General features: G+C 42.4%; 5 protein-coding genes across 8 annotated transcripts in view; 2 read left to right on the top strand and 3 right to left on the bottom strand.

Moving 5' to 3' along the window:
- Positions 1–36,641, top strand: part of COMTD1 (catechol-O-methyltransferase domain containing 1) — a 982,895-nt gene extending 946,254 nt beyond the window's left edge. The window contains exons 2-8 of one of the 2 annotated variants that reach the window (XM_050960324.1): positions 27,303–27,438; positions 29,702–29,835; positions 30,964–31,069; positions 32,057–32,175; positions 32,572–32,626; positions 34,424–34,557; positions 36,247–36,641. In XM_050960324.1, the coding sequence (XP_050816281.1) occupies positions 27,357–27,438; positions 29,702–29,835; positions 30,964–31,069; positions 32,057–32,175; positions 32,572–32,626; positions 34,424–34,557; positions 36,247–36,399 (783 nt within the window). In that variant the 5' untranslated portion in view covers positions 27,303–27,356 and the 3' untranslated portion in view covers positions 36,400–36,641. Of the gene's footprint in view, positions 1–27,266; positions 27,439–29,701; positions 29,836–30,963; positions 31,070–32,056; positions 32,176–32,571; positions 32,627–34,423; positions 34,558–36,246 lie in introns of those variants that run through there. The other variant, XM_050960323.1, reaches the window with a different exon arrangement.
- A 22,822-nt stretch (positions 36,642–59,463) lies between these two features.
- Positions 59,464–76,942, bottom strand: VDAC2 (voltage dependent anion channel 2). The gene is made up of 10 exons (XM_050960288.1): positions 76,809–76,942; positions 76,332–76,392; positions 72,279–72,350; positions 70,365–70,414; positions 66,479–66,631; positions 66,343–66,395; positions 65,557–65,784; positions 63,846–63,996; positions 62,750–62,807; positions 59,464–59,646 (listed from the first exon to the last, which is right to left on the bottom strand). The coding sequence occupies exons 2-10, from the start codon at positions 76,369–76,371 to the stop codon at positions 59,555–59,557; spliced, it is 897 nt and encodes a 298-aa protein (XP_050816245.1). The 5' UTR covers positions 76,372–76,392; positions 76,809–76,942; the 3' UTR covers positions 59,464–59,554.
- A 14,916-nt stretch (positions 76,943–91,858) lies between these two features.
- LOC127054275 (zinc finger and SCAN domain-containing protein 29-like) lies at positions 91,859–93,675 on the bottom strand. The gene is made up of 2 exons (XM_050960355.1): positions 93,195–93,675; positions 91,859–92,412 (listed from the first exon to the last, which is right to left on the bottom strand). The coding sequence occupies exons 1-2, from the start codon at positions 93,556–93,558 to the stop codon at positions 92,201–92,203; spliced, it is 576 nt and encodes a 191-aa protein (XP_050816312.1). The 5' UTR covers positions 93,559–93,675; the 3' UTR covers positions 91,859–92,200.
- A 2,848-nt stretch (positions 93,676–96,523) lies between these two features.
- On the bottom strand, positions 96,524–130,231 carry SAMD8 (sterile alpha motif domain containing 8). 3 transcript variants are annotated; one of them, XM_050960237.1, is made up of 7 exons: positions 130,118–130,208; positions 127,346–127,451; positions 114,645–115,234; positions 107,412–107,507; positions 105,804–105,921; positions 104,817–104,967; positions 96,524–102,296 (listed from the first exon to the last, which is right to left on the bottom strand). In XM_050960237.1, the coding sequence occupies exons 3-7, from the start codon at positions 115,217–115,219 to the stop codon at positions 101,992–101,994; spliced, it is 1,245 nt and encodes a 414-aa protein (XP_050816194.1). In that variant the 5' UTR covers positions 115,220–115,234; positions 127,346–127,451; positions 130,118–130,208; the 3' UTR covers positions 96,524–101,991. The 3 variants fall into 3 exon arrangements, with proteins under 3 accessions (XP_050816194.1, XP_050816196.1, XP_050816195.1); XM_050960239.1 differs by lacking the exon at positions 127,346–127,451 and having other exon boundaries at positions 130,118–130,231; XM_050960238.1 differs by lacking the exon at positions 127,346–127,451 and having other exon boundaries at positions 114,645–115,230; positions 130,118–130,199.
- Positions 130,232–140,186: 9,955 nt separating this feature from the next.
- Positions 140,187–143,666, top strand: LOC127054270 (dual specificity protein phosphatase 13-like). Its single transcript, XM_050960349.1, has 3 exons — positions 140,187–140,379; positions 140,717–140,934; positions 143,330–143,666. The coding sequence occupies exons 1-3, from the start codon at positions 140,213–140,215 to the stop codon at positions 143,527–143,529; spliced, it is 585 nt and encodes a 194-aa protein (XP_050816306.1). The 5' UTR covers positions 140,187–140,212; the 3' UTR covers positions 143,530–143,666.
- The last annotated feature ends 513 nt before the right edge of the window (positions 143,667–144,179 follow it).

Below are 144,179 nucleotides of genomic sequence, written 5' to 3'. Positions count from 1 at the left end.
TGCACTCCATTGCCATTATTACAAAGCAGCATCTCTTTAAATGGTGCCAGGCTTAGTCACTCCAAACAGAAGAAGGGATTATGGTAGGGTGCCCGCTTGCTCACCGCTTCCCTCATTTCATCAGCCATTTACCAACTCATTCTTCAGTAAGAGAAATAAAATCAGTGGTAGGCGGAGCTCTAGTGGTACATTTAGCTTTTCTGGCGTGACACAGGTAGTAACACAGCTGAGATCAAACAGTTGTGTCTTTTCTCCAGAGCCAGCTTGCTGTGGTATAGCTGCCTCTCAGTTAGAGGTTGGAATGTTTCTGGCAAGGCGTGAGCATCTCTTTTCTAGATGGAACGTGCCTGCTGGTAGCTTTGGTATTTAAAAAGTATTCACTTTCTTCTTAGTAACTTGCTTCATTCTCAACCCAAGTGCCAGCTACCTGTATGACGAGAAAGGCACAGCCTGACCATTGAGTTAGGAATAAACCCATGAGTATAGGGAAAACTGTGAACAGATTATTAAACCTGGTTGTTACAGCACTTACACTGTTTTATAGATTATAAACCCTCCCATGCATTGCAATAAGTGTTTCCCTGTTAGTCCCTTGCAAAAGGAGAGGAATGATCAGGGGCGGCTCTAGGAATTCTGCTGCCCCAAGCACAGCAGGCAGGCTGCCTTCGGCGGCTTGCCTGCAGACAGTCCGCTGGTCCCGCGGCTGGCCCCTGAAGCTGCGGGACCAGCGGACCCTCCACAGGCATGCCGCCGAAGGCAGCCTGCCTGCTGCCCTCGCGGCAACTGGCAGGACGCCCCCCACAGCTTGCCGCCCCAAGCACACGTTTGGCATGCTGGGGCCTGGAGCCGCCCTTGGGAACGGTGGCGTCACAGCTACAGTGAGTCTCCGCTGACCTTGGTTCCATATAGTCTGTGCTTGAAGTTAAGCAATTCATTTCACCCCTCAGTATCTGTCACTTACATGTAAATCAGGGATAACAGCAGTTGTCTTCTTCATAGAGGTTTTACAAAGCTTAATTCGTTTGTGTTTTGAAATCCTCTGCTGGGAGGCACTTGGGGGTACAGGTCATCCTGAAGTTTTGCACTATGAGGGATGGGGATTGTTTCAGCCTTGTTCTACTTTATGAAAAAAGTAAGTTTAATCCATTCATTTGTTTTATATTAATATGGCACTATAGGGAATTTCAGTGTGGCCTGCATGTCTCCAGAAAAGAAGAGCCTCACTGTTCCAGTAAGTCAGCAATAACTTATGTGCATGTGGCACCAGAAATCTGATCTTTGCCTATTCTAGTATTTGACAGAACTCCTGATCTGCAGTCAATGTGTTAATAAAGGAGTGTGCCTTTATCATCTTCCCTTACTCATATTATATTCTTTGAGAGAGTTTAGAACAGGGTGTTGGGAGTCATGGCCTTTGAGTTCTTTGGCTTTGCCACAGATTTCCTATCTGTTACTTAGTAGCATACTCAGTATCGTGTTCAGAGAAGACCTGTCTAAGCTGTCTGTCTCCATCTCTCTCTAGCCTACATCCTGTTAGAGTCCATGCAGAATCCTCAAAACAGCACTATGCCACTCTTAGCTCACAAGACCATCCCTTCCAAACAGTACATTTCTCCTGCAAGATTAATCTTTGCTGTGTTGGGCCTTTCCTGGTTGGAAAGTTTTGCACCTCATTGCAGCGAAGCCACTCTTCACACATTGCAATGTTTATCAAACCCAGAGGCCTGGTTTTCAGTTTAAAGCCAAACAACCTGCAGCATCTCCCTTTGTACAGAAATCAGCAGCACTTGGCTGGCAGGTAATACATTGATTTTCAGATACTGTAGCTGGTGTTTAAAAACACTATACATAGGAGACCTTTCATATTCAGGTGAGCATCTCATGCCCTAATGCACACATTGTATGTCGTATTGTACAAACCGCTAATACATAAGTAACCCTATAAATAAGGAGGTGCCAGAGTGACACTTTTCATGTTGCACCACATGGCCCTTTGCCAGTAGAGGCTTGAGATATTAGTTCTGTAGATGCATTTAGATCACTATTAAATATGTGATTGCTTAGTCTGTATTTCAGAATATTCGCTCTGCTCCATTAACCCTTTGGAGACTGCAGATAAGGGTAGGATTTTCCAAAGCACTCCACTCCCATTGAAGTCACCTGTAATTGAAACACAGTTTGCAATGTTTCCTAATCAATGCAGAGGTAGAGCCCAGCAGTGTTCTTTAGGCTTTATATAGGAATCATGTTAGAAAAAAAATAATAAGGCAATTCAGAGCAAGTTGGGATGATTATTTCTGTCTTCAGCTTATTAAAAAACTTCCAAAAACCTTGGTCTTTCTCCAGGTTGGAGTAAGGCAAACAGTGTTTTCCCCCGCAATTGTCGAGACTTAAAGCTGCCACTAGTGTTAATGACTGTTACCTGCTTGCTCCATCTGAGTATAGAGGGTAAAATTAGTTTCCTCTGCAGAAAGTAGCATCTCTGTGTAGTCTGCCTCACTAACACACTATAATAATATATCACATATTGTGAAGGGGGATACAAATCCCACACTAGGACAGAAGGGGTTAAAAGACAATACTGGGCCCAGCTAGCCCCGCCTCTCCACCCCTGCAGAGAATGCTCCAGCTGAGAGCAGGGTTAAAATGGGAGAAACCCAGATCAGACTGGGAAAGGAGTGCAGACTTACCCTGCCGGCTCCTGCACAAGTGGCTAGACATGCCTCTCTGATACACTAGGGCTGGAGGCCAAGCAGGGGTGTAGCCACCGGTCGTCCTGGGTAGCGTCCAGGCCCACACAAATCTGAGCAGGGGTGTAGTGCTGCCACAGTCCAGAGCATCACTTGGGCACCTGAAATCCAGGCTGGAGCTCTGCACTCACCCTTCAGAAAGCTACACTCCAGCAGCTCTGCCTTGCCATTTCCTGAGCTGCCCCATGCACATTCCCAGCTCAGCAGGTGAAGCTCTGTGTCTAGGGGCACCAGGGCTAGGAATAGGGCATGGCGTCAGGGGAGAAGCTGACTAGCATGACCTGTCATTGCCCAGCCACTCAAAAGTCGGGGCCCATCCACATTTCAACTCCTAGTTACGCCACTGATGCCAAGCCCGATTGGGGTTGATTGATTGGTTTCCTTTCTGTTTTTTCTTGTTCCTTATCGGGGACCAGAAGCACAGAGAGCAGTGGTAGGAAGTGATCCAAGGAGAGTAGCATCCCCCTCCCCAGAGGTCAACGCTGCTGACCCTCCTAGACCCTTAGATTGGAGCCCTGTGGAGTGGGTGGGCAGAGGCTCCCCTGCTGAGTGGACGATAACTACTAGGCCACCTAGCCACCAAGGACCCTACTACACGTACGTATGGCACCTTATGTCTCAAAGCAGCTCACAAAATTGAATTGATATACAAACCAGATACAGCCAGCACTTCATTCACCATTGGAAAGCAGCCTCCCACAGAGTGAAACACAGCCATGGTTTAATGGTGCATTTTAACACTACACTGCAGTTTTAACCAGCAAATGAAGAATGATGCTGCATCCAACCGAAAACGCAGGCAGAACTTAGAGAGGCTGAATGTAATAAGCCACGCTGGAATATGGTTATGCACGGTTATCCACCACACACGTACATAAGAACATAGAACATAAGAATGGCCGTACCAGGTCAGACCAAAGGTCCATCTAGCCCAGTATCTGTCTACCGACAGAGATCAATGCCAGGTGCCCCAAAAAGCATACATCCAAAAAGCATCACATGTTAATAGCCACAATCGATGGAGTCCTCAGCGCAGCAACTCTCAGAAGAGACAGCAGAACAGCACCCTTTGGCAGCAGAATGCTGGGGCAACTGGATCACTATTGCTACACTGGGCAAGAAAGCCACCTACAAAACAACCACATCACTTCCTGCAACACCTGATACTGACCCAATCTGACCCTGCTTCCTGCAGGGCCACCCAAGGAACTACCCATTATTGTTGGAATGAAGCTTTTAAAGAGGGGTTAAGTAAGCAGGGGGAGGAGGGAGACTCCAGATAACATAAAAAATCCTGTTGCCTCTAATGACTTGTCATTAGATGCTATGAATACTGTAGTATGATGGAAGCTTGCTCTGCACCAAGGGCACCCGGTGCAATCCCCAGCAGTATGAAATATGCAGGCTGTTACATTTTACATGCTGCCGTCACTTTCCTGCTGCTCCAGGAACAAGATAATAGCCCAAAGAGAACGCTGCTGCAATCTTTCCTCTTGCTCTTTTGAATACCCTTAAGCAACACCACTGTCAGCCAAATGCCAAGCAAACTGGGCTTTCATCCTCCATGGCAGCATTTCTCCCAGAGGAAAGCACATCAAAACTGTCAGCCCAGCTTGCACATCATCATTCACTGAGAAGTCACCAGCTCCCTCCTCCCCCCACCTGTCCCACAACAACTGAGCAACTTTGCCACATCTGTGTCAGCCCCCGAAAGCAACGCGGAAGAGCCGGCAGCCAAAGCAACAGCTGCAGCAGCTGCTGTCACCACTGGTCAGAGGAAAAAGGCTGACAATACAGTACCTCTATTTCTTCTCCATTGTTATTTACTGTATTGCAGTAGAGCTCAGAGGCCCCAGCCAAGATTGTGTGTATGTAGGGCATCTAGCACCAATCAGAGACAGGGGTGTAGGGATAAATTAGCTGACTTAGACCTGACGAAGAACTTAGTGTAAGCTCTGACACTTGTCTCTCTCACCAGAAGCTGGTCCGATGAAAGATATTACCTCACTCACCTTGTCTCTCTGGCTTAGATAACTTAGCTTGAGCAGGTCCAAGTTAAGCTGAAACAATTAACTATTGTGAATATGTTTATAGTAAATAGGGGAGGCAAAAACCAACCATTGTGGGAATGTTTATATTAAACAATGTAGGCAGAAACACGCTGAACTGATAAACTTGCCTTACAATCTGCAAAATGACTGGGCCTTACATGTGAGAAGTATAGAGTTTAGTAGCTTAGAAAGATGTATATAAACTCTGTAGTGTGAGACTTGAATTGGAACTGTGGTATCACCCTGCATCTAAACCCTCTGTGTCTGGCTCTGGCCAGCATAGGCAAAGAGCTGTCACATGCCTAATAAAGTTACCTGAGTAATAAGCTGGAGCTAAATTGAGTTTTTTGGATCCCAGATAACTGGACAAACTGTTCTTCCAGAGGTGGACAAGGTGTTCTGGATAAGTCAAGTGGAAAGGTCTCAGAGGGAATCCCAACAAATACCTGCCCCCCAGAGATTACAATTTAATTATATGAGACAGAGGAAGGATTAGTATCTCCATTGCACAGATGGGGAACTGAGGCAGAGAGAAGCTAAGTGACTTGCCCAAGGTAACCCAGGAAGTCAGGGGCAGGACCTAGGGACTGAACCCAGAACTCTCAGCTCACACTCTAGTGCCTTCACCATAGGACCATTCTTCCATCACATCTGAGTGGGATAAGCTAGAACTGCAGCCCATCATAATGGCAATCCTCACTCTGGGGCACAGGAGGAAATAATCAGGCTGTGAGCATCTTTCATTGTTGTTTGCAGTTAGCAGAGTTTTCATTTTATGCGTCTTTTGAACCAGCATCTTTTGTGGAGGTGGAACCATTGGTAGAGAACTTCCTGGGGAACCTAGTAAAAGGCAACAGTGACTTTCCCTGGCACTCTCACTACAAGCAATATGACACTTGCAAAGCAACACCCATCAGCAAGGCCTGTAGCCCATCTGGAAGCCCACGTGAGGCAGTATATTCAGAACAAGACATTTCTTTCCCTTCCCTTTATTGTTAGGTGAACCAGAAACTGGTGAAAGGTGACACTCCAAGGCAGTCTTTCATATCAACAGAAAACACACCACACAGGCAGCAGCACTCGCTTTCTAGATGAACCTATGTCCTGTAGTGGAGCTATCACTTTCAAGGGCAAATTCTTCATGCATATACATTTCTTGCCTCCTCTGTGGAGATTGCTACCAACAGGACTAAGACTAAAGAGCTGTCAGACAGCACTGACGTTCCCGTTGCCACTGTCCTGGGCAAGATTTGAACCATGGACTTTTAGGCTCTGTATCCTAGAATCCAAGCTGTCTCATTCGTTGTCATTCTTCTCTGCTGAGAAGTCAAACACAAAATGCACCAGCCATCCTCTCCCAACTTAATCCCAGTTACAACTGGGGCTTCTGGTGGAGTCTGAAAAAGAGTCAGCTGTTAGGAAGGCTTTGGGGAGCTATTTTCCCATCATACCCAACCCCTCCAGGGTCCCTACTTCCCTCTTCCACCTCCTGCATCCCTCCAAATCTCTCCTCTCCAGGCTCCTTGACCCTGTCCCCCATGCCTACATTGGGATCTCACGTCCCAATCCTTGCATCTGGATGAGCTTCAGGTCCTTCACCAAATAACAGGGAGCGAAAGGAAGGGGATTTTCAGCCTCTTCTGTGCTTGGTTTGGTTACAGCCACTCAGGACTAGCTTTGCATTACTGTAGCATTTAAAGGCCCAAATCAGTACAGGTCCCCCATTGTGCCAGGTGCTGCACACACATATAGTATGAGAGTTTCTGCCCCCTGAAGAGATTAGCCTGCATTGAAAACAAGAGGTAACTAGGGGATGAAACAGACAGCAGGGGAGAGGCAGGGTACAGGAAGATGATGTTTTCATGGACTGCACTTGCTCTAAACTGCACTCAGCTGCCTACAAGCAACAAAAAGGGGTTGAAATGAAACCATGAATCAGGCTTTTGGTCCAGGAGAGGGCAGGAGCATGGCAATACAGCCCTCACCATCTAAGGAAATTCAGATGCTTCACAGTGCCCTTGCAAGCAGGCAGCTCTTAGCAGTGGGAGAGTGACTCTGCAGTGGGGGCATAAGGGGATGCAGGGATTGAATGGCGGCTCTGAATTTTACAACAGGCAAAGGCACTTATCTGCCTGGAGTTGGCTCCACTCTTTATGCTACTGGCTTCTTTACTTCTCAGAGGCCTGGAAAAGGAAAGAGGGACAGCTCTTCCTCAGCTTTCCAAGCCTGCTTACAGCAAAGACCAATTTAATTTAGAATCTGCACACCCCACGCACCACACCCCTCTAGAACTTGCAGCCATCAAAGTCCACCCCACAGGGACATGCCATTTCCTCCAGATTGCAATATGGCCATTCATTTTCAGATGCCGGTGCCACTGTTTAAGATAACTAGCGCACACTGGGAAATTACAGCTTAAAAGAAAATAGCCCTATGTGCCAAGAGAAAGGGAGAAGCACATGTCAAGCTCTGTTCCAAGAGGGTAATGTTAGAAAACTGGGCAGTGAGCTGAAAGGATAACTTCAGATGCATAGACACAGATGCAGCCCATGTACTTAACCTGGACGCCAACAAGCAATACAGAACAGCTCTGCAATTTACCCCAGAAGGGTGGGGAGCTGGAAGCTCTCTACTGCCAAAATGCCCTTCAAATTGGCCAAAAGGTACATTTGATTGCTTGTCAGTGCAGCAGATGCAGAATGGCCATCCTTTGTCTACTATGACCTCCTCAAGGACAGCAAGAGCTGCTTCCGAGAAGAAACCAAGGGACGTTACAGCAGATTTTGTTTATTTTGCAGAAAAAGTTTTGCTTCTTGGCACTAGTTTCAGGATCAAGATTTTCCACCCAGATCTGCCAAGCAGGTTTTGTTCCTTTAGGTTTTTTGTTTTTTTGTTTTGTTTTTTTTTTAAGGAAAAGGTAGGGAGTTTAGGAGATTTTTAAACCATAGAGAGCAATTAATGTGTGCAATAGCAGCAAGAAACGCACTAAGAAAAGAGTTAACAGCACTCAGAGGGAACTGAACACATACTAACCAAGTCTGCGAGCCCAGTTAGGGTACTTGCTCCCCAGACCTGAATCCCCAAATACAACTCAGCATGTAGGCACCCGAGTGGCTCATGTGAGTGCCCAGGTAAGTCATGTGCTGGCTCCAAGTGCCAGCTGGGGCACTACAGAGAAGAACCCGGCAACCCAAACTTAGGTTGGAAAATGGAGTTCTTTGGAGGTAACGCTCTTGCCCTCCTCTCAGGCATGCAGCATGGAGGAGAGTCAACAGGAGCAGAAAGGGTGAGGTTGGAGGGAGGGCAGAGGCAGCGACAAACCAGACCCCACCTCTCCCTCCAGGCCAGATGTGCAACCTTGATTGTGAGCAGCTGGAGGGTTGGTGAGTGGGCAGGAGAGGAACCTGGGAAAAGCAACTGGACGTACCACACATCTCTCAACTTAGTGATAGTTACAGTGCAAAAGGCATTGTGCAAAAGACACCCTGTGTCCCTGTAATATCATAGAGATGATAGAGGTGGGGAGCTGGTCCTGGCCACCACCAGATGGGCCCCAGTCATGTGAAAATGCTAGGGAGACATGTAAACAGATCTAGTTAGGCTGGAAAGGCTTATTCCATTCTCTGATGTTACCTTCACTGGCTGAGAATTGAGCATTTGCTTTGTGGTTTGATCACGATGGAAATCATACCAAAGTCTCTGTTTGTCCTCGCACCTGCACTAAGGGTACTCAGTTAGGGCTTGACAAGTTACAAAAGATTTCCAAACCTGACTACAAAAATGGCATCTAGATACTTTTACCAAAACCACTTGTTAAACAGATAGGCGATGGGCTTTTAAAGTTACTTCTTGAAGTGAGCTACTAAAATTTCAAATGATTTAAAACTGCTTGGGACACTGGAGCGATTCTGAGTAGAACTTATTTACTGAAATGGATGCCAATTGTATGTGCTTTATGAACTCATTAGACTGGTACATGGCCAAATCCTGACCATATTTAGCACTCTTGCTCCCTCAGTGATTTCCATTTCAGCTTAAGCTTCAGCCTAGACAACCAATCTGGCCACCTTAAAATCCCTGGAGCTAAATTATTTTCTCATTATCCTAATGTAAAAATCCAGATTGAGGCCACTGGCACCAATTCTGGATTGCCATCTAGGTGCAGGAGGGCAGAATTTTATCTGCGTGGGTATGCAACGCAACCACTAGAGCTTCTTTGTACCTGTAAAATATCCATCTTGACACAATATGCCTCTGCCTACAAAAGGAATGTTGAACTCACCCTAACTGGTATTTCCAGCTTACTAAAATCCTCAGAAAGACCACAAAGGTCATCATCTCGATCTTAGAACTTGTATTTATATGTAGTACCAGAAGACCTCCTAGGTATTCAAAAATTGCCAACACTTTCTACTCCCTTTCCCCACCCTTCCAGCCTGTAGAATACATGGCTTGATTAGTTTGCATGCAGATATGTGTATTTAAAAAAAAACTTAAAAGCAAGAGAAAACCAAGCCAGAGAGAGAAGTTTTGCATTAAATTCTGACAACATGAATCCTGAGGTCCCTTTTTATCTTTTGCAGGAGCAAGATCCAGAGTCCTGGGCCAGCTCTTCTAAAAGTTCTGGCTCATGTGCTTGTCAGCCTCCGCATACTGGTCAACAGTTTCATGGTTTCATCAGAATGTAGTTATCACAAGAGACCATGGATGCAGAAGGAGAGGCAATCTCCCAGGTAGGTAGGCCCAAACCCATTAAGTACTATGAATATCAGGACAGTGACCTTGAACTGAACTCTGTGCTCCATGGGAGAGCAGAGCAACTGTAGAGGCTAAGTGGATGAGTAGTTCAGCTATGTATCAGCTAGAGCTTTTTTAGGGTGTCTTGCTTCTTTCCTAGCTATCATGAGTTGCAATAATCAAGCCAGGAGGTCACAAATACATGGATCACTGTGACCAGTCTCAGATAGAAATGGGCATTTTTTGTTACCATGGATGTTTGGGCATCCATGGGTACAGAGGAGTTGATGGATGCTGAAGCTGTGGACTAACAATCTGTTGGCCATACACTGTATGCTACAGAGAAGGCAAGTTCTTCAAGGGTTTTCCTCTTCCTACCAGCATCCTCTCTGTCTTGCTTGGATTCAGCTTTAGCCAGCTGCTCTTCATTCAGCCACTGATTTTGGCTAGGCATTGAGAAACATGCAAGAAAGTACTGGTCAGATTTGATGTACTTCTAAGAAAACCTGGTGGTGTCCTTCACAGATCCACAAGCAGTAGTGTGGGAAAGCAACTTCCCAACAGGTTGCAGAATGCCACCTTTCAATTGCAGAGATTTATAACCAAGCTTTTTGTGCTTCTGAACAGCTTAAAGAAAGCATTGGGCATTCTTTAGGTGGCACCAGAAACCTTAGGGTTTCTGAGGTTCTAGAAGGCTTCCAACTACCATCAGGTTTCCAAAGCTCCATTCAAACTCTGCCCGGTGGCACAGAGAACTGTTCTGTAATGGCCATAACCCCCTGTTGTCTTGTAGCCAGAATTCCCTTTCATCCAGCCCATCTGGCTTCAAACTAAAAAGGAAACTTCTTTCAACCTCTCAGGTCTCATCATGCCTCCTCTTTTCCCTGATGACTTTGCCTGTCTTGTAGGAATAGTAATTTCTATACATGTTAAGACCAGAACCAGGTCTGATACAGTGTCTGGAACCACATCAACATTTTCAGGGATATGGGGATCTAAGGGTTTGATTCAGCACCAATGTGTATTCATCCATGAATTTCACAGGGGAGCATTCTCAGAAGGAATGCTTGCGGGACTATGAAAGGAGTAGCCAACTTCTTAGGATTCTAATGGACCAGGTGTGAAGGCCATATAATCTCTTGCCCTTTTACATCTCCGCCAATTGTGCAATAAACATTCCACATTTCATGCCCTGCTTTAGAAATACAACAATTCTGTGTGCACATAACCATCAAAAAGGCAAACATTCCATGAATGACTCTGCTGCTAGGCTCAAAGTGTTACTAACCTCATTTGGTCAGAGAAATGGTCTCTGCCTTGGAATGGAGCAAATAGCATTGATTTTCCAAAAAGTGTTTCATCAGGAAGGTGTATGGTGCACAATAATTACCTATGCTCCCTCAATCTGCGAGACAGAAGACCAGCTGTACACCCACCCACCTCCTGGCATATTGCCCAAGGATGCTGGCATTTTCCACCGTTGCCTAGATAAATCAGATAGAAGACAAAGGAAAAGAGCATCAAAGTTTCCACCAGCTGGGCATCATTTGGGGTTATAAGAATAATAATCTAAGCTTCAGTTACAGCCATAACTGTTTATAAATGTGCTACAAATATTCTATTAGGAAAAATAACTTTTTAACCACAAAATTTACCCAGCACTATGAAATATGATCAAGTTTTGTCAGGGCAAAGCTTAAATATTCTGTATGTCCTAAAAATTCACAAAACCGAGTCCCCTTGGCCTCCCACATACAAACCTGGCATGGTGAATTGTGGTCTAATGGTTAGAGCCTGGAGAATCAGAAGGCCTGACTTCTATTCCCAGATCTACCACTGACTTTCTGCCTCTGTTTCCCCATCTACCCACTGACATGGCATGAGGATCCAGGGATGATAGAAGCTGTTTCTCTTCAGTGAGCTAATGGTACTTCAGCTTCAGTTTTTGTTGCTCACTCTGGTCATCTCCCTTGAGTAATGTGTTCTCCGTAGTCTCATTCTGAGACACACTCACCTCCTCTGGATGGAAGAACTTTTGTTGTAGCAGGCTGCTTCTGACTCAGTGGGAGACACTGAAATGGCATAGTCATTACATGAGGCATGCAGGAGGGTTTATTTCACGCTTTCCTGTGTGCAGCAGAACTTCAGTTGCTAGACTGACAGTCTAGCCATCATAAGTTTACTTTCCAAATATTTTTTTCAGATTAATGGAAAGAAGAACAAAAGGCAAGTCCCCACAGAACCGCACAGTGTATTTCTCCTCTATAGCAGGCTGCAGAAACTCTGAGAACAACATGGCAGCTGCCCCTGCAAACCCTGAAAATGTTAAGGTGCAATACACAGAAAACATACTAAGAACGTCACAGAACATATACCAAAGACTCCACTTGTCAAACTGGTCTAGAGAATATTAAAAAGGCACTTCATACAGGAATACTTGACGGGGGAAATGGCTAGGAGAGGAGGATGTGAAGGAAAGGGACCACACATTTCTGCATAGGGCTTGGCAAATTGAGAATTAGAGTCCACACAGACAGTGCAAGGTAACCTAAAAGAGCTGAATGTTGTCCAGGGATATTTATGATGTTTTATACAGAGACACTATTATCCCTTGGAAGGGACGATAGAAGAATCATTTTGCTACTTCCTGGGTCCAAGGCTCTAAAAATCTGTGTTACACTTAGGAGAGTAAAAGTGAAGTATGCAGAAGTGATCAAAGGAGAACAGGCTGGTTTTATAGCCAGCAGGGGAAACAACTGATCATATATTCTTCCTATGACAAATAACTGAGAAAGTAATTGAGAGCCTGGCAGAAACCAATGTTGTTACCCCAGCATTATTGATTTTAGGCAGACATCTTAATCTAACACATGACAAAACTTTGGCCATTGCAGTAAGATATGACTTTCAAGGAAAAGGGATATTTATAAGGTAGTTTGTGGCTCAGAGATTCTTAGGAAATCAGACCCAGGCTATAAATGAATGGAGAGAAAAGGACTTTTCAATCAAACTTTCTACCTATTTTTTTTTTAAAAAGCTAAACTATGATTCAAGTGAACAACACAGAAGGAGGACTCAACTTTCATGCTAAAAGGAAATAGGTAAGATGAAATTCATTATTTTCAAATGAATGTTTCCTTATATGAGTAGTCATTAAGAAATCCTTAGCTCATCAACAACATACTCAAAGTTCAGAAATTCAAAGCTCACCCAAAATTTGGTTTGTTTTTTTTAAACAAGCCTAAGACCAACAGAAATATTTCCATTGTTTCAAGCAAAAATAAAAGGTGTTTTAAAGCAAAAAACATCCCCCTGTCCTGTTTGCAACCCAAAGATTGCAGCACTGTGAAATCGATATAAGCAAAAAGGTGACACTGGCTTAATTTCTTTTCATTGGCCAAACAGAGAGAAACGCAAAAAACAAAAACAATAGAGATCAAAGCTGCCTTTTTAAAAGTCTAAAATTATCTGAGTATTTTAAGGATGTGAGTAACATAAAGAAGAAAATGTGTTTTGTTACTGAGAGCACTTTTTAAATTGACAGTAGAGCTGTAAAACTGAAAGAATAAAGGAAGCACCAGGCATGACTAAAATTGTTGCTACAGAAGAACCGCAGAGTTATGAACACCAGAGTTATGAACTGACCAGTCAACCAGTTATGAACTGACCAGTCAAGATTTTAAAAAAGCAAATACTGTACAGTACAATGTTAATCATAAACTACTAAAAAATAAAGGGAAACTTTAAAAATGTTTGACAAGGTAAAGAAACTCTTTCTGTGCTTGTTTCATTTAAATTAAGATGGTTAAAAGCAGCATTTTTCTTCTGCATAGTAAAGTTTCAAAGCTGTATTAAGTCAATGGTCAGTTGCAAACTTTTGAAAAAAAGAACCACCATAATGTTTTGTTCAGAATTATGAACAACTGCCATTCCCGAGGTGTAAATAACTATGAGGCTCTACTGTAATATTAACCAAATGTAGACACCCTCTATTGGAGGGACCTCTGAATTTAATCTCCCTGGCCAAGAGGATCCTAAGTGCTGTGATGGGAGGAGAGAGACTGCCGAGGCCAGGGGTGAGAGGAGCCTCATTTTGGAGGCGCACATGTGGTGTGCTCCATTTTGTGGGGAGGTGAAAAAAAGTGTAGCTGCTGAGTGACTAGGAGTCTTCTCTGAGCTCTGTCCAAGCGGGACACCAGCCTGCTGCTGTGGTCCCCTGTTCTGACTCGGGAGTTGAGGCTGTGTTACTGCTTCCCAGGTCAAGGGACAGGAAATTGCTTTGTGGAGCTCTGTCCACACCAGGAGCTACTGCTAAGCTGCTGCTAGAAAGCCAGTACTCACTGCTGAGAAACTGGTGCTGCTTCGACCAAGCAGGGAGCCAAGGCAACTATTGCTAGGCTTTGTGGGAACCACGCCAAAGCCTGTGGCTGTCACCAGAATTGACTGAGGTTGGCATGCAGTGAAAGTAATCACAATAGTTTGTTTGGAAAAATGCTTTTGAGAGAAGGAGAATTGCAAAGATACTTTAAGTGGTTTCCTTGGGCCTAAGAAGTGAAGAAGCGGTCTTACGGACTAACCAGGATCCAGGGTTACTGACCTCCAGTTATAGCACCTCCCATCTTCAGAGAGGTCGTGTAGCTTGGATTTATCTCCAGTTGGAATCGCGTTGCCCCAGTTGACTTGGTTGGACTACTTTACCAGCCCGACAGAGTGCCCACGCAAGCCTCTAGAGCTCAGAAATTAAGAGGTGTGCATACTCAGGAGAGTGATAATTGGGGCCAGTGTAAATGTAAGTTAGTTACATTTTATTTACTACTGTAAATTGCATTTATTAATTGGTTTTTTCAAGCATCCCTTCTGACTTAAAGTGGCTGTGCCAGTCTGTTATATCAGATTTTTCTATGTTAAGTAAATGTGTGTTAACTCTAACATAAGAGTGTATTGTTTGTATAGGGTTTATAATTGGTACTTTTCAGTTAGAACCACTGCATAGATTATCTCAGGTTTATTCCTGGAGGCTTCCAAGACACACCAGTGAGTGTGTATAGGGCCTAGCCAGCTGCAAGCAACACTAGGATTAATTTGCTTATACCTAAAAGGACTGCGGCAGAGGGGTGGATAGAGAATTTCCACCTATCAAGCATCACCACCGGCATTCTCGGATCTCCTTTTCTGTTGACAACATCAGGTGCCCGGGGACTCAGGCGAATGTTGCCTGCTCCCAAGTAACCCCAGAAGGAGAGGGAGGGTTACATCAGATCAAACCTCAGTTTTCAAATATAAGCATCAAAGGCCACGTTGGAGCATTTAAGTGAGAGATGGGCCTAAACAAATCTGCTCCTTCTCCTTCCCTCGCCCATTTTAGATTTCTACACTGTCCTGAATCTTTGGATATTCAGAATTCATACCTGAATTTCACAGCCTAAAAACTTCTCTAATGTAAAGCAACACTTACATGCCTAAAACAGACATTTCACAGACTTCAGTACTGATTTGAGCCTGTAACTCTGCAGAGACCTAAGTGTTCTCATGTGAGTGCCCCCAAACCTTTAAAGCTCTTATTGGCCTGGGACCTAATTAGCTGAGAAGCCCTCCTCCCTTGTGATGCTGCTGCATTTGTGATCCGTGGGGCCTCTCTAGTGGGAACGCCTCTGCCCCTCAGCTCAGAAAGAAGGTAGGCAGACTATCTGGTATTTTCCAAGAGTGGCCCTCCTCTTGGGAATTCACTCCCTCATTTGATGTGAAACAGACACTGCCTTTAGGGTTCATTGCAAAGCACGGGTGTGTTTTCTCAGGCTCTGGGATGGAGATGAGATGTAATGGCCTGGGTACAGTCTTTAGTGAGGATGAGTTGTTCTTATATGTGATTGCTTGGCTGCGTAGTTAGTTTTATTATGTGAATCAGAGTTGTTTGGGGCTGGATTTGTCACATTTTGCTTCCGCACTGTCCATTCTAGGCTTAAACTACAACATTTAGAACTTTACAGAAAGCTTTGTAGCAATCTAAATAAGACTCCATGGAGTTGCACCTGATTCTGCTAGATATGGATTTGGCCCTATTATAGATTATTAGGGTTGGAAGGGACCTCAGGAGATCATCTAGTCCAACCCCCTGCTCAAAGCAGGACCAATCCCCAAATGGCCCCCTCAAGGATTGAACTCACAACCCTGGGTTTAGCAGGCTCAAACCACTGAGCTATCCCTCATCCCTCATGATACAGTGTTGGAGCTATGAGTGGCCCAACAGTGCATTGTGCTCATGATAGCAGTCATACTTATATGCAATTGCTCCAAAGCCCTAACACATGCAGGATGCTGATAATTCATGGCAATCTCATCAGCTGCTTTGAGTAATTAAAATAAAAAGCTCTTTACCCATATCCTTCAGCAACAAACCCTCTTTGTCAGGAGAGCTGCATCTATCAATGAATCTGTCAAGCTGACCTATCAAACAATTTTTTTTGTCTGGGTCTACCCAGTCAAATTCAATTTATAGATTTCAGTCCTTGATAGTTGTAGGTTGGTTTCAGATGATCCATTTGTTTATTTTGCACTGGGAATTATTCTGGTTGGCTGTAGCTCTCTTCCCCCTCCTATACCTGCACATCCAAAGTGGAAACCAAGTCTTGTAATGAGATGGCATAAAGTACTCTCATATATTCAAAATGTTGGCCTCTAAACCTGTAATACCTGGAAATATTTAACAATATGTCAAAATGCTTCTAGCTGAAAACCATTTCTAAAGCATTCACAGTTTGCAAGTTTAATGGCTTAAAGCGTATGGGCTCATGAATCACCAGCTTTCTTAGCAAGCAACTTTTGAAACGTTGATACCTTAGCCTTGAAAGGATGTGAAAGTACAACACCCTTTACATGTTGTTAGGGAAAGAAAGAAAGACATACTTTAAAAGCTTCTCCAGAAGTGTGAATGCAAGGGAAGTGGCTGGACCAGGTGGAAGTAACAGAACCAGCTTAAGTTAAGTCATTGTTCACATCCAAGTTCTGTGTTAGGAATGACACTTTGTCTGGGTCAGGAAACATATTAAAGGAAGCACTGATACTTAGAGTTTGTCTGATAACTCCAGATGCCTTTGTGAGTGATGATAAGCATTTGAGGAAGCTATCAGGACTTAATTCAAATTAGTGAATTCTGCTATCAGATGAATACTCTCTTAGTAATTCTATTCAGTACCGATTGTGAAGATCATAACACTCTTACCACTGTTAAGTATTCAGATGGCAAAATGTGGACCCTCCAATGAACAGCCATTGCTAAAAATTTACATGACAGAGAAAATGTGGAGTATTTAAGAGGAAGGTCATTGTATGTAGACACCAGTAAGTGGGACACACTGCATCACAAAGTAAAATACATGTGCACAGCAACCACCATTGATCCAGAAGAACTGTTGAGCGTACTTCATGTGGCAAATGATTGTGCAGCTGGAACTGTCAAATACTATGACAACACAAACTGGAATGGAAATATAATACAGGCTCTGTCATCGTAAGTTGTTTTTATGTTAAAAAATATAGACTTCATATACTATCTTTTAACATACCCTGCTATCCCTAAACTCTTATCTAAGCTTTCCAGAGAAGTGTAAGAATTGTTATACTATACATGTATAGTAGTATACCAACAGTACTTGAATACTGATAAACACACAAACAATATTCAACCAACCAGATTCTTCTATGAAAATCCATCTTGGTAAAGATAACAGAACAGGCAACGTCTTCTAGCATATATATTGAGTTTTATTGATGCATCAGACTGTGTGTGAATTTATTATAATTTTCTGAAGGGAACAGGTATCTATCCTTGATCTCCTTCTCTTTTTCCTCTGCACCCACAAACACAGTTCAACCACTATTTCTATGCTGACAACTCACAAATCTATTTCTTTACTCCAGGCCTGTCTCCCTCTGTCCAAACTAAAATCTTGTCCTGTCTCTCTGATATCTTGTGGATGTCTAGCCAGCAGCTCAAGGTCAACATGGCTAAAATAGACTCCTAAACACCATCTCCCACCCCTGCCCCCGCCCCGTCCGATCACTGTGGACACCACTGCTACCCTACCTGTCACTAAGGCCTGTAAACTGGACACCATCTTTGGGTACATCCAGACTACCCGCCATATCGGCACGTAGCCATCGATTTATCGGGGATCTATATATTGCGTGTCATCTAGACGCGATATATCGATCCCCAAATGCGCTCCCTGTTGACTCCGGAACTCCACCAGAGCGAGCGGCGGTAGTGGAGTCGACAGGGGAGCTGCAACCGTCGATCTCACACTATGAGGACGGGAGGTAAGTCGGAATAAGATACGTCGACTTCAGCTACAGTATTCCCATAGCTGAAGCTGTGTATCTTACATCGACACCCCTCCCTCCCTCCCGTGTAGACCAGGCCTAAGACTGGGACTTCTCTCTAGGTTCTCACATCCAGGTTATTTTTTCTGCAGAACAGATCCAGGATATGGCCTTTCTTATCTAGCCACACAGATAAAATTCTTGTCCAGGCTCTCACCATCCTGTGTCTCAGTTACTGCAACATCCTTTTCTCTGGCCAGGGAAAATGCAATTTTGTCCCGTTCAGATCCATTTAGGATGCTGCTGCAAAGATCACTTCCCTAGCCCATCGTTTTGGCCACATCACCCTTCTCTGTGAACCCCTCCACTAGCTCTCCCTCCCGCTTCTCTATTGTGCCAAACATACGCCATTAGCCTGCACTTTCCAGGTCCTTCATGACCTGTCCCCACCCTCTCTCCCCATTATCTCTGATTCACTACCATGACGGCAGCTCTCACATCCAACTGGAAGCTGGCCTCTGGCTACTGATTTTCAAACCAGCACCTATCACGCCTGGGAGGAGCTTGTAAACATCCACAAAGCTACCTTCTTATCCTCCTACAAATCCCCAGTTAGAACTCTCCTCTTCCGTCATGCCTATGGAAAAGCTTGACCACACTTAGGCTGCTGGTTTGTTGAGATCACTGCCTATCAAGCTGACAAGTATCGTCTCATTGTCTCCTTGTGCTCCATCAGTCCTTCTGTATCCACCTATTGTCTCTAGTCTCATACTTAGCCGAGTTAGTCAGAAAACTTTTGCAGAAGCAAGTTTCTATTGGAAAATAATGTTTCAATGATGTTTGTAAAATCTTGATTGTGATGACATGTCCTGGGGGGGAAATCCAAAATGATTTTTTATTTTTATTGGAAAAAATTCAGTTTTGTTTCAGAATGAAATTTGTGTTTGTCATTTTTATAGTTCCTCCATTGTTTCATGACATGGAAGTAGTAATGGTGCATAATACAACATAAACTGACAAGTCCAGTCATGTTATGCACTACTGATATCATATCATGCTGGTTAAAACATTCTATATGTTTATTTTATTTTCAAAATCATTAAGGGCAGCTGCTACCTAGTACTGGTTGAGATCTTATTTTCTGGATCAGAAGGCCTTCTGTTTGTAATGACCACCCTAGAAAAATCATTCCAGGCTAACACAAGGATATTGAGCAGAGCTACTCCTCTGATCAGAACACTGCGTACTTATCTTTTCTTGCTCAAAATGCAAACTGTTTCACTACAACATAAATAGGAGACATTTGATTTAGAAAAGACAAGATGTTACAATCAGTACTAACTAGTAGGTCTCATTAGTGATTTTTAAAATAAAACAAGTTAATAGGCTATTTCACTTCTATCATAATTTGACATGAGAGAGACAAGGTGGGTGAGGTAATATATTTTATTGGACCAAATTCTGTTGGTGGAAGGGACAAGCTTGCAAGCGTCACAGAAGTTTTCTTCAGGTCTGGAGAAGGAAACTAGAGTGTCCATGCTAAATAGAAGGTGGGATAGATTGTTAAGCATAAGGGGTTCACACATGGGACAAAATCGGAGGGCCCAGACAATCTTCATCCAAGAATATTAAAGGAACTGGCGCATGAAATTGCAAGCCCGTTAGCGAGAATTTTTAATGAATCGGTAAACTCAGGGGTTGTACCGTATGACTGGAGAATTGCTAACATAGTTAATATCTTTAAGAAAGGGAAAAAAAGTGATCCGAATAACTATAGGCCTGTTAGTTTGACATCTGTAGTATGTAAGGTCTTGGAAAAAATTTTGAAGGAGAAAGTAGTTAAGGACATTGAGGTCAATGGTAATTGGGACAAATTACAACATGGTTTTACTAAAGGTAGATCATGCCAAACCAACCTGATCTCCTTCTTTGAGAAGGTGACAGATTATTTAGACAAAGGAAATGCAGTAGACCTAATTTACCTCGATTTCAGTAAGGCGTTTGACACGGTTCCACATGGGGAATTATTAGTCAAATTGGAAAAGATGGGGATCAATATGAAAATTGAAAGGTGGATAAGGAACTGGTTAAAGGGGAGACTCCAACGGGTCATACTGAAGGGTGAACTGTCAGGCTGGAAGGAGGTTACTAGTGGAGTTCCTCAAGGATCGGTTTTGGGACCAATCTTATTTAACTTTTTTATTACTGACCTTGGCACAAAAAGTGGGAATGTGCTAATAAAGTTTGCGGATGACACAAAGCTGGGGGGTATTGCTAACACGGAGAAGGACCGGGATATCATACAGGAAGATCTCGATGACCTTGTAAATTGGACTAATAGTAATAGGATGAAATTTAATAGTGAAAAGTGCAAGGTCATGCACTTAGGGATTAATAATAAGAATTTTAGATATACATTGGGGACACATCAGTTGGAAGCAACAGAGGAGGAGAAGGACCTTGGAGTATTGGTTGATCACAGGATGACTATGAGACGCCAATGTGATATGGCCATTAAAAAAGCTAATGCGGTTTTAGGATGCATCAGGCGAGATATTTCCAGCAAAGATAAGGAGGTGTTAGTACCGTTATATAAGGCACTGGTGAGACCTCACCTGGAATACTGTGTGCAGTTCTGGTCTCCCATGTTTAAGAAGGATGAATTTAAACTGGAACAGGTTCAGAGACGGGCAACTAGGATGATCCGAGGAATGGAAAACTTGTCATATGAAAGGAGACTCAAAGAGCTTGGCTTGTTTAGTCTAGCCAAAAGAAGGCTGAGGGGGGATATGCTTGCTCTTTATAAATATATCAGAGGGATTAATATTAGGGAGGGAGAGGAATTATTTAAGCTTAGTACCAATGTAGACACAAGAACGAATGGATATAAACTGGACACTAGGAAGTTTAGACTTGAAATTAGAGGAAGGTTTCTAACCATTAGAGGAGTGAAGTTTTGGGCAAAAGACATATCTGGCTTTAAGACTAAGCTTGATAAGTTTATGGAAGGGATGGTATGATGGGATAGCTTAATTTTGGCAATTGATCTTTGATTACCAGCAGATAAGTATGCCCAGTGGTCAGTGATGGGATGGGATCTGAATTACTGCAGAGAAGTCTTTCCCGAGTGCTGGGTGGTGAGTCTTGCCCACATGCTCAGGGTTTAGCTGATTGCCATATTTGGGGTCGGGAAGGAATTTTCCTCTGGGGCAGATTGGCAGAGGCCCTGGAGGTTTTTCCCCTTCCTCTGCAGCGTGGGGCATGGGTCACTTGCTGGTGGATTCTCTGCAGCTTGAGGTCTTCAAACCACAATTTGAAGACTTCAATAACTCGGACATAGGTTAGAGGTTTGTTATAGAAGTGGATGGGTAGGGTTCTGTGGCCTGCTTTGTGCAGGAGGTCAGACTAGATGATCACATTGGTCCCTTCTGACCCTAAAGTCTATGAGTCTATGAATCTATGTTGAAGGAAACCACTTAAAATTAAATGAGTAATTTACATTTCTACAGTCATAAGACAATGGAGTGTTAAAGCTCTGTGGAGCTCAGTAGACTGTCCCTTCCACCAACAGAAGTCGGTACAATAAAAGATATTACCTCACCCACCTTGTCTCTCTCCTATCCTGAGACCAACACAGCTACACCACCGCTGCAAATAGTGTGAAATTATGCACTACTACTACTGGCATAACAGGATGTAACAAATTTTTAAAAAGATAAAAAATAAATTGAAACAAATTGTTGTTTGAAACAACAAATTGTTGGGAAAAACCAAAATGACAGACTTTTTAAAACAAAAATTCAGAGTTTCCATTTCATTGGAGATTTTGAAAATATTTGGTTTTGTTCTGATTCAGAATGAAAACAAATTTCACACATGCTAGCATCAAACACTATAGGTAGTCCCACTGGAATCTTTGCAGGATCAAGACCCTAGTTAGCCTTGAAGAGTGTGCACAAAGATTATTTTCTATGAGCCATGCTATCCGAGCTGTGCTACATAGGACCCCTCAAGGATGTCAATGGTATGTAATGATATTGAAATACAGTAACAATCCCATTCTCAGAAGAGTCATCCACACCCACCCTGGTCTGGGAAAACCATGCTAGCAACAACTATATTTAAAATATGATTGTTGCTGGCATGCTTTCAGTCATAGCATGGACTGGTCCTTACTGCGCAGACAACTAAGGTCTTGCATCTCTAAGCTACAGCAATAAGAGAACTGAGATGGTGACAATCTTACCCTTTAGCAACACCTAGAACAAGTGTATAAGTGTCTCAGAAAGGGCTGATTGCACTCTGGGATTCAGTTCATGCAACTGATACATGGAAGAATAATAAAATGAAAAAGAGCTGGAAGCGAACCCCATTGCACTCCTCTTAACATTCTCTGCTGGTGGCTCAGTGACCAAGTAACATTGTGTCATGCTGGAAATCCAGGTTAAGGGGCAGCCACAGGAATCCCATTGCTCAAGAGTGTGAAACCCCGGAAGATCAGATGTGATGCCTTGGATCTTTATCACTGGGCATATGCTTCCCCAATCCTATCTGCAGGGGTGCATGGATGGTGGTCTCTGAAGTGGTCAACCAGCCCACTCTTCCACACACATGGATTGCTGTATTCACTACAGGTGCAGGATTTCCTGGCTAACAAAGAAATGATCAGATATCCCAGACAAAGCAGTCCTATGGCTAATTAACAAGAGAAGCAAAAAAGACGTACAAACTCTACTACTGTCCCATGATTGGCCAGCCCTGAACTCAAACCCCACCTGCTCTCTATGCTCCAGGAATGTGGAATCTTCGTGGCTTCCAGTCTCCCCAGACTACCTTGTGCTTCAGGAACCGAGTCCCAGGGAAAAAGTCCTTCCTGGACAGCTGTTATATGCATTGAAATACTATATCCACTGAACTAAATACATGGGGGAACAACTTGCTTACAACCTGCGTAACCCTCTGTCCCTCGTGGGGCAGTCAGTTGACTGCAGCAGTATTGCACGTAAACAAGGGCAGATTTTGCTTTCAAGTCTAGTTCAGACTAGCTAGTGTATTTATCTGAACATAACAACCAACCTTAGTTCAGTACCTACTTCCTACACTCCTTTCCTGCTAGACTTCTACCAAAACATTTGAGTGCTCAGATAATTGCAGGCACATTGCATGCCTGCATCTGAACTAATTCAGTGGACAGCCAGCATTTCCTGTTCAGTTAGCATATCACTGTGCTACGTAAAATGGAAATTATGTTGTCTCAGAAAAGTGGCTGGTTGCCTTCTATTCAGTTTAGAAACTAACTCTTTAGCAATTGCGCTATACCTCAAACTTCTATAATTCAGTGACTGCCAAGAATAGTTTAGATGCCTGTAAGTTAGATACCTAAATCAAAGGAAAAACTACTATACCCAGTAGATTGGCAAATCACAATACTCTCCCACCTGGGGGAATAATTACTGCTTAGAACATTCAGGATCCAGTTCAGCAAGGTACTGAATCGCATGCCTAACTTAAGGCAGATAAGTAATCCCTTTCCATGTATAGTCCCTCTGACTTCAATGAAACTACTACCAAGCTTAAAGTTAGACACATGACTAAGTACCCTGCTGAAATGGGGCCTGAAAGCACAACACAGTGTGCTCATATACAGAAAGTGTTGAAATTTACAGACTGTTCTATATAAACACACGTATTTCCGGTAGTAAATCTCTTCCCCGAGTTATTCAGAATCACCACTAGGTGGAGCTACACAGTCACAAATCTGATTTATAGCCCATAGAGGAGTTTGTTGCACTGTGATTGCTTGCCTTGAAAATGATGTCTTCCAGCTGCTTCTTTGATAATGCCTTCATTTCCAAAAGCAAATGAACACAGAGAAAGTGGTGAGATCCCAAATCAAATATGCACTCGTGTAGTCTTCGAAAATCAAGTACATTTTAAAAGTGAGCTGAAAGATATTTTGTTTGCCAGGACCTTAGATTACATTTCTCAAGTTACTCCTACAAGTGGTGAAGCAGAGCAGATTATGTCAAACACCTGAACAATCAGCTGTTGCAAGAGAAACACAGAGCTCTGAACTAAAGTCTTTGTCAAGTAAAGTCTAGTCTACGCTAGAAAACATTTACTATCCACATAGCTATACCAGCAAATGCTCCTAGTGACGACAGCTTCCACTGGCAAAAATGTGCTTTTGCTGGCATAGCTTATACTAGATCCTTGAATGAAATGAGCTGTACTAGCAAAAGCACTCTTTTTCCAGTATAAAAATCTCAAAAAAAAATCTCACATCCTTAACTGATACTATACTGCCAAAGTTTCTAGGCCAGGTCTACACTAAGGAACTGACTGTGAGTTATTTTGTTCCCATGAGGTAGGGATGTGCAAAAACTGAAACCTTTTACCAACTTCCATCCCATCCCATGCTATCCCTCCCCCACATTGTAGGGCCCCATCCTGCAGCAGGCTCTGTATGAGCAAACCCCTGTCCTGACTTGCCACAGACTTCAGCCTTTGCAGTGCTTATCTGGATAACATCACACACCCGAGCCGTCATTGCTTTGGGTTTCCAAATCCCAAAGCCTGGACTCCTGGGCCCATCTCTAATGTGCACTGCTGTGTGCCAGAAGCCTACGTGTGCATCCTACAATGAAATGGGAGCACAGTCAGGTCTTTTAATTATTTCCCCTTTAAAGAAAAATTCCATTCTCCTCTTGGGGGGCAAGGCATAATACAGGATTAGATTCATGCAGGCTCTTTCTTGTGCCAGTGAGGCCTACTGCACCCTGGTGGGAGCAACTCCCCCTGACAGGGAAGGGTAGGTAGCATTCCCCGCGTGGCTCTCTCAAGGGCTATGACAGGGAGGACGGCTTTAGTTTCCACTGGGAGGGGGAGGGGTGCATTGGGAGAGCCCCTCCACAGAGCCAGCACCAGGCTACACTGAAAACAGCCACCACCCAAACCCGGTCAAAGCAAACCACTCCTCCGCACACCCAGGCCTCCCCCGGGGAGGGGATGAAAGAGAATGAACCACACGTGACAGAAGTTATTCATAACACTTCATGCACTAGCGGCAGGTGCTCGGGTAGCATCAGGGCCAGTGCTTCCATTTAGGTGACCTAGGCGGTCGCCTCGGGCATCAGGATTTGGGGGCGGCGGCATTTTGTCACCCTCAGTGGCAATTCAGCAGTGGGGGGTCCTTCCACACGCCGGGTCTTTGGGGGCAATTCTGCAGCAGGTCCATCACTCGCTCCGGGACCCGCCGCCGAAGTGCCCTGAAGACCGGGAGCGCGGAAGGATCTCTGCCTAGGGCACCAAAATCCTGGCGCCGCTCCTGGGTAGCATGGTGAAGCGGGTGGGCTAAGAACCTGACTAGAACATTATCAGTGCATGTCTCTAGCACCGTGACCAACCCTGCCGCCTCCCCAGTCCTGGCCATTCCTCAGGTAGTGGGCAGCCCCGCCCTGAGGAAGGATGCTGAGGTTGTCATACACCATTGTAACCTCTCCCAAGTGGCATACACCATAGAGTCTGCTAGCACAAACCAGGAGTGACTCTGGCCCTTGGGCACTCACTGACTCCTTTTCCTTCCCTTTCTGGTTTGGTCCCCTTCCCTGCTCCCGCTGATGTCTGCTCCCAGGAGCAGAACCCTGCATGCAGACCTGTGCTTTTGCTTATAAGGGGCAGTACCTTTGTTAAACAGTGGGATGGGACTAGCCTTTATCCTCCACTGCATGTCTCAGAGAGAAAGTCACCTCCCCTCTCTTTCTGTGAGGGATAAGAACAGTTGGTCCCTTCCACCTCCCCCGTCCCTTTATATATTATTATTTGCCTTCAGGTGATGGCACCTATAGCTCTATGCCCAGCAGGGCAGAAGACAGAGAACCTAACAGAACTAGGGGTTTTAAGATCACATTGGTCGGACTGGGAATCAGCAGACCCAAATATCTGTTCCTGACTCAGGCTGACTCATCCTGTGACTTTGGACAAATCACACCACTTCTCTGTGTGTTAATTTCCCCACCTGTAAAATGGGATCAGAAGGGTATGTAATAGGGCATACCTGCCCTGGAGCACCCCCTACTGGCCAATCATGGCACTTCCTGCCTCAATTTCCCCTCACCAGGGTTTTCTGTCTTTCCAGGGGATTCATATGGGCTCTGGCTGGGTTACTCTGAGAGTTTAATCCCCTTCCAGGGGAACAGATGTCCCATACAAACAAAAGGGTTTTCCACCCTACTTGAGCTCATTTTCAGATTCAGTTCCCAGCCCCTCCTGGGTTACCTTGAAGTCTCCAGGATGGAGGCCCAGTTTCCAGGTTACCTCCCTGGAGCCTTCTCCCCCTTCACAGACTCAGCCTCTCTGGGACAAAGCCCTGACTTCCAAGTTTCTTCCCTGGAGTCCTCCCAGACCCAACTTCCAGGCTTTCCACAAGATCCTAACTTGTTCACTGTAGTGCTACAGCCTCTTCTGTGCCCTTTTATGAAGACCCAGAGTTTCAGGCTGTCACCTGGCCCCAATTAGTCCAGCCTCCTTAGAATGGCAGGAAACTAAGAATAGCACAGGTTGGGCTGACTGAAGAGGGCTAGCCAGAACCTGGCCTCTTGGCCTTAACAAAGCAGGTCACCCTATTACGGAGTGCTTCTTGATACAGTTGGGGTTCAGATGGAAGGTGCTGCATTATTTATTATTTGTGTATATACTACAGTAGCACCTGCAGCTTCTGTCTGAGCCCCACTGGACTAGATGCAAGTAGCGTGAGACTCCCTGCCCCAAACAGCTTACAATCAAAGCAAAGGAGAAGCAAAGAAAGAGAAATGTCCCTTGTGCAAGGTCACAAAGCAGGTCAGTGTAGAGCTGGAAATAAACCCAAATCTCCCAGTCCCATGCCCTGATGCTCTGCCCCTCATAGCTGCACGCTATCTTGCAGACCCTGAAAATACACCATCTTCTTTAATTTTGAGAACCTCCAGGTGCAAAGTTATGTATTCATCTTAACAGAAACAAACACCCTGCCTATAAAACAATAAATATTGCAGACCTTTATAGACCCGCTGCTAACTATTTTTACACCTCCCAGAGCCTGAGGCTGTTGTAATCCAAAATAGAGATTTCCCAGTAATTAGATTCCACTATTGCAGCAGAGATTTCTTTGGATTCCCTTAGAACATTTAAATGCTAATTTTGCAAACACTGACTTGTAACCTGAGTTTATGCCTCTTTCAGAGTGCCTGGCTTCTCCTCTGTAAGATGCCAATGCTCATACATAAAACGAATGACAGCAAGCCCTCTTTGTTCTTGCCTGTAGATGTTGCTCTTCTCCCACTGTTGTTTGTGATCATCACGTGGCTGCAATGCTTGCTCAGTCTCTGCAAACACGTGATGCTCACTAGATAAGGAACCCTAGTGCACTCAGTGAGTTAGTCATTGTTTTTAAAGCTGCAGCACTCAGGAACATCCATTTTGAATCTTGCTGCTATTTCCTTCTTCTCCTTCGTTACCCCAAATGCCCTTTTTCAGTATAACTAAAGAAATGGCCATTGGGACCGCAGTCCTTGGGGTTGCTTTTGCTACCGGAGTTTTAGCAGGTAAGCGCTGCTTTCTTCTCTGATCTATAAAATCCATACACCCTCCCAGTTCCCAAGCCCGTGGCCAGGAGTGAGCTCTCCTTGAGCAGAAGGAAGCAGCAGTCCGCTTCAAAGCACAGTCACCAACCGTGCTCAATCCAGCTGCACTTTACCACCTATTTAAAAAAAAGTGTCTGTGTGTAGGTTAGAAAGTAATTTACTAGATGTTGGGGGAAAGGGGGAAGGTGCTGGAATTAAAACTGCTGGCTTCTAGAATGTTAGCCAAGTGAAGGTGCAAAATAGTGTATAGGGAGTGAGCGAAGGGGGGAGAGAGAGAAAGAGCTTTCTATAGACTTAAAGATTGTGGTTACATTTTTTAAAAGGCCTGGAGAATAACAATATCCTTTTTAATGAGGGTAATAGAATCTTATGCTTCAGGTCACATGCTGACTGCTCCCAGGTCACGCATGGGCTCTGGAGGGAATTCCCCTTGCTCCTGACCCCAGGCGCTGGTCAGGGGCATGCTGGCTGGTTCACCTTCCTGTGTCAGAAGCTGGCCACTGTCTGAAGTGGGAGACCAAATAAAATCCTGATCCTGCAATGGGGGTGGCTCTTGTGGACTCCTTTGCCTGTCTTAGGACTCTGCATGGGTTTGTACTCGCGGATCTCATTGGAGGATGAGCATTTATAGGAATCCATGGCAAACCCTGTGCACATTGGGCAAGATTGCATGCTGCACATTCTGCAGTATAGCTAGCCCCAAGCATTTGAAATCGTGAGATTTGGCTTACAAATCATGAGATTTGTAGAAAAATAAAACTTGGCTTCTATTTGCCTTCTGGGTTCTGATCCTTTAGGAGTTCCGTGTTCAAGTTTTTTTTCTCTGCAAACATAAGGGCTAAATTTTTTTTTATTATTATTATTTTTAATGAAAGTTCAGATTCTCTTGGAATTATCTGATTGCAGCTGGGAGTGAGACCAAATATTGTGAAACTCACAAGAGTTGTCAACAATTTGCAACTAGCGCCTATTTTCATAATAGTGCGAGCCAAAGTCCAGGCTCCAAACAGACCCAGTATAGGAACATCAGGATCTGGGCTTTAGCTTCGCCATTTGTACTTCTGTCTATTCTCAATAAGCTGAAGAATAAAAGCAAACATCTACCCCATTTTATTCCTTTTTGTGGTTGTGTTCTGTATACATGGTACCAAGTATCAGGGGGTAGCTGTGTTCGTCTGTATCCACAGAAACAACAAGGAGTCCAGCAGCACCTTAAAGACTAACAGATTTATTTGGATATAAGCTTTTGTGGGTAAAAAACCCAGCTCTTCACCCACGAAAGCTTATGCCCAAATAAATCTGTTAGTCTTTAACGTGCCACCGGACTCCTCATTGTTTTTATGTATACATGGGAACCTTCTCCGAGCGAATAGCAAAATAGAGTATCCTCTCCAAAAGACCTTTTCTAGCAAGAACTGAACACAAGGAATGGGATATAGGCCAGGATTTGACTGGAGCTCTGGCAGTAAATATACAGCGCAGTTAAGGGCGCAGTCTGTCTGTATAATCCACTATGCCACTGTACTGCAATCTGCTGGAAAGCACACCTACCAATAGCTCTGCTCAGGATTAAAAGGCCACGGTTTTAGCAAAGCTGCTGTGAGCTGTCTCAGCCCTCCCCTTGCAGGGTGACTGCAGACAGACATGTATCCTCCTAAGCACATTGGAAATTGCCATCTTAGTGTTCTGGTCATGGCTTTTTCTTCTGGTAAGAGGAGCCAGGTGCTAGTTTTCTCCCATCAGCTGGGGCGAGAGCAAGCACTGTCTGAGCAGAGAAGCAGAGACTAGGATGCTCGCGTTCTGTTCCTCGCCCTGTCACTGACTTGCAGGGTGATCGTGGCAAGTCACCAGACCTCTCTGTGCCTCAGTTTGCCCCTCTGTAAAGCGGGGATATTATTAGAAAAAAATTCTTTGAGATCCTTGAATTAAATGTGCCGTCTCATGGCAAAATCAGCCACTGAACGACATCAGTGTCAATTTACAGTCACTGAAGACCTGGACTGGATTTGAACAGATGCTTTAGAGATGAAAAATTTCTAATCCCACTGCCAATCCCCTGAGCTGTCTAGCCCATTCACCTTCTTCATTTGGGGTTTTGCAGAGCAAGGTGCCTTTAGCCTTTAGTGGCAGTTTTCTTGGTCTTTATTTGCTCAAGGCATAACTGGTCATTGCAAACTTTTTCCATTGAGACACAAAACCTTTTAATATCTTAATTTTTTTATAGGTAAAAAATATCCATTTTTTGCTTTTGGAATTCCCCGATCATCCAAGGCTCTACTTGGAAAAGGGAGCACGCTATGGCAATACATATTGGATCACTCTCTGCGGGAGCATCCAGTCCTAAAGAAGCTGCGACTGGTCAGTGTTTTTCTCAACATATGTTTTGTGGAGCGTGGTGTGTATACAGTACTACTATTAATGTCCCATGATTCATAGAGTCCAAAGCCAGAAGGCACCATTGTGCCTTTTAGAAAAACATCCAATCTTAATTTAAAAATGATCAGTGGTAGAGAATCCACCATGACCTGTGGTAAATTATCCTGATCATTAATTACACTGTTAAAAATGCATGCTTTATTTCCAGTCTGAATTTGTCTAGCTTCAGCTTCAAGCCACTGGATCACATTAGACCTTTCTCCCATTATTAAATATTTGTTCCCCACGTAGTTACTTACAGACTGTCAACAAGTCACCCCTTAACCTTTTCTTTGTGAAGCTAAATAGATTGAGCTCCTTGAGTCCATCACTATAAGGCATTTCAATATTGTCTGTGCCCACTACGTAGATCTGCTAGTCCCTAAAGAATTGCCTTTTCTCTATCCACCTGTATGTAGATTTGTCATGGTATCTAAGGCCCAGAATCTCAAAGCTATTTAAGTACCAGATTCCCATACTGAAGTGGCTTGCCCTATGGCACCCAGAAGGCCAGTGGCAGAATGCCAGACTAGATAACCCAGTTCCCCTTTGGCAGGGCAGTGCCTTATCCACTGGGCCAAACTATCCCCTCCATAATCATTGCATTGCTCCCTATATAAAATATTTAAATAGAAAACAAATGTGTTGATTTTAAGGCTAGAAAGAACCATTATGATCTAATCATAGAAGGCTGTAGAATTCCAGCCAGCAATTCTTGCATCAAGCCCATAACTTCTTGCTGAGCTAGAACATGACCTGTAGAAAGACAGCAATCTTGATTTCAAGACTTCAAGTGACAGAGAATCCCTGCCCCCCGTCCCTACGTAAGTTGCTTCTGTGATTACTTACTCTCACTGTTTAGTTTGCTCAAAACAACGGCAGCTGCTTATACATATATCTTCTTTGGTAAATGAACAGAAATTGCTTCTTTGAGATCAACAGTAATAATAAACCCCAATGCTGTCCTCATCCTGAGGATCACATTGGGCTCTTGGGAGTCTGCCTGAAAGAACTTCAGGGTAGTTTTTCTTTTCCTGTTTCCTTTCAATTTTGTACCATTTCCTTTTCTAGCTCACCTTGGACCATCCCTTGAGTGGAATGATGGTGTCTTGTGACCAGGCTCAGCTTATGGCAAACTTGGCCAAACTCATCAAAGCCAAGAAAGCTATTGAAATAGGTAAGAATGCACGTTTCTTAGGGCATGGCTCAACACCAATCATTTGGAAGCTATGTCAACATAGTTTCCTGCTTCACCAAACCTACCAAAGAGCACCAAGGGCGATGGGAGGTGGTCAGAGCAGGACTCTTCAGTTAGCTTCTTGCCTCTGACCAAGTCAAATGTTCAGTAGTGACCACTGATATTGGGTGCCCAACTTGAGACACCTGTTCCTGATTCTTAGAGGTGCTGCAAATCCCCAGCCCCTACTGACATGAACTTCAGTGGTGAGCGCTCAGCACTTCTGGAAATCAGGCCCCAAGGGTCACAGTTTGGGTACTTAATATCAGTGGCCACTCTGGAAAGTGTTGACCTCCCTGCCTGTTTTCCTCATCTATACAATGGGGATAAGACCAACCTCTCAGAGGTGTGGTGAAGCCTAATTCAGGGCTGACGGTATAGCAGCGTGAGTGGCTTACATGGAAAACACCATGGGACAAAAGCAGAAGAGAGCAAAGCCCAAGTGAAAGGGCTTGGTTTGGGTGGATCTAAGGGAAGGATTCTCAACTTCCTGTTTTTCAGGGTTAGGGCATCCACAGTAGCTGCCAGCTACTGCAGGTGGAGAACAACAGACACAGCCCACAAGGATTCAGTGTGCTACGCTGGCCGTGGCTCCATCCCCTCCTCTTCTTTTTCCCTTAGAGACCTGCTAAAGTCAAATTCATGCCATACAGGATGGTACTCTGCGGCCAGAAGAACCTTGACAGACGTAAGCTATGATTTTAGCTAGAGAACTAACAAGAGTTCACAGCCACTATTCTGTTGGGCTTCAGCAGCTACAAAATGCTACCCTGGTAATGGCACAGATAGCATTAATTCATTAGTGATTTGGGAGCTCTTTTGGGGGGCTTTATTCTTTAACAAAAAAAACCCCACAACCCTTGTCCACAGTTAAATCAGTTTTCATGGTCAAATGAGTCTTACTTCTTTCTCTCATGTCTTTTCTAGGTGTTTTTACAGGCTATAATACCTTAAACATGGCACTAGTCTTGCCAGATGATGGCAAAGTCGTTGCCTGTGATATAAATGAAGATTACATCAGTATTGGAAAGCCACTGTGGAAAGAGGTAGATAGTCTCTGCCCGTCCCTAAATGCTGCATGCTTTGAATAGGAGTGCTCAGAATTGTAGGAGTATGTTCCAGGAGGGCTTAGCTTTCCCTCCAAGTCTCAGATGTGTGGTAGCTGCAGGAAAGAATCAGGTAGTTAGAAGGTTATGCAACTTATCCACCCAAATCCAAGTGCCACAGAATGTGAGCATTCACTTTAGGCACTATAGTATAGGCTGGGTTGATGCAACTTCGTAAACTTGGCCTGTTGTTTGACCAAATGTTATATGAATGCTGGAAGTAACAGGGAAAGTAGGTATGGGAGCCTCCACTTTTATGGTGACTTTTCTGAGTGCATCCCACTTTAAGATATTTCACAACTACTTCCATCAAATCCCTTTCCTCTTTTGTTTCAGGCAGGAGTGGAGCATAAAATAGACTTGCGGATTAAACCAGCAGTTCAAACACTTGGTAGGTAACATAATAAATATGAAAAGTAGAGGCTGAAGACCTAGACTAGGGAGGAGTCCCTCATGTGAAGTCTGAGATTAGGAGTTGTATAGCAAAGATGAACATGCAGTTTCATCAGTCACAATGGACGGCTTCTCTGTTATATAAAGGAAATTTAGGAAGAGTTCAGCTGTTTCCACATACTGGTAGAGAGAGGAGAGAGAAAGTAGATAACTGTTCATCCACCATCCATTGTTACATTGGTCACTTAAACACAGCAATGGGCTGCGTGGGTAATATTAAAAGAGGTATTGTCTTGCTGCTTCTATCACAGGGAAAGCTGCTTAAGATGGATTTAAATTGGACAAAGCCCAATTTCACTCCCATGAAGTGTCTATTCTAAATGATTATATGTTTGTTCTAGGCAAGCAAAGTCTTCTCCGAGGAGCGAAAGATGCAAAGGGAGTCGAGAAGCTAGTGTACAAGCATCAGAGGCAGAACATTTCTGATCTAGGGAAATGCAGTTTGGTATTCGTGGTCAGGAGGAAGCAAAGCCTTCCAAGACCACGGAAAAGGCAGATGCAGAACAAGTTCGTATAATAGGAAGCACTGTCTCACAGGGGAGCAGCATGAAGGAGGGAAAGTTGCTGTCAGAAAGACTGTTTATTCCCACTGCAAATGCCAGGGATCCATTCCACCAGCCGATGCTGCTTCTTTGCCCACACTCAACTTTTCCGAAGAAGTGCTTCTAAGAGAAAAAACTGCCAGAAGCAGCCTAGCACAGTCACTGTAGTACCCAGGGGGCGGTGTCTCCTTAGTGTGACTGATGCTGCCGTCCTGCCTGATAGCTAGACTAATGCAGCTTGCTGTCACCCACTCTCTTCTGTCACAAATATTAGCCTTGTCTGGGCCATGTTCTTCCCTACAGTGTACCCATACAGACTCTGATAACAACAGGGCTGTCTGCTGACTAACCCCATGCAGAAAAGGCCTCACAAATTGTTCTCCAAAACAAGAGGGTGCAGAGCAATTTGAGAAGGGCAGATAACTTGCATGAGCTCCTTGCTCCTTCATAGTAGGCCTCTCAAAACCTTACCTCTCTTCTCCTTCTCTGTAGAGGTCACTGCTGAGACGGTGCAATGAGGAGTGAGATTCCAAATGGGGTCCGCTCCCAAAACACACACAATAGTGGTGGGTGGGGCTATAAACAGCCAAGTACTTCTCTCTCACCTTCTAGTGCCCTGGGGAGGACCAGAGCCATTTCTCTGCAGCTGACAGTTCCAGTTTGGAGCTGTCAGCCAGAGTGCAGCATAAGAAAGTTTTAACAGATCCCAGTTGCACTTGTTTTGGCCCTGAGAAAAGCCCAATGGGTGACAACCACTTATGCCATCTGTGATTACACAAAGGATGCACATGCTCAGGCAAAGTCCATCAAAGGGCCAAAGAATTCTGCATGACACAAATTACAGCATTGTGGTCAGCAGTTGATTGATTTGTCAGAAAATTCATTTAACATCTAGGGCCTTTCTACTGGGGGGAAATTTCTAACCATCTTTAAAACCAGTTTAGCTAAGCTGATTTTAAAACTAATGGGAGAAGTAGTGTAAACCCAGTTTAAAGGATCCTGACCTATTCTTACTGAACCAAATTTAGGAGTATCATGTCTACAGTCTACACTATGGCTTTGGCTGCTTCTAAAATTGGATAGTAAGCTTCTCCAGACCCTTGTAAACTCTGAGCCTTGACATACATGGATTGTCTCTTTCCTTTATTCAGTGTTAAACCAGGGCATCACAACATGCTTTGTTTCCTGTCTAGATGAACTACTGGCAGATGGTGAAGCTGGGACCTATGACTTTGCTTTCATAGATGCAGATAAACAGAGTTACAATGAGTACTATGAAAAATGTTTACGTCTCGTAAGGAAAGGGGGAATCATAGCTATTGATAATGTAAGTATTAACCCACTGTTCTACCCCCACTTTAAATCATATTAAGGTTGTTACTGGAACTATCTAATTCTGACCCAGGGGACATAGATCCCAAACAGAGCATTCAGTTTCCAAGTTAAATAAGGTGATTAAAAAAAAAAGAGAACATGATTGTTCTGTTTACCAGTTAATGACGCACACAGATAATATCTGCAGCAACTAAAATGACCTTGCATTAACCTGTATATATGTACACTTCAGCGTCTGCTGTGCCCACACACACACAAAGTGCAGAATACCAACATCTTATCAAGCTATTCATGCATTACTCAAAAAAGGTTTTATGGGATATTGATATTTAAGAGTTATATCCTTCTATAGGGCATCTTCTACAATTGTGAACTGTTCATAATACCTGTTACAAGTGACTTCCAAATACTTTAGAGAAACCATTGAACAGTATTACTCAAAAAGAAAGAGAGGGATTCGTGTTAGTTGTTTTAGGAATGTCTACACATTTTCATATGTCTACCTATTTCTATTAGGTTAACTTATTTATAAGAGCTGGTCTGAGGCTTAATATTTGCAAACAGCTCTGAAATATGTTGCATTTCTATAGAGCCTTCTGCCCAAGGATGTCAAAGCACACTGTGAAAGTAGGTGGGTATAGTTGTCTCCAATAAATAGATGTGAAAACTGAGAGAGGCCCAAATTAAGCAAAGTATTTATATATGTACTGGAGTTTGTCCCAATTCAACCTATCACTTAAGCTTAAGTTCCATTGATGCTAATGAGATTCAAGCACATGCCTAAAGTTAAGCATGCGCTTAAGTGATAGGCTGAACAGGGATGGACTGCTGAATCAAGACCAGAAAGATTAAGTGACTTGCCAAAAGTCACCAAGTCAGGGAATAGACTCTGGACTCCCAGCCCCACTGGAGTATGCTGCCTCTGGGTGGTGTGTTATTAGTATCAATGCAAAATATTATAGTGCTCTTCAACCAGACTCCTGATATGTTAACTACTTTGGGATCAAGGGCTTTTCTACACTACCACAGCCTGGCCTGGGATAGCTCTGCCAGCAAAGCCTCCTAATGGAGACACAGAATATGGCAATAAAAGGAGTTCCGCCAGCATAGCTATACCAACTTCCTGCATAACATTTGTTAAGCCAACAGAAGCACTCTTCTGTTGGCGTAGTTACGTCTACACTGGGAGTTTTGCCAGCCTAGTTATATTGGCTGAGGGTGTGCTTTTTCCCCCCGCTCTCCTAGCCAACATAGCTATGCTAGCAAAACTTCTGTAGTGTAGACAAGGCCTAACAAAAGGAAGTTAAAGGGATTGTCAGCACATGCTTGTGGAAGGCTGTGTGGACAAACTTACATAAGTTTAAACCAGGCTTATATTAGTTTAGCTCCAACATCTTTTGAATGGGTTTAAAATCAACTGAAATAAATATGGATTAAACTGCAGTGTATCCACACAACCTTTTGCACTATTCTAATTTAATCAGTTTTAAAATCACACCTTTAGTTAAACACTTACAACTCTGCATGTAGAGAAGCCCATAGTCTTGTAAACTCTAATAAAGTTCTATCTTAACCCTACACTTTCCTTTGGACTGTCAGTGCCATCAACAGCCTGGTCAGATGCAGTGTGTACCTTGCACATGAGGGTGATTTGTGTGCATGTGATTCTTTTTTACACTAGGTTTTATGGCATGGGAAAGTATTGAAGCCGAGCAAGAACGATACAGAAACTCAAAGCATCCACCACTTCAATGAGAAGATTTTCCGAGATGTACGAGTCAATATCAGCATGCTCCCAATGGGGGATGGAGTGACACTAGCATTCAAGCTTTAGTGGGAGAAAAATGCTGAGCAATGACAGGGAGACAGAGAAGAACAAATTCATCAGGCAAAACTAAGATGGAACATGAGTAGCATCTGTATTGTGAACCTCTGTCTCAGCTGAATAGCATAAAGCTGGGAAAACAGCCCTTGAAATTACCAGAAAAACTACAGGTATCTAAATACAATGGTAGAAAAAAGATTTATATTAAAATTTAGTATAATTTTATATCACAATAAAAAGAAGAACCTACAGTAAGTTGTCTTTGTAAGAGACAGTGATAGAGGGAAGGAATCTCCTTAATGACTCACTCCTTCAAGACACTGAATGACTTTATTATTATTTGTATTATGAGATACAGACTTTCCTCATCCTAAAGTGCTTACATTTACACACGCAACACAGACAAAGGGTGAGTACTGAAAGATTAAGTGATTTATCCAAGATCCCATAGGGAATCTGTAGCATTGCCAGGAATGGAGCCCTGACGGCTCCAGGCCCAGTTCAGCGTTTTAACCAAAAGACCATCTTTCCTTGGCTTTCACTGCCTTGAAGGGGATTTAACAGTGCTCACCATCTCTTAGGAGTGGCCCTGTAAATCACTCTAGAAACGAAGCCACTAAGTAGCATGAGTAACCCGGAGAGGAAAGCAGCTGTAACCCAGCACAATGAAACCTGTGTGCCACTGACAGAAGAGCAAAAGGGTCATCATGCTGGCAACAAAGCTGAGAATGAGAGGTAGCATAACGGTAGCATTGCCAGGAGACTGGTGAGGTCGGAGGACACATACTCGAGTTAGATGATTGCCACTGTACAGTTGTGTTAGTGTTGCTGATTTAATCATGCAAAGGACATAGAAAGACGTGTGCTGCTGTTCCTCATTATCTTAGTTACTGAACAAGTGGTGGGGATGTAGTGGGTACAAAATGATATCTGCCAGTGACATTTAAGGTCATGAAGACTTAAGAAAACAAGAGACGGGCCCTGTGTAATCAGGCTTTGAGCTCCCTGTAAGATCAATTTCTCAAACAGCAGGGAGCCTGTAGCATTGCTGTTCATGCCCAGCACTGGGTATAGTATCTCCTCGTACACTGCAGTTGTCACCAACCAATCGATCGCCATCTCCGCTGGTGCAGCAGGGCTGCCACTAAGACAGGCTCCCTGCCTGCCCCAGCCCCGTGCCGCTCCCAGAAATGGCCAGTGTGGCCCCAGGGTGGGCAGGGGTCTCCTTCCATGTGCTGCCCTTCTCTGCAAGCACCGCCCCCACAGCTCCCATTGGCCAGGAATGGGGAACTCTGGCCAGTGAGAGCTGCGGGGACAGTGCTTGCAGAGAGAGACAGCGTGCAGAGCCACATGCCACCCCACCCCCCCAGGGGTCGCAGGGGCACATTGGCCCCTTCCAGGAGTGGCATGGGGCTGGGGTAAACAGGGAGCCTGCCTTAGCAGCAGCCACACTACACCAGGGACTGGGAGCTGTCGGAGGTAAGAGCTGCCCAGCAGGAGGCCACACACCAGCCCTGAGCCCTCTCTGAGCCAGCACCTCATACCCTTTCCTGCACCCTGAACTGCCTCCTGCACCCTGAATCCTAGCCCTGATCCTCCCAGAGCCAGCACCCTGTACCCCCTCCTGCACCCCAACCCAGAGCCCCATCCTGCACCCAAACTCCCTCCCAGAGCCCACACCCCCTCCTGCACCCCAACCCCCTGCCCCAGCCTGGTGAAAGTGCGTGAGGATGGGGGAGAATGGGTGGGGCTTTGGGGAAGGGGTGGGGGTAGATCCTGGGTTGCCCTTAAATTCAAAAAATGATCTTGGGCGTAAAAAGGTTGGAGACCACTGTTGTATAGCTTGTGCTTTCTGGCCTTCTAAGAACTCAGGCAGGCAAGAGTGTTTGTATCATGCATATTGTGATAGAAACTATGTCCTCAGTACCCATCTGTTCCAGAACATCCAGAATATCACAACATTGTGACTATGGATACGGATAAGACTTTCCCCCCCTTTACTGTGAGGATCCTACATCTTTCCAGCAAAACTGGTCTAGTGACTTTCTAGCTATCTAGGTACTTATTGTTATTGGCTGCATCTGTCATTTGATTTTGTCACACACTAGTCAAAAGAGACTTGTAGATGATGAACCTTCCTCAAGAGACTGTCTACTATTCCAGCAGAAAACAAAGCAAACACTGCTTGACAAGTATTGGGGTTTTGCAGTGTTGAAATTGAAGTCCTCCTCTAAAAGACATTACAAGCTGTTATAATTATTGCCAGGCAGTGTGAAGCACTTTACAGCTGCTTTGGATCTAGCCATGAATGACAGTTCAGAAAGGAAAACTGTACAGTTTCCAGTGCAATTAGAAAGTAACTTACAGAAACTCACTCTGCTTATTCACAGCATTCAACAGGTTTAGGAGTCTGAGCTCTCAGAACCCACAACTCTGTGGCTGGTTCATCCCAGCTGTTGATCAGATGGCTTGTGTACTGTTCATTGGAACTCTCAATTCCACCTTTGTAAGAAGTGGAGGGGGGGAGGTGTTCTTTTACTGACCAGAAAAGAAAAAAAACTGGATTTTCAGCAAGGTATTTGGACCAAGAAGGAGCTGCACACCTTCCCAGCAACAAGATTTTCAGAAGGGAGTTAGAAATTCCAGATGCTGACGTGAGAACCTTAACAGGGCCTGATTTTTCAGAAAGCATGAGCACCTGCCCTCTGCAAAACAGGCCCCTTTAAGAAACATCCTTCAAGGCTCTCAGAAAATCACTACGCACTGTTGAAAATCTTGGCCCAGGTTGCTTTCTGCTTTTCAGTGTGGCTGATGATCCAGCTAGCAAGGACTCTATGATCTGAATCTACAAATATGTACATTTTGTGAAGGGGGACTATTTCATAGGTTTTACCATAGAATCATAGAAATGTAGGGCTGGAAGGAGCCTCAATAAGTCATCTTGTCCAACCCCCTGCACTGAGGCAGGACCAGTAAACTTAGACAAACACCTATCAGGGATGGGCTAACCTTTTCTGGAAAACCTCCAGAGATGGGGATTCAACAGCCTCCCCCCATGAATGCATATTCCAGAGTTTTACCACCTTAGAGTTAGAAAGCTTTTCCTAATATCTATCCTAAATCTCCCTTGCTGCAGATTACTTCTTGTCCTACCTTCAGTAGCCATGGAAAACAATTGATCCCCATCCTCTCTCTAACAGCCCTTACCATATTTATAGTTGTACATTTGATTTTCACATCATAAGTGCAGTACTTTGCACTTGTCTTTACTGAATTTCATCTCACTGAATTCAGACCAGTTCTCCAATTTGTCAAGATTGTTGTGAATTCTCATCCTGTCCTCCAAAGTCCTTGCAACAGTTGCCAGCTGAGTTTCATCCATAAACCTTATAAGCATTGTTAGAGAGCTTATTCCTTACTTTTACACTTTCCTGGTCCTTCTCGCATGAACAGAGCGCAACAATACCTGAAGTCCGAAGGTGCAAACAATTTGATGTTTATTGGGGTGAACTTTTAACAAGCTTAAATTTAAGTTCCTTTTCCTTGTTTTTGAATCCCAACTTACTTCCTGTTTGCCTCTAATTTATATAGTAATATTTTAGCTATACCTTAACCAATCATTGTACTAAAATTTACCTAACCAATCCCAACATATTGTAACATGATTAGCTAACCAATTGTATCCCACCACCTTAATTAGTTTACACCCAGCAAAATTAATTATACAGCCGACAGAAACAATTACAGAACCAGACAGAGACCTTGCAAATAAATATACAAAACAATACAGAAGTGAGGATTTTACAACTACATTTATACAGACATAAGGGTTCTCCTGCTGTGTCTATTGATAAGTGAGTTCTTACCAGATAGAAAACTATTAAATTAAATTTTCTTTTACATGTTCTAGGCTCTTTCCTTTCTCTGGAGGTGATAGATCGAATCACCTTACTAACAGCCCCAGACTGCCTTATTTCAATATGACTAGTTTGGGATGTGACCATACATTTCCCAGTTTATGGCTGGCCTCTGCTGCTTAGCTGAAGAACCAGGCCTCAGACTGTCACAGTAAGAGAAGGCCATTACACAGACAGACAGTGATTTTTTTATTCTTTCTTTTATACCTCTATAACTAGCTAAGTGATAAGAAGACACCTAAATTCTTAAAGTATAGGCCTTTGCAGACAGGCCTGAATATCTATATCCTAACACTCCACCCCTTTAATTCTCAACCTGTCCTCCAAAGTCCTTGCAACACTTCCCAGCCTTGTTTCATCCATTAACCTTATAAGCATCGTCTTCACTTCCTTAGCCAAGTCATTAATGAAAATATTGAATAGTATCAGACCAAGGACAAACCCTGTCAGGATCTCACTAGAATACTGTACATCCTACCTGTTTGACAACAAACAATTGATAACTACTTTTAGTACATTTTTTAGCTAGTTATGCACCCAGCTAATAATAAAGTCATCTAGGCCACAGTCCCCTCGTTTGCTTATAAGAATGTCACATGGGACTGTGTCAAAGACCTCACTAAAAATCAAAATATCTCACATCTATTGCTTTCCACCTGTCTAGGCCAGTAAGCTTGTCAAAGAAGGAAATTAGCTTGGTTAGCATGATTTGTTCATGACAAATCCACATTGGCTATTACATGTCACTCTGTTACCCTCTAGTTCAGTGGTCTCCAAACTGTGGGATACTCCCCTTAGGAGGGTGTGGAGGAACATCCAGGGGGCACAGCAAGGCTTTGGCCCACCCCCCCATGGGGTGTAGGGAGGGAGCGCCACCCAGCCCTGCTCTGCCTCCAACTCCACTCCAGCCCAGCCCCCATACTGCAGCCCTGATCTCGCCCATCTCGAGAGGTTCACAGAGAATGCCTAGCTTTGAGGAGTAAGGTGTACAGGAAGTTGGGGGAGAAGGGGAAACAAGATTTTCTTTGCTTTGGATTGCACTAACATGTCTGAGGTGTCACAATCCTTCTGACTGCCTTTTGCGATCCCCTGGGGGTTGTGACCTACTGACTGAGAAACTCTGATGTGAGGAACATCCTGTAGCTGGGGCTTTAGGCGCTGGGGAGATAAACACTGTGGGAATTAGAATCCAGCTGTAGACAATTTACATAATGCTTAAGCGCATTTTGTAATTTTGCAGTACGAGTTACTTTTTTTCTAATAATAGTGATAACAGTAATAGCTTCTTTATAGTGCTCTCTATTCCTGTCTAAAGGCCTTTGGAAGAGGTGGGGTGGAGGCAGAGCAGAGGTGGAGGAGGCACAGCTTTCCTGGCCAGCTCACCCAGCCGCGGGATCGGGCTGGCCGGGGCCCCTTCTGACTCTGGGCCTAGCGTCATGGTAAACCCAGTACTGCACCCACCAACTGAACTACCAGGGTCACTAATACTTGACCCTCAGCTGGAAGGATGTCCCAGATGTTTATTGAGGGAGGCGGTCAATCCAGATGTGCAGACCCTCAGCAGAGAGGTCACATCAGTGCAACAGAATCTCAGTTCTACTGTGTGCTGAAATTTTCCCATGCACTCGAATCCTGGCGATAGCACTTTAAAAACAAACAAACAAAAACAATCAACTATTGAGAGACTGACGGTAGAAGTGCAAAAGTCAACAACACTGCTCTGATTGCCAAACTTTTAGAAGCAATTATGCGGTTGGGGCCTGAAAAGGGACAATTATTCAAAACATGGGTCTTCTTTTAGCCAGTTTCCCCAGTCCCTACTGTTTGCTCACAAGATAGTAAGTCTGTTTAAAGACCAGGAAGTATTGTCTGATAGTTGGAGCGTGGGCCTGTGAATCAGGAGGTCTGGGTTCTGTACCTGGCTGTGCTCTGAAAGCCCTGATTCAGCCAAGCACTCACGTAAGTGCTTTCCTGAATTGGGGACTGTTATGAGTGAAACTCAGGCCTGGAAGATAAGTTGTGACAAGCTGTATACACAACTTAAGTGGGATGTAAATTGGGTATAGACTTAAGTCCTAGCCCTCTCCCATGTGTGTTCGTCACAAGGCCCTTCCGCATGCTATGCCACAGATTCCCCATCTGCATCCAGGAAATACTGATACTGTTACCACTTTCCTCACAGGTGTGTTGTGAGGATTAACTCCTTACTATCTGTAAAGCCCTTTAAACCTCTCATCTGGAAGATGCTAAATGAATGCCAACAATGATTATATAGCTGCATGCTGTTCTCTCCATACTCTGCATTATGGATTTTATTTATTTAAAAAATTAATCAAAGCAAAACATTTTTTAAAAGAGAAAGTTTGCAGCCGCCCACTTGAGACTGAGAGCCAGGACATGCTAGCACATAGCCTTGCTGCAGGTGACTGAAGGAAAAGCGCTTTAGGAGAAATTAATTATCTTGTTTTCTTGTGGACGATGCTTCACAGGCTGATTAACCCATGTATAGTTTATTTCAGTGAAGGATGGCTGTTAGGTTTTTGACACTTCTGAGTCATATTGCTTTGTCTGGTGAAAATACCCATTCCTCTTCAGTGGGACAGTCAACATTAATGCCTCCAGGTCACCCCCTTGGGGGAGAAGCAGGCAGCCCGATTACCTTCCATGTCTCTCTCTCTGGGGTGTCGCAACCCTGTGGTCTGGTTCTGGGGTACATCCCTCCAGCTGTGCCTTTGTGAGTCCACCCCTTTCACAGGGAGAAAACAGTCCAAACCAGAGGAAATGTCTTCCCTGCCCATGTATGGGAGAGGGAAGCAGCAGTCTCAGTTCCCACTTCTCAATGCGAATGAAGGTCTGGCCTTGATCTTGGGGGCATTTCAACAAAGAAAACCAGCCCAGCCCATCATCTTCCTCAGAGAGCTCAAACTGGCAGGCAGCATTTGCAAGCTCTAGTGTCAGTTAATGCCATGGGCCCCCAGTGTGGGAGCTCTGGCCCCCAGCTTTGCTCGCCTCTTGGTACCACCCCTATCGTAACAGGGCCAACTGCCTGGTAGCCAGAAGCCACTCTGTGGAGCCCATTGCTACCAGTTTCTCCCACCTTCACAGTCCCTTAGCGACTCTCAGTCCACAGGTAATTAAACCACTCTCCTCCCGGGGGCCTATTTACTGAGTCCTTGCGCAGTGGCCCTCCAGGCCCCACTGCCAGAGCTATGTCCCAGTTGAAAGTCTCTAAGGCTCTACGTGGCTGGCGTTCAACCTCCTTCAGTCGTCTGTCTTGTAGACGTCCAAACCCTACCCTCAGTCAGGAGCCTCCAGCTCACTGGAGCTCCTCTGTGCCACAGCTCCCTCACTCTCCCATAAAGTCCTTGTCTCTGACCAGTAACATTCATCATCACATCTTCCTCTGTGCTCTCCCTTGACACTTGATCTTCAACTATAAATTCTGTTTTTCAATTGCTCATGCGGTAGGGATTCGAAGTGTGAACAGTTAGAAACAAACTTTCAGATGAAGATTTTCTAAAGGAGCTAATGGTTTTGAATGACCAACCTAAGACACCTTAAAGAGGCCCAATTTTCATTCAGTGCAGAACACCCATGCTCGGAGAATCAGGAACTTTTAAGATGTCATGAGTTGGGCACCCAAAACACTAAATAATTGTGACAATCTTGACTCAAAACAGTTACACAACGTGGCCTTGACCAGCTATCGGACAAGTCAATTTCCCCAGACTGGAAGTAAGGTCTCAGATACAGCCTGTAGCCTTAGTATTACTAATGCTGATGATAATTCTAGTAATGCTTGCATGGTAAGCGCTGTCAGTATACTTGTCTCTGTAGAAAATCCAAAGGATGGACGACTGCCTGCCTTAAGGAGCTTGCAACTTAAGGTCCCAAACATGCAATAGGGCCCGTGTGGCTGCAGCCCTGCTGCTGATGAAGCCCCAGTGACTTCATCTGGGCTCTGCATGGGTGAAGGCACTCCCCCATGAGCCTTCTGGGGGCCTAAATAATTTGGGGCTTTTTTAATCTGCACATTCCCTGAATTGGGGCCTGTGCTAGTTGGAAGGCACATTATTGTGTGTTAATCACTTGCATTAGGGTAGCACCTCAAAGCCCAAACTGAGCCTGGGCTGCATTGTGCAAACATAGTGAGAGACAATCCCTGCCCCAAAGAGCCCACAGTCTAGACCAGGGGTGGACAAACTTTGTGACCCGAAGGCCACATTGGGTTTCTGAAATTGTATGGAGGGCCGGTTAGGGGAGGTTATACCTCCCCAAACAGCCAGGCATGGCCCAGGCCTTGCCCCTCACCCCCTGATGGCCCCCCCAGGACTCCTACCCCATTCAACCCCCTGTTCCCTGATGGTCCCCCTGGGACCCCTGCTCCCTGTCCCCTGACGGCCCCTGGACCCCCTGCTCCAGACTGCCTCCACCACCACCCCATCCAACTCCCTCCTCCTTCCTGCCCCCTGGGACTCCTGCCCCCATTCAACCCCCGTTTCCCACCTTCTGACCGCCCTGACCCTTACCCACACCCCCCCCCCCCGACCACCACCCCGAACTCCCCTGCCCGCTATCCAACCCGCCCTGTTCCCTGACTGCACTGCCTGGAGCACCGACGGCATTACAGCTGCGCCCAGAGCACCAGGACAGGCAGCAGCGCTGCCCAGCCGGAGCCAGCCACACCACCACACAGCACAGAGCACCAGGTCAGGCCGCAGCTTTGCAGCTGCGCTGCTCGGCAAGAGCTCGCAGCCCAGAGCACTGAGCCGGCGGCATGGCGAGCTGAGGCTGCAGGGGCGGGGGGCCAGAAAGGACGGTCCCATGAGCCGAATGTGGCCCGCAGGCTGTAGTTTGCCCACCTCTGGGCTAGACTGATCCATCCTTTCTCTCAGGGTCTTTCTCCTTGTGTTACAGATAGGGGGAGCTAATGCACAGAAAGACTAAGGCCAAGATCCTCAAATAACCTTGGTCATGTAACCGAACCCAGATCTTCGGAGTCCCAGGCTAATTCTTTAGCCACAGAGCTGGCTTTCCTCCCAGAGATGACATGTTTCCTTCTGTTCCCTTCACACACTTGCATATCATTTGTGGAAAAAAAAATAATTTTTGCTAACCAGCTATTTAAAAAAATAATTTCAAGTGACATTTTTTCACTAGCTCTACTTTTCAGCAGTCCCCATAGTTCATCTTTAGAGACTAAGAACCACCTCATTTCACCCACAAAGGCCCCTCCCCTCCCCGGTGCTAGAGACTCATTTTGCTCAGATGGGGTCTACTGAGTGAATGAGGCTAAATCTGCATGCACAAGGCCAGCGTATTGCCTCTGCTCTGGACGCTGCTCCATTTAAAATATGCAGAACATCATGCAAGTGTTTAATCAAACCTGTCTCCATCCTGATCACATAATTACCATTAGAAAGAACAGCGGTGTGTCCCTGAACTGTAGATTGATGAGCCATCTGTAAACTGAAACAAAGAGCAGAAGGAAGCTTAATTGAATCAAATATTTAGAATACATTACACTCTATCTTCCAGTTATTCAGAGCCTGGCCTTCTCTTCAGACTTCTGTCCTGTGTGTCTGGAATTCATCACAGTTAACTGCATTTAATCCTGCAACCTTACTATAAAGTGACTGCTGATAACATATAATTATAGTTTAATTCAAGTGGTAAATCAGCTTGGGGGAATTGTGGGAGCAATGGGGATTTACACTTGGATTAGGAGATAAAAAGCATAGTTCTTTTGTCCCCCTCCAGTGGGAGCATAGAGCCTGCTACTGCCTGTAAGGCAACAACCCCGATCCTCTAGCTCAGGCAGCTGAAGCACGTTTTGGGGTCACAACGTCCGGAGTTCACTTGACCAGGGGCATCATTGCACAAGCAAAGAGCCCAGTGCTGTCGAGGGAGTTATGTCTTTGGCATTGGTGGGGACAAGAGCAGACTGTGGTTTTAGCAGTGTGGCACCCAAGAGTAAAAAGTGATGCGAAAACAAAGCTGTGTCTGCAATCCTTACTCAGCTGACTTGGGGCAGCAGGATATGCCCAAAGAAAGGGCCACAATGTCTATATTACTGCTCTTTATTACTTGTATTGCAGTAATCCCCAGAGGGCCCAACAGGGTCAGAGCCCCTCTGTGCTAGGTGCTGTACAAATGGAAAGAGAATGGCAAAATCTTATCGATTTTACCTACTGAGCTAATGAATTAAGGTGAAGTAATCTGTCTCACCAGCACAGCTGTGGTCCCCTTTGTGGGACACTATGGCTCCCTCTGAAGTGCCCAGACACAGGACACTACGAACTCAATTATCTGCAGCTTGGAAAAGACAAAGAACTGAACCAACAGTTCCAAATCTTAGAGGAAAACTCTCCTCTCCAGACCACGCTGGGCATCTCTCATTCTCAGGACCCGTTCATAAGCCAGTCACAATCCAGCCCATGCACTGATATCCTTGAACCAAGTGCAGCATACAGGACAGAGAATAATGGTGCATATCAGAGGTGGAATTTGCGCTTTGGGTAGAGATCTTAGAAGCAATATAGTTCTCATTTGCTTGCGGTTGCTAGGTTAGGGTAGGGTAGGGCAGGGCAGGTTGCTGTGTTCTCTTTATTCAATTAACCCCTGCCACGTTCTTCTCCCGTCTGATGGCTGCACATGTTTATCATGTGACTTTCCACTTTGTTGTATTTGGGCTACTGCTCATAGAAGCTGATAGAGTGGGAAAGCTTATAATGAGAGAGCCCCTAATGATGCAGTGAATGGAGTACTGTCTAATAGAAACCTGCTGCTGGAGTCCCTAGTCATCAAGATCCTCCAGGGCAGGGAGAGAGGAGATACACAGGGGGGTAGTCTTTACTGCCAGGCTAAAAGGAGCTTGACTGCTGGTCATAATATCCATAGGAATGAGTTAATGGCCCACACCAAGCTAACCAGCAGTTTGCTCCAGCTTGGGGATATGACATGTAGGTCAGGACTTTGCTAGCTGGGGGTGCCTCTTGCATTCTCTCCAGTGCTGGGAAGAAATCCAGCCCTATTGCCTGCAGCAGCAATGGGCGGGTGCGGTAATCCAAGGTGTATTTTAGAACACCACTCCCTTCTTAATCTAGACAAACCCAGTACAAGTCTCATCCAATGCCCCAAACTCACATTGACTTCCCTGGCTCTTGACTCTGGCGCTAGGTTCCTCATGTTCTCTTCCATAACACCCGAGACACAGAGGGCAGGGTTGGACCCTTACTATTGTACAAGTTAAGGAAGCAGCCTCAGCATGACTGAAGTAAAAACCTCAACTAATATGAAGACCCCCTACATGTCCCAAGCTCAGAACTCCAGGCGTGGGCCCTCAAAATAAATGCTTTTCTTTACCCTGCATACTCTTCACCTCAACACTCTAGCTACATAAATAAACAGCAGCGTCCGGGTTAGATTAGATGAAGTTAGAACTCGCACCCCAAAGCGCCAACCCAGATTCAGTGGACTTTGCTTTCACTGTTTTTCATTCTCTTTGTGGCTGCTGTGGGAGGACTGGCCTGCTACCAGTTCCTCTGATTTTTATGAGATTTCCAAGCAGGAAGGATCAGACAGTAGCTGACAAAGTCTGTGCTCACTGGATTTTCAGACACAAGAGCAGTGGACATGGCTGAGATTCCCATCAGGGAGCCGTGGATTTTGATGGAATTAGTCGTGCTGACGTAAATCTGAGATCGCAACCTGGGCCATGTTAATAAAACAGGGAGATGGGGAATAGATCAAAGCACTGGTGGAAAGATTTATTCTGTCTTGTCTCTGAGCAATCAGACAACATCAAATACGCAGTGAATTCACTTCCATCAAATGCTATGCTGGATTTGTTCCAGATCATCTAATTCTCAGCAGGTTAAATGCAGGAGTTAGGGTAAAATATTATCTGCTGCATTTTCACATTATCCATGGCACAGTATCTTGCTTATGTCATAAGTACAAGAAGGTGCATCGCTGACACTGTAAAAACACACGCTTCTGTAGAGCTGTTTGGCTGATTTCCACTACAACAGTATAGGAACTAAAGGTGGAAATTCCCTTTCTTTTCTTGTTGTGCATAGCTGTTCCCTAGCCTGCTGTGTGCCACCCCAGAGGTAGCTGCATTTATTAGTGCTGTTCTGCACTTTACATTCTTTGTGATATGACTCAGGATGAAAGTTGCTGTATAACTACAAAGCATTCCCCCTGAATAACTCCAGTCACACAGAAATTGGTCCCATGCATTTGCAGGTACTCATGGGTTCTAAATAACCTGTTTTATCATAATAATTTTAAAGGTGCCACTTTGAAAGAGGAAATGAACAAACATATAACATGTAAAAGACGGAAATTAATGCATGATTTCAAACAAGTTATTTATCTACCTCTTTGCCTCAGCACAATACTGTAGGGAAAAGCACATAACTAGCTACTTTAATATTTATTCCTATTATATGAAAAGTAAACATTGCTGATAAGTCACTGCTTTCCAGGCTAAGATTTCATATTGTAGACTGCTTTAAATTAATGCAGAAGCAAACATTATCTTTTCCTGTTATTCATCTATTTCCCTAATGAGTTCCAAGTAAATTGTGCCTACTTATATTTTATGATTTTAAATAATTAAAACATTTTATGAAAACAACTAAAATTCTCCCCAGCGTTAGCAGAAAAATTATTGATTGAGCGGGTCTCAGGCTACATGAAAAAAACGTATTGTTTTTGTTTTAAGGCTAATAATTTTACTTCTACTTACCTATTAAATCAAAGAAACTCAGGGCTTTTCTTACAGCAGTGTTATGTTGCGTAGGGATTTTTTTACCATCAGAAGAAAACTTGCAACATTGTTTGACATTGCAACATTAGATTTGCAGAAGACAGTTAATGTGTCTTTTCACCGATGTTACCAGTAAATAGTATGTCTAAGTGGAGCATATACTTACAATAATGTGGTGTTCCTTAATCAGAATAACAACCTGCAACATGTTAAAAGTGTTAAGAGTTTGAATGAAATGCACAGGCAGAAAGATACCCACACAAGGAGCCCAGCTTTCAAATGGGAGCTCCTTTACTGGACACCAAAATCCTACCTCTTGGGTCTGAGTCTCTAGCCATTAAAATCACCAGGCACATTGTCCGTGACATCAGTAGGAACAGCATTGGGCCCAAATATCAGCACTTAGGTATGTACATGCCTGACAGTGTGCTCCAATGGCTAGGGCACTGGGTTGGGAATCAGGAGACCCAGCTCTGTTCCCAGCTCTGTCACTGACTTGCTGGGTAACCTTGCGCAAGTCACTTCATCACTGTTCCCTCTCCCACTTTTTTCTGTCTTATTTAGATTATAAGCTTTTAAGACTAGTGACTGTCCCTTACTAGGTCTCTATACAGCACATAACGTCCTGATCTCGGTGGGGCTTGGCCGAGGTGCCACTGTAATGCAAATAAATACATAGTAATAATAATACTGCATCATTTGTATTACAATAGCACCTAAAGGCCCCAGCAGCAATCAGGACCAAACAGTGTCAGGCGCTGGTGATCCCTGCTTCATAGAATTTACAGTCTGGCTGAAATTCTCCTCTCCCGAACTCCCAGAAGTTTAGAGGCGAGACTCCTCCAAGCCCAACCGGGGAAGGCCACTGAGCTGCAGGAGACCCCAGTTTGAGGTCTCTGCCCTCCTCTCCTATGGAAAAGCCCAGTAGCGTTTGATTAGAATCTTTCTATAGGCCTTTGCTTTAACCACTTCCAGTCTGAATTTGTCTAGCTTCAGCCTCCAGCCATTGGATCATGCTATATCCTTGTCTGCTAGATTGACGAGCTCATTATCAAATATTGATATTTGTTCCCTGAATAGATACATACGGACTCTGATGGAGTCAGCCCTTAGCCTTCCTCTTTGTTAAGCTAAATAGATTGACCTCCTTGAATCTATTGCTGTTAGGCAGGTTTTCTAATCCTTTAATTATTCTTGGGGCTCTTCCCTGAACTCTCTCCAGTTTATCAACATCCCTCTTGAACTGTGAATGTCACAGCTGGACACAGCATTCCAGCAGCCAAATACAGAGGTCAAATAACCTCTCTGCTCCTATTCAAGATTCCTCCGTTTCTGCATCCCATTATTATTGGATCAGCTTGCCCTTTTGGCCACACTGTTGCACTGGGAGCTCATGTTCGGCTGACTATCCACCACAACCCCAGATCTTTTTCAGCGTCCCCCATCCTGGAGTGGGGTCCAGCAGAGAGCCTCCTTCCGTGGGATGTTTCCCTCCATGTCCACTTTGTCCATAATTCATTCCACAGAGGACATGGATTTTGAACACTTGTCCTGGAAAATACAGACAGGACCATTGGCCTTAACGTTCTCACTCTGGCTCGGGCATTGGAAAAGGGCTGTCTCCCCTACCTGTTGCCATCCAATGGCATCCCTTGTGGCAGGGACAGCCACTGCCTATATTAAGGAAGTGCATAACATATGCTGAGTTTTCTTTTCATGCAATTTAGCAGCTCTGTGTAAGGAGAAGAAGCCAGTACCATGCAGCCACCCAGCTCTGCAGATCAGTGGTGATTCATGGCTTTGCATTGGACCAGACGTTAGGAAACAGTGGTCAAAGGTCCTGATCAAAAGCCCATTGAAGTCAATTTAAAGACTCCTAGTGACTTCAGTGGGCTTTAAACAATAGGACCACTGTTTTTCTGCTGTCTCATGGAACCTGCTTGCCTCCGCAAAGACATCTTTTAATTCCTTACTCTCTAACATCACAGAGCAGTGACGCCCCCAGGAGGTTGTCTGGAAAGGCTGGGGGAGAATTGCCCTGAGTCCTTGTCTCTAGGAAACTTTCTAGCTGGTTGAGAATCAACAGTTAGCTGGAGCAAAGGCTGGGCACAAATCTGCTCTCTGGTGTTCTCTAGTAAGTAAGAGCTCTACTGCTGCGCTTTACGACAGGCTTTGCACGATCAAACAGGCCACTTCTTTGCTGTAAAGATAAACTAGGAATAGCCCCTAGGTTGAACCCCCCAAACTATTCATCTGAAGCCTGGTGAAGGCTTTGTGCTTTGGTGAGAGGGCTTTGCGATCAAACATGGGCTGCTGCTGTCATGGATCTCCCACCTAGCTTTCACCTCAGCTTTATCATCCCTACTTTTGAATTGCATTGAGGTGGGAGGAATTAAGGTCTGTCCAAAGTGCTGGAATAAGAATTTAAAATGGATTTTTTTAGTGGCTCTGGGCTTCCATTTGGCTGACTCCTTGGTAACTAATTAGTTCTTGGAATTAAGCCATTCCACTTTAAATTCTTCCTTGTTTGTGGAAAGGAAGACTTGGGCTTTCACTAGAGGGAGGAAGAAAACCAACCACATTCCAGACACAATGAAATCTCTTCCTTAGATACAAATCAGAGGCTCAAGTGTCTAAAAACCAGGGGGATCTTCTAAAAGCATTGAGTGGATATGTATATTTTAAGTGCTGTAACACTGTTTCCAATTGCATTTTTCTCTCTCGCACTTTTGAAACAGAAGGAAGACCCATGACTCTGATAAACATGACCTCAGTTAGTTTCATCAGACTAAGATTGACATCTCTTAATATACCCAAGATTTATATGGCTGCTTCCTGCAGGTCCTTAAATCAAAGCTTCCACTCCACAAGTGAGGTATGGAACTGCGCACTTGACTCATTTTATCCTTTGATTTTTAAAAAAATCAAATCCCAAACTCCCCCCTGCTCCACTAGAGCAGATGACATGAGTGGGTTCTGGACAGCACATACTGTGACAGTGATTTTGAAAGGAAATCTTAAACATTAGCAGTGTGGCATCCAGAACGATTGCATTGTATCTGCTGGCTAAAGTGGATGATGTGCTGCATTTATGATCTCACTCAGATTCTGTGCTTGAAACAGAAATTCAGGCAGCATGAGCAGAGACCATAGTGGAAGGGGGGAGAGGGACAGGAGGGAAGAATGTTGGAAGAAAAATTACACTGGCTGCCCTCTGGTGGCTAAGATCTTAAATGGCACGTTTCATGTATGCTTTTAATAGGCCCGACTTTCCCTAGGACTCAGCACCCTCGTGGCATTTTTGCCAGACTTTCAAAATTTTCACCCAATGGCTTGGCCTTCTTAGAAAACCTGGCCATGTGTTTTGGTGCCTCATTGGAGTGGAGCAATTCTCAGAATTCAGCCCTTACTGAGGGTTCAGAGCTCATTTGAAGATCTTGCCCCATATGGCAAACTTAGCGTTAGTATACGGAGAAGCTGTGTGACCCTCTGTCTTTCAGTGCAGCATGCTCACTTCTCATCTAGCATGCACTGCTTACAGCTAGCCAGAACGTGATACTTAGCTTGATACATACATTGGGGTATGAAGAGAAATTACAAGATCCCATCAACACCTTAGTGCACTCCCTATGTTATTCTGCCAGTCAGGCCAGGCTGTGATGCTAGTGCCCAAACCAGCACCACATTTAGAATTATCTGCCAAGGGAGAATGAGAGATGAGCTCACTCTTGCCTGAAATGTTTCCCTATGTAAAGGTCTAGCAGAAGAAGGCTGCATCAGGAGATGATCTGAACCAGAATTGCCCCAGTGAGGGATGTGAGTTTGAGAAAGGGGATGCAATCGTTATGGCTGCGATGTAGCAATAGATAAGCCAGCTTAGTTCCCAAGACCCCAGGTGTTGAGCACTCCTATGAACTAGCACTAGGAAGAAGAATAAACGGGTAAGGATAAAACATACACACTCCAGCCAAACTATATGTAAAAACCAGGTGCAAACCAGTTGGAATGCAAAACTGGAGAGGACCTTGTGCTGCAAAAGCTTAAGCCTCACTTCAAAGTGAAAGGTACTGCACTTCTTGCAAGACAAAATGCTCCACCAGATTTCCCTTGGCCTCTCTCAAACATACAGAAAGGACCCAGCTGCAAATACTTGGCCAAGAGAATACAGCCAGTTAGAACCACAGCAGTACTGTGTTTATTGCTTGTTATTAGTTAAATACACTATCCTAAAAGCTTACTCAGTCACACTGGAAACACTAATGACCCATCTGGACACCCAGTCACCCTTACCTGGTGTTGTCTTCTACCATGGAAGGATCAGTGACTTGCCACCTCCTATATGTACAGCCAACAGTCCAGCTCACTATTTTCATGGTGATAAGGCTGAACTACTACTCCCTAAAATATTGAATGTCCTTTATAGGGTACAATATTAAATTGTCCCCTCACAATCAATGGCCCAATGACCAGCCACAAGCCATTCCCTGCTGCAGACAGTTTTTGTCTGACACAAAGAAAACACAACCACTCCTGCTGAGAAAGAAAATTAGAATGGCTTCTGCTAAACCTAACTGCCCCTTGACCCCTGGGGTAATCTCAGCCAACCAGAGATGACACCATGTGATTTTCATGGCCAATTGTAACCTACCTAATGTGCTCAAAATTCAAAAAAGCAATGCTAAAATGGTCAAATTTTCATATTTGACCTTAACACCAAATAGGCTATGGGAAATTTTGTTGCAAATTTTTGAAAACTTTGTGTAATCACTTCCATTTTATGAATGTAAAGAGTGGTTTTAATGACAATATTTATGCCTGTGGAGCTAGTTGCTATTACTAGCCCATTTCCCAAAGAAGTAGGCCCATGACATTTAAAACTCAAGACACATTTGAGTGATGGAGGAGTGAGCACACACTGCTACCTAATCAAAAATCCCAGTTTATGCAGGCAGACTCTTGCACCTCTGAGGAGCTGGTTGCTGGATTAGGACCTAAACTGGTCACTGTTGAGAATTTTTCCAGATAAGGTACAGCTGTGTTGTGATGAAAGCCTGTTGCTATGCTGCAATGCCATGCCAGACCTGGATAATGCAACAGTAAAGTGCCATTGCAACGCCATCATGTTGTGATGCAAGGCCACACTTTTGAGGTAATGCCACCACCGGCTGCACTTAGATTGGAGCGTGAGAGAGCTTTCCATCGTGAAGTAGTGCCAACCTCAAGCATTCAAAACTGAAGTGTCAGGCTGTACCCATCAGGAGATTGGCTTAAAAATCTTTTTAAAGCAATGAATGTTGCATTCTGGTTTCTGAGTCTTTCGGGTGCGCTTGCTTCACATTTGCAAGTTTTTCACTGCACCCCGGAGGACTAGCACTTCATTTTTCTGAATGAAAGATGAGCTGCTTGTGCAATCTCTTGATTTCAGCCTCTGGAGTGTAAAAAAACCCCACCAAGTGTCACAGAGCTCGCAATTAAATATAAGAGACAGCAACAAGGCTGCATGCTGCAATGCAGTGTCACAACGAGATGTCTTCACGGTGCCCAAGACATTTTAGCATACTCCAAACTAGAACCCTAGTTCTTCAATGAGCTCTGTGTGGGCAGGGTCCCCTTACGCACAGGGATCCAATCACATACATGGAGCTTCCTGCAAGAGCCAGACCTTATGTTTGCAGGGTGAAGTAACAGCATCAGGCCCAGAACTATTGGGTTGGATAGTGTCATTGAGCTCCATGGTCTCCTGCATTATCCAAGAAAGACTATGAGGTAATGTGAAAGCCTGGGGAAATGGGCACTGAAAGAAAACCTCCCCAGACTAAAGCTGCAGGAAGTGTTTGTTCGCTAGGGTAATATTTTTTCCCCTGCTGTATTAAAAACTGATGCCACTGGCTCAAGATCTGGCTTAACTGTGTTGAAAAATTTTGTTTAAAAATGACTCAAGAAGCTCACTGTACAATAGGCTGACCAGACAGCAAATGTAAACAATTGGGCTGGGGGGTAATAGGAGCCTATATAAGAAAAAGACCCAAAAAATCGGGACTGTCCCTATAAAATTGAGACATCTGGTCACCTTAAGCGCCACAGAAAGAAAGAATCTGCTTTAGCATTTTAGCATATTCCTGAAAGTCAAAAGGGAAAACAGAACGCCCACCAGATGGCACAATTGCTCCATACAGCCAAGCTGGAAAGCTGTGTTTGCAACTTGTAGCAACTAGCTTTACTCCCAAAAAAAGAAGGGCCCGTTCCCAAGCCTTGAAAGTGTGTCACATTCCCAGGAGTGCACAGCTAGGCCCTGCACCTGCAATTGGTTCTGTGCAAGTGACAGCTCATGCCCACATCAGGTATGGCTACTCTGCAATTAAAAACACACAGCTGGCCCGTGCCAGCTGACTTGGGCTTGGCTAAGGGGACTTGGCTAAGGGACTGTTTAATCACAGTGTAGATGTCTGAGGTGAAAGAGTCTCAGAGCTCGGGCTAAAGCTCTAGCCCAGAAATCTACACTACAATTAAACAGCCCCTTAGCCTGAATCAGCCGGACAGACCAGCCATGAATGTCTAATTGCAATGTAGACCTATCAACCGTTCCGGTATCACAACCCCAGGAGTGTGCAGTTGGGCTCAGATCCTGCAATCGGATCTGTGCAAGTGCCCATTCATGCCCACAGACACCTATCAACCTCAATGGGGGAGGGGGCTCCCAGCCATGGAGTCACTTGCAAGACACGGGCATCAGCAATCACTGACTAGTCCACTCAAAAAATGCTGCTTTAGCAGAGGCAGATGAAAGGTGTCTTAATGCCTTCACCAAAAACAACCCCCCCCACCAATGTAATATCTATTCCTTAAGCACAGCATGTAGCCTTCAATATGATTCTGACAGCAAAAATACACATATCAAATAAAGATGTGATTATGGCTGGTTTTTAATAACACTACTATGGAAACCTGCGGCAATAAAGTTCATTAGCTACTTGCAAGTTGCTGTCTTCACTCAACTCATGTGAACAGTCTTGGCCGCAGATGCAACATTTGTAAGCAGCAGAATGCCACATGCCTAGATTCCTTCAGTGAAACACACCCAGTCATGTCACTGAGCTTTTATAAGAGAATTAATATAGTACTGTACTGTTTTACAGGCTTGAATATACTCGTTAGCTGTAAAATAATCACCCGATGGCAAACTACACAGGAACTCAGCAATGAACCACCACCTGAGCCTGTTGGTTCTGCCCACAGATCCAGGGCTGGGTGCACCTTTTAAAACTGATGAATTCAGGGCCTTTGGAGTATTTATGCTAGGATCATTAGCCCACAGATTTTTAGAGCAATGTTCTCTGTTGGTATCAGCGGAAAATTTTGCTTTTAAAAAAAATGGATGGGTAGATATGGTCCATAAAGAACAGTGGTGTTCAAATGTTTGATGGGGAGACAAATCCTAATAACATAGAATATCAGGGTTGGAAGGGACCTCAGGTCATTTAGTCCAAGCCCCTGCTCAAGGCAGGACTAATCCCCACAGATTTTTGCTCCAGATCCCTAAATGGCTCCCTCAAGGACTGAGCTCACAACCATGGGTTTAGTAGGCCAATGCTCAAACCACTGAGCTATCCCTCTCCCAGCCCTTTTCATAAGGCAAACAGCTAAGGGACAGGTGTAACCAAATTTTAATTTATGTAACTATATCCTGTCCACCTAAATATTTTATAGTTTTAATTGGGTTGTATTCTTCATCTCCTTATGCGCTGGGGACGGCCTTAGTGTGTGCAGTTCCTTTCCAGAGCAGATATGGCTGCATTTCAGTGATAAGTAGTATGAGTGTCTTAAACAGCAGGTCCAGTAATTGCTTTAGCCTCTAGAAAGCACTTTGGCACTTTCAGGATGACAGCAATTCTCCAAAGTGCAATTCCCAGATCATGCAAACAAAGTCACACATCTGTGCCTAACTTTATGCCCTGTCGAGTAGTGCCATCTAACTGACAGCAGTAGGGCCACCCATAGCACATGCAGTAAGGTCCTACTTCTGCAAAGCTTAAGTCAATATTTCTAGAACTGCCCCCCTTGTCCAAGATGAAATTGCAGCTGTATAATTCAGTTTCTTCTTTATGATCTTTGGATCAATGGAGAAAACAATGAGGGTCACTGCTATATTCTCTGAGATAAAGCAGCATTCCTGTTCCACATCTCGCAGCAAGCATAAATGCTGGTTCACGCAGGTATAGGATGTGAAACACCTGCAGTCTCTTGCCAGTAGTTTCAGCGCCTGCTCCTTGAGTGGCTATTGACTGAAGCCCTGCACATCCTAGATCTCTAGCTCAGCATGATATAGTCATACAGACAAGATCATGAAACCTATTACTTTTCAATCCCTGGCGAGCCGTGTGCCAAAGGTTGCCAATCCTGCTCTAGATACATGTGCACAAATCCCATTCACAGCATGATGAGTTGCACCGGTACTCTTGAGGGCAGTATTGATCCTGGAGTGTCAGTGGATTTTGTATATTAAAACATAAAAAGAATAAGACCCTATCCAGCAGAGGACTGTACTCCCACGAGCTAAGTCTGTTTTCCCTAAGCCCATGTGTGGAGCAGGGAACCCAATGCACACTGAGGCGGGAAACTCTTCACTTCCTAGATATTCAAGCTAGCTTTTTGAGAAGTGCCTCAGATTTGGGCATGGTACATTTTGGCATTTAGGGTCTCTGTACACTGGTCTATAACTAAAAGAATTACTGCAAAAGTCAGTCTTTAAACCAGTTTAATGAAAATACAAGGCTTACGTGTATCAGCTTAAAGTCACCAAGGTAATTAGGGGAAGAGTGTAACAAGTCATATGCCTTAGTTCAGCTCTAATCTGATGTTTTATCATCTCCCCTTCCCACCTTTCATACCAGGTAATACTCAACGTAAAATACTCTTATCACAAGAGTAAACTTGCCATAAAAAAAAAAAAAGGAAGCCACCCTATTGACTATGGTGACTAGTAGGAAATGCTAGTAAATATTTAAATAGCTTAAGTCTACCACATTGCTCTTTAGTACCCCAGAACACATGCTGTCTTCCAGGCTGTTCCTCCCATCTAGTAGTGTAAACTCAGATGTACACCAATGTGGCTATATAGTGCAAAGCATGTAAAATGTATGCAAGGGGAAGAATTTCCCTGAGACAGCCCCCTGAATGGAGGAGGGCTCTTTAGCAGCATGTGACTGCATTTTCTAAATATATGTATATATAATTTACCTTATTTATAAGTTCCCAGATTCAGAACTGGAATTGTGACCTTAAAGTCAGTCTTTGCATCTCCACATGAGGAGGATAACTGCACATGCATTTCCAGTATCCTTTCTAGCAAGGTTCTCTTCCACTTAGAGCTGTATTCTAATACCTAGGAAATCTTTTTAGCACTTGCATTACTGCAACAACTTCAGGACTTATCACATTTAATCACTGATACTTGCAAAGAACTGTAACATCAAAGGAAAAATGCAAACTTTAATCCTTAGAGTGAGAAATAGAAGAAAAGTAAATCACTGTATCTTTCACACATTCTAAACAGAAGCTTAGCATAGTCCTACTCACATGGCCAGTTGATTGTACTGAGTGGGCCTCCACTCTGCAGCCAGACACTAGTGGGAGATGTAGGCAACATTTTTCCAAGTCAGACAGTGCAGTGAGTGTATTGTACTCTCCAGACCAGTAGGCACAGAGTACTGGACAAAATGCACTTTGTCCATGGAGAGACAGGAGAACTGGAGAATACGGAAAGGGGCCTTGTCATACCACAGCAATAGATCAAGGGATGAGGTTCACTGGCTCCTAAAGGAGTTCCCATTCACTCGTCCTCAGCAGAAACCTGCTTGCTTCAACATGTGGTCAAAAGGACTGGGGCCATAACGGAAGCTCACGATCACTAAGGTATGTGGCACTACAATGATTTTACAAGTAAACTAAAGCTCACTGAGCCCTAGCAATAGCTAAACTCTTAAAATATTTGGAGGCACAAATGTGTGTGTGTGTGTATTTATTTTATTCATAATTTGAGTTGTCTTGGGATACCAAAAGTATTTCTAATTAAGGTGATTTAACAAAATTGCTGACCTCATTTCAAAACATCCACTGATCCATTTCTCATTCAATGGCAATATCAAAATGTTAAAAGGAACATAAAAACAAACATGCACACAATTGTACAGTTTTCATAAAGGTCTATTTCATTATTTGTGGGTAGCGCATTAAACAGTTAAATACATTTAAATAATGTATAAGTGACTGCACTAATGCAGAATTGATAACTAGATAGGTAACCAATTTAACTAGAAACCAGCTAACAAGTAACTGTCTAAAATACTTTGAATACAGCTCTTGTTCTAGGTCATCCCTCTTGGGAAAAAAAGCCTGCTGATCACATTGGAAATACATTTTTAAGGCCAAATTCTTCTGATATCCCTTCCTTGCAGCAGTTTCTTCGGCTGTTTCAAGCTTCCAACTCCAGACCAAGACCAAGTTTATGACCTCCAGAATTGATGCTCTTCCCATCTACCAGGGCGGAAAGTGTAAGCTTCACACCTGTAAGATTAAAACAATCCCGTGTCAACAACATGGAATCTGAAAGTGCTAGCCATTGTATCAACCAACAAGTCTTCGTTTCATCACAAGTCCAAGTTAAATTATAATTATTTTCCAAGGTAGTAATTCAATAGTAAAGCAAGTTTCTAAAGCAATTTCTATTTACATACATCAACTCCATTTAGCTTTTAAAAGAAAAGTTGTACAAAACTAAGTTGAACAATTGTAGGTACCAAATAACGATCTAGGGGGCATATAAAATGCAACTGCTTCACACACAACTAAAAAAAAAAAAAACAAAAAAAAAACCCATGCAAATTCTATCTATATAAGTATCACATTTTATATATTGGATTTATGACACTTATTTACTCAAACTAATATGGAAAAAGCAACAGAGTCCTGTGGCACCTTATAGAACAACAAATGTATTGGAGCATAAGCTTTCGTGGGTGAATACTCATTTCGTCAGACGCTGACGAAGTAGGTATTCACCCACGAAAGCTTATGCTCCAATACATTTGTTGTTCTATAAGGTGCCACAGGACTCTGTTGCTTTTTACAGATCCAGACTAACACGGCTACACCTCTGATACTTAATATGGAAATGAGCCCTTTCACGCATTATAGGTCACACAGAGAAAAATGTTAAGTATATGAGACAGCCATTTGGGAAAAGTGTGATGATGGCTTCTCCCCATCCTTAGAGGGAGGATTAGAGATACTGCACAAGATGTATTTTTGCCCAGACAGAACAACAACTTCCATAAACATGAGGAAAAAGAGTGCAATTTTGAGAATGAAACTACCTTAATCCTAGCTGTTTAGAGAGCTATCAGCAACCAGTAAAATCAGATATAAGTCCTTTGGAGGAAGACAGTGAAGAATGAAAGAGACCATCTTATTTTCATTTGCATCTACTAAAAACTATCCCCCTAACAGAGAGAAAGAATCTAGAAGTATTCTTTTGTCTGAGCCCACAAGGATCTCAGCAGGGAAAGAGACTAGATTCAGTAAGCTACTGAGTCCCTTCTGACTACCCTAATAAAATCAAATTAAGATCCTGTATACTGAAAGTTATTTAGATTCCACTCCCTGCCCCAAAACCTTGATCAGAACAAAGGAATGCTAACACAAATGGGTGGATTTATAACTCTCACTAATCTGAGATCCAGAGAGCATTTTGAAGCAACCCAGAAAAAAAAATACATTAAAACCAAAAACTTTTCAGGCCTTCTTAAGGTATCAGAAAGCAGCACACAGGGAAAAAAAAAAACAAACAAACTTTTTTTCCAGTTGATTGCAAGTCACCTGTAAGGTTAAAAATCTACAAGAAACCCAAATATTTGGAAATACAGAACAATTAAAAACTAAGTTATGTCAACTCTGTCCCCCACTTAACAATTCCAACTTCCTTGGCATACTCCTTTTTTCCCCAAGACATAGTGGTGTTTTGGATCACAGATTTAGAAAAAGATCCTCCAGCCCGTGCATGCAATACGAACAGCCAATGTACTTACAAAGCTTTCCATTTATAAGTGTGCCCTACACAGCCTTGGTTTATAATTGGTTTGAGGTCTCCATTGTACACATGCTGTATCTGTCACCTGGATCATGCACTTGCACATAGAGCTATAAGGATCCCTCCGTATTAGACAGAATCAGGCCCTTACTAAGGAGCAGAGGAGTGACTACCAGTTCCTGATTAGGAAAACAGGACGAATGTAGTCAAATAGTTTGCTGAGTAAAGAAGGCACAACCCGGAGGCAATTAGGAATAAAGCATTCTATTTTTAGTAGTGTCTGATAACACAGTGTTTGTAAATGGATAGATAAAAGCAGGCTGAGTTTCTCAGATATGGAGCAGACTAAGCAGTTCAGCTACCTTTAACTGCATGCATGAAGTATTTGGAATTTCTCATTAGTTTTTAACCTTAACTCTAAATTTTCTTGTGCGTTTTTGCAAACCTGAAAGGATTTTTATCTTTAAGTTATGGATATAAATTTTTTTTCTGGGAATTTCCTTAGTTTTTAACAACAGAAAGAGCCTCTTCCTACTTCTGCCCATGTGCTTGTCCTAGGATTTCATCCTCCTCCCCCCACAAAAGCAGCAGCTGCAATCATCCAAGGTATGCAACGGAAATTTTGAGAGGCATTATCTCTTCTTGTCAACCACAAAGATGAGTCCCCATATGTTTTAATACACTAGCAGTTAACTGTCTTCTAAACCAGAAGTTGCTTCATTTCTGAAACAAAACTACGCTGAATGAGTTTGCTCCACAAGACAGCCCCATTGTGTATATGGTGTTAATGCTATTTGGACAGAACCCGTTCAACCCAAGACCAAAAACAGGTCAGTTTTTTCTCACATAAGTCTGTGTCTTAATGGTTTATTCACTATCATGTTTTATAACCAGAAGTGATTTAAACAAACAGCACAAACGGACAATCACTGAGGACACTATTACCAAGGTATTAACTGAACACAGATAAACTGTTAGCTGGTGATCAAAGGATGCGTACATTACTGCACTTGCTTAATATCTTCATAATAGTTTTAATGTGAATTAGGTATTCAAAAAACAAAACCAAACAGTTCTTTCACTCTGCTGTAAGAAGTTGATTAATGGTTACCAGCCAGATGACAGCTGGACATTTTCTATGAATGATGGTTAGACCTTCCAGGATACTACCAACAAAAATGTTCTGGTTAAATTAAGATTATTAGACTTGCTTGTTGTCATTGCAGCATAACACTGCATTGAGTTTGGAACACATTTGAAATTCATCCTACTGGAAAACAAAATGGAGGACACACTTAGCCCTAAATATTCCAGAAATGCTATTGGATTTAGCTAAACAGAACTCAAACTCAGTAGGAGTTTTAGTTTATGGTATATGAAACTGTCCAAGTACGAGTTAGCCTCCAATATAGATTGAAAGGGAGAACGACTGCAGAGATAGTCATTCTGAAGAGAGGAAAGAGAAGCCATCTACTGTAACTGCCATGAGTGTATAGATAATAATTTCAACAGCAGTTCCATGCATAATACCAAGGAATGCATGATTGCAGTGAAGTGATTTATTTATAAAACAACATTTACCTGGCCTCAAGGTCTGGGTGTAACCCACTCCAACTAAACTAGAGTTGTTCACTTTTGCCTGCAACAAAATGAAAAGTGGAGTAAGAAACAGCAATTCAAAAGAAAACTATGAAAGAACGTTCTTTGCTATAACCCTGTAGTGACTATAACAGCTGTCACCAAGAACAGACATCGCAAATTTAAAGTCAGTTTATATTTTGCAGTATCTTTGTATTTTCTGGATACACTACTCCCCTGCCTCGCAAAAAAAAAAACAAAAACAAAGCCATACACACACACACACACCCCCCAGTCTTATCCCAAAGGGAAAAATAATATATAGTTTGAGTGGGCAGGCAGAAATTTACCTTTCAAACCACATTCCAACACAATCCCTGTTACCTGAAATGTTTGCTTAGGACTTCTCTAGGAAGAGAGCCAATTCACCCTTTTATTTTTAATGCTTCCGAGATTAACTCTATCAGAACAAGCCACAACATCTAATAGTATTCGTTGAAGAAACACAATGTCATAGATTCACTCAAATCAAGGAATGGCCATTTAGTTTTACTGGGCTGGTACATTTCTATGCTAACCATCATTGTAATGCTCTCAATCAATAGTATGTGCATCAGCACTAGAAGTTCAGGCTTGCAAGACTTATTCTAGACTCAATGACATTTGTTGCACGGACACTACCCACTTCAAAACTGAAGTTAAACTAAAGCAAGCCAAGCTCTATTGTAGATAGGGTGCTGACTGGTACAGAAGAGTTCTCAGCATGGGAACCCAGTGCAGTAATCTGAAAAAGTGTCTGAACCACCTCTCTAGAGTGATTGAATGTGTAAGGCACTGAATTGTGTTACTATAGGCACAGTAAGATGACTTCCTGTAGAAAAAGTAAATCAGTTACTTTGTTGTACGTAACTAAAGTCACATACTTTACAAGATTTAGTTGTTAACATCTGGGCTATCACAGACCTTTACATTAGAGATACAGAAGAGTAACTGGCATACTTCTTGACCATTCCATATCAATATAGAAATTTATACTACTATAAAAGATATCCAGCTGTATATTTACACAGAGCGAGAGGAAGCTTAAAGCCATACTTACAGAGATGGAAGCAGTGGAATCCAGTTGGTATTTAGCTGCAATACCAAAACGAGTGCTGTTGCTGCCTGCTGTCCAAGCTAGATTTACAGCAGTATCAAGACTGTCACTCACTTTCTGGTAAATTGAGCCACCAAATTCTGACCCGTCATTGCTGTAAGATATTTGCAAGTGAAATTAAATTACAGGTTTATGTGTATAAAATATAAAGTCCTACACTTATATTTAGCTTTTAAAGTTTTACTCACCTGGGGATTTTTTTGTATTTTAAAACATGACACTAATTTATTTTTCCATTATAAGACATTAAAAAGGAGGGCAGATAAATGTAGTTTGCAAGGAAGAATAAGCTATTTTAGCAGAGTCCATGAAAGAAGCTTACTCCGATCATTATATTGCTAAGGGTGATACTAATGTGTTCACTTGCACAATTAAGCTCATAAATACTCTAGGTAAAAATTCCTCCTTCATAGAATATCAGGATTGGAAGAGACCTCAGGAGGTCATCTAGTCCAACCCCCTGCTCAAAGCAGGACCAATTGCCAGGCAGATTTTTGCTCCAGATCCCTAAATGGCCCCCTCAAGGACTGAACTCACAAACCACGGGTTTAGCAAGCCAATGCTCAAACCACTAAGCTATCCCTCCCCACAAAATCCTGGCTCCATTGAGTTCATGGCAAAAACCTCTGTTTAGTGCTGAAACTAAGGAAGAGTAAGAAATGTTTGATAAAGACATGCAAGTTATAAATCAGAGGCAAATATTCAGAATAATCTTGTGGTTACTGGAAACGATGTTTCTAAGTAGCATTATAGTATTACTGTTAAGAAAAAAAGTCAAAGGACGTTTTATTCTAGAAAAGCAATACCATTTTCAAATCTTTTAATAAACTTTGAAAGCTGTTCACTGCAAGTCTGAACAATCCTGGTTAAAATTTATATTGTCTTAATTCCCCCTCTTCCCCTTCTTTTTTAGAAGGGGAGGGTGTGCAAGTGTGTGATCTGACTCCAGTGAATACCAGTAAGTTGCTTCCTACCTTAACACCATGCAGATTTAAGTTAACATCACTGAGACATCAGTAATGCACCATTATCATAATCATTCAGCCTGAGAAGTCAGCAGGAAGGTGAGAAAACCCACAAAAACTATATGCTTTGCCATGTATGGTTAGATTTCATAAACTTGAGGGCATCCTATGTTAAAGTACCCTTTCAGGGCAAAAGGAAAGGGCCTAAGAATTAAAAGCACTGGCAAAGCATATTTATTTTAACTATATCATGCCAACTGTAACTGCTAATAACTATTTCCTGTAAGAGATCACAGGGAACAAGTGTATTATTGTAATGCAGTCTTCCCAGTCGCAAGGAGGGGGACAGCTACTTCAGTCTACTTTGTAAACATAACACCACTTTCAGTATTGCTTTCTATATTTTGCAGATTACAATGCATATATTACAGAAATTACTTCATGTACGTAACAAAGTAGTTAGAAAACAAGCTATAAACACTAAACTGAAAAGAGGTACAGAAGTAATTACTGATCAGGTAAAGAAAATCTCATGTGTTACCCTAGTTAATTCTGTACGAGGCTCTCTCACACAGAGCATATTTGACACTTTCACAAACAAGTGCTATTCATTCAGAATTTGAAGCTTATGAATACTCTTACTACAAGCTTCTCAAATACAGTTTGTTTGTTTTTTTTTTAATACTCACACGTTAGTGTGCAGTTGGAAGTCTCCAGTTTTGTAACCCACAGAGAAGTTATTCCTTGTCAGCTTCGATTTGGCACTATCAAAAGTCATCTGATAACCAGCAAGCCAGCCCTCATAACCAACGACTGCCGAGCCATGGATCGCAGGTCCAGCAAAATCAAAGTCAACATCACAACCAAGATTTACGCATTCACGTTTATAAGATGACTTAATTTTGCCACTTTTCTTCCTGAAGCAAAGAAATTAATTTAAAAAGGCTTCATCCTCTTCTATCAGTCTAATTTTTACTACTTAACCTGCAGTAGACACACAAAGGCCATTAGAGAATAGGTGTCAAGTTGGGGCAAGACATAACTGACTAGTCATGGAACCAAAATGCAACAGCCCATGAGAAAGTTTCAGAAAACACAAGGATTATACATTTGAAGACTAAGGAATGAAGAAACTTCTTTACTTCCTTATCCCGCCCAAAACTCCCATTAAAGTATCATCTTATATTTGTGCTAGCAGAGCCTTGAGTACTATTCTAACAAATCTAATACTCTCATTAGGGTGCCAACTATCCTGTTAAGGAGCAAAACATTTTGCATCAGTGCCACAAGGAGCCACATTCAAATATAACAGCCTGGATTAACAGCAGTAGTTTTGAGCCACCAATTTCAAGCCATATACATACTCTTCATTCACAGTTATATTAACCTATTAAATATTCATTGGACCTTTACATGCAAAGTTATTCCCCTTAACATGCCAAAAAGTACTATCTTAACAAAAACAAAACTCTTACCCCGTGTTTGGTGAGAAGGTTGTGTCAAACGTTAGCTTCAAACCTTTGGCAATCTAATGAGGGGAACAAAAGCTATTAGCTCAGATCTGCTGGCTAAGTGAAAAAATTAAATAAAAGTAGTTTGTCAATCTGTTACCTGATCTTCAATCGCAATTTCTGTTCCCAGAGTGTTATCTGTGTTCCATTTTTCTGTGAAAGTCAGACCATACTCAGCCCATTTGTATTTGGTCTCCAAGCTCCCATTCACTTTCCCTGTGTCTGTGTTTGATGAACCAGCTGTTGTGAATTCCTAGTAAGACAGTATAGGTTATTCCTGAATTGCACACATCCCAGAAAGTCTCACATGGTAAAGGTATCTTTTTTAAAACTTAAAAAACTAACCATGTAAACAGTAAGGTAGCATTGTCCTGGTCAACCAGTTTGAATTATACCCACCCCCTTCTGTAACAATTTGCTAAAAAGGATCTTCCAGATTTTCAAACTCAACCAGGAGATAGCAGTGTATGTGCTGATACTACACAGTTCAAAAATGTAAAACCCAATTTCAAAGCAAGGAAGTCCACTGTGCTATAAGCAATTGAACTATATTATTCAGTGTAGTTCATGCTTTACACTTCTTTCTGAAGCAATTTGTTCAAGTCATTGTTTCCTTAAAAAGCAGAAAAAATGTTATTACAAGTACAGAGGTGAGTTTGGCGCTCATATTATTGAAGGGACTAATATCACTGATCAGAGCCAGGCCCAGTGCAGACATCATCCGAGACAACTCTGCCAACATGCTGCAATCCTCATATAATACTATTGCTATTCCCATCTTTAGTGCCCAAAGAGAGACTATATCATGCTACAATTGTGAGATGGCCCTACATATACATTTTAAAATAAACATTCAGGGATTAGAAGAAATTTTACAGTTGCAATCGAAAAATGATTTAAACCTAAGTCTCTAGACTAAAGGGCAGCACTTTGGTTCTTAACTAGGGATTTTAAAATAGCCACACAAGTGAGTCAGGACTCCCAAGTAAAAATATTATTACATAGGGAGACTGTGACATTAACTGATAGTAAGTTTATTAACAGATTTCCATTCCTTACATAGAATTATAATTTTTTAGATTCAGGACTCTCAATGGATAACTGTTATGCTAAGTTATTTTAAAATAAACATTGCAGTTATTTATATTACAAACACCTTAGTTATTAAAACTGAAAGTTATAACACTAGTTGCTTCTCGCTACTTGTCTTCTTCACTTTTTGCATCTCTTTTCCTGGAAAATGGAAAGACTAGTCAATATCTACCTAATATCTATCTAATTTTGAAAATCTAAAAATAAACATGGACATGGGCACAATGCTGAAGTGTTTGGTTAGCAAGTGCTGCAGGGGATACTTGTTAAACAGTCTTTCCACTCCATTTTATTAATGATATGGAAAAATTTCTGATGGTCTTTAATTAAAAAAAAAATTATATATGTAAATTTTGACCCAAGATATGCCTGGCTGTGGGTTTGTCTACATGGTGTAGCAGCGCACATTAGATGGGTGTGAATTCAAAAGCACACCAACATGTTGGTAGACCGTGCTTGGGCATACGTATTAGGGAACTTTTATTTAACGCGAGCAGGGTCTATTTGGTCCAGTTAATATGCAACACATTGGTGTGCTTTAGAATTCACACCCCTTTGATGTGCACTGATGCACCATGTAGACAAGCCCTGTTTTCCCTTACACCCACTAGAATTAGCTACCCGCTCCTTAAGGTACTATATGTATTTACTACTGCTATGTGAAGAGTATGTTTAAACCAAACATTTCTGGAGCATTGTATCAATCTCACCATACACTGAAGGAATATCTAGATTTCCTGTAGACAAAAGAGGTATACGAATACCAGAATGTGTTGCTAAAGATTTACCTTAGTTAAGACAACAAACTTTAAATTTATTAAATGAGGTAGCTTTATATGAAAAATTAACTTTGACTAAGTGATGTTTACTTGCAGCATATTATTTAGCCACTAGATGTCTGTGCAAAATACAGCATTCCAGACATGGTAGCAGTCCCTAGTAAACAAGGGAAGAAAAAACTGGAACTCAAGTTGTGAGAAGCCTGTTTGCTTGTAGCAGTCACCTTTTTCTTTAAGGAATACCTACTATTTAAGGCAGGCTGTGATTTCACAAATCAAGATAGCAACTAAAGGCTGAAGACTATTAGTGATAAATAGCTTATGCCTTATCTACACTAGAGCATTGGCCTGCTAAAGCTAGGGTTGAGAGTTCAATCCTTGAGGGGGCCACTTCGGGATCTGGGGCAAAACCAGTACTTGGTCCTGCTAGTGAAGGCAAGGGGCTGGACTCGATGACCCTTTGGGGTCCCTTCCAGCTCTATGAGATATATCTCCATATATTATTATTATTATAGATTAAAAGAGGATTTGCCAATATAGCTATACCAGGAGAGCACTAGTGGAGAGAGAGCGAGAGAGCGAGCGTGCTTCTTTTTTTGGCACAGCTTGAACCTGTTCCCCCAGAAAGAATAATCTGTACCAGACAAAGGAAAGGACTTTTTCGCTGATATAGCTATCTATCCTAAGGCTTTTGCCGCATAGCCATGTTAATCAAGAATGTGATTTTCCCACACACCCGCACACACCCCTAACCAACAAAGCTATGTCAGAAAAACTTTTTGGTGTAGATCAGGCTTTAGAAAGATGTTTAAAAGGTTAGACGTTTTCATGAAATATAATTAGTATGACACTACAATGGCCATCAACCGTCATTCTTCAGTTTGTAAACTATTCTGCCGATTCAGACAGAAATATCCCCCAGGGCAAAATACTGAACAATTTGTCTCCTGCTCAAGAATCCAGCACTGGTTAGTGTCAGGGGTCAAAGTGACTGGTGAAACTCTTGTTTCAGTGTTCAATAGTATGGAATCAGAGTTATAGAAATGTAGGACTGGAAGGGACCTCAGGAAGTCAATAAGTCCAGCCGCCTGGACTATGGCAGGACCAAGTAATTACAGACTATCCCTGATAGGTGTTTGTGGAATCTCCATCACTGGAGATTTTGAAAATCTCCCTTGGAAGCCTATTCTAGAAGTCCAACTACCCTTATAATTAGAAAATTCTTCCTAATATCTAACCTAAATCTTTCTTGCTGCAGATTCAGCCCATTACTTCTTGTCCTACCTTCAGTGGACATGGAGAACAATTGATCGCCATCCTCTTTACAACAGTCATTAACATATTTGAAGATTTATCAGGTCTCCCAGATCCCACCCCAGCCTTCCTTTTTCAAGACTTAACATATCCAGTTTTTTTTAAAACCTTTCTTCATAGGTCAGGTTCTCTTAACCTTTTAATCATTTTTGTTGCTCTTTTCTGGACTCTCTCCAATTTGTCCGTATCTTTCTTAAAATGTGGCACCCAGAACTGAACACAATACTCCACTGATGCCTTGCCAATGACGAATAGAGGAGGACAGTTACTTCCTATATTTTACATACAACACTGTCAATAGACCCCAGAATGGTATTAGCCTTTTTCACAGTTGCATCTCATTGTTGACTCAATTTGCAATCCACTACAACTCCCAGATCCTTTTCAGCAGTACTACAAGGGTCTTGAGAGATTTACACTGAGCACAAACAGAATCAAAGAATATTCAGAGAAAACTAAATTAAATTTCTATATATATAGTCTGATATCAGTTCTACCTTTAAAAATGGTTCTACTATTCATTCATTTTTACACACAAAATGAGTGACAGCCAAAATATACCCTGTTTAGCAACTTTACAAAGACAACAGAACAACTACTTCTGACTACTGCATGTCAGCATACATGGCAATGTGATTTATGTTTGGAGCTGCAGATCTCTATGGCCTGCTGAAATGTACTGTACAGCAAACACTTATCAAAGGATTCTGTCAACTATCTAACTTTGTCCATAAAAAATCCCTTTGATAAGCAGGAAAATTAGAGCACATTAATCAAAAATACTGTGAATTTAAAACTCACCACCCCACTTGCAGACTTTGTTTTCACGTCCAGTTTCACCAGCCCAAAACCTTAAGATAAAAAGTACACTGTAATAACTTTAAAGTGTGCGTATTTTGTTAAGCAAAAAATTAAAAAAAAAAATACTTCAGCCATTGACGAGAGCAGTATAAATCCTATGAACATTGAAACATTTGTAGTCAGTGTTGAACTGAGTAGTGTTCTCTCAAACTTTAAAGTGAAAAAAAGGAATAGCGAAGGCCTGTTTATTGTACACCAATGACTACTAGGGGATATTTTCTCAGTTAACTAAACGAAAGTTTTTTGTTTCTGTCTACTCCACAAATTCAACTCTGCCTCTCAAAGACAAAGCTGTCTCCTTTCTGGCTTTTATGCTGCCACCAGTAAAAGATTCTGAAGTCTGAATTTAGCTTGAAGTTATGCTGATGTGTGAACCAGAATAGAACACAGTTTATTCTACAGCACTACTGAGTCAACAGAGCTAACAAAGGTTAGGACTCAAACTAGGAAATACAGTTCCAAATACACAAAGGGAGTAAATTTAAGAAGGTGCCATTTTTATGTTGTCACCCTTCTGACAATTAGCTGTACTTCATATTATACTACGCAAATTATTAGATTTAGGGTTGTGTTTTTTTCCCCCAGAAATGTCACTCTTATATTGACAGGGTGAGATTTACACACACTCACTCCCATGAAGCCTCCTGAAGGATGCTCAGTACAAGAGCCCACACCACACAAGTTGATTTATTCAGCTTTAAAATAATCAGAAGTTATACACACACAAGAATCAGTCATACCCTCTACTTCTTTGCCACTATAAGGTTGCTTCCTATCATAGTTATCTAGTCAAGTCCAATTACGTGTCCCAAGCAACAGGTTTCTAAGCGACAGTTTAACAGACCTCAAAGTTTTTATATTTGATATTACAGTAGCACCTAGAAGCCCTAGCCAGTTATATGTTGTCCAAATACACAGTAAAAGACAGTCTCTACCCTGAAGAAATCACAGTTCAAATAAATAAGAGTGTGAGGAAAGAGAGATAGATGATATAAGCAGAAGATTGGGAACTGAAACACAGATTATGGCCCCAATCCTGCAATAAACTCTGGCAGACTACCATGCTCTGCAGCGCCCCAGTGAAGTCCATGAGATTCCAAGGGTCTTGCCTAGCAGGAACTCATTGCAGGATTCTGACCTACAATGTGATCCCCAAGGTCACAGAGGCATTTTAATACCAGAAAGTCATGTTGCTTTAACTATACCTGCTTAAAGCAGCACAACCCCACAAGTGTGAATGCAGTTATACAAGTACAAAAAGAGCTTTGCACTGGTATAGCTATTCCAATACAGCACAGGAAACAACCACCAGCATATGACACCTTTAGGTCTAACAACTGTGTCCACTCTAGGGGGTTCATCAATAATAATGTGTTTTTTTTTTTTAAACAGATATAATTAAAGTCCCATACCTAACCAACAATTATTATACGATAACTTTCAAGTGTAGACTAGGCCATAGGAGCTGGGACTTGAAACTCAGTTCTTGATTGCTAGTCAGCTGTCTTAACTACAAGACCACACCTTCCTCCCTAGAGTACTACTATAAAACCCATTCCTTCCTCGTTGTTTACATCAGATATTACATACTTCTTTCCCATCTATTAACTTCTAAATTAGCCAATGTGTGCGTGTCTAATTTTTCTTCAAGTCAGTCCCACAAGGTCTCTAACCATTTTGCTGCTCTTGTATGAACTCCCTCCAATTTAATTAAATCCATGAGTTTATCCCAGTGTATACAAGCACACACAAATTAACATTCCAGAACATGTGCAAATTAAAAATGTTAACTTCATGTCCCTCAGCAAAGTGACATTTCTTTATATTGCATTTTTCTTAAAGTATTATTCCTACCATAGCCTTTGTTGAAGATATCTCTGGCAGATTTGCCAAGATCTGCATATGATGGAGGGATTGCCATTGGAGCTGGAAAGAGAGATAACAGGTATATTAATATTGAAACATATCATCTAAAGATAAACTATCTTTAGTTCTAAACCCACTGTGTCTTCCAACAAGAACGCATATACAGGACAATTAACAACAGATGGCTCAAACTAAAGCAGTACATGATACACCTATAGATTTTCATAGAATGAATACTGACTATTTCAAAAGTGGCATGGGTTTACCAAAGTTCCTCCCCATGTAGATTCCAATATGGATTTCCCAATGTTTAGTTAAAAACGTAAAATGCTCCATATTTCAAGAAATTGCAACAGCTTTCAGAGGAGAAAGATGCCATTCCAAACTGGGGCAATGGAAAGTTGTAGGAAATTGTGATGAAATCAACAGACTCTATACTCATCAGGATTCCCATGAGATATTTTTGGGAAGACCCCACAGGATTTTTTCCTTTTTTTTTTTTTGAAAGGACACATGCAGGATTGTGTATCTAGTTTGCATCTATTTTTGGCCCTGTGTTTTAATACCAGATATCTAACTCAAGGAGAGAGATTCAAAAACACTAATAAGGTTATTAAATTCAACAACTGTTTTGATAAACTTTATAGAAACTCTACACACCCACCTGCAGTGAAGAAGCCAAATATTTTATAGCTAACACCATGTCACTAGTTTTAGTGACATTAGTAGATCTGTTATTTTAATATTTTAAAAAGTATTTAATGACCAATCTAGTTAGTCTAGTTAATGCATCCCCTTAATATAAGGGAGAGATGGATCTATTCTGTGGTCCAACCTCTTGCTTTCTCATGCTGGCAAGAGTTGGGAGCAGGGCAGAGGGAATGTGATCAGATCTTGCTGAAGAAAGCACACACCATGTTGCTCTGAAGCAACTTCTATAACAGAAGCTAGGTTGATGGGATCTAAGTGGAGATCCTCCAAACCAATGAGAGCTATCAGAAAAGTGAAAGAGTCAAATAAAGGCTTTTCTTGGGGAATGCAAGAAAGCTTAAGCCTTTATAAGCCAATGGAGGACAGACTAAGGTGAGGCCAAGTGGCTGGAGAAGCACAAAGTTTTGGCAAGACTTCCCTCAGCATGGGGCTTTCGGCAGGTTAGGGGCGCCTAGAACACTTTTTACTCTAATGTGATTACTACTCACCCCTTTCAAACACCCACCACAACCCAACTCCTCATGTTGGCCTTCAGGATTATCTATCACTGCTCATTCAACAACTCATCACAATGCAAGGCTGTTATCTCCTTCAGTGGGAGCTTTCCCATAGACTTCAACCGGAAAAGAACCAGGACCTTAAAAAGGGCCATTGTCAATTTGAACTCTGCAGTCACATTTTCATATGTGAAGTGTCTATATAACCCCATCTCCCATGTGAAAGCGCCAAAAATAAAAAAGGAATTATAAAGGGGAAACAGTGAAACTGACTAGACAAGGAGTATTGTCAAAAGTACAAAGTATGCAAACAAAGAGAAAAGTTCTCTAATCTCCTTCAGCTGTAGTGATCTTGTGTTACAAGTTAATAGATAAAAGTTACATTTGTTTAAAATTTTACATTCATAGTGTCTCTAATGAGGAATTAACACACAGTTGCCTCCAATATGCCACCTGTTTGCCTCCTTATTGAAGGAAGTGTACAAAGGAATTTACATTTTTACTAATCTGTACGTCAGAACATTCAATGCCTCCATTTTGTTTTGTAGAGGAGGCACTAAATTGTCATCCAATAGGTTTCAAAGACTGACATCCTATTGAGATGAAAAGGGCAGCTCACACTTCATTTTTTTAAAAGGGGTAAATCAAGTCCTGCAGAAGACAATGGAAATTCCACAGTGCTGATTTTTGGAAATCTCTGTGAGCCTTAAAGCACATGGGATCAAAGCAAGGTTCAAGAACTCACACTTTTTCAGAATGTTTCTCTGTAATTTTTAAGTACCAGAAACAGTTATTGTAAAGAGAAAATTCAATATTCAGGAACAAGTAACAGTCACAATAATACTTTGTTCTGGGACTTAACATTACCTTTCTATGGTGCTAGTACATATGCCAAGTGTACCTGTGTAACTAAATCTCATTTTAATGGGTTCACATATAGTCCAGCTATCCCTTAGGTAAGTGTTCTAGGCTCTAGGCCAGCTCATTATTCTGAAAAATAGCTGTATGTCCTTAAGAGTGGAATAACCTCGGCATTACAATGAAGCAGTTTCTCCCTGCCCTTTTAAAAAGGGTGATTAATATTTATAGATTAAACAGAAGATTATATATATTACAGGTTTTAACAGCTTGTTTGTAACTTGTTAATCAAAGCAATTTTAAATTATAATACACAATTTAAATAATTTAAAAAAGCTGCCATAGCAGACTAGTTACCACCTTAAAGTGAGAAAATGTTTCAATTGTTTAGAAATGAACAGCTGTTGTTTGGATTGAGCTATATAAACAATAAAGGGAACTTTGCTATTTTCCATCCTACCGCCTACTGTGCAGTCAGACTTAAAACAACAGCTCTAACATTAGCATTTTAAAATAAAGTGTTAAGCCTTTCTTCCAAACCACCCCCCCCCCCCAAAGAAAAAGCTATGTCTGATTTCGTTTTTATAGTAGTCTTCAGCATCACAAAATTTTGGCAGTGATAAAGTAAATAAACCTTTTGTTTTTGTGTAGTAAAACAAATTCAAAAGGATAATCTCATACCATGGCATCAGATTAACGCTAAACAATGCAGGTGCCATGAAAAGTTATTAGAGGAGGTAGCAAACAATTTATAATAAAATTGCAGATTAGAAAGATACTATGAAAATTATGCTAATTCAATTATAGTAACAAACATTTGGGCTGGTACATGTAAGTTGCTAAATATTTGTTACATGTCCTTCCTGCAAATAAATGGTGACTATAACTGCGTGAATATCACCATAAATATTGTCGTTATGTCTTAAAATGCAATCTAACCTGCAGGCCTGTAATTTTTAATCTTATGTTAGTATAGATTAAGTGAGGGACCAATGGTTAACATGTGTCCTTGATGCTTTTATAACGATCTTTCCTGTAATGTAGGGTGACCAGATAGCAAGTGTGAAATATCGGGACAAGGGGTGGTGGGTAATAGGAGCTCATATTAAAAAAAGCCCCAAATCTCGGGAGTGTCCCTCTAAAATCGGGACATCTAGTCACCCTACTGTAATGCTACATTCAATGAAAGAATAATGCTAAGCCCTGTCTGTCATCAACCCTGTACTTCCCCGCCCTCCATTTCAATTAACAAAACCAACCCAAGTGAAGTCAGATGCAGTTCTTTTTCAATCCAGTCTCAAATTTTCAGTTTCTTTTACTAAAAATTAATATTAACCAGGTAGATTTTAAACATTATACTTATAAATCCTAGACACTTATGAACTGTAAATTTATGAAGAAAAATCAACTATTTCAGCAATCTTGTTCCCGATTGTGACTGATGCAAATGGCAGCTCCACCTTTATCTGTGGCTTCAAGCTATCCCTTTTTCCTTGTGCATTCCTGGAAACATGGGGGTCACAACTGTTGCTCCCAAGAAAGCCAAATTAAGTTTTCCCCTTTACCAAAGAAGGAAGACAACTGGTGATTTAACCACAAGATAAGAAAATACTATTAACCTACCCTAAAGAAATACAATTAGTGTATAGTGTTACCACACTACACCTTTCCCTCAAGGTATTCTGTCTAACTCCTTCACACCCTCATATTAAAGACACCTTGAGGAACTCTTGGAGGACTGACGTAAATTTTAAAACGTCAGAAGGAGGATCGCATTTTTAGGCAGATTGAAACTGTCTTGAAACCAACTTTAGGAAGAAGCCTGTCGAGGATGGATGCCTTTTGGAGGAGAATGATGGGCTGATGTTAGCCCTCTGAGTTCAATATTTATCGGTCCTTTCCGATCTTATACAGCTACTAATCTTACAACAATTATATTTAGCCATAGTCTTGCTTAAACTCTTTCCCTACTTACGTCTCGGAGGCGGAGGGGAACATGGTGGAGGATAAGTCATAGCTAGGCCAATCTAATGAATCTACAAAGAGGGGGGGAAAATCAACATTCACGGATGAGTGAGTGAGTGAGTGAGTGAGCGATGTCTCTCTAAGCATGGACCAGGGGCCACGCCCGCCCCGCTACGGCCCTGGCAGGGAACGGGCTCCCCGCGCAAAGGCCCAGCCACACACGCCGCGGCTGCAAGGTGAACGCGGCCATCTTAGGCCTCTGGCCGGCCGGGCTCTCTCGCCACTCTGCTCTGAGCGGGCAGCGCAGCCGCCCCCTCGCCCCACGTACCCAGCCGCGGCCCCAGCCCGAGCTCCCAGGACAGTGGCCCACTACCCAGCAGGGCAACGCGGGACGGGGCTCGATCCCGGGGAGGGGCGCGGGCTGCCCCACCTCCCCCCACTCACACAGCCCCGCGACCCCAGCCCCGAGGCGGGGCCGCCCCGTCACCTGGCCGGCGGGGCTGTCCGAGGGGAGCCGGGAGGGCCGCGCCGTGAGGAGGCCGCGCTGGCTGCGGCCGCTCGAACTGGAGGACGAAGTGAAGGAGACACCGACTGACTAGTCGACCCGCCCGCCGCCGCCGCGCAGGACCCCAACGAGCCGAGACTGCCCCACCAACCGCCTGCCCCGCCGCGGTCCCCGCCTCGGACAACACCTCGCCCTCAGCTGGCACACACCGACCTCACCCCGAGGGTAAAGCGGGAAGCCCGGCGGCGGGGGCTAAGGGAGGAGGAGACCGACGCCGAGCAGGCGCTGCGGAGGGCAACCCCAGGCGACAGAGGGGTCCTCTGAGCCCCGAGAGGGAAGGGAGGGGCCTGCAGGAGCAGAGGAGAGAAGGCGGGGAGGGGCGAGACGAGGCTTTAGAGGGCAGGTGCTGGGAGGAAGCTGTGTGGGAGAGGCTAGGGCAGGAGGAGGAGTAGGGGGCTGTAGGTGAGAATGGATATTGAATACTGTGCGATCAGATCCCCATCTTCTCTCTCACGCTCTTGAGATGGGGAAACTTTTTGGTAGAAATGAGAATTTGGGGGTGGAATGGGGGTAATTGAACAACCCTTGCTAATGTGCATCACAGCTGCAAGGCTTCCTGCAAGGGTGAGGAGAAATAAGACAGGGGCTTTTGAAAGCATGCATCTGCCCTGTTGTGTCCCCAGTATTTGATGTGTTGTTGGGGATGTGTTTTTTCTTTTTTAAATCCACACTGTTTCCTAAAGCTGTCTACGCTACCACTTATGTTGCTCAGAGGTGTGAATATTCAACCCCCGGAGTGACATAAGTGCTAGCGTGTGCAAAGTGCTTTTCCCACCAATAAAGCTACTGCTGCTCCTTGAGAGTGGATTAATTTTGTCGACGGGACAGCTCTCTCTAATCACCATAGATCTTACAGTGTCACAGATGCATCAATACAGCTGAGCTGCTGTAAGCTCTCTAGTTTATACATAGCCTTAGGCCTGGTCTAGTCTACGCGTTTAAACCGATTTTAGCAGCGTTAAACCAATTTAATGCCGCACCCGTCCACACTACGAGGCCCTTTATATCGATATAAAGGGCTCTTTAAATCGGTTTCTGTACTCCTCCCCAACGAGAGGAGTAGCGCTAAAATCGGTATTACCATATCGGATTAGGGTTAGTGTGGCCGCAAATTGACAGTATTGGCCTCTGGGCGGTATCACACAGTGCACCACTGTGACCGCTCTGGACAGCAATCTGAACTCAGATGCAGTGGCCAGGTAAACAGGAAAAGCCCCGTGAACTTTTGAATTACATTTCCTGTTTGCCCAGCGTGGAGCTCTGATCAGCACGGGTTCCGATGCAGTCCCAAATCCAAAAAGAGCTCCAGCATGGGCCGTACGGGAGATACTGGATCTGATCGCTGTATAGGGAGACAAATCTGTTCTATCAGAGCTCCGTTACAGAAGATGAAATGCCAAAGCGCTTGAAAAAAAATCTCCAGGCTACACAGTGCTGCGTGACAAGCGTAACGGAAAGCCAAAGAATCAAATGGACGCTCAGGGAGGGAGGAGGTACTGAGGACTCCAGCTATCCCACAGTCCACAGCAGTCTCTGAAAAGTATTTGCATTCTTGGCTGAGTTCCCAGTGCCTGTAGCTTCAAACACATTGTCCAGTGTGGTTCAGGGTGTAGCTCGTCAATTTACTCCCTCCCCCCACCACGTGAAAGAAAAGGGAAAGAAATCATTTCTTGACTTTTTTCAATGTCACCCTATGTCTACTGAATGCTGGTGGTAGACGCGATGCTGCAGCAGTGAAGAGCAGTATCTGCTCCTCTCCCCTCCCTGGTGGCTGATGGTACAATATGACTGATATCTGTTGTCACCATCAGCCCGTGAGTGCTCCTGGCTTACCTCAGGTGAGGTCGGCCGGGGGCGCCTGGGTAAAAATAGGAATGATTCCTGGTCATTCCCAGTAGATGATACAGAATGGCTGGTAACTGTTCTCATCATAGCAACTAGGGGCTGAGCTCCATCAGCCCCCTCCCTTTCCTGTGTAAAGAAAAGATTCTGTCCTGCCTGGACTGTCATAGCAGTGGGAGGCTGCCTCCCCCTCATTTTATCTCACTAACAAGTCAGTGTTTCTTATTCCTGCATTCTTTATAACTTCATGACACAAATGGGGGGGACACTGCCACAGTAGCCCAAGAAGGTTGGAGGAGGAGGGAAGCAACAGGTGGGGTTGTTGCAGGGGCACCCCCCGTGAATGGCATGTAGCTCATCATTTCTGCGGGATCTGACACCGAGCAGCTGTGCTCTCTGATACACTGGTTCTCTAGCACACTTGCCCCATATTCTAGGCAGGACTGACTATTTTTATAAACCAAAAAGGAGGAATTGACTTGGGGAGTCATTCCCAGTTTTACCTTTGCGCCCCCAGCCGACCTCAGCCAGGGGTACCCATGATAGCAGCAGACAGTACAGAATGACAGATAACCGTCATCTTACTGCCAATTTACAATGGCAACAGACAGTTCAGAACAACTGATAACCATCTCTGCTATCATGCAAAAGCAAACAAATGCTGCTGTGTAGCGCTGCAGTAACGCCTCTGTTAGCAGCAGCCAGTAGACATACGGTGACAGTAAAAAAAAAGCTGAATGGGCTCCATGGTTGCCATGCTATGGCATCTGCCAGGGCAATCAAGGGAAAAAGGGCGCGAAATGCTTGTTTGCCATTGTTTTCCCTGAGGAAGGAATGAGTGACGACATTTACCCAGAGCCACCCGCGACAATGATTTTTGCCCCATCAGGCACTGGGATCTCAACCCAGAATTCCAAGGTCCGGGGGAGACTGCGGGAACTATGGGATAGCTACAGAATAGCTACCCACAGTGAAACGCTCCAAAAATCGACGCTAGCCTCGGACCATGGACGCACACCGCCGAATTAATGTGCTTAGTGTGGCCGCATGCACTCGACTTTATACAATCTGTTTTATAAAACCGGTTTATGTAAAATTGGAATAATCCCTTAGTGTAGACGTACCCTTAGTCTCCAGTTCCTTTGTTTCTGATAAGTCAGTTTGCAGTAATGCAGCAGTAAAGACATAGCAGAAAACGTCATTTGGTGGAAAGAAAGTGTGGGTATAATGTGAGGGTTGTACTGATTCAGAGGTGATTGTATGCATGGTGGAAAAAACATCAGAGGACACATGAAAAATGCAAGAGATGCCTGCCCACACTCAGCAAATATCTATATTGGGGAAATAATTCTCATTCAAAATTCTGTTATACACTAGAAATGGTGCAGCTGTGCTGCTGTAGTATAGACACTACGGAGATGGAAGAGGTTCTTTTATCACTATAGTAAATTCATATCCAAGAGGCTAGGTCAATGGAAAAATTCTTCTGTTGATTAGTGCTGTCTATACTGGGGCTTAGGGCAACTTAACTAAGTTTCTCTAGAGTGAATTTTTTCACTCCCCTGAGCTACATAGCTAGATCAACCTAACTTTGTAGTGTAGACCAGCCCTGAGTAGGGAATCTAAAGTCAGTTTTAACTAACCAAAACAAGAGGCCTTTGCTGTGTCTGGCATGCTACAGACCATAGGACCGTATGATGCAAGTTTAAGACATTCATGGTGACAAACATATTACTATTTAAATAAAGATTCAAATGAAGTCAGCATCCAGCCCCCTGCTATGCAGTTTGGGGGAGATGGGAATAAAGGTAATTGTGCCATTATGGTGCTATTATTGGAAGGGTATATGATCAAATTGGCTACTTGTCTCTGAAAAAGAGGAAATTGTTGCACTTGGTTTCAGGGTCTGTCCTTGTTTCCAATTTACTACATACATAAAAAAGCCACTGCGTTTTATGCCGTTTTCCTAATTCCTGCATATGGTAGCAACATAAAGGTACCACCAGACAGCTAAGCAAATGAAACTGCCACATGCCTCAAGAATTGCACTACTCTCACCCCACACCTGGTGATTGCCACCCTTTTGTTTCCCCTGACCCTGGTGAACAAATTCTCCCCACCACAGTTTCCAAAGCCTTTTTGTGCACCTCTCCCTAACCCTGACATCCCACCAAAACCATCCCATGCTGCCCTACTTCCCTGCTACTGTGGTCCTGGCTTTTCCACTTTGAAAATGTGGGCACCCTATACATAATGTGTGAACACAAAAATAACAAAGCAACTGTCCTTTAATTGTTTCTGGAATACATATTGACTAGGATTCCTCCCCTACAACTAGTGCTCCTGAATACTGTGGTCTAAGCTGCTAAAAAGCACCAGTCAGGTCACTGGCACTAATAGCCAGAAAACTTCTCTTTTTACAGTGCGCATCTGACCACAGAAGAGGTTACTTTCTAAGAATGGAAAGCGAAGCTAGACTGAGTGTCACATGACTGTTCTGCAGCAGTCAGTCATGCCCTGTGACAAACCCCACAGCAGAAATTGCTTAGTCACCAGTGCAATTTTTGTGCTGGGCCAAGGAACAATCTGTATGGCACAGCTGGTTCTAAAGTTCCTAGTCCCTTCTAATAGTATTGCCTTTTTAATTTTTTTGGGACACAAAATGAGGTGCCACAAGAGAATATAATTAATTCACTATTATATGATAGAGTGGTTCATAATTTATCAGAATATATGGCACTAAAATAATATTCTGGATTATGGAAAAGAAAGCCGTTTAGGAGCCGGGTCCAATATATTCCTGTTTGGTATCCATAAACGATGTGCAGAGTTGAACAGCTGAATACAGTTTTCAGGTCCCGCATAAATACATTCATGCTGGAGGACCCAATAAGCTAATACATTTAAGTAAAGAAGAGGAGTACATTACAGGAGACAATGTATTAGTGAGTGAATACCAAATACACAGATCAAAGGAGTTAACAACAATTGGGGAGAGAGATAGAGGGATGGGAGGAGGAAATCAATGTTTTGAAATATTCATTAGATATGAACAGATGTCTTGTTAAATACAAAATGGATTGTGGCATAAATTGTATAATAGTTCATTATTTACAGCCACAAGTCCACTACTTAAAGAAACAATCACCCATTATGAACAAACCTAATCCACCTACCTGAAATCAGGCTTTTTAAAAAAAAAAAGTTTTAGTTATGACTTGGTTTAATTTTTAGAAATTAGAGACTGCAAGAAATAACCGCCCCACCCATAGAAAATGGTGGTGAATCACTGCTCTTTCAGGAACAACATAAAGACCAAAGCTGAAGCAAGACTGCATCCTCTTCCCTTTTGTGTCAGCATTCTATTAAGGGTATAAAAACCATGCATCCATCCCTCAGTTCCTCTCTAGCTACAGACACATCCCTTAAGCCTTCAAAGTATTGTGGCAACAGGGTCACTGTGGATCTGCAGAGATGATGTATTTGGAAAACAAAGCTTACTTTGGTAGGTATCTTCCTATGCCTTCATAACATTGTCTCCTCGAGATTTTAGCTGTTGTCACAACCACCTCTCCCCATTCCCTTCTCTCTAAATTGGCTTTCCTCCACTGTCTGCACCATTCAGCCAGCTCCTCCAGCCATATTTCTTAACTAACGCCACTTTGTGGGGATCCAGGCACCAGTCTCTGTCGGAATGCACGTGTCTGTGTCAATGCATGGGGTTGGTTGAGAGTGATTGTAAAGTTGTTATGCAAATTTACCAGCTCTTGGAAAAACTCTATTGACCCGTTACTATGATGATCTAGAAAAATATTAAGTGAGGTACTTGCCCATTAAAAAAAAAGAAAGCAAGTGGGTAGAATTCATATGTATTTCCACCAAACAGCTTGGCTAAGCTGGAGATAGGGCTGAACACACATATCAATAATTTATGGCTAAAAAATGTAAGAACTTTGCCGATACCACTTACTGAGAGTTAGAAACCCAGGAAATGCAGACTTGAGGACAAACTAAAAAGAAAGCCAAGCATAACACTGCAGCTAGGGTACTCAAACTGCCAGAACTCTGCTAAGGACATGCTGAATTGTCCCAGTTTAACTAACTGTGATTTTAAACCAATTTCATGAAACTGGTGCAAAAAGTATCCATTCCTATTTCAGTTTAATCCAGGCTTCTTTCATTTTTTGTTTAAATCTATTAGGAACAGGATTAAATTAAACCAAAAAAAGTCATTCCTAAAACTAAAGCAGAATGTCCCCCACACAGGGCATTGCACCAGTTTAAATAAACTTGCACCAATGCACATGTAGGGAAAGGTTGTACTCACAATAGCACCAGTGGGTGGTAATTGTGGGACCAGGAGAAAGATAGTTCAGGGATTCCAGCTGGGGAGCCAGAATGGCTGCAGGAGTCACCAGTGCTAAGGGAGCCCTGTAGCACTTTGAAATTATATAGGCAACCTGAGCTGGAGGAAGCTTAGGTGCCCTTAGCACTATAGGATCATTGGGGGCCGAAGGAAGCTGGACTCCCTCTGCTTATACTAGGCTTTATAAAGGGCAGCATCACTTCTGGTGGTGGCTTCAGGATCCCAATTATTCACATGTATAAAGTCAATCCCAAAGGTCCTTAGTCTTCCACAAACAATAAGAAAATAAAAGGGGTGGGGTAAAACTCCATTATGAGAGAGAGCTTCGGAACCTTAGGGAAGGGGATGGTAGCCAACCTAGGACACATGAGTGAGCTTGTACTTACTTTTACTTTTGTATTTTTCTTTGCTTGATGAATCCTTTCTCTTCTTTTTCCTTTTTGGTGGGGTTTTCATCTCCCTTGAGGTTTTTCTCTGTGCCTCAGGGAATAAGTCCTGGTCTAACATAGGTAAACACTGCTATGCTTTAACTCCTGCACCAGTCTGTTTTACTAAGGCTTTAGGGTGGCTAAATTGGTGGGACTTTATCCCGTGTAGGAGCCTACTGTAGAGCCTTTTATGGGGAGAGGTATTTTGCATTTTCTGCTTTAAAAGGGAGTAAGAGGTTCTGATAAAAGCACAATCTAAAAACATTCAAATTACATTCAATCTAAAAACATTTAAATTACTGACTGTTAATAAAAATATAACTGCCCTTGCAAATCTAAGGCTCATAGGAAAGTTGGTTCAGATAAAGAGCCCAGTTTCCCTAATTCACTAAAATGAAGTAATGAAATCTGAGTGATGTAAAAAATGTGTATAGCAGTTTGCACCTGAAATGGCAGTCAGTAAACATGAATAAAAGTATTAACTCCTGCTGTATTGTTGGTGTTTTTCTGTCTCTCATTTCTATTTGAATTCTATGCAGCTCTAATCATACTCAGGGCTTTACAAACATTCACTAATTAATCCTCACATCACCCTCTTGAGATAATATATTCCCATTTTACAGACAGGGAAAACTGAAGAAGAGAGCTTAAGTAGCTTCCCCAAGGTTACAGAGAGGATTGTTATAAAAGGCAGGGCTGGAACTTGGGATTTCCAGACTTCCAGTCTTGTGTTTAGACCACATCTAATCATCTGTTACTATTTTTTCTATTGTATTTTTGGATACTATTTATAAGGTATTTATTTTCAGTGCCAATGGATCCAAGTGCACATAGGATAGCAGTTAGATTTATATCAGGTAGAGTTGCTAATGGCCTCTAATTGAGGTGCAACTAACATTTAAGAGCAAGGTACTAGAATATGTCCCCCAGTTAACAAATGAGGAAAAATGTGGCATGAGTACACTTTTGGGACTGAGACCACTGAAAGGCCATATAGAGCCAGACCACTGAAGGAGATATAGTCTTCTAGCCTACTGAGGCAAGGCCTTCATAAACTTCCTAGCATGTGAGGGAGGGCAGCATTTTCTGTTTGGTAGGATTACTGATTATGCTGGGAGGGTTAACACTTCCTTTTCCCTACTACATGCCTCTGCAGGGTGCTGCTTTAAAGGGGTTGAAACTTCAGCAAGCCTTGCCCCTACTTTGTACTATGCTAAGGGCCTGTAAAGGGTTAATTCTGAGGTGGCTCCCCTACATGGAATAGTATTTGAATGAATGGCTTTCACTTAACTATATTCATCCCAGCTGCCCACCCAGTTACTACACTTATTCTCCTACTAGCCAGTGGTTTCCACCTGAAAGACTACTAGGGCACGTTGGCCCCAGCCAACAAACACTGAGGCATGTAACTGTACTCATGTGAGTTCTATTGGTTTTGATGAGACTCTTCCCATGAGTAGAGTTATATGTGTGCATCAATGTTTGCAGGGTTGAGGCACTGGACTCTAAAGGGGTTAGGAAGGGCTCTCCCCAAATCCTATGGTATTCTGAGGAGAAAAATGAGGCTTTTCAGGTCATCTCTTGCATTTTTATTTGATTCAGCTGTGTTGCTATGGATGTCTTTTACAACAGGGGGAAGTCTATACACAACCCCTAGACTAGAGACACTAATGAAACCTGCAGACAGATCGGAGAAGGTAGCGGTTATGATTCCAGTTCAAAACATTTCCTTTTAATCAATAGGGATAAGTCCCTGGCATTGTGTGAAAAATAGGGGGTGTATAACAAAAATTAAAGGGAGACATGTGACCTTTGAAGATTTACGTCCTGATCATGAAAACACTTACATATGCAGAATTACACATGAGAGAGGCCTCACTGAATTGTGTGTTGCCAGATGAGTGCTGTTGATTGTAAGCTTCTGGGGGTGCCTTAAATACATCACCCTTAAATCAGGCTACCAAGTATTGTATCGGAACAAAGGATGCTGTGTCACAGCACTCCATGCAGGAGCCATTAAGTTGGTCTCAGAAGTTTCAGACTTTTCATTTGTCTAAAGTTTTTTCAGGAAGTTGTAAGAGGGTCACGTGCCTCAGACAAACTCCATGGGGTAAATGAATCTGTAATACAACTCCAATGAAATTCCACCATAGCTGAATAAGCCTCCACAGGTTTTACTTACTGTTTTACTTACTGAGGTGATCTGCATCATAGTAGCATACAATACGATTGCCCCTGCCAAATGGATTTCTAGTCCCTTGTCTTGGAGCTTGATCCTGCCAGATCAGTGGTCCTCAATCTTTTCATCTGACGGGCGCCAGACAAAGGACCGTGGCATTTTGGCAGATGCTCAACCGCCGGCCAGGACGTGGGTGCATTTAGATGCCCCCATAGGCACCATATTGGGGACCCCAGTGCCAGATGCATAGTCCTGCAAGATGTTGTATGTTCTTGTGATAAACACTCCCACTGAAATTAGGAGATGTTGAGGGTGCTTAGCACCTTGCGGAACTAAGATAAGGTTCCCCAGACCTACATCAGGGCTTGTCATGGCTGGAAATGCTGCAAGAAAGCTTTATGTGAGAAACTGCTTTAGCCAAGGATTTCAGCCTATTAGACTCTAAGAAGCATGTTATACTTGTATTTATATGTAATAATTTATTTCCATTGTTATCCTTACTCAGTAGCTCTTAAATCTTAGTCTTCTACAGTAAACTTATTGTTTTCCTATAACTCCATAGTGGGTGGTATAAAGGACCTGATTCTGAGTTGTACGAGTCAAGCTGTGTGTATACTGGGATTAGCGAACCTGATAGTTGCGGTGAGTGTGTAGTGACAGAGGCTGGACACTACAGGACGTCTGTTCAGAGTTGCTCAGGAACTGCAGGACACCAAATGTTAACCTGCAAGGCAAAGTAAAGGCAAGCAGAATGCTGAGGAGATTGTTTGGGTGGCTAAGAGACTGGGAGTTTCAGGGGGTTGACTCCTAGTTTAGCACCAGCAAGACTTGGTCGTGCTGAGGCAGGAAGTAACACAGTCACTCACAGTCCTGGGCACTCCAAGAATGTGACCACTAGGACAATACAATTTATAAGTACAGGAAATCAAGGACCATCAGATAAGAATAAATAATGTTTTATGTCCAGAAAGGCAGGGCTGAAAGAGAGAGAGAGAGAGAGAGAGAAACTGGCAGAAAACAGGGACAAAAGTCAAAAAGCAGGGGAATCAGGGAATAAATTAAATGAGTAACTACCCAATAACCCAGCAATAGTTAAACACTTCCTCCCTTCATTACTCAAAATCCCACAACTCAGGAATGACAAGAATGGCCCCAGAGCATCTCACAAGCCGTAGCTGAAGAGTGGAGGTGTAGGTCAATGAGCTGGCTGGTGCTGTTACTTTGCTTTGTCCCAGGGTAAGGTTAGGGACTGCAGATGTTAGTGTGGATGCTGACCAAGGGGAGTTCCGGGTTCGATGACTGGAATTGATGTTAGAGAGATCAGACACATGTCCAGGATGAAGAACAAACTAGTTATTATTGTTTACAGCTGTCTTATGCCTCTGGAAGGGTCCTGGAACCAGCTTTACAACAACAGAAACAATAACAACAAAAGCTCACCCACAGTTACAGCTGCCATCTGACTCTACCAAAACCTGTGGCCAGCCTCCTCGAGAGCCTTTCCCTCCTGGTTACCACTGCCAACCACCACCAGCTCCCTTCTGCCTCCCTGCAGAGTCTTGGAGCTAGCAATTCAAAAACCCTTCAGTTCGGCCAACCAGGGCCATGGCTTCTGGAAGGGGAAACCCTCCCACTTTGATTGCTGAGTCCGCTTTGGGTCTTTTTACATACAAGCAGGAGACTTCCTGCAAAGTCCATCTCCATACCACAGGAGTCAGACTGTGCTTATTACTGCATGGGACTGGGATCTAGCTGTCCCCTTTCTCCCAAACAAAATTTTAGGTATCTGCACCAGGTTCCGATGCTAAGAATTATGCTGTACCAATCGGCACCTACAGCTAATATGCAGCTGCACATTTCCACAATGGTGTGTGGCTTGATCCAATTTAACTCCAGGTTTGAAGTGGGCTGTGTCAGTGTAACAGATGTCATGCGGTCTGGAATAAGGGTTTTTTAAACTTTCTAATGCACATACTACTGACTGAGGCTTAGTTTACACTACAACATTTTGCTGTCATAGCTATGTTGAGTAGGAGTGTAAAAAAATCCCCACACCCGCTAGCCAACATAGGTATGCTGGCAAAACACCTGGTGTAGATGCAACTATACTGACAAAAGGAGCACTTCTGTTGGTTTAGTTAATGTCATTCGAGGAGGCAGCATAACTATTCCAGCAGAACTCCTGTTGACTTATTCTGTCTCTCCACTGGGGGGCTCTGCCAGCACAGCTATACCAGCAAAGGCTGTGTAGTGTAGACCAGCGTTTTTCAAACTTCGGGTCCCAACCCAGTACTGGCTCGTGGCATGTCAGGCACTGGGTTGCTCTGGTCAGCACCGCCGACCGGGACGTTAAAAGTCCCATCGACAGTGCTGCCCAGCTAAGTCAGGCTAGTGCCTACTTGCTCCAACACCGCGCTGTGCCCCGGAAGTGGCCAGTAATGGGTCCAGCTTCTAGGCACGGGGGCCACAGGCCTCCCTGTGCTGCCCCACGCCCTAAGCACTGGGAACTGGCCAATGGAAACAGGGAGAGTGGGGGGCAGTGCCTGCAGGTGAGAGTCACGCGCCGCTACCTAGGAGCCGGACCTGCTGCTGGCTGCTTCTGGGGCGCAGCATCGTCCGTGGTGCCAGGACAGGCGGGAAGCCCGCCTCTGCACCCCGGCTGCACTGCTATCCGGGAGGCACAGGAGGTAAGTCTGTGCCCCAACCCCACGCCCCAATCCCCTGCCCCAGCCCTGAGCCCTCCCAAACCTGGAACTCCTTCCTGCACCCCAAACCCCTCATCCCCAGCCCCACCTCAGAGCCTACCTAGAGCCCTGACCCCCTCCCAGACCTCAGAACCCTGCCCAAGCCCTGAGTCCCCCTCCAAACCCAGAACACCTTCCTGCACCCCAAACCTCTCATCCCTGGCCCCCACCCCAGAGCCTGCAACCCAAGCCCAGAGCCCTGACCCCTCCTGCACCCCAACCCCTTACTCCAGCCCAGAACCCCCTCCCATACCCTGAACCCCTCATTCCTGGCCCCACCCCACAGCCCTCAACCCCATACTCCAACCCTCTGCCCCAGCCCTGAGCCCCTCCCATGCCCAAACACCTCATACCCAGCTCTGTTGGGTCACAATCATCAACAATTTTATTTAACTGGATCTCCAGAAAAAAAGTTTTAAAACCACTGGTGTAGACAAGCCCTAGACTGTTATGATGGTGGTCAATATAGAAATGTAGATCCCAGTAATTGAAAATGGTTACTTCTTGATTGAAGGAATTGATAAATTACTGTTTCTTTAACAAATGCAGTTACATGTTGTGGCTTGTTCTGACAGTTCATCTCAGAAGTAGCAAAAATGTTGAATTGGCTGCCTTCCTAGAAAAGGCCAGAACAAACGCCTCAGGTAATGGGGATTAGGGTGGAATGCGGTTTGGAAGGAGAATTTCTACTCACCCACTCAAAAGGATATTCTTTTCCCTCTCACGTAAGAAGTGTGTTGTTGTAATGGTTGGGAAAGAAATGAAAGTAGTACAAGTACAAAGATACTGAAACTAGCAAGTATAAACTTTGACTTAAGTTTGTGATGGCTGTTCTCAGTGACTGCTATTCTAGTCATTACAGGATTATAGCAAATAACATTGCTTGCTAGTTTTCTTTCAACTGCAGCTTTAGTCAGCTTTTCACTTTGTTGTAGGCAAAAGTAACAACTCTTGTATAGTTGGAGTGGGCTACATCCTTTTTGACAATTGCACAGACTGTAACCCTAAAACTCCTGCTGCATTTTAGAGGTTTTTTTGGTTAAATCCAGTGACACTTCTGGAATATCTACGGGTAAGTGCACCCTTAATTCATTTTCCAGTAGGATGGATTTCAAATCTGTGTTACAAACTTGCAGTGCAGTGTTGTGCTGCTATGACACACAGACAAGCTTAATGCTCTAGTAATTTTAATTTATCAAGAATATTTCTGTTGGCAGGATTCTGGATGTTCTTGTCATCATTCATAGAAAACGCACACCTGTTGTCTAGCTGGAATCCATTAATCAGCTTCTAATAGCAGAGTAAAATATCTGTCTTTCAAACTTTAGTTCTTACATTTACCAATATTTTAAAGCATCCGAATGGATCATGGCAAAACATCAGGCTTATATTTTTGCACATAGCTACCATTTCATACATCCAACATTTTGACCAGGGTTCCTTCAGGGTAAAAGGCAGAATACCGAAGAGTAATGCATATTCTACACCTCCTCTAGATCTTAAGATGCTCATAGATTTTAAAGGCCAGAAGACATGAGTATGACCATCTAGTCTTACCTTGTGCATAACAGGCCCTATGTCATCTGTCTGACCTGGGCACACAGGAGGAATTGTGGGACAGCAGTGGATGACTATCAACACTCAAGTGACCTAGGGTTTGGCTACACTTGCAGGTGTGCAGCGCTGGGAGTTAAAGCTGTCTTCATACAGCTGTGCAGGGAAAGTGCTGCAGTGTGGCCACATTTGCAGCATTTGCAGTGGTGTTGGGAGTGGTGCATTATGGGCAGCTATCCCACAGAGCACCTCTTCCCATTCTGGCCCCGCGGGAAGGGGGCGGGTCATTCTGCTTCCTGTCCCAATGCCCCATGATGCATCGTTTCACATCCCAGCAATCCCTGTGTTTCTGTCCACGTTTGGCGCCATCTTGACTCTCTCAACGGTTTCTGTGCAGCGCGATTTCTGTGGGAAATGGAGCCCGAACTGCTGAGGAGTATGCTGATGAGTGTGGCCACCACATCACATTTGGCAGTTGAGCTATTCCTTAAGATCCAAAGTGATGAGGAGTCCGACGATGATAGCGAGTCGCATGACACGTACGACACGAAATTGCTTGTGGCATTCACGGAAATGCTCAGCACCGTGGAACGCCGCTTTGGGGCTCGAGAAACAAGCACTGAGTGGTGGGAATCATATCGTCATGGAAGTCTGGGATGACGGGCAGTGGCTGCAGAACTTTCGGATGAGAAAAGCCACTTCCATGGGATTGTGTGAGGAACTTGCCCCCACCCTGCGGCACAAGGACACGAGATTGAGCGCTGCCCTGCTGGTGGAGAAGCAGGTGGCTATTGCAGTCTGGAAGCTGGCAACTCCAGACAGCTACCGATCGGTCAGGAACCAGTTTGGAGTGGGAAAGTTGACCGTTGGAATCTTGTTGATGCAAGTTTGCAGGGCCATTAATCACATCCTGCTAAGAAGAACCATGACTATGGGGAACCTGCAAGACATTGTAGATGGCTTTGCACAAATGGGTTTCCCAACTGTGGAGGGGCGACAGATGGGACGCATATTCCTATTCTGGCACCACCCCACCTAGCATCCGAGTATGTTAATCAGAAGAGGTATTTCTCCATGGTTCTCCAGGCGCTTCTGGGCATTTCATTGACATTAACACAGGCTGGCCCAGAAAGGTGCATGATGCATGCATCTTTCTGAACACTGGCCTCTTCAGGAAGCTGCAGGCCGGGACTCTTTTCCCAGATCAGAAGATCACAGCAGGGGATGTCGAAATGCCCATTGTGACCCTTGGAGACCCCCGCTTACCCGTTAATGCCGTGGCTCATAAAACCATATACAGGGAACCTTGACAGGAGCAAGGACCGGTTCAACTCAGGCTGAGCCGGTGTCGAATGACCGTGGAGTGTGCTTTTGGCCATTTAAAGGGGCACTGGCGATCTCTGTATGGGAAGCTAGACTTGGGGGAAAGTAGCATCCCTGTAGTTATATCCGCGTGCTGTACCCTCCATAATATTTGTGAAAGGAAGGGTGAAAGATTCAGTCAGGCATGGACCTCTGAGGTTCAATGCCTAGAGGCTGAATTTGCACAGCCAGAGAGCAGGGCTACTAGAGAGGCCCAGCACAGGGCTGCAAGGATTAGGGATGCCTTGAGGGAGGAATTTGAGGCTGAAAACCAACAGTAATGTTTGGTGCCTTGCATGGGAGTGAAGTGCAGTGGTTACAATGTTAGTAGGAATCTGTGTTTCCTAAGCTGATTTGCAGTGCCTGTTTCTTTCCTGGACTAAGGTATCTTTGACTTTCTGTAACAGACTGTAAAGACTGTTTTCAAAGCCAAGAATTCATTCATTGAAAAGAAAATTACTTTATTGACAGACACGAAACTTTTTTGGAACCTAAAAGGGCAGGGGGGTGGGTGGGGAACTGTACAGTCACAGGTTTGAATATGTCCTGTCTGGAGTGCTGTGCAATGACTGCTGCACTTCAGGATGGCTATACTGCATGGTGATGGGGGTTGAGTGCAGAGGGTAAGGGTCGTAGTTCTCAGGGCTGGTTGGTGAACGTACAGGTGTTGGGGGCAGCTGGTGGTGGTAAGAACCTGGATGCTGGGGAAGGGGGCTTTGAGCTGACATTGGGGCACAAGGGAAAGAGCTTTGGGACGGGGGGGGCGGGTGCACGGCAGTGCTCTTCCTGCATGGCTACGAGTGCCTGGATAGAGTCCGCTTGGCGCGCCAGGATGCTTATCAGCTGCTTTGTGTTTTCTTCCTGTCCGCTGCGTTTCTCTGGTGGACCCTGCTTTCCCTTTCCCTCCAGTCCTGCACTTTTTGATTCTCTGTGACAGAGTGATCCATAACTGCTTGCAGCATGTCTTCTTTGCTTTTTCGCAGCTTCTTCGGGAGGTTTTGTAGTCTTTGAGACGTTGATAACACGGGCAGCCGAGATCTCAAGGTTGCTTCTGTAAAGGCAAAAAATGCAACACTTAACAGAGGCAGCATTGTTTATACCAGATAGTTATTCCCACACAGTTAAGGAGTGTAACAGTTTTCACAATAGCATAATTTTCCCATCCCAAAGAGAGTGCACATAACCCACGGGAGCCCCAAAATGGTGAGTAAGGGGGACTGATTGTTTCAGGGCTCTACTGTCCTCAGGGTTTCTGTGCATTGGGGAAAGCAAACAGCTGCAGGGGGCACCTACACTGAATACTATCCCAACATTTTCCACAGGAGTTGATCCTGGAAGATATCTCGCTGCTGCGGGTCACCTGGGAAGGGGGAATGATTGGTTCAGGGCTGTACTGGGGTTTCTGTGCATTGGGGAAAGCAAACAGCTGCTGGGGGCACCTACACTGAACACTATCCCAACATCTTTCACAGGAGCTGATCCTAGAAGATATCTCGCTGCTGCGGGTCACTTGGGAAGCGCGGGTGGGTCTTCTACAGCAATGCGGATTCCGCCCAGGCCCCTATGCAGCTTGCCTGTGTGCAGCAATGGTCCCCCCACCCCTCGTGGCACAGTGGCGTGGATGTGTTAGCCTGACTGGGACAAGGACCACAGTGGCTCTCCCAATAAACTTGCGCAAGTGCATTGCCCACGCTCTGGCAGAAACTTTTGAAGAGATTACCTAGGCCAATTACCGCATCAATGGGCTATTCCACATCTAGGCATGCATGCATGCAGCCCTAACCCTCCCTTCTCTCCTGAAAAATTTACATCATGAAAATAAAAGCCGCTTACCGGGAACCCGCTCCTCTGTTTGTCCTCCACCAAGTACTGGATGCTGCGACTGGCTACCTTCCTCCTGGCTTGAGAAGAGCTCCTGGCTGCATGCCTCCAGGGACTCCAGAGTGTCTCCCCCCACCACAGTACCCTCACTCTTGCTTTCCTCCTCCTCCCCCTGCTCTAAAGTGTCCATCGTGGTCCTTGGAGTGGTGGTGGGGTCACCCCCAAGTATCGCGTCCAGCTCTTTGTAAAAACAGCAGGTCGTGGGGGCAGTGCCGGAGTGGCGGTTTCCCTCGCGGGCTTTGCAATAGGCACTCTGCAGCTCCTTCACTTTAACCCTGCACTGCAGCTCCTCCCGGTCATGGTCCCTTTCCAGCATGGCCCTTGATATCTGCCCATAGGTATCGTAATTCCTACGGCTGGAGCGCAGCTAGGACTGCACAGCTTCCTCCCCACAAACACTGATGAGGTCCAGCAACTCGCCATTGCTCCATGCTGGGGCTTGTTGGCCACATGGAGCCATGGTCACCTGGAAAGATTCACTGATTGCACTCCACACCTGGCTGAGCAAACAGGAAGGGGATTTTTAAAATTCTTGGGGCATTTAAAGGGCCAGTCACCTGAGGCCAGGGCAATAGAGTTCGAACTGATGAGCAGAGTGGCTGAACAGGCATTCTGGGATACCTCCGAATACCTCTGGAGGCCAACAACTGTCTACATATGGGAGTTATACTGGTATAGCTGTAGGGGAAAGTTAATTCACTATAACTATGCCAGTCATTTCCCTTTGTAGACAACCTAGCTCTGCAGTGAAGACATGCCCTAAGAGAAGCAGAGTATGCCTACCCTGGAGTGGGAAGATATAATTTCCAGCTTGAATAGACATACTTGCGTAGCTCTGATCCAGCTAGTGCACTAAAAATAGCAGCAAGCTGCCCCAGGATCCAACATTGGATCTAAACACAGATATAAAGGTTTTATAGTTAGCAACTGAGATCAAGAGGGGCCAGCCCACATTCAAATGAATGAAAAATCTAGCAACACAAAGTAATATTTTACTGCTTTTTTTATTCAAGATGAATGGCCAATGCATTCTTCTTTGAAAGAAGTCTATTCTGTATGCACAGTAACTGCATTTCAAAAGACTTCATAAGGATATTATATATAATGTCACCGCTTTTGGGGAGCCCCCCAGGTAAGCACTGCTCAGAGCCTGCCTCTCCCTGTCCTGCGCCCCAACCCCCTGCGCCCTCCCCCAACCAAACTCTGCTGCTGGGAGGTGGGTGGGGAGAATGTGTACAAGAGACTGCAAAAGCTGGTAAAAATCATGCCATTCAATAGTATGATTTTTAAGCACCTCTATTTATAAAATAGGCACTCCTAATTAGAGGTAGCTGATTGTATTAATCTTGACTTGTGTAAAATCTTCACCAATCAAACTGTCCACTGAATATCTCAGAGGAGTTGCTGTTTCCAATCCAGCCTTATAAAGGAGGGAGAGGGGAGCAGAGACACCCCAAGCTCTCTGCTCCCTCTTCTCATCCAGCTTTGGCTCTTCCCTCCCCCACCGCTGTTTCCTACAGCAGTTCTGATTGGCTTCTCTTTCCCAGGAGGCAGAGAAGCAGGACAGGGAGAGGGGAAGTCTGGAAACCCAGAACCTTTCAGCAGTGGCCAAAATCCACCTTACTTGTGGTAAGTTCATGAGAGTGGGCAGTACTGGAGCAGATGTGTTCCCCTGCTAAGGGCCTAATGATTGCTGCATTTTAGTCAAGGGTATTTTTAGTTAAAGTCACAGGCAGTAAACAAAAATTCATGGCCAGTGACCTGTCCATGATGTTTACTAAAAATACCAGTGAAGAAAAACCTGTGTGGGGTGCTGCCCAGGGGCCCCGCCGGTGCTAGGGGAGGGCAGCCCAGTTGCTTGGGGGCAGGGGTGGCAGGTGGCAGTGCATGGCCCAGGACCCCCACTGGTGCTGGTGGCAGGGATAGCTCCCTACCTGGCTCCTGCCCCCACCCCCCAAGCAGCAGAGTTTGGGTGTGGGAGGGCGCAGGGGGTTGGGGCGAGGTAGGCTCTGAGCAGCGCTTACCTAGGGGGCTCCCCAAAAGCGGTGACATCCCCCTCTCTGCTAGGCAGAGGCATGGCCACTCAGCTCTGCAGCTGACTTGCTGGATCAAGCGGTACCTGCTCAGTCTTGTTTTCGACCAGACCTTACGCAGTGCACAGCACATGGAGCCCAGTTACAGGGGGAGCTAAGAGCAACCATCTCATTGAGAAGCTCTAGTGCCATGCTACCATGCTTTGGCACATGGGCTTGAAATTTAGTGTCTGGGGATGGGGGTCACCTGCCATGGATGTGCCTTTTTCCTGACCCTGTGAAAATTCACCCAAATTTGACAAGTCATAACTCTGTAAAATCTGAGTTTGCTCATGCTCAGTAGAAACTTGTGCAGGTAAATTCTCCAAAGATTCTGTTTGCACCAAGCATGGTCCACCCTATGACTTCAGGAATGAGCAGGAATTACCTGGCAATTGCTCCTCTCTGCTACTACTAGGTGGGGGGCACTGTGGTAGCAGGTACAGGAAGTGAGGGCAGAGAGACTGGCTCTCCTGTGCTCTCAATGTCTACCCATCCCCACTTGTATCCAGGCAGCAAGTATTAGGTGGAAGCAGCTACACTGGAATGCAAAGGAGTTAGAAATTGGGGGTGGGGATGAGGGAAAACAGAGGAAGAGGAGGTTGCAGGAGCCAGAGACGGGAGTAAGCAGAGGAGGACGGGTTAGGTGCTAGTAACGGGTGTGTGGGGATGGGAACAAAGTGTGTGTGTGTGTGGGGGGTTGATATGAGTAAGTAGACAGAGGTCAAGTGACTCAAATGTCATAAAGGAAGTCTGACCGTAGTGGGGCTAGGTGTTGAGTCCTGACACCCAGGCCCCTGTTCTACCACTATTTTCCATGTTTACAAATGTAATGTACAGCTTTGGTGCCCCGTCACCAATACCTCACTAGATACTTGACCAGTCACTTAAATTTAAAATAAAAAGCAGTCTTCAGCCGTCTTCTAAAGATTTTATTTTTAATGCTTTTAAATATTTGTTTTAATACAAGATAAAAATATATTAATTAAATCTGGGTTTAATTTTAGAGTCAAAACAATATTTACTTATTTACATTACTGTGCTTCAAACTTCACGGCCACAGGAACTTTCAAACCTTCAAGTAACACGAGAGAGAGAGAGAGAGAGAGAGAGAGAGAGAGAGAGAGAGAGTGAGTGAGTGAATACTTAACTAAAAAGATCTGTGTTTAGTGCAAAGAAACATTTTCCCCAAAAACCTTTAAGTACTAGTTTTTATACACCTTGTTACGCTAAGCACTATACATTAGTGTAGTCTGTAATTCCTCTGTATAAATAAGTCACTTACAGTTGAATGAAAGAGGACATTACATTAAGTTTAAAGTAAAGTCACTACTTAAATCATGGGGTTAATACATGAATTCAATATGCTCCACTTTTAAAAAGTATTTTAAATTCTTACACAACTACCACAACTCTGTTCTGAAAACGTATATCACGTAGAACTATGTACATTCCATTTATTGTAGCACACTCGTGGCTCAAGCTGTGGACATTACCAGAAACTACAAAATGGATGACTGAGAACAGATGTAATATAGTACTGTGCCTTTTACTGTTCAGAAAGACATTTACAATAAAAGGAGAACTATTTTGTAGGTTAATTCCATGTCAACTTTGCCCACAACAAAAGACTGTTTCAGTCAAATCATAAAAATCAGACAATGTCTCAAAGGAACACCAGAAAAATACATATATATGGATTATTAGTGGTCTACCAATTAATCCTTGACACAAAAAGGCCTTTAGGCAGGCGAGGTAATTCACAGTTCACATTAGATCATTGCTGGGGTATCTACTAATTATAAACTGCCAACCCTACAAAGCCACATCGGCTTTATAATTACCATAGGTGAATTTTGTTTAAAGAAGCCTAAATTGTTTTGAATAAAGCAACATAAATTATGGCAAAATCCTTCTTCACAAAAATATCTTAATCTTCTCAAATAGAACAAACAATACAGAAAGGAAATAATAAAAATAATGAATTATTAGTCATGTGGTACTTGAAGTCTACAAAAGAACTTCCATTAAACTCAGACACTTCCAAGCAACTTGATTTTGTTGTACTAAGAAATTATGTAACTAGTAATGAAACAGTGTAGCACTGTAGTGTGTAAGTATCTAACACTGCTGTGCTAATAAAACGTTATGCAGACTTTAGGAATGCTGTTTTAAATATTGATTTTTGTTCAACACCACAGTAAATTTCACTGGGAAAACAGATCAAGAATTGCTACATTGAACAATCTACACATTTATAAATTAGCCAAGTTTTGTGGCTTGTGGGGTTAGAAACTTGTAAAAAGGTTTTATTTACCATATTAGCACTGGCAGTTGGAATTTCCAGCTCATTTTCACTGAGCTCTGCATCTTGTAACATCAAACCACTAATACCAATGGTCCTAGATTTGATGTCATCTCTACAGAAGTGACTTTACTTCGAATATTCGTTTATCTTAGATATTCTATTGGAACATGTTTTCCATATGGTGCATGGAGATTTAATGAGACCTAAAATAGAAAACAAAATCATGTGCCCACTTATTTATCATATAAGGGCTCAGTTCCACATGGTGCTGAACACACTGGGCCAGATCCAGAAAAGCACTTAAAAGCACAAGTAATCTCACTGAAGCTAATGGGTCTCCTCGTGTGCTTAAAGTTAAGCATATGCTTAACACCTTGCAAGATCTGGCTCTAAGTCAGTCTGAAAGTCTGAGGACTTGGGGGCCTATTGAAGTGTTTCTGCTTATTTGATTTTCTTAGAAATATCAGAACTATTGAGTTGTCCTGTTTTTGCTGGAGGACTCCATAAAAGAAAGAGAGAAGTGGAGCGGAAGCTTTGAGTCCTCAGTTGAAAAGCAGAGGTGTTGAATCTTTGATAAAAAGGATTCTCTCCCAAGTCTTTGTCAGGAGTTTGCGTTAAACAGATTTTAAAAAGTACTTTTTATTCAGGTTCACTCTCTGGTAGTGTCACAATCCCATTAATTTTCCAGGCCTCAGAGGAATCCTCCAGCAAGGAGAATCAAGACCTGATATTTTGAACACAAAAAATTTGCATGTAGCTTTCAGTCTTCTTATGTCACGAGACCAAGAAAGGGCACTTTCCCCTTTCATCATCACTACAGACACCAAAATCTAAGCCTGAATTTACACTTTTGCCTTAAGTATTGAGGTCCTGAGGGACTCTGTGGCTTAACTATTTCAGCCAAGTTAAAAGGGACATAATCAGGTTTTTTGTTTTTTTGGGAGTGGAGGGGGAGGGGGAATCTGTAAATCTGACCCTACTGTTCCAATAATCTCAGGTATTCCTTGTAACTGAAAGATTAGAGAAATGTTTTTCTATTTTATTCAGTTTATTTACTTTGTGTGTTTGAAAGTCCACTTCTTGGGTTTGCTCATCATTTGCACTTCCTGTATAAAGCACTAACCTGATGACATCACACATGTCCCGTTTTGAGGGTGAACTCATGTATGGTTTTACCCCAGGCTTTGCAACAGAGCATCTGCCAGAAAGAGCTGCAGGTAAGATGGCATAGAGGAGGCAGCATGCAGGTGTGTGAGGTCATAAAAGGGGAGGCACAGCAAGATAGAGTACGTTTAGCATTATTCAGGCCCAACCTTTCTGCTGCAAAACAAACACCAAGACTTGTTAAAAGCAGCGGCAAAAAACCTGTATAAAAACATTTTAAAATTCTGTACCTTGCTTGACTTTGAAACAAATTGGGAGGGAAAAGTCTAATCAAGTTGCCAATATTGCTTTAAGGGCCAACCCTTGTTTTGAAACTCTGAATAAAAGAACCTGAAATATTTTGTTTTCTCTTTATAGTCAGAAAGTTGTTACGAGCTACTGTATTTGTGTCTATTGGCAGAGATGCCTAACCTCCAAGAAACAGAAGGATTGACAGTCTTAATACCCTGCCCAGTTCCCAGAAAATCAGTCCCGCATGTTACAAGTATCGGAAACAGATTCTTAGCAGCAAGAGGATCAGTGTGTGAATACATAAAGCAATTGTGTTGATAGCAAATATCCTATTTTCATAAAAATATTCAAAACAAACCACAATACTGACTTGACAATACTTTAGATGTAAACAGCACTTGAGAAATAAATAAAGCTGGAGGCAAAATAAAAACCCAAGAATGTTTATGCTTTCAAAAACAAAGATTTGAACTTTTAAGTATTACACCTAAAAATCTTGAGATGTCGTTTTAGGTTATGTAAACACTTCTGTGATAAGTTATAGAACTTTTTGCTTTACTAGACACGAGTAAATAAGACTGAAAAAATTCTACAATTGAGACACAGCTAAGCTGGTCAGCAGTCTGGAGTTACAGTCAGAGTCAACAGCTTTGCAAATTTAGCTGCATTTTTTATTCCTGTTTTCCCTAAAGTATCAAAAACCTCAGAGAATATAAATCTTTAACACTTTAATGTGTGTCCAAAATGTGTAAAGAAATAACACTGTTAAACAATGGCCCAATTAATTACTGGGCACTACAGAAGCAAGTGTCCCCCCATAACTGGGAACTTTTTATTCCAGAGTACTAAGAGGAATGTTCAGACTGCCTGTTCGTATCAGGAAGACTGGGGTAGCAAACAAATATTTAATCATAAAAACATAAATCCTTGGAGATTAAAGATTCTGTTTTGCAAAGTGTCAGTGCATTTCCCTAGTTTAGGTGCTGGGAGCACTCAGCAGGTTTGGATGCTTTACCATTAGCAGCAGGTTTGTTAAAGAACAGGAATGTTACAGATATCAAAGTCTGCAGAGCAATGCAGCTTACACTAGGTGTGCTCCTGCATTTGGTACAGATGCTCTGGGATATGGAATTCGTCCCAGGAACAGGAACTAAATAAATTCAGACTTTTAAAATAAACATTCTGAAGAGCTGGTAATATATTCTCTCCTTAATTACTGTTTCTAATTCCAAGTTTAAAGTATCTTTGTTACGGCCGATAAATGTAGAGATGGGAGACCATACTAGACTGAGCTTCAAATACCTAATTAAGTCTTGCAAAATTCTACTTGCCGGGGTAAATTTGTTGTTGTTGACAGGCAAGTACTGCATGTATTTCAGTTTTCCTATAGTCACTGTAAAGTGGGAGTGAACAGTTTGTATCGGGATGGCAAACTGTCATGGAAATTTTTTAAGGCTGACATTCCACTACCTCTTCTCACACATTAGTTATTCTGAAATTATGGGATAGTGAATTAACGTGATAATAACCAAAATTTATGTATTTGTTGCAATTTGCAACTCAAATTAAACTACTATTCCCCATTAAATTTGAGTAACTATAGTTAAAGCTACCTTCTTGCACACAAAAAATATATGGATAACGGTTTGTAAGATCACTAACAAGTATGGGCCCTGCTTGCACACACTACTTCAGGCTCCAGTTCTAACCACTAGTCTTTCACAAGCAAAATCAGGCTCTCTCAAAAAAAGTGATAAAAGTTAAACCGCTTAAGATACTGTAACTACTAGTGTCATAAACAAGCAGCTTATTTCTAACAACCAGTCTATTTTCATAATTTCTAAGACTAAGTATAAAGCATTTTACTGTATATACAGTTCATCAAAAAACCCTTACGCATTCAAATATGTTCAACATTTGCTGATACCAGATGGATTGGGACAAAAAAAAAATAAAATAAAAAAGATCAACATTAACACTATTTTTGAAACTTGCTTTTAAAACTTTTCCTGAAGGGGGTGGAGGGATATCACTACATGCATTTCCCCATCTATTTACGAGGCACTATGTTACTTCAAGATAAATTTAACTGTTCTATTCTTCTAGTGATTAAAGAGTTGCTCATAAAAAGCATGCATAGGTTTAGGTGAAGTATTTGATAAACCATACAGAAGAGAGAGTAACTATATGACTCTAAAGCACTTAAGCTACCTCATCTTCGTTTTCAACAGATGTAGCTTTCCTTTCTAAACCAACAAGAAACTGTCTAAGCAGTAGGACAATGGCATAAACCGTTTACTCTGACCAAATAAGCCCTGTTCAAACATCATCTTAATAGCTGACAACTCCCAAATCAAAAAAGCAGGCAGTTTCATCTTTGGCCTTCTGTATATACACAACACGTATTGTCCATTATACCTTTTTCAGAATTCTTATTTAAGATTTCTGGGAAACCATTTAGTAAAGAGCTACACTACTTTCCTTATTGTGACAAGCTACTCTTCAGAATCTCATTTTCTAAGTGTACATGCCTCAACAGAAAAAGTTACTTTTAAAAATAATATTAAATATAAGTCAGTGGCTAACAAATTAGTATTTAGCTTTACTTGAACAGGTAAATATTCAAGTTACCAGAGATCATCTGGACTTCAAAACAGCAAGTCTGGTAAAGCATACATTAAAGGTGTAAGTTATTCTCTACCCTAAAGCATTTTTGTAGAATCATGCCAATGGTAATGACGACTTCTCTATTTCAGATTCATAATGATCTATGGGCAGCCTCTACCTATCCTCCTAGTGTTAGATTCTACTACTACCTTATGAAGTATGGAAATCCCAACTTTGTGACTGAGAATCTAAGAAGCGGGGCATGAGGAGACCACAGGGATGGAAACAGTTATCTTCTGTTTCCAGCTAGTTCTGTAGAGATTTGTTACGAATACTTCATACTAACTTAGATTAAACTAGGTACTCTTCATCCAATTAACTTTCTCATTATTGTAGGTTTTGAAAAGGGCCAGCAATACTCATTAGGAACTGTACCATTAACGTTGCATTCAAAAAAAGAAAACATTGGAAACCAGATTCTCGCTCTCCTACTCTGCTGATATGCTCTGGTATTAGCCAATGTGTGGTAGTACAAAAAGAGTCTTGTGGTGATGTAGAAGGCAATGAAGACATCTATAGAGTAATGTTCATGTGCAGCCAAAATGAAGAAGATTCCAAAGAGATTCAGGACCCAGGATAAAGTATGCAAGAAGTTCCAGCTTCTTGGTGTATCTAGCAAACGACAAAGTATCAAGTTAAAAGATTCACCTAGAATGTTTCACAAACCAAGGTTCTTAGCAAGTTGACTACACCCACTCCCATCAGACACTTGACATGATCTTACATTTACACAGCAATCCAAAGGACTGAACAAATTAGGGGACTGATCCGGTATTCATATACACAGCCCAATTAACTTACTTCAGAATTCTTCATTAAGAAGTATGACTATGAATCACTTCACCCATCGCTGAAGTGCAACAACCACATGGGCGAAAGGGAGCACTTAACAGTACTTAGAAATAATGCACAGTAGGGCCCCGTCCGGGACTATTCTTTACTCCTGGCTCCTGTCATTATGGCAGCGGGTCCTGCAGAATCCCAGTCCCGCTGCAGGGCTCTATTACACAACAACATATGGCATGACTACAAACAGAATACCTTCTCCAGTGGCAGCTATACAGATATAGGTAGGTCTAGCATACTTTTTTTTTTTTTAAAAGAGAAAGAAGTTTCCAGGTGTGCATGTATAACTGATTTTGAGGTAATTCAGTTCCTAGTCGAGCTAGCTCTCTTAATTTGCTGTTTAATGCATTAAAAAAAAGTCACATTTTGAATTACTAACAATAAGTGATAGATAATTAATATCAGCATCAAGTACCGTGTGAAGACCAGTCAAAAAAACTTGTATCTTTGTAAAGTTTTATTTTCTAAGTACTAGACTCATGTTAAGAAGCTTATTGTATCCATTACATAACCACACTTTAAGAATCTATTAATTTTAATACTAAATCTGAATTACTGTGATATTGCTCTGCTATTCAGAACTACTACTCACTGAGGTATTTGTAAAATGCCTACCAAAGTGATAACTAAAGCACCATAGTAAATTTAGAGAGCTATACTCTCAGTCTCCCTTGAACAAGTAGCATGTGGGAGTTTCTTTAGTTGTAGACAAGGCTTAATACTTTTTACTCACCCTGAGGTATTGACATACCAAAGTATTTTTAACTACTTTGCATTTTCATGACAACTCACTTGGGTATATCTTTTATCAATCCTCTTTATAGGTCTTTAGCACTAATAATGTGCCTTTTACTTGTATATTACATGATTTTAATAGTCACATACAGGAAGTTTGATTAGCCTATTCTAAACTTTATTCTAATTTAAAGGTTTAATACAGATGCAACTAAACTGAAGAGAGTGAGAAAGATCATTTAAAGGGGTTCCACAGCACAAAGCAGTGTCATACAGCTAGATTACAGTGTACTCTTTCAAAATCGTACATTAAGAAAATCCCAAGAGATACTGGTCCACAGTTGGAGAGTTGCCATTCATACACATCTTGTAAGAATAGAATCAAGGCCATGTACCTGCCATGCTGTTTCTCAATATGCCCTTATTCCTGTCTGGCTCTGAAGTTGCTCTCCACTGCCTTTCCGCTCAATCTGTGTGCCTTAGCAGCACAACAAACGTAACTAGAATCCCAATCACCGAGAGCATGCCACTGCTTTAAAGATCAGGATTCTAGTCGATCCCAATCTACTGCTGGTGCACACAGAGCAGAGATGCAAGGAAAGACAGTGCAGGAAAAAGGGATGAAACACAAAAAAAGAGTGGGGATCAGATAAGGATAACGCAATGTAAAGGCAACTTCTCAATTTTATTTGAGAACTGAGAAAAGTAATCGAGAAAGGGAAAATATGAGCATGGGTACGCACAGTTGAAGAAGAATGGAAGGCCACTGCTGTACAAGAAAGCAACTTGAACAGCATGATCACATCTCTGTTTAGTTTATTTAAGATTTAAAAAACATGGCAGTGACACTGTGGTTGAAACTGATATGGCACTTCCATTTTCCACACCCAATCTTCACTTGTTAAAATCTTTTTAGAAAGTTGCCTTTGGGGCTGGGGTTACCAAAACCCCACCCAAATGCTTCTGAGCCTGAAGGTGCTAAGAAAATCCATTTCATCAGCTTCTATATGGAATGTATGTCCTAGAACTGCTCAGGCTCCCCCCGTAAGCACTTTTACAAGGCAGGCAGGAAGTCTGGCAAGAAATCTGTTTTGGGGCCATGAAAAGTAGCTAGGTGCATTCTGAAAACCACTTACCCTTCACTTTCCAGTTATTACAGGTCGGATCTTCATTAACTATCAAACTGCAGTTTTTTCATTTATAGCACCCAAAATGTGCTAGGTACATTAGATGTTCAAGTGACTGTACGGAAAAAAGTCTAGGCAAATCTTATCAAGCACATGCCATGCTAATCTTTTAGGACACCCAGATTCTACAGTGATTGGCACATTAGAAATAGCTAAGGTTGGTCAAAATACTCAGGGACTTTGTTCTTTTTAAGTAATTTCCATCTCCAGCTCAACACTAATCATGAAAGCTTTCAGTCATAAAAGGAGGAGATTTTGAGAATGGAAGAAATAAAAATAGGGAAGGAGTATGCCTCTTAATTACAATAATTGCAATCTCTCCATAATACTTATACATGTTTCAACACTGGCATTGTGTACTTACATTCAGTGACAAAGAAGTTCAGCATAGTCAGTACAACAGTATGGCCACTGAACATGTAGTCTCCACATGTATGTACTCCAGTGAGTGTCATTCCAAAACCACTCCATATTGCAAATGCTCGCTGAAGTTTTGCCCACACATTGCCATACAACTAAAATTAAAAACAGGAGCATTAATATTTAAAACCATTGCTAAGAATACTTTTTACTATAGTCCAAACATGTCTAATAGAAATTCAGTTGCTGCCTAGCACCATGTATATTTAATTCACACACCCAGTTTCCATTTTTAACTTTTACTGCAAATACAGATTATCAGAACAGCCCATGGATTCTATTTTGGCATAACTAGGATCTATAACTATAATTATAGAGGTACACAAAGTACCTGTGATAAGTACTCTCTCTAAATTCTGTGGTTTATTTAATCCATAGCTATAAATGATTCACATAATGGAGCTTCCACACATTCTCTTGAGGATTTATTCCACAGCCTAGTGAGTCAGTCAAAAAAGTTTTTCCTGCTATTCAGCCTAAATATTTTTCATAATTTCATCCCTTTATTTTTAGTTATAGGCTTACACCTTATATAAGCCTTCTCTCTTCTTAGTGTTTCCATCCTCCAAATACCTGGCAGTTGTGTGTCATTTTAGCAGGCTAGATGAGGTATACATATTTACTTTTCAGTCATTCCTCATAAATCATCCCCTTCAGTCACTCAAATGTGTTCCTCTGATGAATCCTCTCATTTGCATAGAGTACTACCCTGGAAGCCTCAAAATGAATGCAATATTTTAAGAGCTTTCTATCAAAAACTCTGTAGAAGTGACTACCAAATTAATGATCCTTGATTTGCACGAGTCGGTATTTAACAAGCAGAAGTTTGCAGCTAATTACATGTGCTTACACTATCACTATCCTTATCACAATAATTTTCATCTGAGAAGGTTAAACCAAAACCAGCAAACGTTTAAGAATATTCCTTTACCTTTCCGGAACACTGCAGATGCTGGCCTGGCACAGAGAGTGAGGTAACAAACATTGTAAAGCAACGCAACAAGAACACTGTCCCCATTAAGCTACACAATCTGCGTAAGAGTATAGACCTGGGAAAATAAAAAGGGATGCAAGAGTCGTGCAAGAATTCAAATACTTTTGCACATTTGATTATGAAAATTAAGAGAATTCTGAGAGATTTACAGCATTCTTCTCTAACTTATCCCCATGACATGATTTTTAATGGGACAGGGATTTCTTGAACTACAACAATTTAGCTTAACACAGTATTAAATTTTATTTCTATTATCTTTCTTTCAAATAGTAACGCTGTTTTATGTACTGGCATCTTACTGAAATACTGACATTTTTGAATGAACTGTGTATCACGGTGAAAGTGACTGACAGATATTCAGATCACTGCATACAAGGGTTCAGAAGCCAACATGTCTCTGTGAATACAGTATTTACACCCACAATTTCTCCATAATAAAGTGACAAAAGCCAAGTCTCAGGAATGCCATCCCTCATTTCCCAAGCATATATATAAAAAAAAAAGTGATTCTTCATCCATGTCTGCTATGCTCTTGGGGTTTTCCCCTCAGACCGAGGTGACATACTATCTCCTATTCAGCAAAGGGACAATATGGATGCTGTATACAAGTGCACTCTGAACAACAAATTCTTCTCCTCTGGAACTACAGTCTTAAATGAGGTCCTACACACAAACAGGTCCTTCAGCCACAAGCTGTCCAATGAACTCTTTAGTGTTGAGATGAAAATGTTTCAAAGCACTAACAGAAAATGCACCAATACTAAAATTAATCAGACCCTCCCAAATTTATGATCATTTAATATTGATCTTAAGATGGGCAAGTCAATGATTCCCTTGTTCGGCTCACGATACAAAAAGGAGTAAAGATGGTTTTTGTCTGCCTTGTCTCTTGGGCACTAGTTAATGTTATGCTTCTCTAGAAGAGAAAAAAAAAAAATCAACTCAAATTGTCAGTTCTGACCCAACTACAAAGATATTGTTTATTCTAAGTGTAAGGTGTGTAAAACTATTTTTCTTGGTTCTCTCATTAGAACTAAGTTGCTAGTCATTCAGAGAAGTTTACAAGCTTCTGGAGAAAGCCCTGGAAGAGGACACACTGGAATCCCTGGACTAAAGAGAACAGAACAGTTGGAAGAAATGTTGTGGAACTAGTCATGTCTGACATGTCACTCACCTCCCAGTCTGGGGACATATACACCCAGTTCCTATGAACAGGCTGGTCATTTAGAAAGGATGGACATTCACAGGGTGAGACAGAGAGAGATATACAAGACTGGTTTTCATGGAGTCCCAATTCAACCAGCATTGCAAAACAAAGTGGCAACAACCACCCCGATGGAAGTAAAGTAGCACAAAATAGTGGTATCCTCCAGGCACAAATAAATGAAACAAAGGAATTCTTTATGGGAAGTGGAAGGAAGAATTGTACCATGGCCGCATCGTGCCATCTTAATGATGTAAATAACAATTGTGTTTAAAGGTAAGTCTTGGCTATAGTAATTATGATGGATTTCAGTCACATTCAGTCTTTATTAGGTTGCCTACCTGTGTCTGTGAAGGAGGAGAACAAGGAGCCAAATGTAGCAGAGAATCACACCACACACTTCAGTCATGGCAAAGGCCCAAGGTATCCTAGGAACACTAAAGCAGAAGGAAAAAGTTAACCTACATAATAGAGCTAACTTTGATGAATACATGTGTGTTTTAAATTAAGCACCTGAATTAATGGCCTATTTCTCAAAAGGTGTTGAGCATCTGCAGCTCCCACTGAAGTATACGGAAGCTGCAGGTGCGCCGCATTTTTTGAAAAGACCCATGTACTTAGGTGACAAAATAAAGATTTAGATGCCTACCAGTGTACAAGTACCTTCACAGGGAGAAGATACCAGGTACTAAAGAGCTCTTTAACCTATCAGAGAAAGGTGTAACAAGAACTGATCACTGGAAATTAAAGGCAGAAATTCAAGTTAGAAATTCAGCCGAAATGTATAATAGTGAGTGAAGGTGACTAACCACTGAAAGAAAATACCAACATAAGTGGTAAATTCTCCATTTTTAAAAATCTTCAAATCAAGATGGGATACCTTTCTGGAAGATATGCTTTAGTCAAACAAGTTATTGGGCTCAATGCAGGCATAATTGGGTAAAGTTCTATAGCATATAGGAGGTCTGCTTAGATAATCAAATGGTTCCTTCTGCTCTTAAATATATGAATCTACAGGCACTCAAGTTTGAAAGTTTTGGCCATAGTTTCGTTGGTACTACTATCTTGTATTGCATTCTTCTGAAACTGGTAAAAACTAACACTGAAGATTTCCACAGCACAAAGAACTTTATTTTGACAGACTTAGTAATGCCTTAAGCTCTAGTTCATTTATTTACTCCCCTCGCAACCCATTTTAAAAATGTTTTAGAGGACATTTAAAATGAAATTGATCAAAGTCCAAAACCTATTGTAAAACTCAATGTTTTACATGGATTTCCTCCTGAATTTCCTTATTGATCTTAAGGTTTTAGTAGTTTCTTTATAATGAATTTCCAAAACAATATCACTCATCTTGACACATTAACTTACATCATGCACCACTTATATTGTAACTGCAATAAAAAACTAGTCAGTACAAAGTTCTTAAAACACTTCCATTTCAAATTTAGTGTTTAAAGCATAATAGATCTCTTCAATGCAGGATGACAGGACCATCAAACTCATTCTGTGATAAAGTCTAAATTAAATTTGTAATTAGGGTTCATATGCCAGAACTGTAAGATTAGGACGTAATACACTAACCATGAGGAAAAATACCCATGCTACCTTCCTCTCAAAAGAAACCTCTGTAATTTATAAAAGAGGATCTTGTACTGCTTATTGTGCACTCTACTATATTTAAGCACACTGTCAGCTTTTTATTTAATACATGCTACAAGGTCTCTGCTGCTTTCTTTATAAACTTCTTTTTTTTAAAAGATCAATGCTAATACTGTTATGCATTTTTACCTGCAGTATCATCAGTGTATTTCTGCTTTTGCCCTGACAGACTTTTTGGTATTTCCCCACACTGTTTTCTGCCTCATCCTCCCCTTCCCCATAATATCCACCCAATCTCCTATTTCTCCTGTTATTTATTTGCTTGATCTCTCCTCCAATCCCCATATACTCAACCCATTAGCACCATTTGTGTTCCTCACTCCTTGCAACCCCCTTCTTTTTTAAAAGAAAGGATGCAGCAGCTTCACAGGGAGGATCATTCAGTTGGACCACAAATATAAATACACCCTGGGTAGGAGTGACTAGGTTTTCAAGCCCTGACTTGAGTAACAAAAGATCTTCATCGATGGTAATGGGAGTTTTGCTCAAAGATAATAGGTTAAATATAGCTCTGATTAATTTAACAGTTTAGTTAAAGTTGAATGCTTTGAAAATAATGAACATTTATTAGTCGGGGTGGAGCATGGTGTGTGGTGCATAGTTAGAACCACTGCTCTCTCTGCTCTTCAATTCACCTCTTCCTAGTGTTAGGAAGTTCACATTTATAGCACTAATAGAATGTATTTGGTATAGTTTTCTGAGATCTAAAATTTAGATATATACTAGGATTTTCAGAGAAGCTTAAGTGAGTTAGGTGTCCAATTCCCACTGAATTTCAATAGGAATTAGGCAGCTAAATCCTTAAACGCCTTTGAAAATCCCAGTCAAGATGTATGCAGTGGGAGAGAAATATTAGAAAGAGTTCATTTTTGTCTTCATGCATTCTTACACAAGTCCTCACTCAGATGGCAGTCTTGAGTACGATGTTTATATACCTAGAGAAGATAGGAGGGACACACCTATTACTTGCAAAAACGTAATCCCTTGGAAAGGGTAGAGAAGCCTAAAATGCCTAGAAATCTCAAAGCTATTCCAGAGTCCTTGCATGATCAAACTTTTTGGTATAGGTTTTAATTTAACATTTAGTAAATCATTACTTTGCACTTATAATACATTGTATATTTACATTAATGAAACATCACCCCCGCCCACGAGATAGGCAAACTGAAGCTTAGAAGCTAAGCAACTTTTTCAAAGTCACAATTAGTGAGCAGAGCATAAAATAAAACCAAAGAATACTACCAGTCCCCTGCTTCAGTAGAAAATATGCTTTTAAAATGTGATATTTCCTTGTTATTTTACAAGCACTTAAAACATACTTAATGCTATATAACATACAAGGATCACAGTCCTTTGCTGTAGTATGGTGTTGGAAAATGGGGAGGGTAGAACAGTTTGCATAGTTGGTAAACACCTACCACAATCCCATTTATGTCTCCACAGCGAAAGACTCCGGGCGCTAAAAAGAGCCATGTAGATATTCAAGACTCAGGCTCTGAAGGGCAGGGAAAGGAGTGGGTTTCAGAGACTGACCCCAAACATCTACACAACTATTCTTAGTACCGTAATGTGAGCCCACATCTGCAGACCCAGATTCTAGGATGAACTGCCACGTTGTTAGGGGTTTGTTTAGGGATTTTTTTTTTTTTGGAGGGAGGTGAGGAGGCGGGTCATGTAGACATACCCCAAGAGTACTGATTGGAGAATCAGAAAAAAGAAAAATGTAGAAAGCTAATGGTATTGCTGGTTGCAGAGAGGCCACTCAAACTTTCAGTTTCTGTCCTCTTAGTGCCTCATCTGTTGTATATATCAGTGAACTGCTGAGAAGCTACAAAGCATTTTTAAAAATTAAATTAGAATTGTTGTGTATGAATCTCTTTAGCCTTGTTTGTCGAAGTTCCTTTCTCAGAAAGCTGATACTGCCAGTAATTTGCACTTTGCAATAACAGATTTCAGCTGAAACTGTTTCTCTGTCACATGTCCCCTTTGCTACACAAAAGGTAAACAAGCAATTACTCAGACACTGGCTCTGTTGTAATCCTATGACAATGGTTTGGTTGTTTCTGCTAACATTCTCCACCAAAGCCCCTCCCAATGCTGATTACAGCACTTCTGTCCTGGGAACAGACTCTAGTATCCAGTCTTGTCATAACTGTCATTCTCCTTCTTCCATCACTCCCTTTGGTCGTCACTTGCTGAGTAATGTCTAAATTAATGACAGGCTGTGCGGCCTTTATTCACGTGATTAAACTTTGATGAGACGACCTGTAAAGTAGAGACTACTTTAATGAATAAAGGCTGCAAGACTGAGCCTTTCCTGATACATGTCATGTCTTATTTCTGTGCACTTTATAGTAAGTCTGTAGTATAGTGTGTGAGAACTACTTGGAAGAGAGCATTTATTCCACATTAAACTCACATGGTTGAGCAGAAACTAAGGGCTGGTCCACACTATGGGGGGGAAATCGATCTTAGATACGCAACTTCAGCTACGTGAATAACGTAGCTGAAGTCGAATATCTAAGATCGGATTACTCACCCGTCCACACCGCGCGGGATCGATGTTCGCGGCTCTCCCTGTCGATTCCGGAACTCCGTTGGGGTTGATGGAGTTCCGGAATCGATATAAGCGCGCTCGGGGATCGATATATCGCATCTAGATTAGACGCGATATATCGATCCCCGAACAATCGATTTTAACCCGCCGATACGGCGGGTAGTCTGGACGTGGCCTAAGTAGCTCTTGCAGTTGCTCTCTCTGGATTTAAAGGAAACATTTATAGTATGACTGTCACTCCCCTATTATTAAGGCTGCGAGTTTGTCACGGAAGTCACGGATTCCGTGACTTTCCGTGACCTCCACGACTTCTGCAGCAGCCAGTGCGCCTGGCTCAGATAGCCCTTGTGCCAGGGGCAGTGGCCACTGCTGGGGCAGTCTCCGGCTACCACACCCCCATCTCCTGCAGCAGAGTTTGGGTGTGAGAGGGGCTCGGGGCACTAGACAGGGTGAGGCAGGCTCTGGGTGGTGCTTACTTGGAAGGGGCTCCCCAGAAGTGGCGACACCCCCCTCACTCAGCTGCTAGGCAGAGGCGTGGCCAGGCAGCTCTGTGGGCTGCCTTCGCTAGAGTGCTGGCTATGCAGCTCCCATTGGCCAAGAATCTCGGCCAATGGGAGCTGCAGGAACAGTGCCTTCAGGCAGAGGCAGCGTGCAGAGCTGAGCAAGGGGCGTGTGTCGCCGCTTCCAGGGAGGCCCCCCAGGTAAGTGCCGCCCAGAGCCTGCCTCACCCTGTCACTGCGCCCCAACCTCTCCCACCACCACCAAGCACCAGTGAGGGTCCTGGGCTGTGCACTGCAGCCCCCTCCCCAAAGCAGCCAGGCCACCCTTCACCAGCACCTGCAGGCCCCCAGGCAATGCTTCCTCTCTCCCAATTTTATTCACTGGTATTTTTAATAAAAAGTCATGGACAGGTCATGGGTTGTGAATTTTTGTGTACTGCCCATGACCTGTCTGTAACTTTTACTAAAAAATACCCATGACTAAAACGTAGCCTTGTCTATAATTAATGGCTCTCTCACTAGCACTCAGTCCACCAAGTATTACAGACAATCAACTATAACAAACCCCTCTATGCAGCATCTACTCCAGACATTCAGCCATAATGGGGATGTTGGGGCTATTAGGAGTATTGAGAGAAATAAAAATTAATAAGCCTTCTCTAAAAACTTCCTATACTATTCAAAACAAGTGGGCTTTTTATGGTAGTATTCATGTTTAGGAAATGTGTGGGCTTACTTACCACAGCCATTTACCAAATGCAGACACATCCAGGCATAGAGCAATTATATCTCTTGACTAAAGGTGGAAAATGTATGACAGCTGATTGCTACAGTATGTTAATGGAACTCCAGTTAGTGACTTCTACATCAGCAAATCTGACATTCCTCATTACATCTAGCTGAGCAGTCAGCCACAAACAAAATAATTTCCAATGTAAACAAATCTCTTTGGACTTCCCTCAGCTTCTTTCAAATTCCCAGCCTAATTGTATTATTATACACGTCTACCCCGATATAACGCGACACAATATAACACGAATTTGGATACAACACAGTAAAGCAGTGCTCCAGGGGGGGTGGGGCTGCCCACTCCAGCGGATCAAAGGAAGTTCGATATAATGCGGTTTCACCTATAACCAAGAAAGATTTTTTGGCTCCTGAGGACAGCGTTATATTGGGGTAGAGGTGTACTTCATTATTCTGAAGTACCCCAGTCTCTACCTAGTGATAAAGGGGAGTAAAAACCATTTTGTTTAAACTGGTATAGGACCAAGGAAGTTGGAGAAATAAATTGTATATTAGCAACACAGTTTAAGCACTTTAGCTATCACAGCTCTCTATTTGGTCTTAACTGATGAAGAGATGGATTCCTCCACATTAAAGACTTACAAGCTGCAAGTCTCCAGTTTTAACTACAAACTTTATCCAGTTCAAAGGGTGACTGAGAATAAAATTATTATTTGGTTACAATAAAGCTTTTTCCTCTACAGTTGCTCAGTTTCGCAGGAAACAGTTCAGTTTTTTCATACCCAGGAAGAAAAAAGCGAGCTCTTAGTATCAAATACAAATAAACTGATCGTGGAATTAGCACTTATACTGTTTTATTTCTCCAGCATGCCGGTTCATCAGTTGTCAAGGGCTGTCACATCATTATTCAGCATGCTATACACATTGCATAGTTACTTCAAAGATTATCACAAAGTGACAGAAGATTGCATGGAAGAAAATATTTTAAAAGGCAAAGTGGTGCACTAAAGTAAATGGCAAAAAGTGGTTGTAATCTTGTTCAAGTGCCGCATGCCTCAAAGAACGAGATTCAAAGAGCAAATTCTGCAATTCTAAAAAATGAGTTGCACATATACTGAATGATATCAACTTGTTATCTGTGTCCCTAGAACACTGATAACATTTGGCCAAACCTATTTAAAGAGATTTAAAACAAAAACAAAAAACCTCATCAGGAAGGCTCGTCAGTCCATATCACTGTGTTCCAGTAACATCCACAATACGCTGATACTGTTCAAACACAAAGAAATATACAATTCCTACCTCACAGCACTTACAGTCTAAAATACAATCTCTTCTACTACCCCAGTTCAGTGCCTTGCTTCTTCTATAAACTCTTGCTCTGCTCCCAACTCTGCAACACGAATTTGTCATCAAATGCAATTTATTTACAGTCCTGTTCGGTGAAGCACCAGCACAAACTAAATTAAACGTTACAGCTAGTACACAGAATGGCAGAAAGGGCAGCACAGCAGTAAAAAGCAACACAATAAGTCACCTGAAAGTGAAGCATCCCAAAGGGAATAGGTTTTTAAAACATGACCAAAGCAGCACTCAGGTAGAAGGAGATCTTATACCTCATGTTAATGGAAGCACTATCTGCTATATAAATTACAACAACTAGTGTCACTTATGAGATTTCAATGAACATGTGAGAAGGGAGTTATGATTCTTTAAAATCAATTTACTTGGAGTGTGGGAGGAAGGGACAGTCAAGTCAGGTAGTGTACACACCTTTTAAATAACCATTTAGCTAAAGAAGGAAAACTGCTGTAATTAGTTCTACTTTAAAATCCAACTGTATAGTAGTAACAGCAGCACTTTAAGTCAACTGCTCAATTTCTTTCTTCACAAAAGTCTTCTAAAATTATATTTCTTTAATCTCTTGGGAATAGGAGTACATTACAATCTAGACTGTGGGTGAATACATTCAGAAATGTGATATCCCAATGCCAGGTGTTAGATATTGAAAGATTATTATGAAAATATATTGAAATTCACAATATCATCTATAAAGGTGTAAGAATTTTGTGATAACACCATCATTCTGTTTCTGAACAAGTACTTACCTGTCTAGAAATATGTCTGGTAGTGGTGGATATGTCTGCATGTCTGGTACGCGCTCATGTACTATAACCATGACAAAAGATGTAAAGCCAAACACTATGAAAACATATATACAACTTAAGACTGTTTTCCAGTACTCAGGGTCCAGTCTTCGCATAGGATGTTTGTTTTTCCCATTTGCGTATTGATACTGATCGGCATTCAGGTCAGTGACTGGTCCACAGTCCCGTGGTACTTCACCATTACAAAACCAATCCGTACCTTGAAGGGAGCCAACAGTAGGAGACATTGTGCCAATGGGACTATCGCTGTTGTAACCCAACTCTTCTAAAACCTCAATATGCTGTTTCTGCAATTTGCGTATCGACAACATTAGTCTTTTGATATCTCCCAGGACTTTGATTTCCAAAGGAGGAGATCGCAAATCAAATTCAGTCAGTGTCAATAATGTAATTCCATCCAGCCTGTGTCTATTGCACAAAATGTCCACATACTCGCAGAAGCCTTCTTCCTTTAGCCATTTGGCTACGTTCTTAGTAGTCCAACGTCGGATGCAAAGCTGGTTGTTGCCTGCCATTGTCTTACTCTCTACCTGCCAATAAAACACATTAGTTATATACTGCAGAGAGATAAGGCTCAAAATGTCCAAAAAAATATTCCCAAAGAATTAATGTACACACATTAACCATACTGTGTGCTCATAATGACTTGAATAAGAAAATACATTAAAATTATTTCCCCTTAGTATTAAGATGTAGATCCAGTATTAAATGAATAGTAAAAGTCTAACACTTATTTAAAATTACTATATAATAGTCACTGATCCAATTTACTATTTTGGATTCTTAAGGATTTTTTAAATTCATTTCCTGAATCCTTGAGGTATTTTGTAGAATTCTAGCTATTCAAAAAAGTTAGCTAAAAATCACACACAGAATAGACTATACTGAGCTACTGCTAACCAGAACATAATTATTCTTTAATTATATTCCTTTATCCATTCTGTTTTCTAAAGCATAATTTAGTTCTTATATAAGGGTATCAGTAGGTTTGGTTTGTTCTCCAATGACAAAAACTTTTCTGTTTAGATACAGATTTCATCACTGCACTCTTCTGCAGTGTGCAATTCACAAGCCAGGTAAAAACATAGGCAGACACCATGAAAACTTCCCTATGCAACTTTACCATCGACTCTTCAGTCCTGACCTATAATACACTGCTATTTCAGACCTAATCTCTCCCCTTAAGACAGTGCTGTGTCTAGTCATGTTCTGCTTGTGATGTATAGAAATGGAAAATAGGATGAGATCAGCTGGTTTTAATGTATGCCCTTTTTAGAGTTCAACATAGATATCCTAAAATATATACTACCGTTAACCCACTGCACTATCTAAGCTACTTTCCTTTTTCATTGTCTGCTACCTACTCCCTATAACTCAGAGTTCCCCCAATGCCTGACATCACCGATTGAGACCCACTCCAGCTCAGTTTCCCCACAGAGATTCCAGAGCACTCCTATTCCACATTATTGTTCCTTAATATTTACTCCTCTCCCTTAAACCTGATTGAAAGAGCAGTCTCATTTCAACATTTTATGGATCAGGAATGGGTATTTTTCCCTGCTGGCAACACAACATCATGTTCAGAAAACTATTTTCTGTCCAGCTATGAACTGTCATTTCCAAGAAAAAAAACACAATCCTTGGAGCCTCCTGTTGCAACAAAAGGAGAGCTTCTGCATCAACATATTTCATTGTTTCATGACAAGATATGTACTGTAATTATATACTATATAGGGCATAAGAGCAACAAGGAGAAGGCTAAATACCTATAATGCCTAAGATGCCTCATGCTAATATTCTGCATGTTCAGAGTGTAAGCATATTTTAATTTATCCATTTTAACTACAGTAACATCCAAGTGACAGATACTTCAAATTGTTTTACATTGCTGCCACAATCTTTTAACCTGTATTTTACTGTGAAACAAGCATTGCATCTAGCTCCAAAAGAATCCAAATCTTCTTTTAAAATATGATGCAATACTAGTGTCAATGATATTACATAAAAGAAAAATAAGATTTATGCTGTTGGGAAAATTTCCAGTATTCCCAGACATCTTTTTGGACTGTGGAATATTATTCCAAGGAAGAGACAGATGTCCCAATACTTCAGCTAACAATTTAAAAAAAACAACAACACTACCACCAGCACCACACACATGGGAAAAAAAAGCTTATCAAAGACTTAAGAACTCTCAGAATTAGTACCATGCCCTTTTCATCTCAGAACACACTTATACAACCCCCTCCAATGCAAAGTATACACATACTACATAGTCCAATGCTGAACAAAAACAGAAGTAACAGGTGCCATTAATGAGTAAGCAAGATCTGTAAAAGTGGGGAAATTAATTTGAACAATTCAGTCATGGAGAAACTTGAGATCTATATTAATCTATATTAATATTAATACAACCATATGACCAGAATGACCATTCTTTGACCAAGTGTAGCATTTGAAATTACTCATGTGTTAGGTTGCAAGTTGACAGTATCTCTAACACAAACATTTAATATCACAAATAAAACGCTGCATATAGAGCTAATACTTACAAAACCTTATTAAAAACATATTGATTCAAATAATGGCCAAGGCATCCATAATGCATTGCTGGAAGAGTTTTTGCCATGCAATTTGACTCCCTATATGCAGGGGTAGAACAATGGGATTTATGCACTGTATACTTTTATACACCATTTTGAAGACTGATATCACCAAATAATGAAGCTGATCTGCATATTGATTAATTCAAACAGGTGAGCTATGATTCTGCTTTCCTTTATCAGTGGTAGATGTGTTAGTTTATCTGATGTTCTTAAACCTACAATTTTTTACAGTAAGAGCTAACTTTACACAGCCTAATGTACATATAACTTTTTCAAATTTAAACTTGAGTAAAGTTATAATACAAAGGTCATTGTAAAAAGGAATCATTCCAGTTGCTGACAGTTCCCTTACTGCCTTTGTTCAGTATAAAAGAGTTGTAATATTTTCCATTCAAAATAACCTTACTTTTTCCATTCAATACACGACTACTAGCAGTAGGTGCATTATGCGGATCACTAATTCCAAATGAACTATTACAGGATTTTTTGTTTTGTACCAAAGTATCTTGCCTTAACACCTACAAATTGTTTTTCTGTGCTTCTGATTTTTCCTGCTCAGAAATAGAGGCAACACAAGGAAGGGGGAAAAAAAAGACAAGTAGCTGCTTCCTATACCTGTTGTAATGGATACTGTACACTGGCAAAGGCTTTGAGAAACACTAAATTTAGATTCACCAAGAATTCACTCAAAAATCCACTGATTTTCCTTATCACAAAGCAATTCCTCAGGATGAACTCAGAAAATTTTGCAGAATCCCAGAGAACTCAGTTAACATTTTTTATCAAGAATTATAACACTAGACAGACCTTTCCCTCTGACATTGCAGGGCAAATATCACCCCTCAAACTCCATGTAATAAGAGTGATTTAATAATACTGAGCAAGCACATACCAATACATCAAAGGTCAGTACTGGCAAGGTTGTGCTTCGGAAAGGTCTACATCTAAAGCACAATGCAACTGAGAGGAGCTGCTTACTAATTTCAAATGCATAGGAGGAGGAGGGAAAACTGAGGTAGGGCATAGGTAAATTTAAAAAACGGTAAGAGAAACAAACCCTTATATGATATGGAATAATTCTTTTTCCCCCCTACAGCTTTTACCAGTTTCAACAGTTGCAAGTTCATTTTAGTTCAGTTATCTTTCCCAGTTTGTTTGAACTAAAAAGGCTTCTTCCCCTCTTTTTATGTGTAATTCATATAAAGCCATTTTAACCTGAACAATAAAAATAATTCTGCTAATGTAATATAACCTGAGTATTAAACAAATTAAGTAATATGTGTAGTCAATGAATTCAACAAGTTGAATTCATTAAGTAATTCACTGAAAGTTAATAAGCCGATTGCATGTTAAAAAGTAATCTCTTCCAATCTATGAATAAAAATTAGGTGCAAGAGAATGAGCTCTACTAGTTCTAAAGTCTTGAAGGAATGGCAACCAGAAAAAAAAAATCTATTCAATTCATTAATTACACATAGTACTTCATCTGTACAACACATTGATTTTAAATGCAAATCATGTATTGATAAACTCTTATACGCCCAGCACACTTACTTTTAGTTTAAAACTTTTATATTAGTTATTTCTGTAGATTTTAATTTAACTCCAAATTCCAAACGCAGATTGACACAAATGGTGAGTAAAATAACACAAGTAAATAAGAAACGCATCATACACCATTTTCTAACAAAAATGTAAAAAAAATCTGAATAAATTTAAAAGCAACTCTATTGCTTAAATAAATGTGTTGAGATATAGCCTATCCTCCTAGTTAGCATAAAGTACCAGCAAGTTTAGTGTAAAGGCTTTTTTAGTTGCAAATCAACATATTTTAATGGCTACCAAGCAATGAGACTAAAAAAAATACAAGTGCAAGACAAGATTAATATCAGTGATTTAAATCAAGGTTTTCCAGTAGATGATTTAAATCATTATTAAAATTGATTATTTAAATCTACCCTGTAAAGCTCAAACTCTACTTTAACCCACTCCCATTAATTTTCATAGTTTTATTCCTCTCAAAATAGCAGTTTCTTCATATTCTGATCCATCTGAGTGTTAAATTAACAAGTAACATTTTAAAGTTATTCCAAATATGGAATGATTGTATATGTAAGTATAGTGTAAAAATTAATCCAGGAAAAGCCCCTTGCCCTGATGGACATAGTACTAAAATGCAGTTAAAGTAAGGCAGACTTTCAACTTACGTCTACAGGAAAAGTTGGGAAGCAAACTTTTGAAACTGAAAATTTTAGGATTTTCTCTATTACTCATCACCATGTTATTTGTGTGCTTCCTTTAAAAAAAAAAAAAAAAAAAAAAAAGGTTTGCATGACGTAATTCCTGAAGGAATTAATGAGTCTTTTACTCTTCTCCCTTCACTGGTAGGAAACAGCTCTGACTGAGAATACACATGGACGTGTTGGCTTTCCTTCTCTCATTATCCCTTCTTTCTTCCACTATAGTGGATAGTACTCTTCTAATTAAAAGGGAATCCTTCAAGGGAACTCCTTAATAGATTGGCTAGACCATAGGAGGCATCTAAAGAAATTTCTGTTTAACTGCACAGAATATGGATCTCCTTGGCAACTTTTATTCTGATCCTTCTAACTCTAAGTGAAATCTGTTTCACTCCAAGTAAATTTTATATTAACAGTGAAAATTGGCATATAAAAGTGACAAACTGGAAAGACTGAAGTCACCTAGATAACTAGACTTGTACTTTGTAGGAAATGGTGCAGAAAGAGCTATTTACTTTCCTTCTGCATTGCCTGATTTATCTCTGAAGCCAAATATCTAAGTCCACGATGAGTAATACCTGGCAAGCAAAGAACTTAAAATGTCAAAGGGTGGAATATGTTTTCCCCTGACATGAGCAACGTCTGCAACTAGCTTCTTAGTTGCTTATGGGCTACAGAGACCTTCCATTGAGTCAGATTATCAACAGTCGTTCTCTCCTTTTGCATGGCATTTCCCCCCTTTCCTCCCAATTAAGGACATGTACAACTGTTGAACTATGACTAAAGCTTAAGGTCTATGTGCAGAAAAACCCCACCCAAAACAAAAAATGAATCTATTGAGTGTTACCATTATGTGAAAATACACAGTTGTCTTTCACTCCAATACTTTGGCCCCTCAAACCACAAATATCCACGGTTCACTTAAAAAGCAAAGTTTCTGTATGAAACAGACCATAACCAGCTTTGTTAAACATAAGTTGTTTTGCTAAGTAAGTGCATATTTAAATATACAAAATTACAGTATCATTGATTACCCAAAGTTAGTAACATGACAGAAACGCTGTGCTTTTGGAATTACCAGTAGTCAGCCATGAAAACAGACCTGTGCTTCTAACTTCCCAAATGTAAGCATTCATAGGACTTCATAATTCTCAAACTAAAGGTGCTGTGGAAAGATGAACAATAAAATCACTGGTGCCAGGTAACAAGCAGAATGGGTATTATCGGATCAAAGACTGTTGCTGACTGGAGCAGGATGGGCATTACTGTTTTAAATGCTGCCTGCATCCATTTTTTTTCCCTATCCCTCACTTCAAAAGTGAAACAACTATGTCTGGTTCCCCCCTTTGAACTTGGGTCTGAGTACACTGGTAGCTAAACACCCTTAGGCCTGGTCCACACTACAGCGTTAAATCGATTTAACGCTGTACCCGTCCACACTACAAGGCACTTAAAATCGATTTTAAGGGGTCTTAAAATCGATTTCTGTACTCCTGCTCAACGAGAGGAGTAATCCTAAAATCGATATTACTATATCGATTTAGGGTTAGTGTGGACGGAAATCGAAGTTATTGGTCCCATTCTTTTACTGAGCTACCCAGAGTGCACCGCTCCGGAAATCGATGGTAGCCTGGGACCATGGACGCACACCACCGAAGTAATGTGCCCTAGTGTGGACGCGTAAAATCGATTTTATAAAACCTGTTTTATAAAATCAATTTTATTAATTTCGATTTTACTCTGTAGTGTGGACGTGGCCTTAGACAGCAACAGAAGTGGTGGTGTCTAAGCCACGAACACATAATAGGGAACAATAGGAATGTGAACTTATCCTGACTGCAGTAGGAAGTCGACCTTCATACACCAGTTAGTAGTACCACGCTTGAAGCATGGAGAGCTAGTTACATAGTACTGCCTTTATTTTAGAAGGACTTTTTCTCCCAAGGTGCTCAGCATCTAACTTGCAACACAGGTTGCTATTACAAGCTTTTCTTTAAGAAAATAGTACTGTGAAGTTCTCAAACTATATAAAGCAAATAAAGCTCTCATGATAATGCAGTATTTTGCTTTGAAGAATGTTCATTAATGCATTGTGCTGACCCTGACTTTGCTTTCAAAATATCATCACATACGGTATATTGCAAAATCCAAAGTTATTGTGCTTGCACAGTCAATCGCTGATTTTAAGTTTTTCAAGCAATATGTGCGATTCTATGTATGAATATGATCAAGAATATGGTGGTGGACACAAACTGGAAAGGGGAAATATTGCAAGTTAGACTCTTACTTTCTTAACAAAACCTTGTTTTTATACAGTTGCTACAAAAATGCTGATCTGACAGCTAGTGGCATGGTCAGCAACACTAAGTCTTAGGTTATGCTAAGCAGGCACTACTTTATGAAGAAAAGCTAAATGATCTTGTATTTAACATAGCACACCCTGTGCCCTAGATTTTGAACTGGAAAAGAGAAATTGCCTCTCGCACTCCTCTTCAAGTACTTGCAGTAATGAAAATAAATGAGTGTTCAATAGATTTTACTTCTTAAACTACATGATGTTTTATATAAGATTTATACTGCTAATTCCAAAGTTCAATTATGTTTAAAGGGAATTTAGTTTGTAATGTCTGCACATAAAATGGAGAAAGTATTAAAAAATTACTCAAAGCTATGTAAGTTGGCTTCGCAACCAGCAGAAAGTGATTATGTTCTGCAGTGAGCTGAACATTACACCAACTGCTATTTTATTCTTACACATTGTTAAATGTCATGGGTGACCAGGGCTCACTTGAACACTGAAATGCTCGACCTCTAGCCTAGTAACCAAAAATGCAAACACTTTGCATTCACAGTTATAACTTGAGGCACATGAAGTGACAAAGGATTTTGAAACCAACTGATTAAGTACCCTACTTCCCATGCCACAGAGTGTAACTTACACATGTTTGAATGTTATTGTACCATTCTATTAATACTTGTATAACACTTAGAAATCTGAAGCACTATGTAAGTGCCAAGTATTTATTTTCTTTCTTAAATTTTTACATAGCAAATGGAGAAAAGTTACAGAAAGGTAGCTAACTGCTGTTCTTTGAGATGTCCATTCCACTGTAGCAGTTTGAGTGCCTCATGCACAATTGTTGGAGATTTTACCGTCAGCAGTACTGTGGAGACAGCATGGGCACCCTCCAGCAGAGGTGAAAGCAAGCCAGTAGTACGGTACGGCGTACCGACAAGAGCCACTACACCGTGATGGACCACACCGGCTTCTGCAGCTGGGATTAAAAGGGCTCTAGGCTCCCCGCAGTGGCGGGGAGCTCCAAGCCCTTTAAATCCCGCCTGCGGATCTGGCCGCAGGGCCGGGACCAGGATTTAAAGGGTGGGGAGCTCCGAGCCCTTTAAATCCCAGCCCCAGCCCAGCAAGGCTCAGGGCTCCCGCAGCCTCCCAGCTAGAGCTATTACAAAGAGGATGGATCTAGACTGTTCTCAGTGGTAGCAGATGACAGAACATGGAGTAATGGTCTCAAGTTGCAGTGGGGGAGGTTTAGATTGGATATTAGGAAAAACTTTCACTAGGAGGGTCGTGAAGCACTGGAATGAGTCACCTGGGGAGGTGGTGGAATCTCCTTCCTTAGAGGTTTTTAAGGTCAGATTTGACAAAGCCCTGGCTGGGATGATTTCGTTGGGGATTGATTCGGCTTTGAGCAGGGGGCTGGACTAGATGACCTCGTGAGGTCCCTTCCAACCCTGATATTCTATGATTTAACTATTTTAACAAAAACAAACCTGATTTTAAAAAACTTGAATGTTTAACTAAATTCAAAAATTCATATGCTTATTTTGTTAAATTATTGTTTGCTGTTGAAGAAAAAAATCCAGAATACGTAACACTGTTATTTCAGTTAAATAAAAATTTAAATGCCTTTTGGTGATGTTCTCCTCCTAATACAGCATGGCAAGAAAATCCTCCAAATATTAACAATTAACCTGTTGAATTTGGAGATATTTCACCTCCCAATGACTTCATAAATATCTGCTTTAATTACCTTTGGTAAATGAAATAACCAATCATTCATTTTCTGATATAGCTGTAAATCTAATCTGAAAAGTTTTAAAAATAAATCACTGTTTAAAAATGAATAGTGTGTACATTCTAAAAATGAAACCTCCATCCATCTCTGAGTTGTGAAGATTATGTATTAAGGTTATAACAACCAACAAAAATGCACTTTTATGTAGAAATCCATGTAAATCGAGACTTCCTGACTAGAGATTTAAATCATGATTTAACTCAAATCCACCCGGCTTATTATACTTATTAAAATAAAAAGGAGAAGGAAGAGATACTATGCATATGACTTACAAGTAGTGTATTATTAAACACTGACATTGTGTAGGTGCCCAGAAACTTGGGAATCTGTTGCACTGGTGCTGTACGCCACACACACACACACGACTGACACTTTAAAATTATACCAGAAGGATTAGAAATATTAGGTTTCCACATTTGTTTTATTATATTAAACCACTGAAAGGCTATCAAGAATAACAGGAAACCTTTCCCACACGTAAGTACAAAATAAAGTATTGTCATAAACAGACAGGCATTAACCCTTAACTCTTTTACCTGTAAAGGGTTAAGAAGCTCAGTAAACCTGGCTGATACCTGACCAGAGGACCAATAAGGGGACAAGATACTTTCAAATCTTGGTGGGGTGAAGTCTTTTGTTTGTGCTCTTTGTTTTGGGGGTTGTTCGCTCTTGGGACTAAGAGGGACCAGACATCAATCCAGGCTCTCCAAATCTTTCTGAACTAGTCTCTCATGTTTCAAACTTGTAAGTAACAGCCAGGCAAGGCGTGTTAGTCTTATTTTTGTTTTCTCAACTTGTAAATATTCCTTTTTGCCTGGAGGATTTTACCTCTGTTTGCTGTAACTTTGAACCTAAGGCTAGAGGAGATTCCTCTGGGCTATATGAATCTGATTACCCTGTAAAGTATTTTCCATCCTGATTTTACAGAGATGATTTTTACCTCTCTTTTCTTTAATTAAAAGCCTTTTTTTCTTAATATCTGATTGATTTTTCCTTGTTTTTAGATCCAAGGGGTTTGGATCTGGACTCACCAGCGACTGGTGGGGGTAAAAGAAGGGGGCTGGTTAATCTCTCCTTGTTTTAAGATCAAAGGGGTTTGGATCTGTGTTCACCAGGGAATTTAAGTCCCTCAAGGCTACCCAGAGAGGGGAAAGTTTTGGGGGGACAGGGAGTGATCCAGACAATGAAAATTCTGCATGGTGGCAGTGATACCAGATCTAAGCTAGTAATTAAGCTTAGAAGTGTCCATGCAGGTCCCCACATTTGTACCCTAAAGTTCAGAGTGGGGAAGGAACCCTTGACAAGTATCTTTTAAGTTCCATATCCTATTAGTTTATCAAGTTTCCCATGGGCGCCTTGTCACTGTAGATAAAATAAATTTGGTCCCAATCTTGCCAGCTAGTCTGTATGAACAGACTTCCATATGCTTGCAGAGCTCTGTTAATATCAGTTGGGCTTTAAGGGATGCAAGGGACCACCTAAACAGATCAATTTGAATATTTTCACTTTTTCTAAACGAAAAAAGTCGCTTCTAGCAGAGCACTGCAACCTAATCACGTCAATTGTTTGGTACTAAGAATGTAAAAAAACCTAAACCAGTAGTCAAGAGTAAGACTATTTGCATTTATAATATGCCTTGTTTTCAAAGCCCTTTATCAGTTGTGGCCCCAATCTTGAAAAGGTTTACATAACCAAGTCACATTGACATCCATGGAACTACTCAAGTGCATAAAATCAAGCATGTGTGTAAATCTTTGCAGAACTGGGGCCTAATGATCAATCTTAATACCCTCATGAGATGAATAGGTCTACTACTAACAAAAATATTAGCATTAACCACCACCACCAGTATGCCTTCTAATAAAAACTTTTGCAGTTCACATATTTTTAAAATAAAGAACATGGTGGCCCTACCACCTGATAAATTTATCACTTATTTCACAATTTTGCTCATACTGCAAGGAAACAGAATGGGAAAAGGCAGAGTAACCTTCAAGATGAGAATGCCATAGGAAGTTTCATTCCTTGTTAAAAGAAAAAAAAACCCCACAAAAACTAAGGACTTAATCTTGCAAAGTGATCCAGGGGGTGGGAGGAGCGGGAGACAGACTGCCTAGGAATAGGGTCTGCATATGCACATCACTTTGTTGGACTGGGACCTAAATTATTAGGAGCTACAATTAAATACAGCAAAGCTATATTTAAATATGTGTCAAGATTGTGACACAGAAGGACTTGCTGCTCTTAAGTCAAACCCCACTAAGTGATCCAACAATTTATATTAAGGATCATCAGTATTAATGGACTCCTCACTTCCATTGGTTTGTGTCAAATCCCCAGAAAAATAAAAACCATTAGAGTTACAATTTATGGATATTGACAACTATATTTAGTTCCCAGAGAGACTATGAAGTCTCCAAGCTAATCAAACACGGAGAACAGTTTAGGCAGTTTAAAAAAAACACTAAACATATTCTATATTTAGTGGAACGAAGCAATTCCTCTAGAGTTGTTCCTGTTAGTAGGAAAATATATATTGACTACCATAACTACTTGTGTATCCAAATTGCAGATTTTTAGGACTCAGTTATAACTGTATTTATTCCTGTAAATGTAACTTTGGTGCTTCACTGGGGCTAATTATTTTGTTACATATCATGGTTATCCGGTGCAGGTGCCACCTTGTTTCAGAGAAGTAGAACAGAGATCCTAACCACTTAACGCTAAGGCTAAGATTGTGTCATGGATATTTTAAGTAAAAATCATGAATAGGTCATGGGCAATAAAGAAAAATTCAAGAAAGCCCTCCATGGCCAGTTGGGAGCTCCAGGGCTCTCACCACCAATAGGTGGTTGGAGCTCCTGGGTCCCCTCCATCCAGGCTGGGAGCTGCTGGGGTCCTCTTGCCACTGCTGGTGGCTGCGGGAAGCTGCTGGGTACCTCCGCCCCTCGTGGTGGCCAGGAGCTGCCAGGTATCCCCATCGCCACAGCTCCCAGGCACCGTGGGAGGCAGCAGGACCCTACAGCTCCCAGCCACCATGGGCTGAAGTCACGGAGGTCCAAAGATCACACGACACTTTTGCAAAAACAGAGGTGATTAGTCTCAACATGTGGAAAAAATTCTAGCTTTAGTAGTTACATTTTAGTCTATTTAACTCTCCTGTAAAGTTTAAGCATTTTTCACTTCCTACCCCCCAAAAAGTTATGTCATGGAAAACGTGTGCTACCCCAGATTGTATGGCATTATCGTAGCAGGTGAAAGTCCAAGGGTTCTGATGCTCCACTAGCTAATCCAAGAATTAGTTTACAGCATCCATTGACTTTGGTGGGGCTCTATGCAGGTGCACGGGGTTCACTCATGCAGTCCTTACTGAAGGGTCACGGCCTACATACATAAAAGAATTTCAGGATCAGATTAAGATTCATGAATGTCACATAGTACTGTCAATAATAATTATGAATTGAGAAAGGACTGCACATGAAGGAACTCTGATATGAATGCTGGCATGTAAACAAATACACACTGGTCGGTATCAAATGCAAAGGATCCTTTAAAAGGCTGGGAAAAAAGTAAATTCAACTGAGTGCATATAAAGGAAAGAACTTGATTAGAAGCCCAGGCAAATGTAGTATTCATTCCACCAGGACCTAAATGGACAGGCCTAAGAGATTATATATGCTTGTAAGGGTAAATAAAAGATTTACCTGTAACCTAAGGACAAACAGGATCAGAAGTGTTTACATCCTGTTTCTGAATAGGTTTTAAGAAGTTGTCTGAAAGCCAGAAGACTGTTCACTATATATTCTGCGTCTGCATAAGAAAACAGAAATTTACGTTTTTCAGTTTAATTTCCTATGCTTTTTAAAAGAGAACATACACAGAATTCCACCATGTAGAACTACAGTGCGCCGCATGAGGATTATCAGAAGGGTTGGGATCTTTACACTCAGAGCACAAACTTCTAGTACTTGAACTCAAGGAGTAATGGGTACCAGGAACAGGCTGTTATCCTCCATGTGGACCGGCCTCTGTAGGGTAATGAGTCTTTGCCAGTGTGCTTCACAGCTATTTGCTAGACCACCGAAGAAATTCTGAGACTCCGGAATCCTGGGTTTAATTTCAGGTTCTGGAAGGGAGTGTGCTCTAGTTACATAACCATGAATCCTCCTTCCCCAGCCCCACCTTCTGTTTCTAGCCTCCCTTTTCACCCTGGCTCCTGTCTCCAGATCATATCCCGAGTTCCTGTCCCCTTCCCTTCACTTCCTGCCTCCATCTCTCCTCTGCTCCTATTCCCCCTGGGTCCTGCCTCTGTCTCCTCATCCTTTGTTCCTCCCTCCAGCTCTGTATGCTCTTCTCCCTGCTTTGCTCCTGCCCCCAGTACTCCCATCCTCATCTCCTTTCCATGTTCTTCTCCTTGAGTTCAGCTGCTTCCTCCTCTACATTTCTGGGATGGGGGTGGGGGAAGAAGGAGAGAGTTGTATTAATGAAAGCACAGGAGGCTTCTTATTCTCAGTTCTTGTGCTTGGCAGTACAGCAGGCCCAGGCTACTGTGAGGAACAAGGCTAGGAAAAGCTCTGCTCAGCCCCTGCCACTGTTAGGTGTCCATTGTGGGGTAGTACACATGCCATCCAGCAGTACAAAAGCGCTCTGTGGGGATGGAGTACACTCAGTGCAGATGGAATCATCCAAGATTTTAGTTGACAACCTTAAATAACTCTGAGTGTGAGTGAACTGCTATTTTTCTGAAGTTTACAGGCAAGAGTCATGCAGAAAACCCTAAGAAAGTGACTTAACGTAACTATTTGTAAAACCATATAACAGGGAGATGGAGCACATTAATGCTTCCTCTACCCATTGCCTTCTCTTCCATTTGTTTACAAAGATGGGGGGTGGGAGGAATAGCCACTTCTAACTCTTGAAATCGTATCTTAGAAGTTAATAGATTAAGATGCTTGTATATTACTTCAAAGGAAAACCAAATCCTCCATTTAATCATCAAACCACAATAGCATAGGCAGCATTAGTGCAAGCTTCTCCACAGTGCCTCTGCTATTCAAACATGATCTTCAAGTGGAATGATCAAACTGTTTCAATTTTTGAATTTTCTCCTAAGTACATGAAATGGAACCACAATTGGTATCAACTACCATAGAGTTCTGAACAAAAACTGGAATGCCACGCTGTCACAATAATTATCCATGCTCGTGCAAATAGCGTCATCCTTATGTTACCAAAATTATACTTTATTTTCTTTAGAAATAATTTGATATAAAGAAATCTGGTGACAGAACAAAATCAAATTAAATCAGCTCTCCTTTTAGACTATAAGGGTCCTACTAAGCAGAGCGTCTTAACGGTCAAACATTAGCATAAGTTTGACTGCATGTATTTAGGACATAGACCAGTTAATTAAAGATTTTGCCACTTCTACAGCATGTATCAAAATTTTCCAGGAAAGACTTTTCCTCTTTACCTTGGTTAATATAAAAAACTTGCACAAAAGAGTTCAAAATAAAATGAACATGACAAGTCACCAAAACCTAGGAACATTTTAAGTTAAGACTGTCACAGCAACTTTCCCCTTGTACATAGGCAGCATACATTATAAATAACTTGTGCAACTAAGGTGTAAATTTCCTAGAGAGAAATTTAAAAAAAAATTAAAAACTTTAAAAAAGTTTGTGTCAAGACTTCAGTGTTACACCAATGGATAAACTGGTTGTAATTAGTATGCAACGAAATCCTGACCTGGAAACCAAATCTTTTGTGTATATAGCATCTCCTGTACCTTATTCACAATAGAGCAATTATCCACGTGGATCTGCTTGCAAAGGTAGCAACAAAAAGTACAATAGACTGACAAACCTCAACACAATTTTACAGCGTTTCCTAAAATCAGCACATTCCAAAACACAGGTTTCATATAAAAATGATGTGCCATTTTTAAGAAATATACAATATATAGCCATACATGGTAAACAGAGAAATTACTCTTTTTGTCTGAATTTTGTAATTATTTTCCAAGCGTCTCGTTCCCGGGGCCATAGTATTGAGCAATAAGAACTACAACATTACATCACCAAGTCTGTATCATCGCTGTGCTGCTGAGAGGGGAAGTACCAGATGTTAAACGGATACTCTACAATCTCAGCCAGAACAGCACCCAGCCAGCGAACAGTGACCAATCGCCCCCAGAGGTGCAGCTCACACTGAGACCAAGGGGCCAAGCGCAGCGCTGCTAGTGGGGAATGTGGCTGGTACAGAGACACCTCCCCCAGCACAAAGCGCTGCTGAGCGGCTGGCACCTACCGCACACCGGGCAGGAGATGGGGGGAGAGATCCGCCCCCAAGGGATGGGACAAACGAGTGGGGAAAGGGGTCTGATACCCCGCTCCCTCCCCCTCCCCAGCCCGGCCTCCCCGAGCGGAGCACCCCTCCCAGCGGGGCCGCCCCTTGTAGACCGGACCGGACCTCACCTCCCCGCGGGACAGCGCACTACCCCGAGACGTAGAGATGCCCCTTCCCTGGCGGCCGGTTGCCCCATCACGCAGGCGGAAGTGCCACCAGCGAAGACCCGACAGCCCCGCCCCCGTCCCGAGCGGAAGGGGCGGGATCCGGCGGGGGGCGGTGCTCGCGTTCTGTGAGAGGCAGGCGGAGCTGTGGTTTCTGCCCTATCAGCAGCGCCGGAGGCGGGGGCGGGGCCGTGCTGGCCTTTAGCCCTGCGTGGGCGGGGCTGTGCCGGGAAGCATCCCCAGCGAGACGGAGGGGGCGGGACCAGTGGGGGCGAGAAGGCCCATTGCCCCGGCCCCCATTGCTCGTTACTCCGCAGAGGGTCTTGGGCAGTGACCCCTCAGGTAGCCATGGCAGCCTGAGGCCCAGGACCCTTCGTGAGCCAGCCCATAGGCAGCCCCACCACTGGCACTTACCCCTGGGCCAAGGCAAACCAGGGCACAGTCATACCCCTCCCTACAGACGCCACCCAACTCTGTGCTAGCAAGGCCTGGTCTAGTGCCAAGCTGTGTCCCTGCGCTCTGCCAAACAACTGCCCACAGTGCCCCCGGGTACCAGATTCTTCTTCACTTCCTGTCCTAATAAACCACCCAGTCACATGCCTTTGGACCCTGGGCAGCTCCCCCAGAGGTGGCTGCCTCTGCTGAGGGGGGTTTAGCTGCCTAGCAGTTTGGTATGAAAGGTGCGCTCTAGAAGGACACGTTTATTATTACTTGAAGCGACATCAGCCTGCATTAGAAACTGCTGCCTTATGCTACGGCACCAAAGCTAGGGCGCCAGATGGGAGTTAAAGTAATCCCCATTGGCCCTTTTGTTAAACTTACCCTAGAGGTCTACCTAAACAGAACAACCTTGAAATTAGAGTCCAGTAGTTCAAGGCTGTGGTTCACTACTCATTGTAGAACTGGACCTGTCGAGTAACCCAGACTTCTTCACCCCTTTGATCTGTGAAAGGGCGTGCAAACCCCAGAGATGCAGTAGCAGTATCTTTTCTGCAGGTTGTATGAGGAGAAAGGGCTCTTACAAGTCCTGAACTAGTTCAATGGAAGGGCTAAGTGAGAAGTGTTGATTAGTTTCTCCCTTTCCTGAAGTGGAGGAGCATCAGCAGAGCAGGCCTGTACAGAAAGTGTATGTAAGTAGGGATAAGGGAGTAAAGGAAAAGGCCCTGCAGGAAAACATGAAGGGTTTTCATCCTCTTTTACTGTTCAGATTTTCAGTTATAACTAAGTTATCTTAAAGTAGGTTTTAGCATTTAATTATAACAAATACAGCCATTCCAGTTTACTTTTGACAAATCAGTTTTGATAATCCAGTTTGATATTTTTGGCTCTTATACACATCATCTAAAATTAAAAAAAAAAACAGACAATGAAAGTGCTGAAGATTTCTGACAAGCACTGAGCAGAATTTTCCTCAGTCCCACAAACCTGCACCTGAATAATCCTATTAAACTCTGTAATACATGCATAAAAAGGGAGAATTTGCTGAAAAGACCTGCTGTCTCATCTAACACTAATGTCTATTTTCATATCATGGAACTAGTACATAATATTTCTTTATCTTTGAAGTGTGCCATTTTAGCTTCATTACTCTTCCTGGTACCTATATAAGAAAAAATGAGTAAACTGGCAGGTAGCCAAGAGCTTTCAGTCAGGTATTTATTTGAAATGGTTCAAAGAGCAGGGGTGTACAGCTCAGGTAACCTGTGAGACCATAATGAAGTACCAGAATTTTAGGTGCCTCCAGAGTTATAAATAATCTGATAAAGGGGAAACTGAGGCAGGATTACTTAAGGGGGCCAATTTTGGGGGGAGCAGAAGGTGTCCAAGAAAGAAATTACTTTTTCCCATAGTCTTTTCATTAATATACAGTGTCTTTGCAACATCATAATGTGCTCTGAGGAACTTGCACAACGTACCTTTATTGGTTATATAGCCACCCCCGCGCCTACCACAAGCTTAATACATTCTAGCTTCAGTAGTAATAACAAACGTTGGTGCTAATATAAATCCATCAAAGTTAATGGAATGCCACCAGCAGACATATTGGTCTGTATCTTTGTAGCCTTTGTTTTCTGAGACCTCTCATTTATAACACTGAACCTGATTCTGCAATCCGTATATGTGCACAAATCCCAGTGAAATCAAAGGGAGTTTGGTATTCTGACCCATTTATTGTTCCATGCATAACTTACACCACTGGGTAAGTGTGATGCTCTGTACCTTGGGGGAACACCCTGCATCCCCATGTTCATCCTTATAATATGATTGTGTGGTATCCAATGCAAAGTTTGTCATGTCAGGTGTCTTCGGAAATCTCAGGATCATAGGCACTGACTTCCTCTCTTTTCCATGGTTGCTCGACTCCCCCGCAGGCTGCCCCCAGCCCTGCCTCCACTCCACCCCTTCCATGAGGCCCCATCCCTGCCCCATCCACATTCCAACCCCTTCTCCAAAGTCCCACCCCACCTCCGCCCCCTCCCTGCCCCTATTCCGACTCCATCCCCAAATCCTCAGCCCGGCCCTGCCCCTTCCCCGCCTCCTGCCCTAAGTGCACCATGGTCCCGCTCCTCCTTCCACTCCCAGAGCATGCTAACGCTGCCACACAGCTGTTTGGCGGTGGCTGGGCGGGAAGCGCTGGGAGGTAGGTGGAGGAGTGGGAACAGGGCATGCTCAGAGAAGGAGGAAGAAGAAGTGGGGTGGGGGTGAGGGGAGCTTGGCTGCTAGTGGGTGCAGAGCACCCACTAATTTTTCCCCTTTGGTGCTCCGAACCCAGAGCACCCATGGTGTCAGCGCCTATGTTCATGGTGCACTGAACATTATTGTTATAGTAATGTTATAGGTTAGAACTTCATATATATAGTTATGAGGCTGAAAATGTGTCCTCATGGCTTAAAACAAGCCTGAACAAAAGCTCTCCAGGAGCAGAGGCCCAGGCAAAACTCTCCAAGAGCAGAGGGGCAGTTCACACTTCATCAGACCAGCCACACGGAACAAAGGACACTGGCCTAGTCAGCAACAAACGATCTGTTGAACTCGCCAGTAAGTCATCCCCCTTCCCTCAGTCAGTTTGGGACTACGATGAGGTAATGCTCATCTGAATCTGAAGGCAGGGAGCAAAGAAAGGACATGATAAAAGGGAGAGATGTTTGCCATGTTCTCTCTCTCTTTCACCTCCATCTACAGCCACCACAACCACCAAACGACTGAAACACTGATCAAAGGGGAAAGCCTGGCTGAAGGGCAACCAGCCAGCCTGTGGTGAGAAGTATCTATGTTTGTAAGGGCACTGAAAGTGTTAAGATCAGCCTAGAATGTATCTTGCTTTTATTTAATTTGACCAAATCTGGCATCTTGTGCTTTGACTTATAATCACTTAAAATCTATCTTTTGTAGTTAATAACTTTGTTTGTTTATTCTACCTGAAGCAGTGCGTTTGGTTTGAAGCATGTCAGAGACTCCCCTTGGGATAACAAGCCTAGTGCACATCAATTTATTTGTTAAATTGATGAACTCACATAAGCTTGCAGCATCCAGCGGGCATAACTGGACCCTGCAAGATGGCATTTCCTAGGGTTGTGTCTGGGACCGGAGATATTGGCTAGTATCATTCGGTTGCACACTCCAAGCAGCAGCTGGCCAAAAGTGCTCACTCATGTAGCTGGGAGCAGCTTACATGCTAGAGGCTGTGCGTGAAAAGCCCGGGAGTGGGGATTCTCACAGCAGAGCTGCGTAAGTTAGGCTCCCAGAGTCGAGGATTAGAGTGATCTGGCAGATCACAGTCCAGATAAACACCAGGGGAATGTCACAGTAAGACATCAATTTATTGGGCCTAGAGCCTTCCATAGCTGTTGAACCCACTTAAACCAGGTCTGAATTAGACCAAGTCTGAACTGGCCCACTGAGTCTTGTAGCCTTAAAAGAAAAAGTTGCTGCACTGTATGACCAAAGTACAATTTTTACCTTATTCCCCCTCTCAGCTGATTGATTGTAGTAATAATGTTTCCCCCTCTGTGGTACACCCTGGGACCTTAATTTGTCACAGTCTCCCCCGAACAATTGAGCAGGTGGTGGCCTACAGGCGAGCCAGCAAAGCCAGACATTGTCTTGTAGAAAACTCTCAAGCTAAGCATGCCTCAAACACTTTTCTAGAGCAACCAGGTCTAGAACTGAGAGATTATTTCAGCCTCCAAGTCTGTTCAGACCGGTGACTTCCCCTTAGAATGCTAACAAGGGTTCCTATTAGTTCTAAACATGATGGTTATTTTTATGATATGGACACTGGAGGGTGACCACCAAACTCTTAATCCAAAACTGTATGAAAACCAGCAACCTGGAACTGAAAGGCTCCATATCCCATTCCAAGGCCTCTGACTTCAAACCCCTTTCATCACTCTCCTAATGTGCATGGACACTGGCAAGCATTGATCGTTGACCTCTCTGGTAACACTGCCAACCCATTAAAGAGGCCCATTAGTTCCAGTTGTAACTGATTTTTTTTGGAAACTGGACTGAAACTACTAATTCACATAAGGCCACTGAACAGCCTTCAGCTACTAATTTCAGTCATCTCATTCACCTTTCAGTTAGTGACATAGGTAGCAAAAAATTCCATCTCCCACGGCCAATCCCCTGAGCCTTCCAGTTCCCTACAGATTTTAAGCACTTTCTGACTATTTTCCAGTGAAGCTGATATTTCATGTGGTTTCCAGAGGTACTTAGGACTTAATTCTATTCACTGTTTTCTCCCCACACTTTTGTATGTCAGCAATGGATTGTTCATACATACATTCCCTGTCCTATGTAATATTGTCTAATATTATATGTTTTCATGCCTATTTTTTTAACAGCTTGTGGGCAAAAGCTTGTAAGGATGGTCCTATGAAAGACTTTGCCATTTTCACTAATTTGAATGTATGAGGTTTCCACAGGACCCAAAGGGTATAGCGTAAGCAATAAAGGGAAACCATTTTTTGCAGGACTCGCTTTGTTACCGCATTAGTTATATGCTCATAATATGGTACCAGGAACAGTGCTCAAATCATAGAAAAAAAGTAGGGGACTCCTGAATGTCAAGTGGCTTGCTTTAATGTAACCAGCAGTGAGAAGGGAGTCAAAAGACAGAAGTGAGATAGCCCCTAAATGCAGGAGGAGGGCCCACCTCCCAAATTTCCATACCTGTGAGGATGGGGCTGAAGGTTCTGTGATGAAATTTAGAGAACAGTGTATTAGAGGAAGAACAAATAAGCCCCAACAAGAAGCAAACAACAAAACACAGAACTTGAGGTGTACCTAAGCCACGCATGTGCCTCCTAGATTCTGGTTCAGCTGTACACTGTTCTGGTCCAGTTCCTAGCATAATAAGTTAGAGCAGGCTGAAGGTGGTTCCAAATTCTGTTGGCTGCTAGTGACCCTGTATCCCAGTGGGCAGATTCAGCATCTGGGGCAATCGAAAACCCTTCCACATACTCCTGTCCTTATTAATCAAACAGAAGATTAAAAGGCTCAAAAAATTACAAACCACTAAGGCCTAGATCCTTTTCCACTTTCTACCAGTGATGAAGGGAAGAGAATACATGCTCTCAAGATAGTATGGAGAGTATCCAAAGACCCTGCCAGGTCTTTCTCTACTATGGGCAAACTGTCTCTAGTTATAGCTGGCATCTCTTGCAACCTGCGGTCACATGACTCCTGTCATGCGCTCTCTGAACTTAGTCTCCTTAATTTAAAGGGAAAAATCTTGGAACAGATGCAGGGATGCATGCTGCCTTCACAGCCTGAAAGGTGCCAAAGGGCCACGTCTGGGTTGTGAGTTCAATCCTTGAGGGGGCCATTTAAGGATTTGAGGATTGGTCCTGCTTTGAGCAGGGGGTTGGACTAGATGATCTCCTGAGGTCCCTTCCAACCCTAATATTCTATGATTCTATGCATGTGGCCCAGGACCAGCACCTGATTACAGGCCCCAATGTGCGGTTACAACAGCTGTGGATTTTCAGGGGTTAGAACTGTGGCCATGCGCCTTATACCAGCTATAGGGATAGAAGTAACAGAGAAACATCTATGCTGGCCCTGCCCTGGTTATGCTGGCTGTAGGGCTGTTCTGGACTGCTGGCCTGGCACAAACCACTGGGAAGAACCTAGGTCATTAGGTTTTATTGTGAGTTTTCACTGGTAGTGGTGTTGTTATTCTCCCCTGTTTCATTGTTTAACAGCTATTTTCATAAATTGCCAAATTACTGTATAGAAAAGTGACAAATAGCACAATTCGATACTTTTTTTCCTAAATGTAACTTTAATTTAGTCATTAAATTTCAAAATTAGAGACTGCCTTTGCCTGCTTAAATTTGGTGTATTTTTAAAAGATTGAGCTAAACATTTTGTGCTTTATTTAACAGCAATTTCCAACAAACCTCATTCAGTCACTTCATGTTATGTCACTTCATGCCACATGAAGTGACTTGATTGATAGGACTGAGTTTGACATGTTGTGGCAACGTAGGTGTCTCAGCCTAAGAATTTAAACCAAATGCTATAATACAGCTGTTTAAAACAATTACAAGTTTTAATTATGGGGTAGAGCTTTACATTAATAACAAAACCACTGATACTCAGTGTTATATTAGGCCAATGTTAAGAGTTTTAAATCAGAAAATTCAGAGTTAAGGTTCCCATAGAAATCTTAACGCTCCCTGCTTATATTTTACAATAAGGTCACAATATATATGCAATGATACAAAATGGGATATATAAACTTAAAGGGTATTTTTAATACTTCCATAAAATAAGTAATACTATTAAAAGTAGGTACAGTCATTTGAAATGTGTATGTCTCAAAAAAAAAAAACATATACAACAATACAGGCCCTAGGTGAATAAAGAGCAAATTGAGGATTATCCTGGCTTGTGAAGACTCTATTCCAGCAAAAAAACTAAACCTGGTAACTATGCATCCAAAACTAGCAGGGCTAACTAACTGAAGATGAATCTACTTGCCTTCTATTTATTTATTTATTTATTTATTAATTTTTGCCAGTAGCACTGTAATCCTACATGAGAACTGTAATCAACAGTCTGGTGCACAAGAATACACTTGCTCCATACATTCCATTATAATTTTGGTAATCTTTCATCAAAGTATTGACCAGTTTTAGTTTTTTAAATCTCCGTAGTTAATTGCAAGGCACAATACTGCTATTGGTACCAGCCAGCTACTGCCTCTTTTTGACTCCCATAAACAGAAATTACAGGCTAGAAGAAAAGGAGCTGGATGGCTTAGAGCTAATGGGATTGGTAATGAGAATACAGTGGCTGTTTGTCATGGCAAAAAAATGGTAGGTCATTTGTCACAGCATATGTACTGAACTGAAATCTTTGGAAAATAAAATAAATGGGGAAAAAAGCAAGTTGAATATTTAGTAATAAGTGGCTATTCTGAGGTTTCAGGAGTTTCAGTGTCACCCCTTGTGTTTTCACAGTATTTGGTTTAGATTATTGCCCATAGTATCACCTACACAATCCATTTGAATTAAACACATGTGATTTATTAGGTGTTCCCAAATGAGTCATTCCTCTGTTCCAACTGAAAATGAAGCTGTTTTCAGATTTAAAAAAAAAAGGCTGCCCTTAAACTTTGCCTACTCTACTATTAGTGTAAGTTTCCACTGTTCTAGCTCTATTTGTTTCATCACATTGGGCCAGGGTTAGAGTTGCCATCCATCCCAGATTTTAAGGGACTGTCCCAAATTCCTGAGCAATGTTGCTTATTCAGAACTGATCTGGGATCTCAAAATGTTCCTAATTCATGGCAAACTACTTTCTCTCTTTATTAGGGCACCATTTCAGAATGATAGCATTTTACACCTACTCTGCAGAGATTTAAAAGGAGTATGTGGGGGGAGGGGGTAGAGGGAAGGCAACTTACAAGCAAGCCCATGGTTCCTGCTCCAAAAGCTTAAATTCTGAAAATAGTCCAGAACAAACTTTTAAAACAAACTCAGTTTAATACTTCACACCATTATTTCAACATGTTTTTACTTCTTGAAAGTTGGCAGGACTAGCTAGAGTATGCCTTCTAGGAGCAGTATTTGAAGGAACTCCTTTAGACTGTAGATGCTCCTACCCCTTTAAGATAGTTCCAAGGGAATCTGTTGGCAAGGGAAGCTCCACCAAAGCCATGTTTACAGACAACAGTAGGGGAGCAGGCGACAGTGCAGAGGGACAGAGTTTCTGTGCAGGTGGCCCTACCCTAGAGTGGATCCCATGGGTCTCTGGGTTTTGGAAATCAAACCCTACCGTCATTCAGATCAGGTTCACAGTTTTCCACCCACAGGTTTTTCCACTGGAAGGAGCAGCGTGGCCTTCAGTTCTTACATAAGCAAAGTTGTCATGGAAATCAATGAAAGTTTTATAGCTGAATAAGGAGTTCAGGCTTTTGGACCATTGTGTTTAGACAAAATTCTGTTCTAGAGAGACACTGACTTTTGCAAGGTCACATGCCAAGGACTGCACATGTTTATGTGCAATCACTGCCCCTGATTTTAAGATTACAGTCTAGCCCAGTGGGAGTTACACATGGGAGTCTCCATGCATCCTGATGAGAATATACCCCAGGAGTGGTAAATTTCACCTATGTAACTTTGTATCCCAGTTTATCCCTGGTCTTCTCCTCAACAAAAATGCTGGTCATATAATCCTATGACAGATACGACTTACTGATAAACTACACTCATAACTAATAGAATATGAAACATGACACAGTTATATTCATTTCCCCCCCACCCCCAAAGATGAAAAGTCAGTAGTTCATTCAGTGAACCACTCCAAAGCACGAGAGCATGGGTGATAGCTAATGACATCATAATCCACTCAACAGTCTTTATGCTTACCATGTCATTGGAACCTCTTGTGCTGTGAGTATGGCTTTGCAGCAGTTACTTTTGTAATAGCCTCTGTGCATCTTGGGGACAATTATTAATGTGACTGTCTGTCTGTTCTTCACCAGGCCTTTTATTCACTTAATATAGGGCTACATGTCTCTAATGGCAGCTGCTGTGTTTGCGATTTCATAGTGTGTAATAACAGGTCTGTCTTGGGAGATGGGAATATTGCAGGCAGGGAGCTAGCGTGTGCACACACGTTTGAAGTCTCTGGCTCAAGAATATGACATTGCTACCTCTGTGGAAGGGGTGGGGCAATTTTGGTTGTATCTAGGATGCATTTTTCAACTAAATAATTTTAGTTGGAAAAAAAAATAAATGAGATGAGCATTGCTCATGGTTGGTCTTTTTAATGTTAATCCTTAAGTGGCTAATTCCTAGGAGTTAGAGTGCCTGGGTTCTGGTAAACTTACTAGGATTGTGGGGGAGGGCGGGTTTGTGGCTGCTGAGAGCCTAGTAGATTAAGAATCATGCTTGCAGTGATCTTCCAGACTCACCTGACCTCGACCTCTGACCTGCCATCCCAATACAACCCACTTCCCCCTGCTGGCAATGCCTGACAAGTAAGTCTTTTAGGCTGACAACCAGCAGGGAAAGTGGGTTGGATCAGAAGTTGAACTCTCATATGGGGGGAAAATGTCAGAGTCTGGAGAGAGGCTGTACAAGAAACTAGGAGGGATGGTGGGGAGAATGAGACCAGCAGTCCACTGGGAGGAGAGGATTTCTGGCACTTGGCAGGGGCCTCATTCTGTTGTGGGAAAGGAGAACAAGATAGCCAGGAGGGAAGTGGTGCTCCAGATGGGGAGACCAGACGAAGCACTAACGACAAATATACTCTTCTTTAGCTCACTGTGACTTAAAATATTTTCCCTACTTTAAATGGTAATTGCACTGATTAGCCTTTGCTTTTTAGTGCTGTTGATCATTTAATGACTGTCTTAGAAGATACGGCTACTGCGTTTCTTTTACAGTATGTTGAACGGGATATTACCATGCTGCTGATCAGCACCTGTTGCCACTAGTCTCCGTGAATGAAAATGACAGCTGAGAATGTTGGCAAAATTCAAGTAAACAAGGCAACATTGGTTCAGTTGCTCAGATTTCTGAGAGCAAAGTTTCTGTTTTAATGACAATGGCTGAAGGGAATGTGTTGCTCGCAAAGGACCCTGAAGGTTCTGAGACATGTACAGCTGAGGTCCCTACAGTGAAAGACATAGAGCAGCTTTTGAACTCTGGATTATCTTCTTGTAACCACACTGATGAAGTATGGCCTAACCTCTTCTTAGGAGATCTGTAAGTATAACTTTATGGAATGGCTCAGTAGAATTTAAGAGCAACACAGTACTTTTTGCCTCTTTCAGACTGCTATAATTCTGGAGCTCCTGTTTATTTTGGGCATGACTTATGAATATTACATTGAGGCAGTTCTTGGTTGTCTTACTTGATGAAGGTTTGAACAGTGCAGTCCTTAAAATCGATTTCGGATAAAAATTATGATTGGGTAGTTAATTGTTGTGTAGTCTGGAGAAACAATGTCTTAATTTCTGCCCTAGAAAATGCAACCACAAAAGTTTTCTTACTATGTAAATATCTCTGCAAATCTATTTGTTTATGTTTGTCTTTTCCTTAGAGTTACAGCTCACAACAGATTTGGTTTATGGAAGATGGGCATTACCCATGTTTTAAATGCTGCCCATGGCACAATGTTTTGCCAAGGAGGCCAAGACTTTTATGGCACTACCATTGATTACTATGGCATACCAGCCTATGACCTTCCAGACTTCGACATAAGCCAATACTTTTTCTCTGCAGCAGAGTTTATACATAAAGCCTTGAACACACCAGGAGGTATGAAATCATTGCTGTTCAGTTTGGTTTTAGATTACATGCTATTTTGACAGGTTGGTCCCGCAAGTTTGGTCTACAACCACATCTAGAGGGTGATACCCATTAACTCATGGTCACCTGCTCACTCTCTGGAGCACTCACCACCCACTCTTTGGAGGGTGGGTGCAACCGGTGCTCAGCACCTTTTCCTTCCCAGCCCCAGTATCTCAAAAGAACCAAGGGAGGATGCAGAGAAGTGAAGGGGAGAAAAAAGACCAAACTCACAGTAGAAAGGGTGAGGAGAGATTGGGGTAGAAAATAAAGGAGAGAAAAATCCAAGTGAAAATAGCGGGGAAGAAAGGCTGAATCTAGAAGAGGAAAAATGAACATGTAAAATGGATGCAAATTACTGACACCATGAATCCTGCCGAGAGCAAAGCTACAATACTACAGTATATAGAAAGGACGTATGAGGCTAGGACAAGAAAGAGGAAAGGAGGGGGAAAGAATAAGGGTGCATAGCTAAAAGACATTTAGAAAGCAGCAAAGAATCCTGTGGCATGACATGCATCTGAGGAAGTGGGTATTCACCCACGAAAGCTCATGCTCCAAAACGTCTGTTAGTCTATAAGGTGCCACTGGATTCTTTGCTGCTTTTACAGATCCAGACTAACACGGCTACCCTCTGATACTTGACATTTAGAAAGGTAGCCCAGTTTTAAACCTATTATTCTGTAACGTGATTTCATAGAATCATAGAATCCTGGGACTGGAAGGGACCTCAAGAGGTTATCTAGTCCAGTCCCCTGCACTCATGGAAGGACTGAATATTATGTAAACCATCTCTGACAGGTGTTTTGGCCTGATATATTCATTTTCTGTACAAAAAGCTCATAGACATGGTCCAAGAGGGATAAGAACATAAGAACAACCATAGTGGGTCAGACCAATGGTCCATCTAGCCCAGTATCCTGGCTTCAGACAGTGGCAAATGCTAGGTGCTTCAGAGGGAATGAACAGAACATGCGATCGAGTGATCTTTTCCCTGTTGTCCACTCCCTGCTTGTGGCATCAGAGGCTAGGGACACCCAGAGCATGGGGTTGCATCCCTGACTATCTTGGCTAATAGCCACTGATGGATTTATCCTCTGTGAGCTTATCTAGTTCTTTTTGAACCTGGTTATATTTTGGCCTTCACAACATCCTCTGGCAACAAGTTCCACAGGTTGACTGTGCATTGTGTGCCACCCCTGTGTTTTGTTTATTTATTTTTATTAGTCATGCTTGTATTCAGCCTTAGCTGATCTGTTGTCTCAATGTATTATATATTGTAAAAAATACATTTTTAAATAAACATAAATGTGTAAAGAGACAGACAGCCTTATCCGACAGCCCTTACTCATGTAAGGAGTCTCATTCATTGCTAAGGAATTCTCCCACTGTGAGTAAGGGCTGCAGGATTGGGCCAAGAAGGATAATACTCAGCACTACAGAAACCTTCAATGCATTGTACAAAATCTATGAATAACCTCTTTGACAGTGCCTAGAATAAGTGGGCTGGGTCCTTAGGCACTACCACAATAGAATAACAATTAACAATAGTCCACAAAGGGCAGATCCTCATTTAGCGGCAATATACCTCTTATTTATCTTGTAGTTTAGCTTGTGTTTTCTCCATCCATCCAGGCCCAATCTTACAACCCTTATTTATAGGGGTAGCCCCCATTGATTTCAAGTAAACATGGTCTACATTCTTTGTTCCTAGATGTATATATTTGCATTTAGCCATATTAAAATGCATACAGTTTGCTTAAGCCTCAATTTACCAAGTGATCCAGATCGCTCTAAATCAGTGACCTGTCCTCTTCACTATTTACCACTCCAATTTTTGTGTCATCTGCAAACTTTATCAGTGATGATTTGGGTCATGGACAAAAAGTGTTAAATAGCACAGGGCAAACAATGAATGTCTGCGGGACCCCACTGGAAACACATCCACTAAGTGACAATTCCTCACTTCTATTACATTTTGAGAGCGAGCAGTAACCAGTTTTAATCCATTTAATGGGTGCCATGTTAATTTGATATCATTCTTGGTTTTATAAAATCAAAATGTCATGTGATACGTAGCCAAACACCTTGCAGAAATCTAAGTATATTACATCAACACTGTTACCTTTATCAACCAAATTTGTAATCTTATCAAAAAGAGATATTAAGTATGAATAAGTGTTACTTTTGTGAGCAGGATTATTAGCAGTTCATGTGATGTATCTACCAGGGTTAGAAATCAAACTTGTTAACCTAACTACTTTGTTCAGAGTCTCTGGGATTTTTTCTCCCATTTAATTTAAACTTCATCTGACATATTGCTGATCTTCCATGGCCATAACTTGCTTTCATTTTCTCTTACTAGCTAAAATTTTGGTGCACTGTGCGGTTGGAATAAGCAGGTCAGCTTCTTTGGTGTTGGCATATCTCATGATAAATCATCACCTCCCCTTGATCAAAGCCATCAAAGCAGTGAAGGAACATCGATGGATTTCACCCAATAGAGGGTTTCTAAAACAGCTGCGAAATTTGGACATTCAGCTACGGCAAACAAGAGGCTGTTGATCAGTGAATAGATCCAAACTATCTTTAAGTTACTTTCTAGGAATGTTCTCATGAAAATTTGGTCTTCAGAATCACTGCACTTATTAAATGTATCTACTAGCAATACACTTTGGCGACAAATAAAAATACATACTAGAAAACAAACTAATGATTGTAATAAATAGTAATTTAAGTGATTTTTTGGGGGGTACCTCAGGCCCTCTAAGAAGAGCACAGCTCTTTCTAGCTTATGCCTCATCTACAGTAGGAGCACAAATTAGTCATATATCTGTCCCCAGTGTGGTTACAACATGGTTCCATTGTGTCGTCTAGATGGACTGGGCAGTCCTTGAGCTGTGCTAATGCCTTGGATATGCCCAAGGATTTTATTTACTTGTACAATACAGTTGCGGTCTCATCTACATTAAAAACTGGGAGCATGTTGTAACCTCGTCCCTTGACTTGGCTACAACTGTAATGTATATGGGCCCCTGGCTACAGTTTCTCATTGTGCTTCCCACTTTCAGTGAGGATGGAAGCTTCTCAGAAGTCCACCCAATACACTCATGTAAATTTCAGTAACATTCAGCATTCACTATTGCTCTTGCAAGGTACTTGATTGTTTTGCTGATAGTTCACTTGAGGCAAACAGCATCAGTGAGAACTTTCCC

This window comes from Gopherus flavomarginatus, chromosome 6, assembly GCF_025201925.1.
Source record: "Gopherus flavomarginatus isolate rGopFla2 chromosome 6, rGopFla2.mat.asm, whole genome shotgun sequence".
In the NCBI taxonomy this organism is placed as follows: Eukaryota; Metazoa; Chordata; order Testudines; family Testudinidae; genus Gopherus; species Gopherus flavomarginatus.
Note: the sequence above shows the minus strand (reverse complement) of the source record. Positions and strands in the feature narration are given on the sequence as shown.

Coding starts and splice junctions, on each gene's coding strand:
- VDAC2 (XM_050960288.1), bottom strand. CDS start 76,371: ATGACTTATCCTCCACCATGTTCCCCTCCGCCTCCGAGAC. Junction 70,415..72,278: donor TATCTTCAACAAAGGCTATG/GTAGGAATAATA, acceptor TTTTATCTTAAG/GTTTTGGGCTGGTGAAACTG. Junction 63,997..65,556: donor TTCCAACTGCACACTAACGT/GTGAGTATTAAA, acceptor AATATCTTACAG/CAATGACGGGTCAGAATTTG.
- LOC127054275 (XM_050960355.1), bottom strand. CDS start 93,558: ATGCTGGAAAGGGACCATGACCGGGAGGAGCTGCAGTGCAGGGTTAAA. Junction 92,413..93,194: donor AACAGAGGAGCGGGTTCCCG/GTAAGCGGCTTT, acceptor TTGCCTTTACAG/AAGCAACCTTGAGATCTCGG.
- SAMD8 (XM_050960239.1), bottom strand. CDS start 115,219: ATGGCAGGCAACAACCAGCTTTGCATCCGACGTTGGACTACTAAGAAC. Junction 107,508..114,644: donor CCAGACATATTTCTAGACAG/GTAAGTACTTGT, acceptor CTTCTGCTTTAG/TGTTCCTAGGATACCTTGGG. Junction 104,968..105,803: donor ATCTGCAGTGTTCCGGAAAG/GTAAAGGAATAT, acceptor TTTTAATTTTAG/TTGTATGGCAATGTGTGGGC.
- LOC127054270 (XM_050960349.1), top strand. CDS start 140,213: ATGACAATGGCTGAAGGGAATGTGTTGCTCGCAAAGGACCCTGAAGGT. Junction 140,380..140,716: donor AACCTCTTCTTAGGAGATCT/GTAAGTATAACT, acceptor TCTTTTCCTTAG/AGTTACAGCTCACAACAGAT. Junction 140,935..143,329: donor AGCCTTGAACACACCAGGAG/GTATGAAATCAT, acceptor TTCTCTTACTAG/CTAAAATTTTGGTGCACTGT.